Source organism: Bufo gargarizans, chromosome 3 (genome assembly GCF_014858855.1).
Source record: "Bufo gargarizans isolate SCDJY-AF-19 chromosome 3, ASM1485885v1, whole genome shotgun sequence".
NCBI lineage: Eukaryota > Metazoa > Chordata > Amphibia > Anura > Bufonidae > Bufo > Bufo gargarizans.
The window spans coordinates 303,022,937-303,145,218 of NC_058082.1; the positions used below are offsets into that span (position 1 = coordinate 303,022,937).

A 122,282-nucleotide genomic window follows, 5' to 3' on the forward strand; every position below is an offset into this window, starting at 1 on the left:
TTTAAATCTCACTCTTGGTTGCCCTTTCTGATGCCCACTTGTGTGCCAGTTATCTCTGATTTTTCCAGGCAGTTTTCAACTCCATTCTCCAGAGTGCACTGGTTATTATAAGTTCTCCATATTTACTGCAACATCAAATAGCAATAGAGTTGTAGTCAACTGGAGAATGAGAAATCAACTTCAGCATCCTGGCACCATGTCCCTCTGAGAATATTGAATTTAGGGCAAGGCGCTTAATAAATTCTGATGGTTGACTTTATTAACCCTTCTCTGTCTAGCTATGGATCGCAGAAGCATACTGTTGTAGAGGGCTGCTACAGCAATGAGGCGGTTAATGAGGCATCTCCATCCCAGCTTTTGGCTACTGCAGAAGTGGGTCAGTGCGGTTGCCATGGAGACGCTTTAGCAACCAATCTTGCAGGCGCTCCCTCAGTATCTCTCCAGAAACCCTTCAAGATTAAGAGCTCCTTGTGCTTCCGTCTCTTTCTCTCCCCGTCTCCTTCTTTCTGTCTGTCTCTTGCTGCCTTCGTACTGCCAGCGACCGTCCCTGCTCCATGCTGCAGCCCTCCTTCCATGCCCACAGCAACCTGTGCTCTGGTCGCTGGGGAAAGGGAGGGAAACAGGCAAAGTTGGGCGATCTGTTTGCCTTTTTCTTCAGCCAGTTCTTCTCCACGCCTCCCTGGCACCAAGACTCTGCTTGCCAGCTGGTAAGAAGCGTGGCTGTAAAATGCCATCACTGTTTGCTTTACTAATCTGTCTACCAACGCAGCACCTTTGTTTTGTGCATATATGTGTTATTGTGTCTTCACTGTACTGTCTGCTACCCATCATCCAGCTATGTTTATATCACTACTATATCCATTTTACTATTTGCTATGCCTCTTCCTGTATTTACTAACTGGCATACTCCTGCCATCCTAAGACCCTATCATTTTACTATGATATCTAATATCCCATCTGGGCAGTACCTCTACATCATCCCCAGTCCTTGTTGATGACTTGGGAGAAGAATAAAAAGTAAGGGTGGACCTTTTTCTGCAGAAATTCTGCCTTTGTTTTTCGTATTGGCAAAACCGCAGAACGCCATAGAATATGTGTTAAATGAAACAGACCACTTTGTATCCGGATCACACTGTTAATAATGAATGCCCCCTCACCTTTTTCCTCCTTCCAATCCCCCACAGCTTGTAAGATGCCTGTTTAATTGGTCTCACAGTAGCCTCCTAACAATAGAAACACAGAGTTGCTCAATTGCATTGATCCCTTACATACAGCTAGTAAATTAATCACATCTTCTCATTTTGCAGGGCCCCTTAAAACACGGCGACCCTTCCTTCAATACACCGGTGTCTCACAGTGTGAGAGAGGGGCTAATACCAGGTTTCCATTCACAATAAGGGAGATCATTCCCCTTGTACAAATATAGGCCTCCTGGCACAGTGTACCCAATATCCCCTATTTTGTGCTATATCCCCTCTGTTGCGGACTGAGTAATCCATAAACCTGCTATGTGACATGAATCATTCCCGGATGCTACAGGTCAGCGTGTGATCTGTTACTTCTGCATCATCTTCACACTTTCATCTATAGGCAGGTGGGCTCAGAAGGTACATGAGCGCTGCATACTGAATACTGATATGTAAACTGCAGCAGTGCCTGGGTCACATGATACGGTATACAAGAGGACAGGAGGTGGCAGACTGTCACATCCAGCCTCCCCAAAATACATCCAACCTCCCTGAGACTGTAATGAGTGGCTATGGTCAGACATAATCATTTTATTCTAAGGTCAGATATGAGTGTTTATTGATCCATGGCCTCTCTGTATTAAGCCTCCTTCTTCGTGTGTGACCATGACAGCGTCTTGTTCATGTTTCAGCTTAAATCCCTAATGATGGAGAGTATACACATTTGTCATATTCGTGAAGTAACAGGTCTGTAGATCTGACATGGACATGAGACGGGGATGTGGATGCCACCTCTTTCATCTGGCAGGTGAAAAGTGCATCTGAAACATCTTTCTTCTAAATTGGGTAGTCACTCATTATACGAGATGTACAGCTTCCATGGTGATCTTAATGAAAGGTGACAAGTGTCTCCTGCTGTGTAGTATACAGTAACTGAAGGTTCACACTGACACCAGTCCCCTAATATGCCTATGTGTTTCCAAACACCCCAGCAACAATGATTGCATCAGCAGTAGCATTTGTTGGATATTGCTGAACATGTGTTGGTACCTACTACATATGTTCCTATTACAATAGGCAGAACGGAAAGCTTTGACATGGTATTCAGACCACTCTTTCTTGATGTTTCATATTGACAAAGAATAGTCATGCTAGCCATGCATAAATATTGCCTCATGGAACAAAATTACTCAGTTGTTCTTAGAGGGTTCTGTAAGGAATAAGATGCTCATTACTATTGTCCTACAGATGAAAAGTCAATACATCATCCAGTGCTGGGTCCAAGGTGTTATCTTTTTTGACATCCTGGACTAGAAGTGGTGATGAAATGTGCCACCATGCCTTCTATTCAACGTATCACTGCCAGATGCCCATAGGAGTGGTGGGGAGATTCTCCGGTGTCAATTGACAGCTGGTTCCTTGGTTGCTAAGCATCATCTCAAATTTGGTACATGGCATTTCACTAGAGCAGAGAGTGACTCTAATGCCACTTATCTTTGGGGTAACCTAATATTTTGCCAGTTCCACAGATTTTAGATGACTGCATAAAGGACAATGTTTACAGTTTATGCTGCCCAAGGCTTTGACTTACCGCCTGCACCCTCTGCATCTCATAACCCCATGACATGCTTACCTGGTTGTCAAAATAAGGCAATAAAAAATAAATTAATAAAATTAATTAAAATAAATAAATGTAACAATCTGAGCTTTCACTCCCTAATCCCCCCTCACCATAAACTATGCTCTCTGAGAAACATATTTACCAGGTTTGCTGGTATGATGCCAGCATTCTGGTCACAGCAGATAATGGTAGTTACCATTCCTCTTCATGATATGTTACAATTGTTTATTTCCAGTATACTTATTAACAGTATCACAAAGCAGACAGCCCCGTTAAAGTCTAAGAGGGGATGTCAAGACAAACTTTGAGATGTGAAAATGGGCCTTCTTTCTGTGATCATTCGAGGTCCCAGCTGATAGTATATTCCCATACTAATGTAAATTCCCTATAGCTACTCTGCCCAGAAAACCAACAAATCTTGCATTTTGTTGTTCTACTTGATGTAGTCATTATATAGCTGTGATAATGATACAGTTAGCATACATAGCAATTTGAAATACAATCTTTGATTTGTACCCATGACCAATTTTTGGCAGATAAAGAGTTCAGTAGTAAGGGTTGATGCTTGCCACATAGTTCATATGTACAAAGTGTTGGTATGGTGTGTTGAGGAGAGAAGACTATTAAGGGATCGCGGGGAAGGTGATATGGAAACATCTCACATTCACAACAGTAATGACGTATAGGTCACATACATACAACCAAGGTGGAGAAAACAGGATTTGCACTGAAAATGGAAATGAGAGCTCTTAAAGATGCAGAGGCTGTGATTCATGCAAAAAGTGTTCCTAATCCTTATTTTCTTGGGTAATTGCTGTTGTTTGTGCTTGCTAAAATCAAAGATTTTGATATAATAACTAAAATGTTAATACAGAATAAAATACGATAGCCCTATAGAGCTAGTTTTACCCTAGCTACATGCACATGCTCTAGGGCTTTGATACTGATGGCCTATCCTTAGGGTGGGCAACCTGTTGCACTCCACCTGATATGAAACTATAATTCCCAAGTTTCACAACAGTTAAAGTGCCGCAGGTTTCCCACCCGATAGGCAATATCACTTCCATGGGGGTATGTCTCCCGGCACCGCCACCTATTAGCTCCATACATTGCCAAGTGTACAGCTTTGTTTTTGGTAAATGAAGAGGACATAGCACTTGTCAGTGTTGTGGACCCTTTGGTCAGCTGATTAGGGGTAATTTCTCTCCTTAATGCCCAAAATAACAAAAGCTTCCTAATATATTAAAGGGGTTGCCTCCACTTGCAGAGCTGCCTAGGGAAGTGACGGGGTGAGGCTCACTACACTCTGGTACTTGCTTATATTACATATTGATGAGTTTTCCTATCAGGCTGCTCAGCCATGATGGCATATCATAGGCAGGTCCACATCATTGCCATCTAGGGTAGAGCAATGTAGTGAGGCCCTGCCCCATCACCCCCCTAGACAGCTCTGCAAGTGTAGGCAGCCAGTCCTGCTTACATTTTAGGACAGGTTACTGGAGGCCATTTTAAATCATTATCGGAGAACCTCTTTAACAAAACCTAATAAAACTATATGGAATTATAGCCATTGTAAGGCTCTGTTAATATTTTTGTCACAGGCCTCATCAGAAATGTCATTATATTTGATAGGAAAAATAAAGCAGAATGCTAAATTATTTTTTGCCTTGAAATGATGAACACTTTGGTGGACACCTGACTGACAAATTAGAGGTCAATTAGTGTCTGTCATTGTATGAATCTAGCACTTGTGAATGCTACCTAAGTCAGTGGGATTTGCTTTATAATGTATACATCACATCTTTCATGTTAATTATGAGGCAGTACATAGGCTGGTTCTAATCACAATGAATTCACTGGAAAATCAAGATTGTCAAGAATATTCTAGTAAAGGGAAAATCTAACCACGGGCAACACCTGTATGGAGTTTGTATGTTCTTCCTGTGTTTGCATGAATTTCCTCTAGGTACTCTGGTTTCTTCACACTATATAAAGGTGCATTTAATGCCGGGGAGAAGCTGATTATCGGGAAGGAAGCATTCTTTCCCAATAGTCGGCTGCTCATTAAAAGGGTTGTCCCATGAAAAATATTCTACAGTTTTCAAACCAGCACCTGGATCTGAATACTTTTGTAATTGGATGTAATTAAAAATTTAGCATAGCCACTGAGTTATTTAATAAAATGCATCTGTATAGCACCACCTGCTGTTTGTTCTTTTTCTTATTTTTTTGTCCTGCTCACTGAGATGGCCGCACATGCTCAGTTCCAACCTTCAACTGCCTCCTGAGCTGTGATAGGGAGAGCTGAGACACGCCCCCTTAGCAGCAGAAAAGAAACTCCCCTTGTGCTGCCAGCTTGATATAAATCTACCAGAGTAATGAATTGGGAGATCTCTGGATCCATGTGAGGTACAGGGCCGGTTCTAGCTTTGTTATAAAGAGGCTGTCATGCACTATATGATGTCTGATTTTCATTTTTCACATTACCCCTTTAAGTGTAGGTGAAGCGCTGCATTTACATGCAGCGATCTCCTTCACAGTATGAGGATGAGGGATTGCTATTGCGATCGCTCGTCCTCATACAGCTGCATTGTTTTTGGGCAGCAGATCGCTGTTTAGACACCATGATCTGCTGCTCAGAAAAGATAATTTAGGTGCCTGCACGAACGACAGGATCTCCCAATAAACAAGCATTTCACATGTTCATTGGGTGATCTGCTGCACTTTTGTTCCTGATAATCTGCCCATGTAACTCCACCTTAAAGGGAACCTGTCACCAGTTTTATGGTGTCCTAACTAAGGGCAACATAAATAAGTGACTGATTATCTTAGCAAAATGCTGGATCGCTTTCTTTAATTGACCCAGTCAATCTGCCAACATCTTGTATTGAAAAGCTCCAGCTGATAATGATGAGTCATGAATATTCATGAGCTCCTGACTCTCCCCGCCTACCTGCTGCTGATTGACAGTTATTTTCCATATGAATCAGCAGCAGGTGGGCAGGGGAGTGGCTATAGCTCTGAATTAAATATACGCTGGACTCAATGACATCACGCTGGACTCAAATCAGCTCATTAGCATGCGGCATGTGGCATCTTTGTGTGTATATTATGAGGTAACCATCTGTCACACCAGTAAGTGAATACATCTAAGGTACTTTTTAGTAGTTAATGATTGTATATAATTAGTTAGATTATAATCAAATATCCACATGACAGGTTCCCTTTAAGTGAGTAAAAAAATAACTAAGGGTCAAATAGTTATGTGGACAAGTGGCAGCCAATTAAGTATGAGAGGTCATGACCATTAGGCCACTTTTCATCAAGCAGACAGAACAGGGAAACATGTATGCACAAGTGAAGGCAATGTTAAATATGTCCATACAATATATATATTTTCTGGCATGATTCATTTGAAAACTGTAAGACTATTCCTGACATCCCCTGCTGTTTAGCAAATGAATGTTGCTGTGTGAGCAAATGAGGTGCCATACGTGCAATGAGAACAGTCAGACCTTAGCGCAGTAAGAGCTCCTTACTAGCCCAGACACAGTGCTGCTTATATCCTAGGCATGAGTATATGTCTGCTTTCTCTATAGGAAGAAAACCATAAATGAGGATGGTTAAAAATAAATTAAAACCAATATTAATTATGTGAAAATGCAATTCACTCTATCCTTATAAAACATGTAATACAATGTTTGTAAATGGCATTTATTTTTTTATTTGAGTCCAAATGTATTCCCTTTCTCTGCACCAATTTCTATGTGTTAGGACCCTTTTACACAGGACAAGGATAGGGAGAATTATGAAAGATGAATGTTCATGTAATTTATTCTTGATAGTTGCCCAATGTAAATATACCGCTGATCATTTGACAAATTAGCAAATGTTTCTTCTTCAGGTAATCACAGCTTTCATGTGCACCTTAACGGGTCACTGAGTTTTCATAAAACTTTTGCCATGTCATAGAGACATAGAGTTCAAAGGTTCTGAGTGCTGAGATCCCCAACAATCACCAGAACAAGGAGAGAGAAGCGCTCACATATACAGTAATGGTCTCTCTTCTTCCTGCAGGAGATTGAATTGAGACAGGCCTATAGACTTTCTCCTGAGTCCATCTCATTCCACGTTGTTCAGTGAGGGGAGAGAGCACAATGTGCGAACGTTTCTTTCTCCTTGTTCAGGCAATCAGTGGGGGTATCAGCACTTAGACCCCCACGGATGAAAACCATTCATGTGTCTCATTGACATTTGAAATATCAAAAGTTTTTCTGAATACCCAACGATCCTTTAATTTGGCATTTGTCATCAGCCTTTTGCCCTTTGTAAACAGCGGTGTGCTGAAGACCAACAGTCTGTATGGGGATGAATGATCGCAGTGGCTATCATTTATCTCCATACAGAGGTGATGTTTGCTGCATGAAGCTCTACTGCCGTTGAAAGGTCTGGCAATGACCTGGTTGAATGGTTTGGTGATAATCGGGAACAAACAGTTCATTCCCGATCCTGTGCATCAGCCCAAGTGAAAGGACCCTTACTAGAATGTTCTTTTATCATCTGCTTGTTTATTCTTGCATAAAAGATATAAAAGGCAATAAATCACCATATTCAAACATACTTTATTAAACACGTCTTGAGAAATGATGATCCCTTGCAGAGCTTAGAACAGATAATTCAAAGCACTGCCAAAACCAGATATAAATAATGCATGACATCACACAAATGCTGACAAAAACAGCTACATTATTTTATTTTATTTTTTTGGGGGGGGGGGGGGGGGGGGGAGGATATGTATCTATCAGATCTGATCGCTACTAAAGGAGCATGGATAGTTCAGTAATTATCTCCACAGATCTACTGCTGTAGTTATTGAGGGGTCAAAGATCTCAATGCATTACGCTCAAGACTGTTGACTGCAATAAATGTTTTGTCTTATGATACAAGTAATTCTTATTCTTTATGTTATAGGACCAAGTGTCATTTATTTGTGGCTTGTTAATTGGAAATGCTGTACCAATTCTAATCTTTCCTTTTTATTTTTTGCATATGTGTGAAGATCTTTCCTCCCCAAAATGTTCAACGGGGAGGCTAGTTCCTCGTCCAGAAATGTAATCCGCAGCTCCAGCATCAGCGGAGAGATGTACAACCTAGAGAAGGGTACTTCGGTGTCTTCAGATGCAGCTGGTGGTACAACAAAGAAGAGGAGGTCCAGTCTTGGAGCAAAGATGGTGGCAATTGTGGGGCTGTCCCAGTGGAGTAAGAGCACAATGCAACTAAACCAGCCTGGTAAGTCTTCTTCATATATGAAATCTGAAATGTTATACAATACAGAAAATAATGTGGCAATGAACGACTAGAAATTTAGTTTTTTTGCCTTTCATTTGCTATTTAATTTCGAAAAATATATTATATTATCTTTCTTGTACTACTGCTGAGTTACAGACTATATTATAGTCCAGAGCTGCATGAAAGGTGAAATCTCCTAGCTTTCCTTTTTGGCATTTCTCTGCTGCTTTGCATTCTGGGAGGTGTAGTCAAGCTGCAAAATGCTGGAACAAAACCTTTTTTTAAATATACACCAAGCTTTGAGCCATCGAGTCTCAACAAGACATCTAAAATTGCTCTGTGGTATATGACACCAAGATATTAACAAAGGATCCTTCAAGTCCTTTAAATTGCAAGTCCTTTTAACAGACTTGTTCCAGCACGTCCCACAGCTGTTCAATGAGATTGAGATATTGGCACTTTGAAAGTGATTTTTTCAGGACGTTATTGTGCTGAAAGAGGCCACTGCCATTATCTGCAGCAATATTTAGATACGTGGTATGTGTCAGTGTACCATTCACATGAATGTCAGGATCCAAGGTTTTGCAACAGAACATTGACCAGAACATTATAGTCTTTCCCCTCTAAGCAAGACAGAGAAAATGTGATTCATTAGACTAGACCACTTTCTTCCATTACTTTATGGTCCAGACTCAGGGGGCGTAGATAAAGGGGGGATTCAAACCCCCCCAGAGTGTCTGTCCTCCTAACCTGCCAGAGAACGGCCCGGGCGTGCTGCTGCCTGCAATAGCGGCGCGGGCAGTGCGGCACACAAAGAGGTGATGGAGGCTGCAGGGTGGGGCCGGGCAGCGCAGGGGGGCAGGTACGGCGGCACAAGTAAGTCACAGACACACACAGGGCAGCCAGGCAGGGATGATGCTGATGATCACATGGCATGCACGCTGCCTTCAGGCTCCGCCTCCTCCTGTCGTACGTCTGTACCCCGGCCAGCTTCCTGCCTGCGCGTGCCTGCTACTCCTGGGCGGCGCGCTGACAGAGCACAGAGCCTGGAGATCTCAGAAGATTAGAAGAGAGAGAGAAGAAAGAAAAAGAAGTAGTTTGAGAGAGAGAGAGAGAGAGAGAGACAGACAGAGACTCTGGAGCACTAGTGTAAGTAAAAGTAATAGTTAAAAAAGAAAATCACGAAGATTCAAAGCCCACCCCCACACCCTTCACACCATAAACTGCATTGTACTATATAAGTATAAAATTTGTCCTGGTTCTCCCAATTGGTTTCAACCATCTGGCTGGTAATCAACTACAGTATGCTTTTTTTTCAATTTATGCAGGTGGCCACTGAAAAAAAACATATTCTCATTAGTATATAAGAAACCATTGGACAGATATACATTGCCGTGTCTCACAGACTTAGGGTGCCCATACACATTAGATGATAGTCGGGTGGAGCTGATTTTGGTAAGACCAGATAACTATCTAATGTGTATGGAGTTGTTGGAGGAAAGAAGGACTGGGCATGTTGGATCCAATATCCCCAATCCTTTGTTCCCATGAGTACTAAGTCATTGCCAGAGTGTATATTTAAAATGTCACTGCTTTTGTTACTTCCAATCCTGGTGGTTATACGTGAATACTGTGTGTTATAGATCTGGCTCCTGGTCTGTTCCTAGACCCCCTGGGCTGTTTGTAGATCTGGCCACCTAACAAGTTCATGTGGCCTCTGTGCGGAAGGTTCTATAGAGTTGAATGCCATGCCCCTTTCTGACACAAATAACATTTACAATGAGGTATGGGTGAGCTGTCTAACAAAATGATGACATCAATTAGCTCATCATTATTTGTAATTATTACATAGTTTTATAGTTGATACAGTTAAAAACAGACACACGTACATCAAATCCAACCTATAATTCTGCTGTGTTGATCCATAAAACCAAAAACCCCTGTAAGGTGGTTGAGAATTACCTATATGTCTCACTGAGTACAAATATCAGAATACATGATCAACCTCCCATCTCCAAAATTCTAGTACACATGCTGATCTATTTATCCCCAGGACTGTGACCGTGAGAAAGGGTCATCCTCTACATCTAGAGAAAAGAAGATTTCTACACAAACATAGAAGAGGATTCTTTACGGTAAGAGCAGTGAGACTATGGAGAAGGTGATGCTGAGTTCACTAGAAGAGTTCAAGAGGGGCCTGGATGTATTTCTGGAGTGTAATAATATTACAGGTTATAGTTATTAGATTTCTGGAAAAGTTTCATTGATCCAGAGAATTATTTCAATTACCTGATTAGAGTTGAGAAGGATTTTTTTTTTTACTGAAATGAGGAAAATTCTCAGCCTTTTTTTTTTTTTTTTGCTTCCTCTGGATCAACATGCAGGATAACAGGCTGAACTGGATGGACAGATGTCTTTTTTCAGTCTTACAAACTATGTTACAATATATTTCAAGAAAATCATTTAGGTCCATCTTCAGCTTAATCAACCATCACAGTATTGTATGCCAGAGAGTTCCATAGTCTCACTACTCTTACCTTCTTTTCTCTAGCTGTACAAGCTACTATCTTGTCATGGTTATAGGCGTGGGTATGAAAATGTACTGTCCTTTCATGTATTTGTACTTTATAATTAGATTTCCCCTAAACTATATTTTTTCCAAACTTAACCCTCAAGTTTGATAACTTGTTTGGTACTGCAATCCACACATTCCCTGAATTACCTTGGTCGCCCTTCTCTGCACCTGCACTAGTTCAGCTATATCCTTCTTATACACAAATGGCCAGAATTGTACACAATATTCCATGTGTGTTCTGACCTGCATAGAGGTAAAACTACAGGATGTCCTTGTCATGAGCATTTGTGCCTCTTTTTATACATCCCATGATTTAATTTGCCTTGGCAGCAGTTGCCTGGCACTGTTCGTTAAAGTTAAGTTTTCAGTGGCAGTTTTACCCAGTGTTAAATTGTAGAACTTTTTTTCTCAGTCCAAGTGTAGATCTTTACATTTAGCTACAATGAATTTTTTTTTTGTGATTTCTTTACCCAAGCTTCCAGCTTCCTCAAATCCCTCTATAATATTATCCTCTTCTGTGGTGATTACCTTACAGAGCTTAGTATTATCTGCAAATATTGAATTTCTGCAATCTAAAGCCCTCTACAAGGTCATTAATAAATATATTTTATAAAAGCCCATAACTGAACAGGGTCTGGCGTACACGGATATCATAGGGGCCCACAGCAAAACTCAGTGTGGGTACTCAATGACATTTCTGATGAATTTACAATTTGTGGAGGAATATTTTAATGAAAAAAAAAAAAAAAGTAATATTATCATCTGCTTTCCATGACTTCTGTCAGGAAAAAGCAGAAGTGCATTTTATATATGGTGATCAGTCTGAACACAATGGGCCAGATTTATCATGACTGACAGCTCACTCCACTTTAACATATGGCTAAAGTCAGTTTTAGCCAAGTCAGATTTATGATCGGCCCTTTAAGACTGTAATAAATGTGGTTTGACGGTAGCAGTTTATACGTCAGTAAGCAGCTTTACAAAAGTCGCAAGTTTTTATGGAAAAGTCGCATGTTCTATTAAAAAGTCTCATAAGATAAGCATGGTCCTCACTGGAGTGATTTAGCGACTTTTTAAATAGTCCCAATAGTAAATCTGTCTAGAGATTCATTTACATAAGAAAACACGCCCACTTTCAGAAAACTGGCGAGCATAGTGCAGAGCAGAAAAAAGTCGCAAATTTGTGCACAGTTTTAGCGTTTGGGACTTTTTGGGGGACTTTTTCACTCCATTATTCTGACCTGAGCTAATGATAAATCTGGCCCCATATTTCTCAATGTTTTAACACCAGACATCTAGAATAAATATATTGATAAACCTCCCCCATGCTGCTCCAAATCTCCTGCTTCCCCTCACATAGTATATTATAAAACTGGCTTCCTGCAGCCCCCTTCCTGCAAAGGGAGCTCAGTGCATTGAACTCAATGGAAGCTGCAAAATCTATTCGCACTATTTGCGCTTCCTAGAGGTGTCTGCAGGTAATTAGCATGGATTTATATAGGGAAGCAGAAGTTCACCACCAAGACAATGACCCTCTGTTTCTTTTCATTGAGCAAGTTGTTAACCCAGTTACACATATTTTCCTCTAGCATTCTCATTTTATATATTACCTTTTATATAGTACAGTATAATATGCCTTTGAAAGTCCAGATACACAACATCCACAGCATTATCCTGATCCATACTCATACAAGCTGATCATATTGGTTTGACAGGACTGATCCCTCATAAACCCACACTGATGCTTTGTTATAAGGCTAATAATCACTAGGATACTCCATGATAGCATCTCTAAGAAAACCTTCAAATATTTTACCCACAGTAGATGTTAGACTTTCAGGCCTATAATTTCCAGGCTCACTTTTCAACAATTTTTTTTAATATTGGCTTCACATTTGCTATGTGCCAGTCCTTTAAAACATGTCCTGTCATTTTAGAGTCTTTAAATATTAGCATTAAAGGTCTGTCTATCATGGTACTTAAAGGGGTTACCCCATCGCTGACATTGGTGTCATATTCCCAGGATGTCCTAGGTGTGGGTCCAGTGTTGGAGCGGGGTGCCTAGGACCCACCAGTAAAATTCATTTTGGGGACCCACTGTACAGCTACATGCAAATACCACTGGTTCAGACTGTGGTAGGCAGCATCAACATGCTCAAGATGATTGATTATTTATGTCCCTGCTGCAATTACAAGAAGGCAGGTCATGGAGAAAAGAACATTGGCTGGCCTGCCTCTGGTCCTAGCATGGGCACGTAAAAGAGAAAAAAGAGGGGAGGGGGTTAACAAATGGTACTTGGGTCAATGAAAACCCAGAGGTTCTGTTAAAGTCGGGGCGCCAAAGGTGATGGAACTAAATAAATAAGAAAACAGGATATAGCAGGTGTTGAAGAAGGCAGCTGAAGATAGTGTTAGCGTAAGCTATACACTTGGTGATCAGAAGAGTACTTTTAACTTGGTAGTCAGAAGAGCGGCATCACAAAGGGCTCCTACCAACTAACCAAAAAGGAAAAACAGCGCCACTCTAACATACACCGAGGAGAAGAATTAGTGGTGGCTCAAAGGGGGCAAGGTAACGATATCATGGGAAGTGGTGAATCCCCGTAAGGAAATACAATATTGGTGATAGTAAAGGTAAATAAAATAGATAAAATAGCAATGCTCCTGATGAAGGGGATTTTATGTCTTCACCGAAACGCGTTGAGCCACATATTACTTTGAATAAAGAGATTGACTACGAGTTGCTGATCGGTGTGCTGTATACTATCTTCATCACACCAATGGAACGCAGCCTGTCATCTCTATTATACTACAGGTGATCCCGGCCTGGGTTTTTTGCCCCAGGTGTCTTGAGCTTTATCCTGGTGGCTACCCCCCAGCAAAGTGAGTTAGCTGGAGTTTTACTCCGTATTTACTTTTAACAATATTTTAATTGTGTCTGTGTTCTATGTTTTTGTATTATTACCATTGTGGGCCTTGATCTGATTAACTGGCACCCCCAATCTATTTATTTATTTACTTTATTCATTTAATCTATTTTATTTACCTTTACTATCACCAATATTGTATTTCCTTACGGGAATTCACCACTTCCTATGATATTGTTACCTTGCCCCCTTGGGCCACCACTAATTCTTCTCCTCGGTGTATGTTAGAGTGGCGCTGCCTCTCCTTTTTGGTTAGTTGGTAGGCGCCCTTTGTGACGCCGCTCTTCTGACTACCAAGTTATAAGTACTATTCTGGTCCTAATAGTCATCTCAACCCAATGTATCTATAATAATAAACCACTATCTGTGTTTAGTGCAGTCAGTCTACTGTGTCACTTGTGCATACTGTGGGAGGTTAGGAGTCTACATTACTCGGGGGCCCACCAGGGGATTCACTCATTCCCCTGTGGGTCATGCCTGTGTGGGTTTCACCTCTGGGACCTGCTCATGTCTCCACAATGGAGCTCCCAAAGTGAAGAAAAGCACACCAGGCATGCGTGGTGTTCTCACCATTCACTGCTATGGGAGTTACGAAAATAGCAGAGGAAGAGCGCTAAGCTATTTTCAAAAGTCCCATAGAGGTGAATTTAGAGTTAACTGCACATGCATGGCCAAGTCTTCACTCACTGCTGTGGGACTGTCGGAAACAGCCAAGCCACCACTCCCAGAGTGGTGAATGGATGGAAGCCGGGCTTGCATAGTACACTCTCCCCCACTTTCCCCCACTTTGGGGGGCCTATGTTGGAGATAGGATCCCAGAGGTGGGATCCACACCTATCTCACATTGATGGCATATCTTAGCCATATGCCATCAATGTCTGAGAGGGGGCTACCCCTTTAATTCCTGCAAACTGAGGTGAATGCCATCTGCACCCAATTATTTGTCTATTAGAGTGTTTTTGAGCAAGTACATTACTTTACTAACATGCTATAATTCAATACACCGAGGGTTAGACTCAACGTGAATATCTGCAGTGCAACCTGTCCAAGTTCGTTCAGCTCAATCTAATTATCAACACTATAGTACAACAAGTACAGGCTGATGCCAAGAACAAACTTATAGAAATGACAACTTAGACAAGCTGAGAGCTGTTCTTGGGGATTGATGTAGAGGGCTATTAATTTACTTCTGCTTCAGGAACACTGAACAAGAGAGCTTCACATTATTATCAAGGAGGGTCATTTACTAAATGATATACGCCAGTTTTCTGGTGTATAGCTGTCACAGATTACAGCGTAAACGCCACAATCTGCGACTTTTCCCAATTCGCACCTGGTCTACAAAAAGGGGGCATGGCATGGGCAGGGAAGGGGGCAGGCCTCCAGGACTAGTCTCATTTATCATTTTCTTAACCTGTTTTAGGCATAGAAAATGTTTTAAATTCTTCCTTGCTGGCGTAGGTTTAGACCGGCGGTGGATGTACCTAAGTTATGTAGAGTCTGGCGTCTCTACATGACTTCAGCGGATCCACCGCCAGAGCAGGGGTTATTAAGACCAGGGTCTAAAACGGCAATCTTAATAGATGACCCCCAAGATTTGTACATCAAAATGTGTGCACAGATCTATACAGTGAAGCTTCCTGGACAAGTTGACCTGCATTAGAAGAAAATAAGAGAAGACTTCCTGACAACCATTGGGGCAGTTTTATGGTTTGTCCATGCAGGATGCCTTGCAGTGGTTGGTAAAAGGCTTTTGAAGATATTATTCATGATTTATTGGTTCTTGCCACTAGCATTTTTGCGCTTAATTATATTGGGGATAGAGTTCTATCCCCAATATAGTTAAGCGTTTTTATACTTTGATAGATGCAAACCCTCACACCATCTTCTTAGTTAATATTTGCACTAGCAATTTTGGTCTAATTAATTTCATGTCTACCTTGGGGTTGGAGTACTGGCTCTAATTTTGGCATACATTTTCTTGCCATGTCTTTCCACTTACTGTCTCTTATGAGTACAGTCTCTGTCTATATGCCCTACTAGGTAATGTGGAAGTCATAGAGTGAAGTCTCTCACTTGAGACCCCTGCTATGAGCCATATCCAAGAGCCATTCTGTAAAAGTGACACCAACTCCTGTGGACCTGTCCTGTCTATGCATTACATGGGGGGCCCTATATTTGAACCACCGTTATATAATGCTCCATACAAATCCAGATATTGTTGTTTTTTGTATAGTCAAAAAATATACAAGTTTGCCTTTATGATGAAGAAGTTGACAGAATCTTAAGCTGAAGATAATAGTATATATATATATATACAGTATAGACCAAAAGTTTGGACACACCTTCTCATTCAAAGAGTTTTCTTTATTTTCATGACTATGAAAATTGTAGATTCACACTGAAGGCATCAAAACCATGAATTAACACATGTGGAATTATATACATAACAAAAAAGTGTGAAACAACTGAAAATATGTCATATTCTAGGTTCTTCAACGTAGCCACCTTTTGCTTTGATTACTGCTTTGCACACTCTTGGCATTCTCTTGTTGAGCTTCAAGAGGTAGTCACCTGAAATGGTTTTCACTTCACAGGTGTGCCCTGTCAGGTTTAATAAGTGGGATTTCTTGCCTTATAAATGGCGTTGCGACCATCAGTTGCCTTGTGGAGAAGTCAGGTGGATACACAGCTGATAGTCCTACTGAATAGACTGTTAGAATTGGTATTATGGCAAGAAAAAAAACAGCTAAGTAAAGAAAAACGAGTGGCCATCATTACTTTAAGAAATGAAGGTCAGTCAGTCTGAAAAATTGGGAAAACGTTGAAAGTGTCCCCAAGTGCAGTCACAAAAACCATCAAGCACTACAAAGAAACTGGCTCACATGCGGACCGCCCCAGGAAAGGAAGACCAAGAGTCACCTCTGCTGCGGAGGCTAAGTTCATCCGAGTCACCAGCCTCAGAAATCGCAGGTTAACAGCAGCTCAGATTAGAGACCAGGTCAATGCCACACAGAGTTCTAGCAGCAGACACATCTCTAGAACAACTGTTAAGAGGAGACTGTGTGAATCAAGCCTTCATGGTAGAATATCTGCTAGGAAACCACTGCTAAGGACAGGCAACAAGCAGAAGAGACTTGTTTGGGCTAAATAACACAAGGAATGGACATTAGACCAGTGGAAATCTGTACTTTGGTCTGATGAGTTCAAATTTGAGATCTTTGGTTCCAACCACCGTTTCTTTGTGCGACGCAGAAAAGGTGAACAGATGGACTCTACATGCCTGGTTCCCACCGTGAAGTATGGAGGAGGAGGTGTGATGGTGTGGGGGTGCTTTGCTGGTGACACTGTTGGGGATTTATTAAAAATTGAAGGCATACTGAACCAGCATGGCTACCACAGCATCTTACAGCGGCATGCTATTCCATCCGGTTTGCGTTTAGTTGGACCATCATTTATTTTTCAACAGGACAATGACCCCAAACACACCTCCAGGCTGTGTAAGGGCTATTTGACCATGAAGGAGAGTGATGGGGTGCTGCAACAGATGACCTGGCCTCCACAGTCACCGGACCTGAACCCAATCGAGATGGTTTGGGGTAAGCTGGACCGCAGAGTGAAGGCAAAAGGGCCAACAAGTGCTAAGCATTTCTGGGAACTCCTTCAAGACTGTTGGAAGACCATTTCAGGTGACTACCTCTTGAAGCTCATCAAGAGAATGCCAAGAGTGTGCAAAGCAGTAATCAAAGCAAAAGGTGGCTACTTTGAAGAACCTAGAATATGACATATTTTCAGTTGTTTCACACTTTTTTGTTATGTATATAATTCCACATGTGTTAATTGATAGTTGTGATGCCTTCAGTGTGAGTCTACAATTTTCATAGTCATGAAAATAAAGAAAACTCTTTGAATGAGAAGATGTGTCCAAACTTTTGGTCTGTACTGTATATATATATATATATAATATATATATATATATAGCGCTCATTATCGTTATGGCAAACACTTTTAGGATATCTTCCAGATGCACATATTTCACAGTACACTAAACCTGAAAAATATGGGTAATAGTAAACAGGACAGGGTCAACGGGCAAATTTGCATAAAATGAAAAGCCTTATTTCCCAGTATTGGGGGCATGGATAAGGATGGGACAAAGAGCATTGCAATATGCTGACAAGTGCACATATTAACATGCAGATGGCTTTAGTTACAGGTATGTGGTGACCGATTCCCTTTAATCTGTTTGTCAGTATGCAGGATTTTCTGCATATTGCAAAATATTAACAGCGTTACGAAAATCCTGCAGAGAACACAGGGGTTAATTTCTTACTGACTGCTTCCATTTTCAGCTGGTAAACTGCTGAGGGGATGAGGCTTATCCAACAACAATGCATATAGCACAGCAGACACAGAAGAGGGAGGCTCCTGCTGCAGCCAGTTGTCATAAGCTGGCCCTAGAAATTGGATGATGCTAATTTGGCAGGCAGCTATGTTTCCCCTTCATACACGTGCCCACTCAGCCCAGTGAAGAATGCATGTGTCCTGAAGGGGGGAAAGTCACTGCCAGACACCTCTGGCTAAGACTTATCTCCCTAAGAACAAAAGGATAGGCCATGTGAAATCCAACTTCCCAAAACTTATGTTTCACTGCATTTGAGGAGAGAGTCTGGAGGCTTCATACACATTAGAGGATGGACTCCTTGTGCCAAAATTGTTGGTTTCAGTGGACATTTATCTAATCTGTATAGCCAGCATTACAGCCAGGCACAGGGTATGAGAGGATGGGGAAATGACTGATCTCCTGAGCCACATAGAAAATATTTCTTTATATATTTGTCAGTTTAATTGAATAAATTAATGTGCATTTTCATTGTTTAGTGTCTCTTCAAGATACAACTGTCTGATGACAAATATACTTTAACTCATAGACACATGGCTAAGAAGAAAAACACATGTAAATTGCATTGTATCCTGAAGAGATTTGTAGTTGGTTCATGGACCTCCTGCCTGGTCACTTCTTATCTCTGTAGTTTTGTGATGGGTGTTCAGTGTGTTATCTCATTTTTCTTTTTATTGTGATGTGATTATCCTAACTGGAAAGCCACCCTTCATGCAGAGCTAACTACTCCTGTTGTCAGTTATATCTGGGCAAAGCTGTCATTAGATTGACATTGCAGATACCGCCTCGCTAGCTGATATGGCTCTTACACAGCCACCATTACCAGCTCAATACATGCTTGAGTAGCTTCAACAAAGGGATTAGAGAAGCACAAGTAGAGAAGGATATGTTCCTCTACTTCACAGATCTGTTATTTGCATAACTACATGAGAAGATACAAATGAATTCTATATAGGACAATGATTACTCTTTCACATCCTATATGTCCTTGTACTGCAAAGAAACCTCACAAATTGTGATTACTGCATAGAAGAGAAGAGCCCAGTCTGGAAGTCTGCATGCTTAGAGAAACTCATCGAAACTCAAATTTTCTTTGCACTGTACTACTTCTTGGAGAACTCATCATCACAGTTGGAATTTTCCTAATGAGATTCATGTTTCAAGGCAATACTTTCTGTCATATAAAATAGAACAGTGCAGAATGTATTGAAAAAGGATTTGATGGTATTATATAGTGCAAACAGCTTCCTTACAGGACTTCTCTGTTATCCAGGACCTGCAGGTCTGCTCCATGAAAGAAAATCTAGAATGCTTAACATTTTTCATAAATTTAAATTCCTGCTCATTCTGGGCTTTGCAGTCAAGGAGATGCTCCTATCAGTGACTGACAGTCTTCCCTCTATGACTGTGTACACAGAGATAGCTGTCAGTCACTGATAGGACCGCCTCCTTCACTTCAAAGCCCAGAATGAGCAGGAATTTAATAAATAAATTACAAGTTTGACAGAATTGTTTTCTATAAAATTATATTGCAGTCTACTTAGTTCAGGCAATGTAAACGTGATCACGCCTGCCTGGCGCTGTCAATGAAAGTGCACGGCAATTGCAGAGAGAGTCTAGGTGTAATGACAACCCCCCGTTGCTCCTAAAGCTCATTTGCATATATTAAAACATCATTTTTCACAGTAATGCAGGCACATGTGAAATTAGGACCAACATAGATGTCTTCAGGTGCCAAGCGCACAGTTTCGTAGGCATAAATCTGCTGACAGATATCCTTTAAAGAGGTTCCTACGAGTTTTGAAAACAAACTACGGTACTTTTCTTTGCATATGAAGCACTGAGCAATATTTCTTATATCTTTTCTGTACCAGTTATAATTTAATAAAACCACAAAAATGTAAAACCCTTAAAACTATATATTTTTAGATATCAATCTAAAACCTATTGCCCAAACTATGATTGGAAAAGGATGCCAATAAAAAAAAAACTGGTAGTACAAAAATTAACTCAAATCAATTATGAAACTAGACGTACAGAGAGGAGTGGGCTGGAGTCCTGGGGGAGGTAAACACACTGACCCTGGATGACCCTGTTGTACCCCTCAGCCCAGAGAAGAATCCTGATGACTCTCCGTCCTCATTCCTAATCTAGATTACCCTAAATTTCCCTAAAGGTGTATTGGTGGTAAAAAAAACCCAAGTGTCATGGATGTAGTAGGGGAGACACAAAAAGACAACAAGAAGGAAGGGGAAAGACACTAGGCCTAACCGCTAGGGAAGGAAAAGGGTCACCACCTATAAAACCCTGCTCCTGGCCCTAACTCCTATCCGTATGGGCACCTCTCGATGGTAGAGATAAGAGATGCCAATACACAGGAACCTAGAAAACCCTGGTGACCCTCGGATGCTCTAAAGGTAATGACAGGGCAGAGACAACCCGTTCCTTCCCTGGTGAAGGAACCAGCGTCTCGCTGAGGCCTAGTAAACAACCGGGGGGGGGGGGGGGGGGGAATACAAAACACAACAAGCAGAACACTTGACTTTTGACTTTTGAGGATGATGGATGAACAGGACTTCAACACGAACCAGACTCCAGCTTTTCCAAAGCCAAACATACCAGTAACACACAAACAAAGTGAAACCAAAAGAGACTGGCAGATCACTAATGTGCAGATAATCTTTCAGACCTTCTAAGACCTGTCACAAGTGTGACAGTACCCCCTCCTTCTAAGGGTGACTTCCTGGCACCCAGGACCGACCTTATCAGGATGAGCTCTGTGGAATGCTCTCACCAGACGACTAGCATTAACATCGGTCGCTGGAACCCACATCCTCTCCTCTGGTCCGTACCCTCTCCAATGAACGAGCTACTGGAGGGATCTCCGGAGAACTCGGCAGTCCACAATCCTGCTGATCTGAAATTCTAAATTGCCGTCCATCATGACAGGAGCAGGAGGTAAGGTGGACGGCTCAAAAGGTTTGACACATTTCTTTAACAACGATTTATGAAATACGTTATGGATTTTCAATGCCTGAGGAAGTTCAAGACGGAAGGCTATAGGGTTAACAATACCAGTGATCTTATATGGACCAAAAAATCTTGGGCCCAACTTCCAAGAAGGTACCTTAAGTTTAATGTTTCTTGTAGACAACCACACAGAATCACCCACTCTCAGTTCCGGACCATTCATACGTCTCCTGTCAGCCACACGCTTATACTTGTTGCCCATCTTTTTCAGGTTATTTTGGATTTTCTGCCAAATAGAAGACAAAATCTACCAAACTGTGGGTGGAACCCATATGCCCCAAAAAACGGCAACTTATCAGTGGACTCCTGTCTACGGTTATTAATGGCAAACTCAGCTAACGACAAAAATGAAGACCACTCTTCCTGATTCTCTGAAACAAAGCATCTCAAGTAAGTCTCCAGATTCTGATTAGTGTGCTCCGCCTGTCCGTTCGACTGAGGATGAAAAGCCGAAGAGAAGGACAATTGTACACCCAGACGAGTACAGAATGCTTTCCAGAATCTGGAAACAAACTGAGTCCTTCTATCGGACACCACATCGGAGGGAATGCCATGTAGTTTCATGATGTTGACAAACATCTGTGCAAAAGTTTTAGCATTGGGTAGACTAGGTAATGCAATAAAGCGGGCCATTTTAAAAAAAATGATAGACAACCACCAGAATCATGGATTTTCACAAAGAATTCAGTAAATCCATGATAAAATTCATAGACAAATGGGTCCAAGGTCTGGATGGGATGGGAAATGGAAGCAGAGATCCGTAAGGCCGAGTATGTGTCACCTTAGCACGTGCACAGGTACCACAGGCTGACACACAGGCCTCAACACACTTACGCAACCCCGGCCACCAGAATCTGCGAAAGATGAGATCGACAGTCGATCTGCTCCCAGGGTGCTCAGCAAGCACGTACAGTGATGCTCCTCGAGCACCTTGTGACGTAATTTGGAGAGAACAAACAATTTCCTCGGAGGACAAGAGTCCGGAGCATCCTCCTGTGCCTCCAACACCTTGGCTTCGAGATAAGGATAAAGAGCGGATATGACTACCCCTTCAGATAAAATGGGACTAGGGTCATTAGACCCACCCCCCCCCCACCCCCCAGGAAAGCCACCCGACAGAGCATCTGCCTTGACGTTCTTAACCCCAGGGCGGTAAGTGACCATGAAGTTAAATCTGGTGAAAAACAATGACCATCTGGCCGACTCCAGGTAGGCCAGATTCTTGTGATCCGTATTTTCCGTAATAGGATGAATTGCTCCTTCCAACCAATGCAGCCATTCCTCGAATGCTAACTTAATGGCCAGCAATTCCCTATTCCCCACATCATAATTCCTTTCAGCAGTCAAGAGTTTTTTAGAGAAAAATGCACATGGGAGCCATTTACTGGGTGAAGGACCCTGCGACAAGATTGCTCCTTCCCCTACCTCGGACACGTCAACCTCAACAATAAATGGTTGAGACACTACCGGTTGCACCAGAATAGCGGCCGAAGCAAAGCATTCTTTCACAGCAGAAAAGACCTGTAATGCCGCGTCAGACCAGATAGAAATATCAGCACCTTTCCTAGTCATGTCTGTTAAAGGTTTAACCACTGATGAATAGTTCAAGATAAATTTACGGTAGTAGTTGGTAAACCCTAAAAACCCTAAAAACCTGCTCTCATCTGAGGATGAGAGCAGGTAACCCAGAAATTGCATTTACTGTACAGCAAATACACACTTTTCCATCTTAGCATACAACTTATTCTTCATATTAGGCGAATAAATTAGTATGTCATCAAGGTATACAACGACAAACCTCCCCACAAGATAATGAAAGATGTCATTGACAAAGTGTTGAAAAACCACAGGAGCATTGGTTAACCCAAAGGGCATGACCAGGTTTTCAAAATGACCCTCAGGGGTATTAAATGCAGTCTTCCACTCATCCCCCTCCTTGATCCTTACCAGATTATATGCCCCCCTCAGATCCAATTTAGAGAACACCTTGGCACCGACAATCTGACTAAACAAATCCGGAATAAAAGGAAGTGGGTAAGGATCACGGCCGGTAAAACGATTGAGCTCACAGAAGTCCAGACATGGTCTCAGGGTACCATCCTTTTTCTCTACAAACAAAAACCCAGCAGCCACTGGGGACTTGAATGGTCTAATATGTATCTTTGCCAAACTCCCGGTAATATACTCTCGCATGGCCTTTCTTTTGGTTTCCGAAAGATTATACAACCAAGATTTGGGCAGTTTAGCTCCGGGAATAAGATTGACAGGACAGTCATACTCCCGGGTGCAGAGGCAACTCCTGATTACCACTCTCGGAGAACACATCAGAAAATTCAGAAATGAACGAGGGTACAGTTTTAGAGGTAACCATAGAGAACGATGCATTAAGACAGTTGTTCATGCAAAAATCACTCCAATCGAGAATCTGTCTCGCTTGCCATTTGATATTAGGGTTATGTTTGCTTAACGATGGTAAATCCAACACCAACGGTGCAGGCAGACCCTCCAACATATAACAAGAGATAGATTCCTGATGCAAATCACCCACTCTTAAATGAATGTCATTCACTACCTGCGACAGGCATTTTTGGGTGAGATGTGCTGGGTCAAGTTGAGTGGACACCTGGATGTTCGGGACCCGAACTTGACCCCGAGCCAGAACCCCATTGAAGTCAATGGGGACCCGAACTTTTGAGCACTAAAAAGGCTCTAACAAAGTAATTGAAAGGGCTAGAGGGTTGCAAATGGCAGAAAAATATGGTTAAGAGGATGGCAAGTGCTCTGAAAACAAATGTGGATAGGGAAATTACTTAAAATAACATAAAATACATAAAAATAAAAAATAATAATCTTGATCTAGGAGTGCGAGGTCCATATGGAGTAGGAGGTTGAGGAGGCGGTGGATGTGGTGGTGTAGGTGGAAGCGGCGGTGGATGAGGTAGCCAACACTGGTTTTTGGTTATAAAAAAATTTCCTTTGTTTAAATTAGGGTACACCCCAAAACATTGGGAAATATAACTTGTGATCATCCCCTCCAGCTATGCTAAACAAACGTTCAGACAATACACTGGCTGCAGGGCATGCAAGCACCTCCAAGGCTTAAAGGGCAAGCTCAGGCCATGTGCCCAATTTGAAGACCCAGAAGTTAAAGGGGGCCGACCCATCAGTCAGTACGTGTAGGCATATGCACACATACTGCTTCACCGTGTCACACGTCCCCGTGATGTCCACGATCCAATTGGATATCTGCTCTATCAACTTTTGATGTTCTTTTCTGCACCTACCATATTGATTACGGTTAGCGGCGAATCAGGGTTTCACGCCGGAGAGGGAGTGTGAGAAAGGGATACCACATCTAAGGGAGGTCAATGGCTGCAATGTGATTAAGCTGAAATGTGGGACAAGTTATTAAAGTGGAAGGATCGAATGAAAGGGCCAATTAAAGACGCATTTTTGAAATTTAAGTCCCTGTCACCTATGCAAAGCCGGGGTTTTTCATTGGCAAAAATGGGTTAATGTCACCCACCAATGGAACAGACGATTTTTTTTAAATTTCGGGCCCTGACAACTATGCAGAGCAGCAGTTTATTCACTGTAAAACTGTGTTCATGTCATCCACCAATTGAACAGACGATTTTACAAAAATTAGGTCCCTGTCACCTATGCAGAGCAGGGGTTTGTATACGGCAAAATTGTTAAAATGTCACCTGACAATGTAACAGACGATTTTTTGAAATTGATGTCTCTGTCACCTATGCAGAGCAGGGGTTTATTCACGGCTAAAATGGTAAAATGTCACCCAACAATGTAACGGGAGAATTAGTGAAATGTATTTCCTTGTCCACTAGGTAGAGCAGGGGTATGTAACAGCCAAAAATTGGTGAATGTCACCCAACTATGTAACAGACAAATCAGTGAAATTTATTAACCTGTCTATACTAGGTAGAGCAGGGGTATTTCACAGCCCAAAATTGGTGAATTTCACCCGAAAATGTAACAGACAAATTAGTGAAATTTATTAACCTATCTACTAGGTAGAGCAGGGGTATATCACAGCCAAAAATTGGTGAATTTCACCAGACAATGTAACAGACAAATTAGTGAAATTTATTAACCTGTCTACTAGGTAGAGCAGGAGTATATCACAGCCAAAAATTGCTGAATTTTACCCGACAATGTAACAGACAAATTAGTGAAATTTATTAACCTGTCTACTAGGTAGAGCAGGGGTATTTCACAGCCAAAAATTTGGGATATGTAACCCAACAATGTATCAGACAAATTAGTGAAATGACTTAAAATAAAATACTTAAAAATTATCTTGATCTATGAGGTGGAGATCCATATGGAGTAGGAGGTTGAGGAGGCGGTGGACGTAGCGGTGTAGGTGGAAGCGACGGTGGAGGAGGACAAGGTAGCCAACACTGGTTTTTGGTTTTATTTATTTTTTTAATTTTTTTTTTTTAGTTTTTGTTTAGATTAGGGTGCACCCCAAAAGAGTGGGAAATATCAAAAATATAACAATGAGCAATTGCGCTGTAGTATAACAATGGATGGGTAAGGCCGGTATACATGTCTATTATGCACAAGATACGGACAAGTCCTGTGGGATCCATGCCTGGTTCATTTTAATGAACGTGAGCTTGTCCACATTGGCTGTGGACAGGCATCTGCGCTTGTCTGTGATAACGCCCCCTGCCGTGCTAAACACACATTCAGACAATACACTGGCTACAGGACAGGCCAGCACCTGCAAGGTGTAAAGTGCAAGCTCAGGCCATGTGCCCAATTTGGAGACCCAGAAGTTGAAGGGGGCAGACCCATCATTCAGTACGTGTAGGCATGTGCTCCACCATGTTGCTGAAATGCTGCCTCCTGCTAAGATGTTCCATATCAACTGGTGGTGCTGGTTGTTGTGGCGTGCTGATGAAGCCTTTCTACATTTTGGCCATGCTAACCCTGCCTTCTGAGGTGCTGGTGGTGCCCCAGCTGCGTTGGCGACCTCTTCCTCCTCCTCTGCCTTCACCTTGTGCTTCCACTGTGCCCCCGCTTGTACTCACGCATCTTACGATCATGCTCCAGTGACGGAATTAAGGACGGTACATTGACCTTGTAACGGGGATCCAGCAGCGTGGCCACCCAGTAATCAGCACAAGTTAGAATGTGGGCAACTCGGCGGTCATTGCAGAGACATTGCAGCATGTAATCACTCATGTGTGCCAGGCTGCCGAGGGGCAACAAAAAAGCTGTCCTCTGTGGAAGGTGTATCGTCTGTGTCCTGTGTATCCCACCAGCCACGCACCAGTGACGGCCATGAGCAGTGGCGTTGCGAGGGGGGTGCGGGGGGTGCGGGCCGCACCGGGTGACACCAGTCTGATGGGGTGTCACCCGCCGGCCGCCGGAGTTCTCCTAACTAACTTCCATAGAGGCAGGGAGGGGGGGCTCTCTCCCTCCCCCTGTGCTGCTGCTGCCGCTGCCTCCGCCAATGAGAAGAGGGATGGGAAGAGATGGGGAGGGCTGTGGCCACTGCGCCCCCCGCTTGTACTCACGCATCTTACGATCATGCTCCAGTGACGGAATTAAGGACGGTACATGACCTTGTAACGACCTCTATGACAGTGAGCGGCACCTGAGGGGTTAACTGCCACTGATCGCAGCCCCCTATCATAGAGGTCGGGTGCCGGCTATTTCATTCCGGCACCCGCCTCCTGTATTTGTATTAACATTGAGTGCGCCCCCCCCCCCCCCAGTATAATAAACATTTTGTGCACCCCCCCAGTATAATTAACATTTTGTGCACCCCCCCCCCAGTATAATAAACATTGGTGGCGCAGTGGGAAGTGCCAATGAGGGTTAAAAAAATAAATAAAAAATGAACTCACCTCCTCCAGTTGATCGCATAGCTGCCGGTCTCCTGTTCTATCTTCAGGACCTGTGGTGACATCACTGAGCTAATCAACATGGTCCATTACCATGGTTGATGGATTCATATGATGTACCATGTGATGACCACAGTGATGTCACCACAGGTCCTTTCACAGGTCCTGAAGATAGAACAGGAGACCGGCAGCTGCGCGATCAATTGGAGGAGGTGAGTTAATTTTTATTTATTTTTTTAACTCTCATTGGCACTTCCCACTGCGCCACCAATGTTTATTATACTGGGAGGGGGCCGCACTCAATGTTTATTATACTGGGGGGGGGGGGTGGCCGCACTCAATGTTTATTATACTGGGGGGGCCGCACTCAATGTATATTATACTGGGGGGGTGGCCGCACTCAATGTTTATTATACTGGGGGGGCGCTCTCAATGTATATTATACTGGGGGGGTGGCCGCACTCAATGTATATTATACTGGGGGGGTGGCCGCACTCAATGTTTATTATACTGGGGGGGGCCGCACTCAATGTATATTATACTGGGGGGGGTGGCCGCACTCAATGTTTATTATACTGTGGGGGGGGGGCGCTCTCAATGTATATTATACGGGGGGGGGCGCTCTCAATGTTTGATATACTGGGGGGGGCGCTCTCAATGTATATTATACTGGGGGGGGCGCTCTCAATGTTTGATATACTGGGGGGGGCGCTCTCAATGTTTATTATACTGGGGGGGCGCTCTCAATGTTTATTATACTGGGGGGGCGCTCTCAATGTTTATTATACTGGGGGGGCGCTCTCAATGTTTATTATACTGGGGGGGCGCTCTCAATGTTTATTATACTGGGGGGGCGCTCTCAATGTTTATTATACTGGGGGGGCGCACTCAATGTTTATTATACTGGGGGGGCGCACTCAATGTTTATTATACTGGGGGGGCGCACTCAATGTTTATTATACTGGGGGGGTGCTCTCAATGTTTATTATACTGGGGGGGCGCTCTCAATGTTTGATATACTGGGGGGGCGCACTCAATGTTTATTATACTGGGGGGGCGCACTCAATGTTTATTATACTGGGGGGGCGCACTCAATGTTTATTATATTGACCTTCTACTAAGCATTCAGAATGCTATTATTTTCCCTTATAACCATGTTATAAGGGAAAATAACACAGTGAATAGACTTTCATCTTAGCAACCAAGCGTGAAAATCGCACTGCATCCGCACTTGCTTGCGGATACAATGCGATTTTCACGCAGCCCCATTAACTTCTATGGGGTCTGCGTTGCATGAAGACGCACAACATAAAGCATGTTGCGATTTTCATGCAGCGCACAAGTGATGCGTGAAAATCACTGCTCATCTGCACAGCCCCATAGAAGTGAATGGGTCCGGATTCAGTGCGGGTGCAATGCGTTCACCTCACGCATTGCACCCGCGCAGAAATCTCACCCATGTGAAAGGGGCCTAAGGGTGAATAGGACAAGGGTTCCAGCCCCTAAGGGGGCTAATAGTAAGTGAAAATAAAACACTAAGGCTACTTTCACACTTGCGGTAGTGTGATGCGGCAAGCAGTTCCGTTGTCAGAACTGCCTGCCAGATCCGCCGATCTTGATGTGACTGAAAGCATTTATGAGATGCATCCGGATGCGGATCCATCTCACAAATGCATTGCAAGAATGAATCCATCTCTCCGCTTGTCATGCAGACAGACGGATCCGTCTTGTATCTTTTTACACATTTTTACCGGCATGCGCAGACCGGAAGGACGGATCCTGCATTCCGGTATTTTGAATGCCGGATCTGGCACTAATACGTTCCTATGGGAAAAAATGCCAGATCCGGCATTCAGGCAAGTCTTCAGTTTTTTTTCGCCGGAGATAAAACCGTAGCATGCTGCGGTTTTATCTTTTGCCTGATCAGTCAAAATGACTGAACTGAAGACATCCTGATGCATCCTGGACGGATTACTCCATTCAGAATGCATGGGGATATGACGGATCAGTTCTTTTCCGGTATTGAGCCCCTGTGACGGAACTCTATGCCGAAAAAGAAAAACGCTAGTGTGAAAGTACTCTAAAATATTAAGTTTAAATCCCCCCTTTCCCAATTTTACATCTAAAAAATATATACAATAAACATATTACATAGCGCTGCGTCCGAAAAGTCCAAACTATTAAATTATTAAAAAATATCTCCTATGCAGTGAGCATTTGCCATTTTTTAGTCACCTTGTCACCCCAAAAAATAGGATAGGACTGTTCTATTATGGGCCGAACGTTTCATAAAATGCGAAATGCATGTGGCTTTTTTGCTTGGTATCGAGTATCGCAATACTTTTTTATGGTGATGAAAGCGAATCAAAATTTTGGTATTGAAACAACCCTACGCCGATCTGATCGGCGTAGCGTTGTCACGATACCAAAATTTTCATTCGGTTTTGATTTGGTGACTAAAAATGTAATTTGGCTCCTAAATTTTCAGTTCAGGAGCCAATGGCTACTAGGTATTTTTTTAGTCTGGAGCCCTGCTATCAGAGGCCGGCGCAGGCGGCGCGATGACGTCATCGCGCCGCCTAAGCCCTGAGCCGTACACAGCGCGGGACACAGGCCAGAAGAGGCCTGCATCGCATCGCTGCCAAAGAGGTAAGTGTTTTTTTCCTTTTTTTTTTTCTGTACAATACTGATGGCTAGTGGCACATGATAGGAGAGGCCCTATGGCTAGTGGCACATGATAGGGGGGGCCTCCTATGGCTACTGGCACATGATAGGTGGGCCTATGGCTACTGGCACATGATAGGGGGGCCCTATGGCTACTGGCACATGATAGGGGGCCCTATGGCTACTGGCACATGATAGAGGGGGCCCTATGGCTACTGGCACATGATAGGGGGGCCCTATGGCTACTGGCACATGATAGGGGGCCCTATGGCTACTGGCACATGATAGAGGGGCCCTATGGCTACTGGCACATGATAGGGGGGGCGCCTATGGCTACTGGCACATGTTGATGGGGGGCTTAGGCTACTGGCACATGATTAAGGGGCATCTATGAGGGCACATTTCACTGGCACATTATTGGGGGACATCTATGGGGGCACTTCTTACTGGCACATTATTGGTGGCACTATAGGGGCATCTACTGAGGCCACAAAGAACGGTTATTTTATATAGGGGCTCTGTATAGGGGCATTTTATACTGGGACACATTGTGTTGGGTACTATGGGGAAGGGGGGAGAGGACTACTACGGGGCACTTAGAAGGGGTATTTTATGCCAAATTATGGGGGACACTGAGGGCATCTACTGGCGCACTATATATCGGGCATTTTATACTGGTACATTATGGGGGCACTAGGGGGGAGAGGAGCACTATGGGGGCATTTACTGGGGTCACTATATAGGGGTATTTTATACTGGCACATTATGGAGGCACTATGGGGACATTAGCTCAACTGGGGACATTACAGGGGGGTATTTTTTGCACTGACACATTATAAGGAGAATTATTTCTACTGGGGGGGGGGGGGGGGCATTATGGTGGGCGTTATTACTCCCCCATGGTATGACCCCCTAGTAGCAGCACCAGCCTCTCCCTGCTCTGCTATTCCTCTGCCCCTTCTCCAAATCCTTATTATGAAATCTTTCTCATTAGGATAAAACACATCAGCTCCGCCGAGCCCCCGGCCAAGTGTGGAAGTGGCGTCCGAGATCCCCAAGGGCCAAGCCAAGTGAATTGTAAGTTTTCATATGAAATATGTTTGTTATATACATATAGCCTCCACTGTCGGGTGTCACCCAGGGGGGGTGACACCATTTTCTACCGCACCGGGTGACACCAGCCCTAGCAACGCCACTGGCCATGAGCTGGTTTGGGTCTCACCCTGCTGTGAACACGGTTCCTCCTCCTCCATCTCCTGCATCCTCCACCTCGTCATCCTACAGAACTGTGCCCTGGCTGGACAATTGTGTCCCTGGCGTTTGTGGGTGCAGGAACACACCCTCGGAGCCACTTGTGAATGACTGGCCTGAAACCCTATGAAATGATCCCGCTTCCTCCTCCTCCTCCTGTGTTACAGTCTCTTCCATCATTTTTTCAAGGAGGCATAGAAGTGGGATAGTAACACTGAGAACAGCGTCATCGGCACTGGCCATGTTGGTGGAGTACTCGAAGCAGCGCAACAAGGCACACAGGTCTCGCATGGAGGCCCAGTCTATGGTGGTGAAGTGGTGCTGTTCCGCAGAGCGACTCAACCTGTGCGTGCTGCAGCTGAAACTCCACTATCGCCTGCTGCTGCTCGCACAGTATGGCCGGCATGTGCAAGGAGGAGTTCCACCTTGTGCGGCAGGTTGCATATGAGGCGGTGAGCGGGAAGGCCGAAGTTACGCTGCAGCACTGACAGGGGAGCAGCAGCAGGATGAGAACGCCGAAAGCGTGCACAGACAGCCCGCACTTTCTGCAGCAGCACTGACATATCGGGGCAATTTTTAAGGAACCTCTGCACCACCAAATTCAGCACATACGCCAGGCAAGGCATGTGCGTCAAGCTGGCTAGTCCCAGAGCTGCTACGAGATTTCGCCCATTATCGCACACCACCAGTCCGACTCACTGGCACCAACCACTCATCGGTCTGTTGTTCCATGCTGTCCACAGCTCCTGCACGGTGTAAGTTTGTCCCCCAAACAGATATGTTTTAAAACTGCCTGCTGTCGTTTACTCCTGGCTGTGCTGAAGTTGGTGGTGAAGGTGTTACGCTGACCGGATGAGGAGCTAGTAGAGGATGAGGAAGCGGAGTAGGAGGAGGAAGCAACAGGAGGAAAACTGAAGCGCCCTGCAATCCTCGATGGTGGAAGGACATGCGCCAAACTGCTATCCGCCTCATGCCCAGCCGCCACTGCATTTACCCAGTGTGCTGTTAGGAAGATAAAACGTCCCTGACCGTGCTTACTGGTCCACGTATCCGTAGTTAGGTGGGCCTTGCCACAGATGGCGTTGCGCAGTGCACACCTGATTTTGTCCCCCACTTGTTTGTGCAGGGAAGGGATGGCTCGCCTGGAAAAGTAGTGGTGGCTGGGCACGATGTACTGTGGGACAGCCACTGCCATAAGGCTTTTAAAACTCTCCGTCTCCACCAGACGGGATGACAGCATTTCAAAGGCCAGTAATTTTGAAATGATGGCATTCAGGGCCAGGGATTGCAGGTGGGTAGGGGGGTACTTCCTCTTTCACTCCAGTGTTTTGGAGATAGAGAGTTGAATGCTTCCATGGGACATTGTGGAGATGCTTGGTGACCCAGGTGTTGGTGTTGCTGGCAGATCCTCTGTTTGCGGGGTGGTGGTTCGCACTGTCACTCCAGAGGTGGATGAAGAGACCAGGACTGCAGCAGAAGAGAAAGCAGGAGAAGTTAGAGACCTTTCTTTGTTTTTAAGGTGTCTACTTGTCACAACCAGACAGCTGAGAAGCTCTGACAGAGGCCTTTCAGAACCTCCTCCTTGAGTTTTCTTTGTTGTGGTATTCAGTTCCTCATCTTGTTAGCCTCTCTCAGCTGTCATGTAGTTGGACTGATTGCTTCCCTTTAAATTCCTCCCCATAATGCTTTACTGGGCGGCTTATACTTCTTCCTGGAGTGTGTGTGCATGCTGATCCTATTTCCCAGTCTGCTTCTAAGTTAAGTGCTTTACATTTATCTGTTATTTTCTGTTTGCTGGATCCCAGGTGACCCTGACTCCCTCCGTGTCTGGTGTAGGGAGCCGGTGGTCGTGTCCCCTCACTATTGTAGGGTGTTCAGGTGTTATATAGTCGAGGTACATGGATATGCAACCATCCACCTTTGGGATCTTTGCATAGGCTGTGCAGCCAGGGAAAGTGCCAGCTCTTGTGCAGGGGTCTCCCTTTTGGTTCCTTAGCTTTGGATCCAGTGAGTCATATATGCATGTTGCATTGTCTTGTTTCCTGTACACCGTCCGTGACACTACTCCACTGCAGCTCGTGCTTTGCACTTAGATGTCTGGTCATGCAGGTTGTGCTCAGGTTGAGAAAGTTTATGCCTCGCTTCAGGCTCTGATTGCACAGCGTGCAAACCACTTGTGTCTTGACGTCAGCACATTGTCTGAAGAACTGCCACGCCAAGGAACTTCTTGGAGCTGGCTTTGGTGTGCTCGGTCCCTTGTTGGGATGGCCGCTCCGCTTTTGCACCCTGCTCCCTCTTCTGCTGTGCTGGTGGCTCTGTGCGACCACCTCCTCTTCCTCCAAACTACACAGGTCACTCGCATGACCTTGATTCCATGTAGGGTCAAGGACCTCATCGTCCTCCACATCATCTTCCACCCAGTCTTGTCAGTCTGCACAACATCATCTTCCTGCCCTCCTTGTCGGTCTGCACACTGCAGAAAGCCACAGCAGTTGGCACCTGTGTTTCGTCATCATCCGAGACGTTCTGCGGTGGTCCTCCCATGTACTCATCCTGAAACATAAGTGGTTGGGCATTGGTCCCCACTTCTGGGGAAGACCCATGTGGATGGCCCTTCCAAGGCCCACCCTGCTAGCAGAGTCATCAAAAAGCAGAATAGACTGCTCCATGACTTGGGGCTCAGACTGCTTGGCTGATTTGCAAGGGGGTGAGGTAAAGGACTGATGGACATGGGCTGCAGGTGCCAACTCTGATCTTTCATCAGGAGACTGGGTGGGAGACAATGTGAAGGAACTGGAGGCACTGTCAGCCACCCAATCTACTATCGCCTGTACTTGTTCTGGCCTCACCATTCATAGAGCCGCATTCGGCCCTACCAAATAACGCTGAAGGTTCTGTCGCCTACTCGCACCTGAGGAAGGTGTTTCACTTGTGCGTGTAGCTGGCACAGATCGACCACGTCCTCTCCCTGCAACAGGAGCTCCACCAGCAGCACCACGACCGGGGCCACGTCCCCTCATTCTTTGCGTTTACCCACCAAACTAACAGATGTTTTTTGTCAGGCGACAATGTAACTGCCAATAGTCCACAATTAAGTTCATTGAGAGTATGGCAGTTGTCGGTGTCATAAAGAGGAAACATTTCTAGAGGTCACACAACAGTGTGACAGGCGAAATTTATACAATTACTCATATAAGGAGAGAGAGATCACACTTACAGAAAGGCAGGACACTCCTGTGATCTTTAGAAGCAGTGCAAAAGCAGTTCTTCTATCAGGCTTAGGATTTCACCTAGCTTTGACGCACATCCATTTCCTCTCTGCTGACTTGTGTGTCTCTGTTACCAGGGATGGAATTTGCCTGACAACAGGCAGTGGACTGCAAATTAGGTGGAAGTCAGACTGCTAGTGGCCATGACTTTACAGCTTTTATTTCAGGTAGCTGCTGACATATTTTTTAAAGGAAGTGAATTAGAAATTTGTAATTAACATCATTTTCTATTAAATGAAATGACATTGTGTGAAATGATGGTGACTCTTCAAAACAGGCTGTCACTTCCTGTTCTGTAGAGATCACTTCTCAGCAATCATCTCATTATCATGACAGGCAGGGTTACATTGAAAGCTAAAATCTCAATTATATAGCTGGAGGCAGATAACACAAGACCACACGATTTACAATAGCTTACCTCTTCCCCCTAACTGCAAAGTGACCTCCTACAGAAGATAATAGGCAATTATTTGATTTATTATGTCTTAAAGGAAAAGTGTGTACCTTCCCCCATATTCTGCAAGGATGTTAAGATGTCTGTTGATATAACTAGAAATATGTTGATTTCTTAGTAAATTGACAATCAAACATACTTTCATACACCATGATAGTCACTTTTTGGCGTATATCGGTCGCAGATTGTGGCGCAAAGGTTATTTGTGCCGCAATCTGCGACTTTTTCCCGCTCATGCAAGGTCTTAAAAAGGGGGCATGGCGTGGGTATGCAAGGGGGCAGGCCCATTTTATTTATCATTTTCTACACCTGTTTTAGGCGTAGAATATGGTCTAAATCTACGCCAGCAAGAGAGCTGGTGTAGATTTAGACAGGCGGTGGATACATTGAAGTTATGTATAGGCAGGCGTCTCCACATAAATGCGACTCATCCACTGCCAGTCAAAGAGGTATTAAGACAGGCATCTGAAATGCCGGTTGTAGGGTACTTTCACACTAGCGTTTTTCTTTTCCATGATTGTGTTCTGTCCTAGGGGCTCTATACCAGGAAATAACTGATAAGTTTTATCCCCATGCATTCTGAATGGAGAGTTCAGGATCCGTTCAGAATGCATCAGGATGTCTTCAGTTCAGTCTTTTTGACTTTTCAGGACAGAGCTAATACGGCAGCATGCATCTGCGGCCAAAAAAACTGAACACTTATCATTTTTTCCCATAGGAATGTATTAGTGCCGGATCTGGCATTCAAATTGCCGCATTGACGGATCCGGTATTGCTGTCTGCGCATGCTCAGACCTTTAAAAGTGTGAAAAAAATAAATACTGGATCCATTTTGCCTGATGACACCGGAAAAACGGATCCGGTATTGCAATGCATTTTTCTGACTGATCAGGCATTTTTCAGACTGATCAGGACCCTGATCAGTCAGAAAAATGCCTGATCAGTCAGAAAAAATGACATGCGTTTGCATACAGTTTGCCTGATCAGACAGGCAGCTCAGGCAACGGAACTGCCTGCCGGAATCAAATAACGCAAGTGTGAAAGTACCCTTAATAAATGACCCCCCCATGTTTGTTTGTAATTTTCAAGCCAGTCCTAAAATAAATATATTGAATAGAATTTTTTTTAACTTATTTTTTATACCTTGTCATCCTTCTTCCATTCTGTTTAAGTCAGTAGGCAGTCAAATGATTGACATTTTGCAACTTTAGAAGAAAAGTCAGTCCAGCAATTGGAAGCATTTCCATAGCTTAGAACCCCAATGCACACGTTCTTTGATGCAGGGATTATTATATGGAAATTCATTGTGAAATTCCATTGTGGATGTTGTTCTTCTATGGTGATAGTCTCATAGTGACAAACAGGGGTATGCCACAGATGTACGGTATGCTAATGTAAAAGCCTTACACAAAACACCAGACCTGAATATCTTTTCATGATAAAACTGGCAATAAGTAGGACACTTGGGCAGATCACGAATACTCTGGGATAATAAAAAGATTTTAATTATACGATGAGAAACAGCACAATGAACTGAATGGAGAAGGCATTAATTACTGTCATGGTCCATGGAGAGACTCACTCCTCCATGTAACCAGTCTGATGAGAACTTCCAGTGTTTCCCCCTCCTCCTGGAAATTAATACACCACTGTGTATTAACATTTACACATTCCAGTGTCATTGCCGTTGGCTAGCCGTTGGGCCACACAGTCAGACTGTTATATGCAGCATATTTCAAATATTTCTGTAATGTGCAAAGATAGTTATGAATTCTTAAATAAAAACTGATTATAGATTACATTATGCATCAACTAATTTACTGGACTTTCAAATGTCCTTCATGCCCAGGATTAGAAAAACATGGCTGCTTTCTTCCAGAAACAGTGCCACATTTGCCCACAGGTTGTGAGTGATATTGCAGCTCACCCCATTCACATACTTGGAGCTGAGCTGCAATACCAAGTACAATCCTTGGACAGATGTGGCACTGTTTCCATTAACCCCACAGAATGAGTTGTACAAAAAGTTGGCTTTTGTTTTTCTTTTACACTTGTACAGTTATTGTTTAATTAGTAGAAATGCTAGATAAACTTTTAAGTAGAAATTTCTGACGAACAATAGTTTTTTGCAACCATAGCTGTAAAGTAACAAAAATAAGAGGTCTATTAAAATCTTGTTCTGAGGTTTGCAGTTGATCAAATGAGGTTTTCGACTTTCAGAACCATGGACAGGGCTCAGAAGCAAGCCATCACTGTGTACAGTGCAGACTAGATATAAGAGAATTTCTTGAAATTCATTGTGTCCGATTCGGGAATAAGTAAAAAAAAATTGGGGGGATACAAATTGAATCTACCCGCATCAAAAGTGCTCCAATTGGCCTAAAAATTGGTATGTGACACTCTGAGGTCTCCTAAAACTCACATTTTTCTCTCTTCTTAAAATGTTTTTTTTTCTTAAATCTTTCTATCCCTGTTTAAAAATATGTTGCACCATTGCATTTGTTAAGCTTTTTCTTATTAGAAACCTTCGAAAAATTGTCCCTTATTGGGGGCAGATGGTGTTTAAACACACAAAACAAGACAAGAGACACGTTATTGTCATTTGACTGTACAAGAAGCATAGGACACGAAATTACATACATACAATTCAAATTAAAAGAGATAGCACCCTAAAAACAATACTTATACAAAGAGAAAATAATAAAGGCCCCATCAACACATGGTATTATCACAAAAAAGCACAAAACAAAACAGTGGCTTGTTGGGAAGAAGCATCCAAAGATAATGCCTTAACAGGTGCAGATGCCTGCCCATGTTTATACACACAAGTGTTAATTGTTAGGGAAAAAAACTGTGGTTTGTTCTGAATTCTCTCTTATTTTTGGGAGCAGCAGCAGTACAGTGTGGATGTGGAAGGGGTAGGGTAATGTCTAGGTGTGTAGGGGTAAAAGTCAAATGTGGCAGCAATAGTAGCGACAACAGTAGTAGCACAGTATGGAACAGACACGGCAGTCGAAGTGTGAGTGGCTGTTTTGGGGTAATAATAGTAGTAGTGGCGGCTGGTTAGGGCTAATGGTAGTGGTGGTAGAAAGAGTGGCAGCTACAGCAGTGGAAGCAGCAGCAATATAGTATGGAATATGATCATAGGCAGGCAGACATCGGCAGGGGCATGATGGGACCGGTGATAAAAAGCCATCATCAGCAATGGTAGAAATTACTATTCATCGGCCTCAGCCAGAGATGTGTGAAAATCCTCACTGATCTATGACTCATTCATTTTGACAAAAGTGATTTTGTTTGTTTAGTTGTGATGACGCCACCTTGAAAACCCTGTCTGAGATGACACTGGAGGTTGGACAAGACAGTACAGCGAGAGCAAACTGGGCCAGTTCCGCCCACTGTTCCAATTTGCCTGCCCAGAAGTCCATGCGATCAGGGAACGGTGTATGTGACAGGGAAAGGTCACAGTCATTTAGAAAACAGACAATTTTAAACAATTTTTTTAAAAGAAAAATAGATAGCTGGCCAGAATTATGAATATCATACAGCAGAATTAACTTTTGTTGAAGATGCGGAATTGCTCCACATTTCCATAATGTGGAGACAATTTTTACAGGCACCTGGAAAAAAGTCCATCTGATAGTAAAGAGAAGCATTACATTTTGTTGATAATGCAAACATTTTTATAGACAACTGGCAAAACGTTCGGCTGATGGTATAAAGAAGAATTAAATTTTCTTGAAGGCATGGAACTGCACTAAATTTCCATGATAATGAGACAAGTTTTGCGAATAGCTGTACAGAGCTAGCAAAGCCTGATGAATTCAGTTTTGGGTGAAGGTACAGAACTGCGCCACAATTACCACTAATAAGTGGTATAGAAGCAACTGTACCAGTAACCTGGCCAGATGAGTTTAGCTTATACACAAGCTAATTGCTGGTCGTGATTGGTTTTCTCATGGTCACACATTTCAATATGGATGTCTCATGATGGAGCGGAGGCCAAAGAGGAAAAGGAGTCTGAGCAGGAGAAGAAGCAGCTGATGATGATGACAAGGACACTGTACTGCTTTTGGGGCTGGCCTGGCTGACACAATGACAGGGAACAGGAGGTCAGACTTGATCCAGTTTGGAAGTCATCAACAGGAAGACCATCTTGAGTATCTTCCATAACACATGGGATTTTGTTACCTCTTCTTTGGAAAAAGAAGGTGTCACACTAGGTGGGGGCAGTGAAGACAGAGATGATGCCAGTGAAAGGCTTCCTTGGGGCTGCAAGTTGTAAGGAGCAGTAGGAACTGGCTGTAACACCTGGCTCCAAGGCATAGTGTCAGACTCAGAGGTGACATTGACATCATCCTGCTGTGACTGGGAGAAGGAGTGAGCCCTCAATCCACAATGTCATCCTCTTTGTCCTCAATAGTAATGCGATCAGAAGCTAGGGTGGCCTACTACTACTAGGGGCCAGACGGCTGGTGCTGCTTCTGCTGTTTGCACTACTACAGCCACTTACATTCTGATGCTTGGATGACACCTTTCTGTTTACCAGACATTTTATTAGGAGGCCCATAAATCTAAAGCCACAGGTCTTGTGTGCAAAATATTAAACTGTAGCAAGATTTGCAAGTGTTTTTCTGTAATTTACAGGCAGAGGACCAATTACACACCCCTCTGCTTCTACAAATACACTGTATACTGCTATTGTTAATTTACATTGGTAATACAATGCGTGTAATTAAATAGATAATAAAACATATAATAATGCAGTTATTGCAGTACAACATGTTCACTAAGTCTACTTTCACTCTAGCATTTTAGTTTTCCAGTATTGAGATCCGTCATAGGGGCTCAATACCGGAAAAAAACGCTTCAGTTTTGTCCCCATTCATTGTCAGTGGGGACAAAACTGAACTGAACAGGACGGAGTGCTCCAAAATGCATTCCGTTCCATTTAGTTGTGTTCCCATACCGGAGAGCAAATCGCAACATGTTGTAGTTTGCTTTCCGTCCTGGGATGCGGAGCAAGACGGATCTGTCATGACCCCCAATGCAAGTCAATGGAGACGGATCAGTTTTCTCTGCCACAATAGAAAACGGATCTGTCCTTTATTGACTTTCAATGGAGTTCATGACGGATCCGTCTTGGCAAAAGATAATACAACCGGATCCATTCATAGCGGATGCAGTGGGTTCTGGATCCTGCCGGATCCAGTAAAAACGCTAGTGTGAAAGTAGCCTTAAGCTGCACAGAATTTTGACGCAATTCAATGCATGGAATTTAAACTGATATATTAATGAAGTTATTGCAGTACAACACATTCACAATCGTGTAATGTTTGGAATGAAACTAGTAACAAGTGCCATATTAATACAGTTATTACAGTACAACGTGTTCATTAAAACTGCTTGGTGTCTTGACGGAAAACAATGTGTGAATTAAACTTCTATATTATTGTAGTCATTGCACTAAAACAGTATTTTGGTACAATATAATGCTTTTGCAGCAGAATGTATGCTATTGATGCTGCTGCTAGAGGTGCTGGCAATAAGCCTGTTAAACACTTATGAACTGTAGAAACTTTATTATTTTTTGTTTGTTTTTTAAAGGCTGCTGAATATTTATTTACAGAAAAAAATGAGGTTATTGGAGGATTTTGTTGGTTGCAGAATTTGCAGTGCAACATGAATTTCTCAACTGCCAGCAGCAGTATGAAAATAGTATTAAACACAGACCAGACCAGTCCCTCCTTCCTTATGCCTTCCCTGATAAAACCCAGAATTTTCTACCAATTTATTAAATATACCCAATTGGATATGTCCTGACCTATACTGTCCCTATACTCTCCCTACTACACCTAGATTACTGACTTATGTCTGTAATAGCTTTTTTGGTACACACAGCCAAAACACATGCCTTCAAATTGCAAACTGCACCCAGAATGGTGTGTATCTAGCTCAGTGGCCAAAGGAACTTCCAAAACCCTGCCCGTTATTGGCTCCCAATTAGGGCACTTCCCCTCCCTTCCACGGTCATGTGAGCCACATCTTCATCCTCCCTATCTCCCTGTGTGTATATATATATTTTGCACAACTAGGTTTGCACTCTAGCAGAGAAAATTAGAACCCTTTTCCAATAGGAAAGAAATGTCTGGCCTAGGAGCCAACACCACAATGGTTAAAACCTGTGGCCAATTTAAATATAACAACTCACCTATCTGCACTCCCACCATTACTACGCAGCTGCCCTGTGCCTGGCCGCTTCCTGTCCCCGCCCTGCCGGAAGTGGCTTGGTCTTGTGAGTGCTTGCAGTGCTAGAATGGCACATTGCTGTCACTGGAAATGGAGAAGCGGCGTGGCAATAGAGGGACTTTGGACAGATGAGTTTTTATTATATTGACCACAGGTTACTGCCATAGTGGTTGCCAGCTCCTAGGCCTGACAACCCCTTTAACCTGAAACAGTTATTTGCTCTCTATACATGAGACAGTGTCCATTTTTAGGACTGCATGCACTGCAAAACTATTGTGGCTCAATGTGAAATAAATTTGTTCAACATCCTTAGACAAAAACTGAAATGCTCCCCCAAATGCCAGATTCTCAACCTGACCCCTTCCCTTCAGCCCTACTTTTAAAGGCATGCTTGGAAAACAATATATACAGTGCTAGAAAACATACAGGGTAATACAGCGCCACATACCTCTTACATCCAGTAATGTTTCCTCAGATGTAGATAATATCTTTCCACATCTTCTCCATTCAGACCCGATGTTTTCTTTAGGGCATTACTCGTCTTTGCAGAGTTTGACAAACAAACATCTTAGTTTCCTGCTTATCCATCATTCTCCCTAACTCATTCTGCCACCCCAGATACTGTGCCCACTGTGCTCCTCAACACTATATTGCAGAAACAGCCTCCCTAAAAATACTACTACCACGCAGACGGTCCCCCCCTTCAATAATTTTTGGCACACAGTGCCCTAAAAAATTACTGTGTCCAGAAATACTGTCTCTGACACGTATAGTGCCGTAAACATAGAGGGTCACTTATTAAAACTGGAGTTTTAGACGTTGGTCTTAATACTCCCTTAGCCGGCTGTGGATGCGCCGAATTTATGTAGAGACGCCGGCATTCCCATAACTTTGGCATATCCAACACCTGTCTAACTCTATGCCAGCTCCCTGGCTGGCGTAGATTAAGACCATTTTCTATGCCTAAAACAGGCGTAGGAAATTATAAATGAGATGAGCCTGCCGGTCTTCCTCCTTCCTCACCCACGCCACGCCCCGTTTTTTTTAGACCTGGCGTGAGCAGGGAAAAGTCACAGATTGCGGCGCAAATGACCTTTGCACCACAATTTGCGCAGATATACACCAAAAAGTGGCATATATCTGTTTGTAAATTACCCCCCATAGTGTCCTCCAAAAATTATTGTGCTAGGCTGATACTATGCCAGGGTGCCCCCCACTGTAAAAGGCCTCCCAAAAGTCCCACCAATAATAATAATTCTCTACCAGAGTGCAATATGTTGTAACAGTTCTCCCAATAGTTATAATGTCCCTTATTTTGCCCCCAGAAGTAATAATGCCCCCATAGTATCCATACTAATAAATCATGCTCTGTAGTCCCACCATAGTAATAAAGCCCACCTTAATGCCCCCAGTAGTAATAATTCCCCCTTACAATATGTGCCAGTACACAAATGCTCCCTTATAATGTGTGCCAGTACAAAAATGTACCGCAACACTGAACTGTATCGCAGTTCTGAGAACAGCGAAGAAGCTGGATATGCAGAGATGAGTGCTTCCACAATTGCCCATGGCTCTTATGCTGCTCCGAACTTGCCCTTAAGTGGTGCTGCCAGAGGCGATCACCTCACCATGCCTCATTGGCAGTACACCCCTGTGCACAATCATCCTGCACTCAATGCCTATTTATTAAAAATAATTTGGAGAAGTTACACTTGAAAGGAACATACATTTGGACTGAAATAAGCACCCCTGGGATATTCAGTCAGGTTGCCACATATTCAATCACTGTAGAGTAATATCTTATGCAGTCTCCCACACAAAAAGTCATCACCATGAAATGATATAAGAGTTTTGACAGTAAAATTGGCTTTAAGTGAATTGTTTTGATCATCTGGAATTACCAGTATTGTAGCTATATTTTTGTACAAATGTTTGTCAAGTTGGTAATAGTGTATTTAAAGTTTCAAAACAATTACATACAATTAAATTACGATTGTCTGGGACAGTATTTTGCCAAGAAACAATGCCACTCATCTGGGATGTGACTGGTATTCTACAACAATGTGGTTAAGACTATGTTTGTATCTCATGTCGCTTCTGTTGGAATGTGCAATCTTCCCCATTGATGTTAAAGGGATTTTCTGAGAATTAAAAATTGCTGAACTATTCTCACTATGGGCTATAAATATCTGATTGGCGCAGGTCCAACTACTGGCATCTCCACAATCAGTTGTTTCATGGGACCATTGTGCTCAGATCAGCACTGTTGCATCTTCCTTCTATATCAAGCAGAGCACCATTGGTTGTATAGCAGCTGTTCTTGGAATTGCATCTCAGTTCCATTCACTTGAATGAGACTGAGCTGCCCAAAGGCCATGTCATCTATGGACATGATGTCACAGACAGAAGAGCTGATTGGTGGGTATGTTGGAAGTCAGACCCCCAACTGATCATATATTTATGACGCAACCTCAGGAGAGGTTATCAGTATTTAAATCCCAGAAAAGTCCTGGGGATAGGTCATCGTTATCTGATATGCAGGGGTCCATCATCCCGCACCCCTACCAATCAGCTTTTCTGTAGTACCTCCATTATCAAGTTCAATGAGAAGATCATTGCAGAAACCAGCTCAGTGCACTTTATGAATGGAACTGTGTTGCTCTAGAACCGACTTTCAGCACCGGGGATAGTACAGAACATCTGGTTGTTGGAACCCCACCAATAAGATAATGATACTTATCCTGAGGATAGGCCATAACCAGGATTGGATAACACCTTTAAGAATTATGTAATCTAAACTTCTAACCTACCTCTCAAACAACAGAAATGATTGTATAAACACATTAGTCTATAATTACAGTTCAGGAGTAGAGACTTGTTAAGGGTACACAGCTGTGGTTGCTTGACTTCCATAGTAAGACATTAAGGTGACATAATGCTTCTGATATTTATGATCTCACCAGCAGACTGTGCAGTGGCCAGGTTTAGAGTGGCCCCAATGCTACACCGTAGAGGTGTCACCATGTGTTGCTGCTCTCCGGAAGGGATGGTAAGGTGTGGTGCCCTCCAATAGGAAATAAGTCCAGAGAGTCAGGGTCTGCAGTAGACCAGTGCGCCTCATTACTGGAGGAATTCAGGTGCAAAACAATACAGGGGAGGCATAGGGCTGGCTTCTCCAGTCTCCTTCCTGGCAGAAGAAGGGTTAATTGCTGAGGAAAGGCCTGAACTAGCTGTCTTTCTCTTTCTCAGAAGGCTGGTACCCTGGACAAAGGCTCAGCGTCATCTTCTGGTCCTCAATAGTCTGGCAGAGTCTCCTCTACTATGCACTGATCCCTAATTGCAGACCACTAGGGGCTCTGACTGCTTTCCTTATATACAGTTTCTGGCTAAACTAGAACCTTCTAGTGGGAGGGGTGGAGTGGAGAAGCTTAGACCAAACAAAGACAATGTTACAATTCTGGTCTCTCATAGACTTACACTGGAGCTTCAATGATACTCAATGTCAATGACATAGCAATTTTTCCAGACAAAACTGGTTTTCAGATATAATAACAGAGCTAAACCAGACATTCAAAACGCCAGGCTGTCTGGTTTGGTCCAAAACATGCCCTTCTTTAAAACTTATGGTAGCTGTGGAAAATTACATTGTATTTCAATTATATGTTGTTTTAGCCTCACATGTTTCATTTTCACAAGTAGTAATAAAAGAAAAAGCACTCCAAATTTTGTTACATGGTTTTTCCTGAGTATGAAAATAAAATACCCGCTCTGTGATCATAAACTGCAGTTTGGGCACACTGAGAAAAAGGAGCACCATGTGTGATTTATATAGCTCTGGCTAACAACAGCAAGGGCTCTGAGGTGAAATTAAAAAAAGAAAGCCAAAATAAGTGACCCCTTTTTGGAAACCACAAACCTCACAGAATTTACTAAGGGGTGTTGAGAGCATTTTGACCCCAGGGGTATTTTGCAGAAGTTAATTCACAGCAGATTGTGCAAAGTGCAAATTGCAATTTTTCCGGACATGCCATTTCAGTGCCTAATATCTTGTGCCCGTTGTGCTTCCTGGTTTTAGAAACACCCTACATATGGCCCTAATCTTTTGCCTGAACACAGAACTGGGTTTAGGAGTAAAAGAGCACTCGCTGAGAAAATAGATTTTTCAATATATGCAAATTAGCCTCTAGGAGCAATGGGGGAGTTGCCATTACACCTAGAGACTCTGCTCTCTCTGCAACTGTAATGCACTAATACCACAGGATAATAGAAACATATTTTTTTCTAGGAATTGTCACTCAAAACTCTTTTCAGAATTGGGGGATAAGTTCTGTACCAGACAGATGTTGATAGTGGTGGCCAATATCTTCCTGCTTGTACAGTAGTAAATTCAAATGTCTGCATCTGGATCACATTAGAAAGTAAACTAACTCTGCCGTTTCCTATGCCAGTTGTGTTGGAGTAAGATGCATCAAATTTATTAACAGACACAATCCTCTTAATAGATTGGGTGCATTTTCTTGCTTTTCATGTGCCAGAAACTGTATTCTATGCCAGCTAGGAACTGGTGTTGATTTAAAGAGGTTTTTCGGTTATAGTGATTTTTAAGCAAGTGCCTGCAAAAACTGAAGATTTATGCCTGCTCCACACTGCTCTGGTCCTCTGGACTTCTTCCTCTGTCTCCATCTTCCGCTTCCTACAATTTTTTCTTCCAGCAGTGCATGGGTGTGGTCACATACACCGCTCCAGCCAATGATTGGCTTCAGTGGTGACATGCTGCTTGTCGACGCATCACCCTTTTGGCTGGAGCAGCCAAGTGTAGAAAAAAGTGTAGGGAGAGGAAGATGGAGACAGCAGAGGACGGGAGCAGTGTGGAGGAGACAATTATGAATCTTTTGTTTCAGGAAGCAGACTGCAAGCACTTGCTTAAAAATCTTAAATTGCCATAAAATCCCTTTAAGGTACAATTTATTCCCGTTTCTGGAGTAAATTATAGTAAATCCAGTGGGCCGCGGTATGCCATGCCCCCTCCAGTTTTCTAGACACCTTTAAAAACTGTCAAGAAATTCAAATGTCAAATGTATGTGCCACTATCTGTGACTTTTGTAGGTCACTATAGCAGTAGAAAAACATTGATAAATCACCCCCATAGTGAGGACCAGGTGGTATCCATTAAAATTGAGCCTTTTAATCCTGATGAAAAAACAACCTTCTTGGTGGAACCCAACATTCCTCATTATAAGGTCGATGAGATATGTAGGGCGCCGGTGGTTATTTTTGTGTGTCAAAAGTGTGAAATTTGTGCCAAAAAACAATAGCACTAAAAGGTTAAAGGGGTTATCCAACCCCAATAATGCCCCCCACCTGGGCACCTCATACAGGTTATACTTACCTCGCTCCCCGGCACCTGGGTCGCTCCTGATGCCTACACCTCCGCCACCGCTGCATCTCCCTGTTGTACTGATCAAAACATCTGGTGATGGGGAGAAGGGTTGTAGTCAATAGCAGGCCGCGATGGGAACAAGCCTCCCTGGCGTCACCTGCGATGCTAGGGAGGCTCATTCAAGTCGCGGCCTGCTATTGGGGAAATGCAGTGGGGAATTATAGGTGCTGGATAACCCCTTTAATATTTCCAAAAATATGGGCGAATCTGGAATAATAGGGGTTATTTTTAAGACCACCTATATAGAGTCTTCCACCTTTGAAAATAGCAATTAGTTTAATAACTGCACTATAGCACCACAAATAGTGAGCACCAGATAATACAATGAAATGAATGTTCATATCTAGGCTAAAAATACAGCATATCGGCTGAGCAGTTAAAGGAATTTCTAGCTAATAAATCTCATTTTTCATATACCTTATTAGGGAACTCTGAATTCTTTTGGTCAGGGTGGGGAGAAGTTACAAAGAGGATCTGGATCTGTCTTGTCCTGGATACACAGACAACCCATTGATATGAATGGCAGCAAGTATAAGGACCCATTCACACCACTGCATATTTCAGTCCACATCTGTTCTGCAATTTTGCGTAACGGATGCGAACCTATTCATTTCAATGGGGCCTCAAAAGATGCAGACAGCACACCGTGTGTGTTCCGCATCCGTTGTTCCGTTCCGCGGCCCCTCAAAAAAGATAGAACATGTCCTATTCTTGTCCACATTTCTGACCTAGGGCTGGCTGTTCCGTTCCGCATTTTCACGGCCGGTATCCCGTGCGGGCCACAAAGACTGATACGTTTGTCTGAATGAGCCCTAATTTTTTAATTACCCTATGGTGTCACTGCAGGAAAATTTAACACTTACCGCCAGATCATCACAGATTACAGCTAATCGTGTGGGGATCCCAGCAGGGGATCACTTTGTGAGTAGCTTTTTGTCAGAGTACGCCCTCGAACAAGTATAGATTTTCCAATGTAGAAAATCCCTTTAAAATACTATTTACATATAAAGGGTTCATGCACACAACCATAGTTTTGGTCCACGTCCAAGCCGCAATGTTTGCAGATCGCACATGGACCGATTAATTTCTATGAGTCTGCAAAAACTATGTACAGCACACAGATGTCATCCGCGTGCTGTCTGTTCCGCAAACTATGGAACATGTCCTATTCTTGTCCATTTTGTAGACAAAATTTCCAGTTTCTAGTAGAAAAATGGTGCATGGACACGACCGGTAGTGTGCATGAGGTCTTAGACCAAAATAGGCACAGTGTTCTTTGGGGCAGGAGAAGCCTTGTCTTCGCCACACCGTTAGACTGACAGGGAAGTACATTTCCGCTTTCTTGTTTACACCACTTCATAAAGAAATATTTATACATAATAAGAAAACCACAGAAAATGACAGATTCCATTAAGAAATGGGTGAAAATAAACACATTGTAAGAGCCTTTCTTCTGCTTAGATCTTATTTAGAACAGATTGAATAGAGCATCTGCTTTCCACCATCCCATCCCTGATAAACCGTGATACCCTGCCACTGAAGGAGATATAATAGTCAGATACAGAGACTACCGTATACAGGACAGATGTCGCAACAGGGAGCATCAAACAGATGGGAATCTGATAAAAGTAACTAGGAGGGCTATCTCCGGGTGACCTGGAACATGAAGGGGTTGCCAAGTAACCTGCAGAGAGCTAGGGGCTTCTATAGGGCACAGCATGATTAGCGGCCGCTTTGTAGGAAAAGACCTTGTATAATGTGCATTGCAGATTACAATGTCAGTGCACCAGTTATATGCTGATTTGTGTTGTTTGTACTGATTTATTGATTGATATTTATCTGAGTAAGTCATCAGGAAACAAAATAAATCAGTCTGTACCGGCTCAGGATCTGTCGGTCTTTTGGATTGGGAAGTTTCTCCAGATATGGGGCCAGTTTGTACTCCCTCTGCAGGTTCTGGTATACTGTCAGCTTCTGGGATGTTCTTATGTCGTTCTGTCGTTCCTCCAGATGCTAATATACTCCTCTTTGTACTTGTGTATCGTCCTCTGGATTTCGCACTTTGTCAGGCTATATTGGTTAGTGGCTTGGGCAGGCTGGGTTTGGGTGACTTGTTGCAGGGTGCTTTGTCTTTCTGGGGCTTCTTGGTGTAGCAAGGCTTTGTGATGGTAGGAGCTGGGACTGCTGCTATGAAGATGGGCTCTGAATGATAGCGCCCTCTTCTAGACAGCAAAGTAGAGTGGGAATCTGCCCAGTTCTGCTCGACAGGTGCTGTTTGAGGTGCTCCTGTGGACCTGGAGAAAGTGTTTGCAGAGTTCTAGGTGGAATAGTTCTGTTGGCCCACTTTGCTGGTCTGGGTCCCAGACTTTGCTGCCATACAGGAGGATTGGGGTGATGATGGTGTCAAGGATTTTAAGCCAGACGGTCACTGGTGCTTTAAGGTGATACAGACGCCTTCTGATGGCATAGAAGGTTTTGCTTGCCTTGTCTTTTAGTGTTTCCATGGCTTTCTTAAAACTCCCCGATTGGCTGATTTCTAGGCCCAGGTAGGTGTAGCTGTCGGTTTCTGAAATTAGACAGTTGTTTAACAGGAAGGGAGGATGCCCAGCTGCTTTTCGGTTTCTTTTCTGGAATACCATGATGTTGGTTTTCTTTGGATTGATGGGCAGTGCCCACGTGTTACTGAACTGCTCCAGGATTTTCAGGTTATCTTGGAGACCTTTCTCAGTTGGCGATAGTAGCAGAAGATCATCTGCATAAAGGAGAAATTTCCCCTCTGTGTCATGGAGTGTGAGACCAGGTGCTGTGGAGGACTCCACAGCCGCAGCCAGCTCATTGATGTAGATGTTAAACAGGGTTGGACTGAGGCTGCAGCCCTGCCTGACTCCTCGGCTCTGCCGGGAATAAGCCGTTCTCCTCCCATTTACCTTCACGCTGCATCTGTTCTCAGTGTAGGAACTTTTGATGACATCATATGTTTTTCCTCCTATTCTGCTTTCAAGAAGTTTCAGCAATAGGCCCGGATGCCACACTGACTCAAAGGCCTTCTTAAAGTCCACAAAGCAGGCATAGATCTTTCCATGCTTTGTATTGTGGACATGGCTCTTGATGAGGCTCTGCAGGGTGTAGATGTGGTCCGTGGTGCGGTGGTTTAATATGAAGCCTGCTTGGCTTCTGCTGAGGATGTTGTGCTGACTGAAGAAGCTGAGGATCCTCTTATTCAGGATACTGCTGAGGAGTTTTCCCAGGTTGCTGCTGACGCATATGCCTCTATAGTTGGCTAGGACGTACCTGTCTCTGCCCTTGTGTATGGGGGTGATAATGCCCTGGTTCCAGCTCTGGGGGGAGTAGCCGGCACTCAGCACAACATTGTAGAGTTTTACTAATGTGGCCTGGATACCTGGCGGGCTGTATTTGATCATTTCTGGAAGGATCCCACCTGGGCCGCTGGCTTTTTTACTCTTTATCATTGCAATCCTCTCTGTTATCTCCTGCATCGTGATCGGTGTGTCTAGAGGGTTTTGGAAATCTTTGATTTATTTTTGTTCTGGGATTTGGTCCTCCCTCGAGATGGCTTTGTAAAGATCCTTGAAGTACTGGAGCCAGATGTTGCCGTTTTGGATGTGGAGGTTGGTGTTCTTGCTGGTTTTGTCCATCTGCTTCCATAGTTCCCAGAAGCAGTTGTTCTGGAGAGCATCTTGGAGTTGAAGGAGCTTGGCTGAGATTTTGCCTTGCTTTTTCTTTCTCAGGGTATTTTTGTATTTGCCATTGCATGTTGTTGTAGGCTTCCTTCAGACTGTTGTTCGGATCTTGGTGTTTCCTATTTGAGGCCATTCTTAGTGCCTTCCTTATATCTTTACACTCCCGGTCGAACCAACTGTTGGGTTATTGCTTTTTTGGCCTTTTGTTGCATCTTTTGAGGTCAGACATTTTCGACATGGCGCAAAGTATATTATTAAAGTCCCTTACCGCAAGATTTACTCCTTCTGGATTCAGCTCATACACTTTCCTATGGAAGTTATGGAGCATCTCTTGGATCTCTGCGCTGTTTATGGTCTCCATATACTTTGGGGGTTACATCTTGGACCATTTAAAAGATGGAGGTAGGTTAAAGAGGCCGGTCTGCTGAGATGTTTGTGCTGGTAGTTTACTTGTGGATTTTATGTATAGGAGCAGTTGGTTGTGGTCTGACAGGTGTGTCTGTGGGGTGGCTATGAAGCAACCAACATTTTTGGGGTCCATATCTGTGATGGCATAGTCTACCACACTGTTGCCTACATTGGAGTTTAGGGTATATCTACCAAGTGAGTCTCCCTTGGTGCGGCCATTGAGAATATAAAGTCTGAGGCTTCGACATAAGTTCAGCAATGTTCTGCCACTTTTGTTTACTGTGCTGTCATAGCTGTTCATCTCGATGTGCACTGGGCTGTCACAGTCAGTGTCTGCTCCGAATATACAGACATTCCCTCAGTTGTCAAGTAGTCTCTCTCCCTCCCTGTTCTTGCTTTGAGGTCACCAAAGATGAGAACATTGCCCAGGGCCTGGAAACTGGCGGCTTCCCTCTGTAGGATCTCAAAGCTGTCGGGATTGAAGTATAGAGACTCTGGTGGAGCTATGTATGCTGCACAGAGGTAGACGTCAGCCCAAGAGGTGAGGATGGAGCGGGCTATCCTTACCCAGATATGGCTGTCTCCTCTCTTTACTGGTCTGATCTGATCATGGAGCTCCTCTTTATACCAGACTAATATTCCTTGTGAACTCCGGCCGAGCTTGACGCTTTTGTTTTTCAGAGCAGGGACAGAGATCTCCCTGTATCCGGTGGGCATCAAGGATGTATTCTCTGTTTTAGTCCATGTTTCTAGGAGGATCTGTATGTCAATGTTTTTTAGTCTTTGGGTAAAGTCTGGATCATGCGTCTTACATCCGAAGGCTGAAGCGTTCAGGCCCTGAATGTTCCAGCTGCTGACAATAAGAGATGTCATTTTTTGTCCATATACCTTGTAATGAGCTGCCCTGTGTAGGACAAGCTGGATTATAGACTAGTGGCCATATTCTAGCAGTTTGTTTCCAGTCAGTGTTCTGCACAGAGTGCTGAGCAGGTTCTTTATCTCTTCAATGTCTCTGCTCTGCATTACTCTATGTGAGGCAGGTGGATTTCTCCATGGTTTGTGCCTCTGATGGCCATATTTTGGGTAAAGGTCAACATTTCCAGTTTGTTGAGGAGGGAATGAGGTTTCAGGTCTATTTGTTGTTGGTGACTTTTCCATAGGCTTTTGTCTTGTGTGGGGTCTGGGCTGGGGGTCTCTGTTGAGCACTATGTCTTTGAACTCTTTGGCTAGAAGGTTATTGGGGTGTTTATTGTCATATAGGTGATGATGGTTTATGGAGGGGTGTTGTGCCAAGGTGATTTATGTCATGGTGCTGATTTTAGCTGCCAGCTCTGTTTTGATGCTCTGGATGATGTGTTCAGGGATGTCCTTTCCTAGGAGCAGAGATGACAGGATGATTTTACAGCAAGACAGGATTAGCGGACGCAGTATAAAGGCAACAACAAGTTCTGTGGATCAAACAGTTCAGTGTTTTATTCACACTTTAGGCAAGTGACAAAACAAGCAGTCATTAACAAGTAAAAAAAGTCACCTTGAGGTGTTGGTGGTAATTCACACCATGCGGCAATTCTGCCACAAAGAGTCCTTGAGCATAGCAGCACCAACCTGTTTTCACGCCAAACAGATAGCAAGCATTCATCTAGACACAAGGCTCCCAGATCCCAACACAGAAACCTTGCTTCTGAGCCCAGCTGCCTATTTAAGGACAGCCAGGTACTGCCAAAACCCACACCGGCACTTAAAATCCGGTCCGGTATTTGACCTCACCTGCCTGTAAATCAGCCCAGCAGCACATGCTGGGAGGAAGATACTTGTTTTCCCAGACCAAACCTTTCACTGTGTCACACTATCTATCTATTGCATTGCCAAAACAAAATAAAAAATTGGTATTTTGGAGGGGGGTTTGATGTGGGAATTAAAGGGGGGTGGATGTTTGGTTAAAGGGGCAGTATAGGGATATAATAGTCCATGGTGTCTCATATTCCTCTCAGTTGGTGACAGGTTGAGACATATAGGGCAGTGATCTCCACATTGAACGCCTCTTCCCCCAGTAGGATGTGGTGTTTCCTCCACTCATCTATGGAGATGAAATCTGGGATGTGAGTGGAGAGTCTCTGGAAGTAAGTAGCCCTCACGGGTGAGTATTTGCTGCAGTGTAGCAGGAAGTAGGTCTCATCCTTCAGGGTCCCCTGCACACAGTGCTGGCACAGTCTGCTCTCCTGCGGCTTGTATGTCTGTCTGTGCCACCTCGTTTCCATCTCCAGGCTGTGGGCGCTCAGTCTGTACAGGGTTAGGGTCTGTCTGTGTTAGGGGCGGGGTATCCTCTCCAGGTAGGTCGCCATGTTGTAGTCCCTTTGCAGTGATTTGTATACAGTGAGTTTATGGGAGTTGTTTATTTCGCTTCTCCATTCCTCTATGTATCGCTCTTTGCAGCCCTCTATGAGCCCCTTTATTTGTGCTTTATTCAGAGCATGTTGGCGGTTTTGGCTGAACAGGCAGCTGACACTCGGTTGGAGGGCGCAGGGTTTGCCCTGGGCCCTGAGGCTCAGCCAGGCTTGGTGGTGGAGAGAGCCGGGGCTGCTTCCCTGTATGTGTGCCCAGAATAATATTGCCCTCTTCTGCACAGTGAGCCATAGTGAAAACCTGCCCAGCTCTGCCTAGCAAGCCACGTTGGAGGTGCTGCGATGGACTTGGAGGAGGTATTTGCAGAACTAGACGGAAGGTCTCTGTTGGGCTACAATCCCACTTTGACTGGTCTGGGTAGGTGGCCAGGCTCCACATCTCACTGCCGTAGAGCAGAATCAGGGTGATGACATCGTCAAATATTTTCAGCCAGACCCTCACTGGTGGTTTGAGGTAGGACTGTTGCCTTCTGATGGCGTAGAAGGTTCTGCAGGCTTTTCTTTTCAGTGTTTCTATTGCTGCTTTGAAGCTCCTAGATTGGTTGACCTCCAGCCCACGGTAGGTGTAGCTGTTGGTTTTCTCCAGTGTGGAGCCATTTAATGTGAAGGAAGGAATGGGAGCTTTATTCTGGCCCTTCTTCTGGAACACCATGACTTGATGGGTAGTGCCCATGTGGTGCTGAATTTTTCCAGTGCTACCACTGGCTGTCTTGGAGGCCTCTCTCTGTTGGGGACAGAAGCAGGAGGTCATCGGCTTACAGCAAGAACTTCACCTTGCGGTCATGCAGGGGAGGCCTGGTGCTGAGGAGGCCTCCAGAGCTGTAGCCAGTTCATTCTATCTAATCTATCATATCTCATTATCTATCTATCTATCTATCTATCTATCTATCTATCTAATCTATCATATCTCATTATATATTATCGATCAGTCTATCTATCTATCTGTCTATCTATCTAATCTATCATATCTCATTATCTATCTATCTATCTATCTATCTATCTATCTATCTGTCAGTTTATCTATCACATATCATTCTTTATCTATCTATCTATCTATCTATCTATCTATCTATCGCATCGCTTTATCTAGCTGTAACTAGGAGGGCTATCTCCAGGTGACCTGGATCATCAAGGGGTTGCCAAGTAACCTGCAGAGAGCTAGGGGCTTCTATGGGGCACAGCATGATTAGCATCTGCTTTGTAGGAAAAGACCTTGTATAATGTGAATTTCATATATCTACAGTATCTATCTATCTATTTCATATCTATCTTTCTACCTATTATCTATCTATTAATCTATATATCTCCTATCTATCAGTCATCTTTTATATCTCATTATCTGTCTGCTTTATCTCATTATCTGTCGACTGGATCCATCCTTTGTCTCAGGTATCTCATTATCTCTTTCTGATTCATTTCTCTCTCTAATATCTATTTATCCATCGATCCTTCTGGATTTATTTATCTTTCCCTTCTTTTATTAATAATGACAAAGGGTGACATCATCCATACAGTCAGTTAGGATATAATAAGGTGTTACAGTGGTGGACACCTGTGAGTTAAAAGTTGTGTTCTTCGGGAGTGTTCTTTGACCCATCATGTCAGCGACAGGGAAGCAATAATGGTGTATGTCTTGCTTCTGAAGGACCAGGCAGCATCACTTGTGTACCACTATCTCCATCTGTAAGAAGACATAATTACCTTTAGTGGATATGATCCAGAGGACTGTGTCTCCATGGAGACAGGATCTCCAGGCTTGCATTGGCTGACAGACCAAGTGAAGATACTTGGAAGGCTTCAGACGCTGGAAATAGAAATAGATGCTTATTTTTAAAGGCAGATTTGTCGGTTTACATGATGTTTGAGGCTGTAGGTTTATCCTTACCGATTGGTCACACCTACAAGTTTCTGGATTCCAGATGCATAGACTTTAGTCATGTCATCACATATCCCTGGATCAGTTTTATTCATATCATTTTAGATAACTCTAAATTAGATAAAAAGAAGCTGGTTAATAATGTATCATAGGTTACAGGTTGGCAGGGGGTACCGAATTCTTTGGTCTCTTCCAAGTCTAAAAGGAAGCGATATCTATGCTATGGATTTATGCTGCTGCTGGCATTTAGATCCAGAGATAAATTATTAAAGTAAGAGAAATGTCAGATCTTGAAAGAGAGGCTGAGAATTTTAACTTAAGCTCATTTTCAAGTCAGAGTCCAATGTGCAACTTTATTCCTCCGCTCTGCAAGAGCCAAGTATGTGGAAAGTTACTGTACATGGTCTATGCTTTTTTGTTCATTATCCATTAACGTTGCAGATTCCTTAAGTAACAGACCAGTAGTTGACTTTGTAGTGGTTCTTTTTTGTTGGAAGGTTCCATGATAATAAGATGATCACAGGGTGTACCACTGCTTGGGCCCGCATTAGGCAACTATAATCTGCTGGGGAACCCTATGGCAAGTGTTAACTTTCCCTGCAGAGCCCCCACAGAGAAAATTAAAGATGTTATCCCAGGATTAATGTAAATAATGAAAATCAGACATTATATAGTACACAACAATCACTTTCTAACAAAGATAGAACCAGCCCTGTACCTCACATGGATCCAGAGATCTCACCATTCATTGCTCCGCTAGAGTTATATCAAGCTGACAGTTCAGGGGAAGTGTCTTTTCTGCTGCAGCTCAGGAGGCGTGTCTCAGCTCTCCCTATCACAGCTCAGGAGGCGTGTCTCAGCTCTCCCTATCACAGCTCAGGAGGCGTGTCTCAGCTCTCCTTATCACAGCTCAGGAGGCGTGTCTCAGCTCTCCCTATCACAGCTCAGGAGGCATTCAAAAGATAAAACTGAGCATGTGCGGCCTTCTCAGTGAGTAGGATGAATAAATAAGAAAAGAAAAAACAGCAGGTGGCGCTATACAGATACATTTTATTGAGTAACTCAATGGCTAGACAAAATTTTTAATTATATGCAATTACAAAAGTATTAAGATCCAGGTGCAGTTTTCAAAACTATAGAATATTTCTCGTGGGACAACCCCTTTAAGTATTACACAGTTCTTATTTATATCAGTGGGCTGTCCAACCATGTGATTTATGGACATACCAGATCATCCAGAGACAGAGTCACTCTTAGGTGGCTAGAACCCACCCTAAAAAAAAGATGTTATTCTAGACCAGTGGTGGTGAACCTATGGCACGGGTGCCAGAGGCGGCACTCAGAGCCCTCTTTGTGGGCACCCGCACCCTTGAAAAAGTCTCTAAGGTGTACCAATATGCCTTAGACCTTTCCTGCCATTCATCAGCGCAGGGCGCACTATGAACAGCACAGGCAGCTCATTGAATTCAGGCAGGCTATTATAGCTACTACATGATAAAGTACATGGAAAATATACTATATTGGACTGTAGTATTCAGATTAAAGGGGTTATTCCCATTTTCACCAAGGCAGCCCCCCTGACTTGATTATCGGAGCAGTTCATGCTCCTCTGCTCTCCTTTGCCCTGCGCTCAATCGTGCAGGGAAAAGGCATTCTGTGGAGTTCCAGTGACGAACCGAGCTCTCCATAGGGCTGCCAGGCTGGGACGTCCACCCAGCAGTGAGCCTGGTGACGTAACCGGCACTGATGGGCTGGCTTAAGCGCTGCCCTAGCCTGTAAAATGGTTAGGGCAGCGCTAAAGCCCGCCCATCAGAGCCGGTGACATCACCAAACACACTGCTGGGCGGAAGCTTCCGCGATCTAGCACAGGGCAAGGGAGAGCATCGGAGCATGAACTGCTCCAATGCTCAAGTCAGGGGGGCTGCCTTGGTGAAATTATGGGTATGTCCTAGGTTCAGCTCTGAACCCGGACAACCCCTTTAAATTGCCGTGTTGGCACTTTGCGATAAATAAGGGGCTTTTGGGTTGCACTTGTTGTTTGGCACTCAGTCTCTAAAAGGTTCGCCACCACTGTTCTAGACAGTAACTTCAGAATTGTTCTACCAGTTATAGGTTATGTGCCTTTTCTGCATATAGGAGGTGGCCTATTTAGTATTTAAATTGATCTGTTATATGCTGCATTGCAAGATTACAGATGATACCTCAATGTTTGACCATATGTGGAAAAAAGTTGTCTAGCCTGACTTGACTAACAACTTATAGAGAAATGCCAATAACCCCATGGAATAAGAGATACTCAGTATAATAAGAATATATCATTTATTAAATATTACATATAACAATACATCACAACTAGTAATTGAGGCCAGATGAAACAAAGCCCCATAGACCTGCTACAGAAACAGAGCCAATACAAGGTAAAAGGACTAAGCCAATATATTAGCATAGGTATATCTGGTCAAGTATATCAGTATGTATACCAAATAATGAAAATCAAATGATAGCATAATAAATACATTTTTACTCAAGCAGCTACCAAACATTTATAAGAGATAAACTAACCCAGAACAAGAGTGTAGTACCCTTATAGAAGGCATCAGTCTATATAATTGCATTTCCTTACATGCACCCGGACCGGATATATTGGAGACTCCCTGTGGATAGTGGCGACACTTGGAGGTGGGTTTTGGGAATTTACAGTAGGGGTTATCTCTTACCATTAGTGGGTGTAGAGACGTCTGACTACCCCAGCGATGCTTTGGTTGCGGCCTGAATCAAGGGTTGTGTCAGACTAGAGAAGTGTGAGTCGACAGTGGACATGATGAGAAGGTTCAATGAAATGGGTCAGAAAATTGCTACCCTAGAGAGCAGTGTGGAGGACAAAGTGACCCATGCCTTGTCCATTAGGCTGAGGAGTAAAATTGTTGAAAGCTGTCATCACCAGCCACTGAACTGTAATGTTATGTTTTATGTACTGTGCCTTCTGATCCTGGAGAGAACTGTAACCACCAAGCTTATGTACCCAGTGGAGTAAAGTCTACTTATATTTGAACGGCTTTGATTGCTTTTTCCACACTGTTGCCATACATCCACTATACCTGCTACTTTAGGGAGAGGGTTCCATATACCTGGCCCCCTATGGCTAATAGAAGAGTATATTGAACAAAGAACCCTTTCTATTAAATTTCCCATAGTGCATTTGAATAGGGTTTTCGTAAACCAGACAGCTCCCTAAATGGGGTTTTCCAGGATTACTATTGTTTTTAACAGATCATGTAGTTGCCTTCCTCATGTATAACTTTCCCATAATTTTTATTTTTCAATTTGGATTCTCCTGACCCTTTTTAACAATGTAAACCAATAACTCTGGTTTGTTTCCATCCTGTATGTGCCGCTTCCTGTTGCTGTATCCAACCAAACCCATGATGCACTTCTCTTTTCTCTGTCATAGCTCTAGCTGTTGGACATAGTAACATAGTTCGTAAGGTTAAAAAAAATCCATCCATCTAGTTTAGCCTGTTATCCTGCAAATTGATCCAGAGTAAGGCAAAAAAAAAATAAACCCTGTGAGGTAGAAGCCAATTTTCCTCATTTTAGAGGAAAAAATTCCTCCCCAACTCCAATCAGGCAATTAGAATAACTCCCGGAATCAACAACCCCTCTCTAGTAGCTATAGCTTGTAATATTATTATACTCTAGAAATACATCCAGGCCCCTCTTGAACTCTTTTCATAAGATAACATCACAGGTGATAAGAAAGAGATGTATGGACATGGTCATGTGACCCCACCCTAGAACAGAGCTTACTAGCAGTAAGGTAAAAGAAATACATTATAAAATTACAACTAACTTCATAAATTATTATTTTAAACCAGAAAACCACTTTTCCTATAGCCATTTATACAAACCGGATTCCAAAAACGTTGGGACACTATATAAATCGTGAATAAAAACTGAATGCAATAATGTGGAGGTTCTAACTTCTAATATTTTATTCAGAATAGAACATAAATCACGGAACAAAAGTTTAAACTGAGAAAATGTACCATTTTAAGGGAAAAATATGTTGAATCAGAATTTCATGCTGTCAACAAATCCCAAAAAAGTTGGGACAAGGCCATTTTCACCACTGTGTGGCATCTCCCCTTCTTCTTACAACACTCAACAGACGTCTGGGGACCGAGGAGACCAGTTTCTCAAGTTTAGAAATAGGAATGCTCTCCCATTCTTGTCTAATACAGGCCTCTAACTGTTCAATCGTCTTGGGCCTTCTTTGTTGCACCTTCCTCTTTATGATGCGCCAAATGTTCTCTATAGGTGAAAGATCTGGACTGCAGACTGGCCATTTCAGTACCCGGATCCTTCTCCTACGCAGCCATTATGTTGTGATTGATGTAGAATGTGGTCTGGCATTATCTTGTTGAAAAATGCAGGGTCTTCCCTGAAAGAGATGATGTCTGGATGGGAGCATATGTTGTTCTAGAACCTGAATATATTTTTCTGCATTGATGGTGCCTTTCCAGACATGCAAGCTGCCCATGCCACACGCACTCATGCAACCCCATACCATCAGAGATGCAGGCTTCTGAACTGAGCGTTGATAACAACTTGGGTTGTCCTTGTCCTCTTTGGTCCGGATGACATGGCGTCCCAGATTTCCAAAAAGAACTTCGAATCGTGACTCGTCTGACCACAGAACAATCTTCCATTTTGCCACTCTCCATTTTAAATGATCCCTGACCCAGTGAAAACGCCTGACCTTGTGGATCTTGCTTAGAAATGGCTTCTTCTTTGCACTGTAGAGTTTCAGCTGGCAACGGCAGATGGCATGGTGGATTGTGTTCACTGACAATGGTTTCTGGAAGTATTCCTAAGCCCATTCTGTGATTTCCTTTACAGTAGCATTCCTGTTTGTGGTGCAGTGTCGTTTAAGGGCCCGGAGATCACGGGCATCCAGTATGGTTTTACGGCCTTGACCCTTACGCACAGAGATTGTTCCAGATTCTCTGAATCTTCGGATGATGTTATGCACAGTTGATGATGATAGATGCAAAGTCTTTGCAATTTTTCGCTGGGTAACACCTTTCTGATATTGCTCCACTATCTTTCTGTGCAACATTGTGGGAATTGGTGATCCTCTACCCATCTTGGCTTCTGAGAGACACTGCCACTCTGAGAAGCTCTTTTTATACCCAATCATGTTGCCAATTGACCTAATTAGTGTTAATTGGTCTTCCAGCTCTTCGTTATGCTCAAATTTACTTTTTCCAGCCTCTTATTGCTACTTGTCCCAACTTTTTTGGGATTTGTTGACACCATGAAAATTTGAATCAACGTATTTTTCCTTTAAAATGATACATTTACTCAGATTAAACGTTTGATCTGTCATCTACGTTCTATTACAAATAAAATATTGACATTTGCCATCTCCACATCATTGCATTCAGTTTTTATTCACAATTTGTTTAGTGTCCCAACTTTTTTGGAATCCGGTTTGTAATTCTAATTCAGTAATCTGAAATAGAAACTCAATATTGTATATTAAACTATACTGATGTTATCATTGATTCAAGAGTAGATCCTTTCAGTATCAGTTTCAATCGAGTTTTTTATGCAAAAAAATAAAGGGGTCATTTATCAAATCAGATACACCAGTTTTGTGGTCTAAAAAAGTCGCAAGTCATGGCAACTGGGACATTTTCTACAACATTTAGTTGAATTTGCAACATTTCGGGATCATTGTCACTTTTGATAATAGTCTATTTTTAAGAGCTGAAAGTAAGATTAGGCCTGGATTATGGCTCATTTATTATGTGCGACTTTTGCAAAAGTCGCCAAAAAGTTGCAACCCACTCCAGGTAACCCCCTGGTGGACTTTTACACCTAAAGGGGTACACCACATTAGTGATGGACAAAAATCGTCAGGGACATTTTGCGAATGCGACTGCGTGTCCGCGATCAAATGTTCGCGAACCGAGCGTTTACGGCAGGCCCCATTGACTTTAATTGCAGACGAACCAAAAAAACCTTCAGGTCATATCTGCAGCCACCAAACGAAAAGTTACTTACGAAAAGTGCACAAATAGTCTCACAACATCGACAGTGACATACCAGAGGGGGATCATTGGCAAAAATTCCCACAAAAAATATTTATTTTAATCAGGGGCCATCTTTATGTGTCTTAAAGGGAAACTCTCAAAAATGTGCCCTGCTGGAGCCTGGAACAATGTTATTTTAGGCCACGTGAGTGCAGGCACCAAAAATGAGGCATTCACCTGACAGAAAAGAACTTGTGATGATGTGGCTGAAGGTACATTAGGCGGTCACTGGCTAAAAATTTTACTGTAGGCCAGTACAGGCCCCAAAAATTAGGCATTCACCTGACAGAATAGAACTTGTGATGATGTGGCTGGAGGTACATTAGCCGGTCACTAGATAAAAATTTTACTGTAGTCCACTGCAGTACAGGCCCCAAAAATTAGGCATTCACCTGACAGAAAAGAACTTGTGATTATGTGGCTGGGAGGTACATTAGGCAGTCGCTGGCTAAAAATGTTACTGCAGGCCAGTACTGGCCCCACAAATTAGGGATTCACCTGATAGAAAAGAACTGGTGATGATGTGGCTGGAGGTACAGTAAGAGGTCACTGCATACAAATTTTACTGTAGGCCACTGTAGAGGCCCAAAAATTATGCATTCACCTGACAGAAAAGGCCTTTTTTTTCGCTGTATATACATCAGAAAAGGACCATTCTTTGTTCTGGGTGGTGGCGGATATGTGTGGGCTGGCATGAGGAAATTCAATTATACATGGTTGTCACAGGTGTTGAATTCCTCCGAGATCCATGCCTCATTCATTTTTAGAAATGTGAGGTAGTCCACACTGTCATGAGCTAGGCGAGTGCACTTATCTGTCACAATCTCCCCTGCTGCGCTGAACGTCCTTTCGGACAGGACACTCAATGAGGGGCAAGCCAAGAGTTCCATGGTCAAGCCTGCACACCCAGTAGTCCAGGGGTTCCTTGCTTCTCAGAGCATCCACATCGGCCGTTAACCCGATGTAGTCGGACACCTGTCGGTCTAGGCCTTCCCTGAGGCTGGATCCGGAGGGCAGCTGTCAATGGGTTGATCTCATATCCAAAGTGACTAACACATCTTCAAACCGCCCTCCTCTTGCAGGCGCAGTAGGATTGGTACCCGCACCTGTTTCGCTGTGGGTGGAAATTCCTCTGCCAGCGTCCGCAACAGCAGAATGCAGCATCTCTCGCAGCAAGGCCTGGAAGTGCCGCATTTTGCCAGCCCTGTGATGCTGGTAACATGTCCACCATTTTGTGTTTGTACCAGGGATCTAAGTATGTTGCCACCCAGTACTGGTCCTTAACCCTTTATGCTTTTTATACGGGGGTCCCTCAAACACTGGAGCATGAAGACCCCCAATTGCACTAAATTGGAAGCGGTGGAGCGCCCTGGCTCCTGCTCATCTCCCAGGAGAATGTTGTCCTTGGTCTCCTCCCCCCAGCCCCAGAGATCCCCAAAAAGTTTAAAGTCCCCCTCAAAGCCTGCTCTTCTTGCTCCTCCTTCTCCTCCCCCCAGCCACCATCCTCCTCTTCAGACTCCTGACTTGTCTCAGATGGAGTAGCCCCCCCCTGGGAATTCATTCAGCATTGCGACTTCCTCATCTTCCGGCTCCTGCTATTCGACAGCTTGATCAATGACACAACACAATGCACACTCCAGAAAGAAGGCATAAGGTACGATGTCACTGATGGCTGGGACTGACCAGTTTGGTGATCTCATCAAATGGCTACAGAAGTCTTCATGCGTCACGCATGAGCAGCCACTGGCGTGGTGAAAAGAAACCAAGCTCCCCAGAACCTGTCCTGCTGCAAAGTTCGAACAGGTAGTCGTTAACGGCACGTTGCTGCTGGAGCAGCCTATCAAGCATATACAAGGTGGAGTTCCAGCGCTTCGGGTTGTCACAAATCAGACATCTGACGGGCAAGTGGCGTTGCAGCTGAAAGTCAGCAAGGCGAACCATGGCCTTGTAAGATCTTCCAAAATTGCCAGAGATTTTCCTGGCATGCCGCAAGACGTCCTAGACCCTGGGATATTTGACGAGTCGCTGCATGACTAATTTCAGGATGTGTGTCATGCATGGCACGTGTGTCATTTTGCCCTGTTTCAACGCGCTCATCAAATTGGCACCGTTGTCGCACACCACTTTACCAACTGTAAAATTGAGCAGGGTTAGCCACTGATCAGCCTGTGACCGCAGAGCTGAAAGCAGTGCAGGACTGGTGTGGCTCTTGGCTACCAGGCACAACAGCCGCAGCACAGCATGGCAACATCGAACCTGGGACGTCGAATAGGTTCTGGGGAGCTTGGGGGGCGCAGCGGAAGAGGCAGTAGCAGTGGAAAAGAAGGAGTCAACTGAGGATGGGATGGAGGGTGGAGTAGAAGGTGGAGAAGAAGAGGCAGGCCTTCATGCAACCCTTGGCGTTAACACCAAATCCACAGGGGAACCACGGGATTACATGCTTGACGGCCGTCAGAAGGTTCGCCCAGTGGGCAGTAAAAGCTATGTAGCTTCCTTTCCCGTGTTTGCTAGAGCATGTCTCTGTGGTCAGATGTATCTTGGCACTGACACTGTGTGCCAGAGATATATTCAATTGCCGCTGAACGTGGCCATATAGCTCTGGGATGCCCTTCTGGGAGAAATATTTTTTTCCAGGGACCATGTGGTGTGCCAATGGTCACAAATTTTCTAAAGGCCTCTGAGTCCACTAGTTTATATGGCAGTAGTTGGCGGGCTAGCAGTTCCAACAAGCCAGCAGTCAGCTGTTGGGCAAGAGGGTTATCCGACGTCATCAACTTTTTACGCTTGAACATTTGGGCCACGGAAGCCTACCTTCTTCCAGATGAACACGATGACAGCACGATGAAAGGTGGAGTGGAGGACAAATGGGAGGAGAAAGGAGAAGGGGAAGAGGCAGGACATGGAGCGCCGGGAGTGTGGCTTTGTGGGTTCTGATGGCGTTGCTCCCACTGGGCTCAGTGATGGGAGGCCAGGTGCCTTCTTAAGGTGGTCATTCCTAGGTGAATTTTGGGCTTACCGTGAATTATGCATTGACAGCACAGGCTGCAGATAGCAACACTTATTGTCAGCAGCTGACACATTAAAAAAGCCAACACTGCGAAGCAATGTGCCAGAGTCCTGGGAGAGCCAGAAGTGACCATGCATGGTGGATGGCTCGCTCCAGGAACATTTGCAATCTGCTTTTTGCCTCCTGAGCTCTGCCTGCTTCTCCTCCTTTTTCTCCCTCTCTGCTGCTCCGTCTCTCCCTCTAAACTCCCCTCCTCTTCCTCTCTTGTGGGCACCTATGTGACATCAATCGACACGTCATAATCGTTACCTTCACCACCATTGACATTTGAGATCTCGGAGTAGGCAGCATACCTCCTGGGTGGTGGTTGCTACATACCTCCTCTTCCTCATCCGATGTCAAGAATGGCTGCTCATCGGTAAGGTCTGGGAATGGATGGAAAAATAATTCTTCTGACTCAAGTGGAGGGCCTATGGTGGTGGTGGTGGTGTATTTGGGGGTGCACATAGCAGAGACAGCGGAAGCCTGAGTGAGCCACTCAACCAACTCTGGTGGGCCCTTTGAAGTAATCGCACGCGCATTCTCCAACTTCCCTGGCTCTGGCCTGGGGTGCACCTGCCCGACTTCTACCACCCCTACAGAACAACCTGCCTCTTCCTCTGCCTGTCATTGTCAAAATGACCCTTTGCCTAAGTCCCTAGAGAAGAGCAGTATTTGTGGAAGCAGGCATCTCGCAGGCCTTAATCAATATTTGGTGGAAACAGGTATATATCTAACCCCTTAATCAGTATTTTGTGGAAGCAGGTATATCGCAGCCCTCAATCAGTATTTTGTGGAAGCAGGTATATTTAACCCCTAAATCAGTATTTTGTGTTACCAGGTATATCTCAGGCCTCAATCAATATTTGGTGGAAGCTGGTATATCAAACCCCTTAATCAGTATTTTGTTTAAGCAGGTATATCACACCCCTCAATCAATATTTGGTGGAAGCAGATATATCGAACCCCATAATCAGTATTTTGTGGAAGCAGGTATATCACACCCCTCAATTATTTTTTTGCCACAACAGTTATATCACACCACCCTGTTTAGTTGGGGCAACAGGTATATCGCAGCCCTCAATCTGTATTTTGTGGAAGAAAGTACAGCGCCTTGCAAAAGTATTCACACCTTGACTTTTTCCATATTTTGTTACATTACAGCCTTAAGTTCAATGTTTTGTTAATCTGAATTTTATGTGATGAATCAGAACACAATAATCTAAGTTGGTGAAGTGAAATGAGAAAAACATATAAATAAAACTATTGTTTAGAGATAGAAAACAGAAAATTAGCATGTGTGTATGTATTCACCCCCTTTGTTAGGAAGCCCATAAAAAGCTCTGGTGCAACCAATTACCTTCAGAAGTCACATAATTGGTGAAATGTTGTCCACCTGTGTGCAATCTAAGTGTCACATAATCTGTCATTACATATACACACCTTTTTTGAAAGGCCCCAGAGGCTGCAACACCTAAGCAAGAGGCATCACTAACCAAACACTGCCATGAAAACCAAGGAACTCTCTGAACAAGTAAGGTACACTGTTGTCGAGAAGTACAAATCAGGGTTAGGTTATAAAAACATATCCAAATCTTTGATGATCCCCAGGAGCACCATCAAATCTATGATAACCAAATGGAAATAACATGACACAACAGCAAATCTGCCAAGAGATTGCCGCCCACCAAAACTCAGGACCAGGCAAGGAGGGCATTAAACATAAAGGCAGCAGAGACCTAAGGTAACCCTGGAGGAGCTGCAGAGTTCCACAGCAGAGACTGTAGTATTTATACATAGGACAACAATAAGCCGTACGCTCCATAGAGTTGGGCTTTATAGCAGAGTGGCCAGAAGAAAGCCATTATTTTCAGCTAAAAACAAAAAGGCACATAGCGAGTTTAAGACTAAAATTAAACTTTTCGGCCATCAAAGAAAACGCTATGGCTGGCGCAAACCCGACACATCACATCACCCAAAGAACACCATCCCCACAGTGAAACATGGTGGTGGCAGCATCATGCTGTGCGGGTGTTTTTTCAGCAGCCGGGACTGGGAAACTGGTCAGAGTTGAGGGAAAGATGGATGGTGCTAAATACAGGGATATTCTTGAGCAAAACCTGTACCACTCTGTGTGTGATTTGAGGCTAGGACAGAAGTTCACCTTCCAGCGGGACAATGACCCCAAACACACTGCTAAAGCAACACTTGAGTGGTTTAAGGGGAAACATGAAAATGTGTTGGAATGGCCTAATCAAAGCCCAGATCTCAATCCAATAGAAAATCTGTTCTCAGACTTAAAGATTGCTGTTCACAAGCACAAACCATTCCAACTTGAAGGAGCTGGAGCAGTTTTGCAAGGAGGAATGGGCAAAAATCCCAGTGGTAAGATGTGGCAAGCTCATAGAGACTTATCCAAAGCGACTTGGAGCTGTGATAAATTTGTCATACATTTGGTGCAGGCACATAAAGCAGAGCCAGACTTAAAACTGATGTAAAAACAGCCTTAAATGATAAATGACCCCCAAAAGCGTTGTATAGAGCTGGCAATGAACAGAGTTTGCATGTTTGTGCTGTTTCCATATTAATTTTACCAAGTATACTGCTAATTTCCCACATACCATCCTTTGCACATCAACCTTAGTGCGCAGTTGTGTATTGTGTTCATTACTAGGGACAGGGAATTTCTGTTAGGTATTCTCATATTTTACAAATGAATCTAGTGTGAAAGGAGTTCTCCAGGATCACAATACTAATGACCTATCCTCAGGATAGTTAATTAATATCAAATCGGTGGGGGTCTGACTCCAAGGTCCACCACTGATCAGCTGTTTGAAAGGGACGAGAGCTGCAACCTCCTCACAGCATACCAAGCACAGTTCTGTACATTGTAAAGCAGCTGCATTTTGTTTTGCAGCCCAGGCCCATTCACTTTAATGGGACTGAGCTGCACAAAGGCCATGTGATAAATGTGAAGTCTCTGGCCTAGGAAGAGGCTGCAGCACTCACCAGAGCGCTGCAGCCTCTTCAAATAGCTGATCTTCGGAGGTCCCTTGAGCTGGACACCCACTGATCTGATATTGATAACCTATCCTGAGGAAAGGTCATCAATATTTTACACTCGGAGAACCCCTTTAAACTGAGGTTTACTGTGTTACATACCATCTATCTGAATGGTTCAGCAATGCTTGCTACATCTGTATGTTGCCATATAACTTCCTTCTCAGCAAAGATAATACAGGAAATAGCTAACTACTAGTAGTTAGGAGTATACAGTAGGCATAATGTAATTATTTGAATGACTAAAGGACCATATAAGTGCTTGAGCATCATGCTGCATAGTACAGTATCACAATTCCTACTAAGATACTAGTTCATATTGACTGTAACACATAATCCTCCGTTTAAGGATGCATTTCCAGACAGTGCCCCTAAAAGACCAAGCACTGGTTGCGCTGAAAAGAAAGCACTTAAACACTAATGGATCCCAGTTACACTAATGTCTTTCCAGCATATGAAATTAAATTAATGACAAGTGACACAGCTCCTCCAGACTCTTACTGAGAACCACAGAAGGTGAAAGTTTGCCTCGCTTCTTCCCACTGCTTCACAAACATCTCAATTAACCGTAATACATGAGATGACAATTGTTTACACAGATCTGTATCACTCTGTGATTATGAGCATACAGAGAAAACAAATACCCAAATCTGATTTAACCCCTTAACAGTAACTTTAAAATTGGAAAAACCCTCCCCAAAATGTCACTTTTTTATTGTAGATTTTTATTGTGTCTGCAGTAAATCTTGTTGGCGCACAACTTAGGGGACACTATTGCATTGTTAAGCCCTTAGTGACATCATTAATTTTAGCCTTAAGGACCAATAATATTTTCCCCCTTTGTGGTCCAGCATTCATAACTTTTTAATTATTTCTTCAATTTTTTTTTATTTTGCTGGATTAGTTGTAGGTTTTTTGAGGAACCATTTTGGGGTATATATAGTGTAGGAAAAAACTTTTATTAATTTTTTTAGGGGGAAAGATTAAAAAAATGGAATTTTTACATTATTTTGTGGAATTTATTTACGGCGTTCACTGAGTGGTAAAAATAAGATTTTTATTATGTGGTCACTATAATGATGATAATGCCACATTTCCATATATTTTTTTTTTACTAATGTTCCTTTCCTCCTGCAGCTGTCAAATCTGCAACTGCTCCCTCATTCTTCTCCAGACTGACAGGGGAGGCAGCTGCTCATATGTCTGCTTTGGAATTGTTTGGAAGCTGACATTCCAAGCTTCCATACTATACCAGAATCACAGCAATTAATTCAGTACATGGGAAGATATCACTGTTAGAAATCGGGATGCAGTGAAAGTAAAAGCAGGTTTTACCCTACGATTATTCCGGATTAAATTTTTAACAGTGATATTTGTTGCTGACCATTGATTTAGTGGATTACCATAAATTAGGATCTAGGTTGGGATTTAGCAGGACAATTGACAACTACTACAACTACTGTACTTTATGCGGGTTTTACGTTTGATTTCCACAATTCTGATGTTGATAGCTTAGTCTAAGGATGGGCCATCAGTAAAATAGTGCGAGAAAACCTCTTTTCACTTAATTCAATAATAAATGTGTAATAAGCTCACAGGCTTCTCAAAGTGAGCAGGCAGGCTGGCAGCCAGACTTTTACAGTGACACTCTATGGCTGTACGAAGGGAAGCAGGGGATTTGACAGAGAACTGAACTCCAACCCCTGGACATATTATGAAATAAATTAGCACAGGATTTTGGACAAAAAACAAACAAACATGGTCTTAATAGATATGTGTCATTTTTTATTTTATTTGTGTAATATATAGGGGCAGTGATACTGACCATTTTTTATATACTTTAATTACTGAAATCGTACATTTTTGTATTAGGAAAATAGCTCTTAAGTGGCCCATTTTGAGCCTGAGCAAAGCTACTCTGTCTTCTGTTTCCATAACACATTCAGACAGAGGAGCGTTGCTAAGGCTCAAAATTGGCCAATTTAGAGCTCTTTTTCTAATAGAAATGCACGATTTCAGTAATTAAAGTATATTGCAAAAATGGTCAGAATCACTGTCCCTATAAATTCCCCCCAAAACTACACATTTTTGTTACACTTTAACCCCTTACGGACACATGACGTACCGGTATGGCATGTTTCCCGAGCCCTTAAGGACACATGTTGTACCAGTACGTCATGTGTTGTTCCAATCACCGCAACCCGGCGGGCGGTGATCGGAACAAGGTGCCTGCTCAAATCATGGAACAGGCACCTCGTCTAAATGTGCAGGGGGGTCCCGTGACCCCCCCCCCCCCCGTATCGGCGATTGCGGCAAACCGCAGGTCAATTCAGACCTGCGGTTTGCGGCTTTCTATAGTGCGGCGGCGGTGCCATCGGGTCCCCATGGGGCTGTGGGGGGGACCCGATGCCATGGAAGGCTGCGCGATGCCTTCCTGAGGCATCTGTGCTGCCTTCCGGTGAAGAGCCTGTGAGATCCAGCCCCCTGGATCTCACAGGCCCCGGTAGCTGTATGAGTAATACACAGTATTACTCATACAGCCAATGCATTCCAATACAAAAGTATTGGAATGCATTGTAAAGGAATATACCCCCAAAGTGGGACAAAAAATAAAGTGAAAAAAAAAATGTGAAAAAATAAAGTTTTCCCCCCAAAAAATTAAAAGTTTCAAGTAAAAATAAACAAAAACGCCATTTTCCCCAAATAAAGTAAAAAAAAAATTGGTAAAAAATAGGGGGGGGGGGGGGGTGAGTATACATATTAGGTATCGCCACGTCCGTATCGACCGACTCTATAAACATATCACATGACCTAACCCCTCAGATGAACACCGTAAAAAATATAAAAATAAAAACTGTGCTAAATAAACCATTTTTTTTGTCACCTTACATCACAAAAAGTACAACAGCAAGCTATCAAAAAGGCGTTTGCCTACCAAAATAGTACCAATCTAACCATCACCTCATCCCGCAAAAAATTAGCCCCTACCTGAGACAATCGCCCAAAAAATAAAAAAAATATGGCTCGGAATATGGAGACAGCTGTTATTGTGTAAAACTTACATAAATAAAAAAAAGTATACATATTTGGTATCACCGCATTCGTATCGACCAGCTTATTAAAAATATTACAGGACCTAACCTCTCAGATGAACACCGTAAAAAATAAAAACTGTGCTAAATAAACAATTTTTGGTCACCTTACATCACAAAGTTTAATAGCAAGTGATCAAAAAGTCACACGCACCCCAAAATAGTACCAATAAAACTGTCATCTCATCCCGCAAAAATCATACCCTACCCAAGGTAATCGCCCAAAAACTGAAAAAATTATGGCTCTCAGACTATGGAAACACTAAAACATGATTTTTTTTGCTTCAAAAATGAGATCATTGTGTAAAACTTACATAAATAAAAATAAGTATACATATTAGGTATCGCCCATCCGTGACAACCTGGTCTATAAAAATATCACATGATCTAAATAAAAAAACGTGCCAAAACAGCTATTTCTTGTTATCTTGCCTCACAAAAAGAGCAACCAAAAATCATATGTACCCTAAACTAGTACCAACAATACTGCCACCCTATCCCGTAGTTTCTAAAATGGGGCCACTTTTTGGGAGTTTCGACTCTAGGGGTGCATCAGGGGGGCTTCAAATGGGACATGGTGTCAAAAAAAACAATCCAGCAAAACCTGCCTTCCAAAAACCATATGGCATTTCTTTCCTTCTGCGCCCTGCCGTGTTCCAGTACAGCGGTTTATGACCACATATGGGGTGTTTCTGTAAACTACAGAATCAGGGCCATAAATATTGAGTTTGGTTTGGCTGTTAACCCTTGCTTTGTAACCGGAAAAAAATTAATAAAATGGAAAATCTGCCAAAAAAGTAAAATTTTGAAATTGTATCTCTATTTTCCATTAATTCTTGTGGAACACCTAAAGGGTTAACGACGTTGGTAAAATCAGTTTTGAATACCTTGAGGAGTGTAGTTTCTTAGATGGGGTCATTTGTGATGGAGTTTCTACTCTAGGGGTGCATCAGGGGGGCCTCAAATGGGACATAGTGTAAAAAAAAACTGTCCAGCAAAACCTGCCTTCCAAAAACCGTATGGCATTCTCTTCCTTCTGCGCCCTGCCGTGTGCCCGTATAGCGGTTACGACCACATATAGGGTGTTTCTGTAAACTACAAAATCAGGGCCATAAATATTGAGTTTGGTTTGGCTGTTAACCCTTGCTTTGTAACCAGAAAAAAATATTAAAATGGTAAATCTGCCCAAAAAGTGACATTTTTAAATTGTATCTCTATTTTCCATTAATTTTTGTGGAACACCTAAAGAGTTAACAAAGTTTGTAAAATCAGTTTTGAATACATTGAGGGGTGTAGTTTATAGAATGGGGTCATTTGTGGGTGGTTTCTATTATGTAAGCCTTGCAAAGTGACTTCAGACCTAAACTGGTCCCTAAAAATTGGGTTTTTGAAAATGTCTGAAAAATTTCACGATTTGCTTCTAAATTTCTAAGTCTTGTAACATCCCCAAAAAATAAAATATCATCCCCAAAATGATCCAAACATGAAGTAGACATATGGGGAATGTAAAGTAAAAATTATTTTTGGAGGTATTACTATGTATTATAGAAGTAGAGAAATTGAAACTTAGAAATTTGCAATTTTTAAAAAAATTTGGGTAATTTGGTATTTTTTATAAATAAAAGTGAATTTTTTTTAACTTCATTTTACCAGTGTCATGAAGTACAATATGTGATGAAAAAACAATCTCAGAATGGCCTGGATAAGTCAAAGCGTTTTAAAGTTATCAGCACTTAAAGTGACACTGGTCAGATTTGCAAAAAATGGCCTGGTCCTTAAGGTGAAATAGGGCTATGTCCTTAAGGGGTTAAGCCATACTGTATGTCACATCTCTGCATTTTCTTTCTTCACTTGATGCATCTTTTTATCTTCAGCACCTCTTCTTCCAATATATGCAATGATTTATTATTATTTTGCTACTTCCTCTCAGTTATATGTGCAGACTCCAGTGATGCATGAGAAAGAGGAATCAGGGTAATATCTGACTAAACATTACTTGAGTAAGTGTATATAGCAAATCTTATTTTGCTATTACAGTATATGGTCAGCGCTAAAAGTTAGAAGATCTTTATTTTACATACTTACAGACAAGTTTATAAACAATACTATACTATTTTAAGTTCTAATCATACCCAATTGAACATGGTTGTACTTTCATTTGCCACAATGAGACTTATTTTTATTTTTTTAAAGAGAGAGTGTCACCATGAAAAGGCAGAGCAATCTGCAGTCGGCATGTTACAGAGCAGGAGGAGCTGAACAGATTAATATATAGTTTTATGGAAAATGATTCACTAGAACTTGTTATGCATTTAAATATCTGCTCTTTCTGAGTTTGGTTGCACACAGGGCCGTCAGTGATTAATAGCGTTCTCTGTGTCAGTCACTGAAGAGACGGTCTATTCTGCTATTATCATGATTGGTAGCATTCTCGGTTAAGTGAATATACCTAGATAAAACGGCCCTGTGTACAACTGAACTCAGAAAGAGAAGAAACCTAAAGGTATAAATTACAATTTTTACTGAATATTTTCCCACAAAACTATATATTAATCTGCTCAGCTTCTACTCTATAACATGCTTCTGTTCTATAAAATGATGCCTTCAGAAGAAGGTGTCAATTTCAAGTCTCTTCTGAGTGTCTGATGAATTTTTTTCTGGCAGTAACGATGATCAAGAAATATATTAGAAATAACTAAAAGTCAATTTTGTTACCCAAGATCAAATGGAAAAACACTAGACTAATTAGGCTCATGTGTTATATAGCTAAAATGATTGTAGTACAATTCCAAGATATTGTAAATTAGGAGGTCCTTTGCATATTCACTCAGAGCTATAGTGTAATTCTGTCTTGTTTATGTTCACAGATGGTACAACAAAGAAACTGCGCAGTAATATCAGGCGCAGCACAGAGACGGGTATTGCTGTGGAGATGAGAAATCGGGTGACTAGACAAGGCAGTCGGGAATCCACAGATGGCAGCACAAATAGTAACAGTTCTGATGGCACGTAAGTCTGATTCCTTTATTCTCCGCAATTTCATGTGTTCCTCTCTTCTGTTACTGTACAGTTCTTTCAAATACAAGTTACATTGTGCCCCCTTTAAAGGAGTTTTCCGAGATTTTTTATACTGAAGACATATCCTCTGGATAGGTCATCAGCATCTGAATGGTGGGGGTCCCACAACCGGGAACCCCACCAATCAGTTGTTTGAGAAGGCAGCGGCGCGTCTTTGAACTCCACTGCCTTCTCTCTGCTTTTCCTACGCTTTCATGTGTCATGTGGCCTAGGAGCAGCTCAGCCCCATTCAAGTGAATTGGGCTGAGCTGAGATACCATGCACAGCTGCTACACAATGTACGGCACTGGGCTTGATAAGCTGTGAGAAGGCACCAGCGCTCACAGGAGTGTCACTGCCTTCTCGAAACAGCTGATTGGCGGGTTTCCCAGGTCTCTGACCCCACGGATTATCAGTTAAAAAATCCTGGAAAACCCTTTTAATTCTGCATTATTATTTTTATTAATTGACATTATAATATAGAGTATATAAGGGATTCTGGTACTCATCAAGTGGATAGGATAAGCTGCAGTATGTGTATGGACGAGTGCCATCCAACCATATATACAGTGCCTTGAAAAAGTGTTCATACCCCTTCATGTGTCATGTGGCCTAGGAGCAGCTCAACCCCATTCAAGTGAATGGGGCTGAGCTGAGATACCAAGCACAGCTGCTACACAATGTACGGCACTGGGCTTGGTAAGCTGTAAGAAAGCACCAGCGCTCACAGAAGTGTCGCTGCCTTCTCGAAACAGCTGATTGGCGAGTTTCCCAGGTGTCTGACCCCACGGATCATCAATTAAAAAATCCTGGAAAACCCTTTTAATTCTGTATCATTATTTTTGTTAATTGACATTATTAATATAGAGTATATAGGTGTGCACTCAGATGAGTGGTATTCTGTTAAAAGGGTTTTCCGTGACTTTATCAATTAACAATGAATACAAAGAAGGGATTCTGGTACTCATCAAGTAGATAGGATGAGCTGCAGTATGTGTATGGACGAGTGCCTTCCATCCATACATACAGTGGGATGTGAAAGTTTGGGCAACCTTGTTAATCGTCATGATTTTCCTGTATAAATCGTTGGTTGTTACGATAAAAAATGTCAGTTAAATATATCATATAGGAGACACACACAGTGATATTTGAGAAGTGAAATGAAGTTTATTGGATTTACAGAAAGTGTGCTATAATTTTTTAAGCCCTTAAGGACTCAGCCCTATTTCACCTTAAGGACTTGGCCATTTTTTGCAAATCTGACCAGTGTCACTTTAAGTGCTCATAACTTTAAAACGCTTTGACTTATCCAGGCCATTCTGAGATTGTTTTTTCGTCACATATTGTACTTCATGACACTGGTAAAATGAAATTAAAAAAAAATATTTTTTTTGCATAAAAAAATACCTAATTTACCAAATATTTAGCAAAATTTGCAAATTTCAAAGTTTCAGTTTCTCTACTTCTGTAATACATAGTAATACCCCCCAAAATTGTGATGACTTTACATTCCCCATATGTCTACTTCATGTTTGAATTATTTTGGGAATGATATTTTATTTTTTGGGGATGTTACAAGGTTTAGAACTTTAGAAGCAAATATTAAAAATTTTCAGAAATTTACAAAAACCCAATTTTTAGGGACCACTACAGCTCTGAAGTCACTTTGCGAGGCTTACATAATAGAAACCACCCAAAAAGGACCCCATTCTATAAACTAAACCCCTCAAGGTATTCAAAACTGATTTTACAAACTTTGTTAACCCTTTAGGTGTTGCACAAGAGATATTGGCAAATGGGGATGAAATTTGAGAATTTCATTTTTTTGCCTAATTTTCCATTTTAACCCATTTTTTCCACTAACAAAGCAAGGGTTAACAGCCAAACAAGACTGTATCTTTATTGCCCTGACTCTGCCGTTTACAGAAACACCCCATATGTGGCCGTAAACTACTGTACGGCCATACAGCGGGCATAGAGTGAAAGGTGCGCCGTTTGGTTTTTGGGAGGCAGATTTTGCTGGACTGGTTTATTTACACCATGTCCCATTTGAAGCCTCCTGATGCACCCCTAGAGTAGAAACTCCATAAAAGTAACCCCATCTAAGAAACTACACCCCTCAAGGTATTCAAAACTGATTTTACAAACTTTGTTAACCCTTTAGGTGTTGCACAAGATTTAATGGAAAATAGAGATACCATTTCAAAATTTCACTCTTTTGGCAGTTTTTTTCATTTTAATATCTTTTTTCAAGTAACAAAGCAAGTGTTAACAGCCAAACAAAACTCAATATTTATGGCCCCGATTCTGTAGTTTACAGAAACACCTCATATGTGGTTGTAAACCGCTGTACCGGCACACGGCAGGGCGCATAAGGAAAGGAATGCCATACGGTTTTTGGAAGGCAGATTTTGCTGGACTGGTTTTTTTGACACCATTTCCCATTTGAAGCCCCCCTGATGCACCCCTAGAGTAGAAACTCCAAAAAAGTGACCCCATTTTAGAAACTACGGGATAAGGTGGCAGTTTTATTGGTACTAGTTTAGGGTACATATGATTTTTGGTTGCTCTATATTACGCTTTTTGTGCGGCAAGGTAACAAGAAATAGCTTTTTTGGCACCGTTTTTTTTTTTGTTGTTTACAACATTCATCTGAAAGGTTAGATCATGTGGTAATTTTATAGAGCAGGTTGTCACGGACGCGGCGATACGTAATATGTATACTTTTTTTTATTTACGTAAGTTTTACACAATGATTTCATTTTTAAAACCAAAAAAGTTTTAGTGTCTCCATAGCCTGAGAGCCATAGTTTTTTCAGTTTTTGGGCGATTATCTTATGTAGGGTCTCATTTTTTGTGGGATGAGATGAGTGTTTTATTGGCACTATTTTGGGGTGCATATGACTTTTTGATCGCTTGCTATTGCACTTTTTGTGACGTAAGATGACAAAAAATAGCTTTTTTTAAACCGTTTTTATTTTTATTTTTTTACGGTGGTCACCTGAGGGGTTAACTCATGTGATATTTCTATAGAGCCGGTCGTTACGGACACGGCGATACCTAATATGTATACTTTTTTTTATTTATGTAAGTTTTACACAATGATTTCATTTTTAATACAAAAAAAATCATGTTTTAGTATTTCCATAGTCTAAGAGCCATAGTTTTTTCAGTTTTTGGGCGATTATCTTGGGTAGGGTCTCATTTTTTGCGGGAATGAGATGACGGTTTGACTGGCACTATTTTGGCGTACATGCGACTTTTTTGATCACTTTTATTACCTTTTTTGGGAAGTAAGGTGGGCAAAATTTCAATTTTCTCATAGTTTTTATTTTTTTATTTTTATGGTGTTCACGGTGCGGGGAAAGTAACATGACCGTTTTATAGATCAGGTCGTTACGGACGCGGCGATACCAAACATGTGTAGGGAATTTTATTTTTTTCATTTTTAATTAGTGATAAATGTGTTTTTTGATTTTCACTTTTTTCACTTTTTCTTACTTTTTTTTTACCCAGACCCACTTGGTGCTTGAAGATCCAGTGGGTCTGATGTCTGTATAATACAGTACAGAACCCTATATAGGGTTCTGTAGTGTATTTTACTTACACTGAACAGATCTATGCTTTTAGCATAGATCTGTTCAGCACCATGGACAGCAGGAAGCCTGAGAAGGCGTCCTGTTGCTATGGGAACCTTCCCCGTCTGCTCAGTTGTAGCCACAACTTCGCAGACGGGGAAGGGTAAGGATCGGGGCTCCCTCCCTCTGTCACCCCATCCATCTGGGGGCTGCAAAGGCACAGCAGCCCCCCGATGGGAGAGGGAGGGAGCTGCATCTTACTGTTAACTCTTTCCATACAGCGGTCCGTATGGAAAGGGTTAAACGGCTGACATCCATTCACAGATGTCAGCCGTTTATACCAGGGTGTCAGCAATGTGCTGACACCCTGGTATACCCACTGTACACCAACGAATATTCGGCAGGAGGCGGGCGGGGGATCGCGATCCCGCCTGCCGCACCGCCCGCCTCCCGCACCTGCCCACACCGCCCGCAACACACCCCCTACACCTCCCACCAGGCTAAAATCATGCAGGGGTTCAGGGGGGGTGATGAATATAGATTTGTGCCACACTAAAGTTTCTGATCGCCGCGGTCAGGGACCGCGGCGATCAGAAACAGCAGAAATTGCAACAAACCGCAGGTCTGAATTCACCTGCAGTTTGCTGCGATCGCCGATACGGGGGGGTCATATGACCCCCCCAAGCGCTGTGATAGGATGCCGGCTGAATGATTTCAGCCGGCATCCTGTGCGGATTATCCCCTGGGGCACCACAATCTCAATTTAAACTCATGAAGTACCGGTACGTCATGGGTCCTTAAGGACTCGGGATCCATGCCGTACCGGTACGTCATGGGTCCCTAAGGGATTAAACAAAATTAGGCAGGTGCATAAATTTGGGCACTGTTGTCATTTTATTGATTCCAAAACTTTTAGAACTAATTATTGGAACTCAAATTGGCTTGGTAAGCTCAGTGACCCCTGACCTACATACACAGGTGAGTCCAATTATGAGAAAGAGTATTTAAGGGGGTCAATTGTAAGTTTCCCTCCTCTTTTAATTTTCTCTGAAGAGTAGCAACATGGGGGTCTCAAAACAACTCTCAAATGACCTGAAGACAAAGATTGTTCACCATCATGGTTTAGGCGAAGGATACAGAAAGCTGTCTCAGAGATTTCAGCTGTCTGTTTCCACAGTTAGGAACATATTGAGGAAATGGAAGACCACAGGCTTAGTTCAAGTTAAGGCTCGAAGTGGCAAACCAAGAAAAATCTAGGATAGACAGAAGCGACGAATGGTGAGAACAGTCAGAGTCAACCCACAGACCAGCACCAAAGACCTACAACATCATCTTGCTGCAGATGGAGTCACTGTGCATAGTTCAACCATTCGGCGCACTTTACACAAGGAGATGCTGTATGTGAGAGTGATGCAGAGGAAGCCTTTTCTCCGCCCACAGCACAAAAAGTGCCGCTTGAGGTGGGCTAAAGCACATTTGGACAAGCCAGCTTCATTTTGGAATAAGGTGCTGTGGACTGATGAAACTAAAATTGAGTTATTTGGCCTTAACAAGGGGCGTTATGCATGGAAGAAAAAGAACACAGCATTCCAAGAAAAACACCTGCTACCTACAGTAAAATATGGTGGTGGTTCCATCATGCTGTGGGGCTGTGTGGCCAGTGCAGGGACTGGGAATCTTGTCAAAGTTGAGGGACACATGGATTCCACTCAGTATCAGCAGATTCTGGAGACCAATGTCCAGGAATCAGTGACAAAGCTGAAGCTGCGCCGGGGCTGGATCTTTCAACAAGACAACGACCCTAAACACTGCTCAAAATCCACTAAGGCATTTATGCAGAGGAACAAGTACAACGTTCTGGAATGGCCATCTCAGTCCCCAGACCTGAATATAATTGAAAATCTGTGGTGTGACTTAAAGAGAGCTGTCCATGCTCGGAAGCCATCAAACCTGAATGAACTAAAGATGTTTTGTACAGGAAGTGTTTAGAGGCTGTAATTTCTGCAAAAGGAGGATCTACTAAATATTGATTTCATTTATTTTTTGTGGTGCCCAAATGTATGCACCTGCCTAATTTAGTTTAAACAATTATAGCACACTTTCTGTAAATCCAATAAACTTCATTTCACTTCTCAAATATCACTGTGTGGATCTCCTATATGATATATTTAACTGACATTTTTTATCGTAACAGCCAACGATTTATACAGGAAAATCATGACGATTAACAAGGTTGCCCAAACTTTCGCATCCCACTGTACAGTGCCTTGAAAAAGTATTCATACCCCTTGAATTTTTCCACATTTTTTTCACATTATACCCACAAACTTAAATGTATTTTATTGGGATTTTATGTGATAGACCAACACAAAGTAGCAAGTATGTGTAAAGGGAAAAGGAAATAAAATCTCGTATTCAAAACTTGTGTGTAACGTGAATTTGTATTCAGCTCACAGTACTCTAATACCCCTAAATAAAATCGAGTTTGATCAATTATCAAAATAGAAGGAGTATGGCACAACTGCAAACCTACCAAGACATGACCGTCCACATAAACTGACAGTCCAGGAAAGGAGAGCACTAATTAGAGAAGTAGCCAAGAGGCCCATGGTCACTCTGGAGGAGCTACAGAGATCCACAGCTCAGGTGGGAGAATCTGTCCACAAGACTATTAATCACGTACTCCACAAATTTGGCCTTTTTAGAAGACTGACAAGAAGAATAAGTCATTTTTGAAAGCAGCCCATAAGAAGTCCTGTTTACAGTTTGCCACAAGTCATGTAGGGGACACAGCAAACAGGTGGAAGAAGTTGCTCTGGTAAGATGAGACAAAATGTAACTTTTTGGCCTAAATGAAAAATGCTATGTGTGGTGGAAAACTAACACTGCACATCCCACTGAACAAACCATCCCCACCATGAAACATGATGATGACAGAATCATACTGTGGAGGAATCATAGATATCACAGAATCATACATATATTACAATGGCCCAGTCAAGCCCAGACCAAAATATCCTTGAGAATCTATGTCAAGACCTGACAATTGCTGTTCACAGATGCTCTCCATAAAATCTGACTGAGCTTGAGCTATTTTGCAAAAAAGAATAGACAAAAATGTCAGCCTCTAGCTGTTCAAAGCTGGTAGAGACACACCCCAAAGACTTGCAGCTGTAATTGCAGCAAAAGTTGATTCTACAAAGTATTGACTCAGGGGGAGGCATACCATGCATCATTTTCTTGTCACTTCACACATACCTGCCACTTTGTGTTGGTCTAACACATAAAATCCCAATAAAATACATTAAAAAAAATATGCATATAAATTATGTATATAAATATTAGAATTATCTCCTTCAAATAAATCACTTGTTTGATATTTTCTAGTACCTCTATGATTATTTAGACAATAGCATGATAAAAGGTCCTTCCACTTAAAGAGCACCTTTCACCGATTATGACAATGTGAACTAAGTATACAGATATATAGAGCGACGCCTGGGGATCCCACTGCACTTACTATTATCCCTGGGCGCCGCTCCGTTCTCCTGCTATGCCCTCCGGTATCTCCGCTCACTAAGTTATAGTAGGCGGAGATTTCAGTCACTAAGTTATGGTAGGCGGAGTCTGCCCTTGTTCTGCTGTAGCGCTTGCCAATCGTAGCGCAGAGCTCACAGCCTGGGAGGTTATTTTCTCCCAGGCTGTGAGCTCTGCAATGCGATTGGCCAGCGCTACAGCAGAACAAGGGCAGACTCCGCCTACCATAACTTAGTGACTGAAATCTCTGCCTACTATAACTTAGTGAGCGAAGATACCGGAGGGCATAGCAGGAGAACGGAGCGGCGCCCAGGGATAATAGTAAGTGCAGTGAGATCCCCGGGCGCCGCTCTATATGTCTGTATACTTAGTTCACATTGTCATAATCGGTGAAAGGTCCTCTTTAATGGCTCATATTAGCTGGCATTACCACGGACTTCAGCATCATTAAGTATGCAAGTATACCTGTAAGAACGGTAATGTTTAATGAAAATGAAATAAAAATGTTTCCACGATACATTGTTCCTCAAATACATTTCTTCCATACAGTTCACTTGAATTTTTTACCACACTATCAATTATTCCATGACTTTTATCACCCTAATATTCAAAAATATCTCTCTTTACCATTTTCAGATTTATCTTTCCTACCACACGACTAGGAGCAGAGAGCCAGTTCAGCAATTTTCTTGATGGACTTGGACCAGCACAAATTGTGGGAAGACAAACTCTTGCTACACCTCCCATGGGTGAGTAGTTACAGGTGCCACCTTGTCACTGGTTTGGAAACTTGGGTATCCATGAATTGGCAAACTTAGGTGTGTGGGCATCCATTCTCCTAGTAGGTAAACCCCTTTAATTAAAAAGAAAATCATTGCCTACATTTATTTCAAGTTGACCACATAAAGTATTGACACAGGCATCCTGCAGAAATAATAAACCTTATTTATTAGTTGCTACTTTGGCCAAAGTATATAACCCATAGCAAGTGTCTTTTTCTTTTTGGGAGTCTCTACACTAAGGCTGGCATACACATTAGATAACTGTTGGCCAAAAGATTGTTCAGCTGACAGTTATTTTTCTTAATTGCTCCAAGCCGAGCATGAATGTGTCCTAAACAGGGAAAGGGCAGAAAACAGCTACCTGAGAACAAAGGGATTCAACTTCCTGATCCTTTTCTCCCCCAACTTCTACCACCAGGGGAGAGTAGGCTCGTTCTACCAAAATCATCATGTTCATCCAACCTTTATCTAAAGTGTATGGCCAGCTTGACCTTACAAACAAATCACAGAAAGTAAAATCAAACTGACTTAATATCATAGGATGGGTTAAAATAGTAATATAGTTTGTATATTGTAATATTGATCCAGAGCAAAGCAAAAAACATGAGGTAGAAGCCAATTTTCTCACGTTTAGTATTACACCTGTGGTATAGGTATCTGGCCATCTGTTTCGGCAGAGGAACTGCTTGCCGAAGTTCACCAGATCCAGCCTAGCCGGATACGGCCATTCACAGCCAGACTCCATTGACCATAATGGGATCTGGCGGGGATTGCCCGGTTTCTGGCATGAGCATCAGGTTCCTCTGCCGCAACAACCTGATGGATACCTTTACCACAGTTGTGAAAGTACTGTGAAAGTAATAGTATATCATCCACTCCTACCTCACCACATTTTGGACACTGAAACTCTTTGGACTTGTAGCACTTCATTAACATCTTGGGAGAATAATATAGGCGATACAGTATATTAAATTGAATAATTATATGAGAAAAATTCCTTGAAACCTTATTTTTGGCCTGTATGGCCAATTCCCAGAAATCTTCCCATTGAGAATATAGGTCGCTTCGCCATTTATACCTTAAACTATCAATTGCTCTTCCCTTGGTCTTTTGGTGTAACAAGTATTGATATATTCTTGAAACCAGTTTCTTCCCTGGTGTTAATTTGATAATGTTGACTTAGGGCTGCGGTAGGGCAGTTATTTTTGCACCTTTTCCTAGCGTCTTATTCAGTGCTTGTTTTAATTGAAAATCTCTATATTTTTCAGTTGACAGTTATCTTTAAGTTTTTCATAGGGAATTATATCCCCTTCTGCCCATACCTGGCCTATTTTATATATTCCATGTTTCCACCAGATTTTTTGTTCAGTCGATTTTAATTCTGTGAGATAAATATTATCCCACAGTATAGTGTCAGCATGAAAACCACTCTGAGGCCACAGGTCTCTTGCCACCTTCCAAATTTTAGCCATCAGCACAATTACAGGTGTCTTATTACGTTCCTGTTGCATTAAAGTGCCTGCTTCCAGTATTTGAAAAATATTACATTTTTCCAATCTTTTATTAATCCCTGCTATTATATTCTTGTATCTTTGCGTGTTACTCCATGTTATCATATTTTTTATATAACCAGAAACAAAATAGAGTTCCAAGTCTGGTACTGATAATCCACCCTCCTTCTCCTGAATGCACAATATTTGTGCCTTTATCCTCGTTTTTTTCCCATGCCATATTAAGTCCGTTAATAAACGAGTTATTATTTGAAAAAATCTTTTGGGGATCATCGCCGGTGTGTTCCACAAAATATAGTTCAAAGCAGGTAATAAACACATTTTCACCAGAGAGATACGACCAGCCATCGAAACATTCAATCTTTTCCAAACCTCTATTTTCTTCCTCATTTCTTGTATTTTTGGGACCACATTCAGCTGTACATAGTCCCTGGGATTTGAGGTGATCTGGATACCCAGATATTTAACAGGTTCATTAATCTTCTTAATTTCCAGCATCCCCGGTCTAAAATTGTTCAGAGTATCAATCGGGACACAAGCTGATTTAGACCAGTTTATTCTAAGACTGGAATACTTACCAAACTGATCAAATACTTGAAAAATCCTAGAAAGTGACCCATGTGAACCCACAAATAGCATAATGTCATCTGCATGCAGGGCAATTTTCTCCTCATAAGTACCATACCTAAACCCCACAATAGCTTTGTCTTGCCTAACCATATCGGCCAGCGGCTCCATAGCTATAGCAAATAGTAGAAGAGAAAGGGTGCATTTCCCACGGAAATTTCGGTATATAATAACTTTATCCAAGAAACAAAGCTATCTCCAAATCCCATTCTCCGCAATGTACCCATCAAAAAGGGCCCTTCTATGGTATCGAAAGCCTTTGAGGCATCTATGGTTACAATCATCCGTTCTCCACTGTTTGTGGGTTCATACTGGCTGTTTACAAAATATCTGTTGTATCAGTTGTAGTTTTCCCTGACATGAACCACGATTGATCCTCATGAACAAGGACCGAAACTACACTTCTAAGTCTAGTTGCCAAAATCCTAGCCAGTATTTTATTATCAGTATTAATTAAGGAAATTGGGCGGTATGAGTCTGGAAGAGCTGCATCCTTCCCAGGTTTTAAAGTAAGTGTAATTAATGCTTCTCGCAGGGTATCTGGCAATTTCCCTATCTGCTTCGAGGTCTCCCACATCATAAGCATTTTCAGTATTAATATTTCTTTGTATTGGGCATAAACCTCAAACGGAATACCATTTATTCCTGGGGCCTTGTTCTTTGTTATCCTAGATAATGTATCATTCACTTATGAAGGAGTTAAAGGAGCTTCTAGGGACTTGCATTGATCTATTGTTAGCCTAGAAATATTAATTTCATCCAAAAAATGCTGTATCTGTTCCGAGCTTTTTTGTATTTTGCTACTATAAATGTCTGCAAAATATTCTTTAAGCAGTTCTATTTTAGCCATTTGTTCAGTAATTTTATATCCCGATTCATTAACTAGGCAATGGAAGTAATAATTTTTGTTTGTTTGAGCTGCTACTAAGGCCGCTAGCTTTTTTCCCAGTATATGTGCATAAATATAGTTGTCCCTTACATAGTGTTCTTTTTGATGTTCTGCCAGCAAGAATAGTTTGTCTTTTAAATTAGAGGCTTTCTCTGTCCACACGGTATAATTTTGCTCTGTAGGGTTCGCAACGTACTTTTTTTCATTTGCTTCTGTCTCTTGTTCCTTTCTTATATATTACTGTATATTTTGTAATAATCCCTTTAATAAAGGCCTTTGCGGCCTCCCATACCATATTAACTGACGCTGAACCTTTATTTATATCAAAGAACTCTATTATCTCCTTCAAGATCTTACTGTGTGTACCCATCATATTTATCCATCCTATATTTATATTCATCCCTCTTTTTTTTATTATTGTTTTTATATTTATTTTAATTGGGTTGTGATCCGAAATCCCATGTTGTCCATATTTAACCACATCAATATCTAGTGATCCTTTATTATTTGTGAAAGCTAAATCAATTTGTGATAAACTCCTGTGGGTCTTTGAAAAACACGAATATTTTCTTAATTTTGGATGCATAACCCTCCAAATATCAATCCATCCCATCTCCTCTGTAATATTTTTTTAATTTTGATCCCATACAAAGAACTGGCGTGTTGCTTATTTTACATCTATCTAATCTTACATCCATTACATTGTTAAAATCCCCCATCACTAAAAGTGATTTATCCCCCGCCTTCAGTGCAATGTTGTGTATTTTTAATAGGACGTCAATTTTAAAGGGTGGTGGAATGTACACACTTACTATCATCCAAGCTCTTCCTTCCAGTATACAATCGAGCAAGACATAGCACCCCTCCCTATCTACAACTACTTTCACCTTTTATATCTATATTCCGGTGCATTATTATGCTCACCCCTCTCGCATATGAGGAATATACTGAGTGGAAGGAGTGCTGCATCCACGGCCTTGAGACCGCAGCCAGCGTCTCGCCCGTCAGGTGAGTTTCTTGCAGACAGACTATAGCAGGGAGAGACCTATGTATTGCATCAAAGACCGCAACTCTCTTTATACCCCTACTCAAGCCCCTAATATTCCACGAGATAATTCTCATCTAATTTTTTTGATCTAGCTGCTATCTGGATAGTTCGGGTCCCAAAGGGCGGGAGGGAGAGAGGAGCACAGGGTAAGAAAGAGGAGAAGAGGAGGGAAAAAAAAAAAAAAAATCCCACACAAACGTCACGCCTAACTTCCACTTCCATCCCTTCTGAATGAGCCAGGATAGCCTCAGCCCTGGTTCTCTAACATAGCATTTCCCCCCCTCAGCCAGCCCATACCGCTCAGCTCTTTAGCTTTACTTTAGCCCATTCTCTAACCGCTTCTGCTGTGTAAAAAAAAACACGTTTTATTTTCCCATTCAATCCTCAGCCGGGAACATCATCGAGTACTTCACATTATTTAAACGCAGCATTTTTTTCACATCTGTGAATCGACCTCTTTCATTTACCGTTTCCTTTGCATAGTCAGAGAATAACATTACTACTGTGCCTGAGTATTCTAACCTCCCTCTCTTTCTTGACCTACGTAATATCTCCTCCTTATCCCTAACTGACAATAAGCTAAGGATAATTACTCTCGGTCTAGTGCCTGAGGGAGGTATCTTTGCTGACAGTCTATATGCCTGCTCCACAAAGTTTTTATAGTCAGAGATATTCTGACCTAGTTGCTCCCTCAACCACGTTTGCATAAAGGCGCAGTGGTCTCGCCCCTCTGCACCCTCTGGAATTCCCATACATCTCAGGTTAACCCTCCTAGACCTATTTTCTAGATGTACTTATTTGGTTTTCAGTTCCCTGTTTTCTTCCTTTAAACATTATTTTTCTTTAACCATTATATGTAGTAGGTCCTCCACTTCCGATGTTCTTTTCTCTACCTCTATTAACCTGTCTTTGTATTTTTGCAAATCAACTCTAAGGAACCCCACCGATTCCCTAATGTTACCAGTCTGGAGAGAGAGGTCCTGTATCGCCATATTACATTTTTTTTTTTCTTGAAATATATCCTGCAGGCCTTTTTTTTTAGGCATTTGCCTCTATCTCCTTTAGTTGTTTATTGCCTCTCTCCCCAGACTGGAAACCCTCCCCTTGCAGCACCAGGCCAGGGTCCACCTCCAAAAAAGATTCACCCTCTTGACCTGGAGTGGCATCCTCTCTCTCTTCCTTTCTCTAGGGCTAGTCTGGCCGCGCATATTGGTCAGGAGCAGTTGTTTGGATCTCTCAACTTTTTTTTGCTTTGGGGAGACTGAAGTATTAAAGATGACCTTTCATCGGTCCAAACATTGTGAACTAAGTATCATAACCTATACAGCGGCGCCCAGAGATCTCACTGCACTTACTATTATCCCTGGGCACCGCTCCGTTCTCCCGTTATGCCCTCCGGTATGTTCGGGGACTTGGTTATAGTAGGCGGAGTCTGCCCTTGTTCTGCTGGGCGTCTCCTTCTCCTAGGCTGTAGCGCTGGCCAATCGCATTGCAGAGCTCACAGCCCAATGAAGGCTGTTCTCGGAACTGGCGGTGACCGCATGGGTTTCAGAGCGGCTCGCGGTGCAGGCACAGGTAAGGACTTACCTCTGCATCACCGGGCTTGGGAATAAAGATGGCAGATCGCATGTGTTCGTCGGCGAACACTGCAAACTGACCATCACTGTTTGCAAGTCAATTGCAATAAATGTGAAAGTCACTGCTGCCTTGTATCTTGCTTTCAAATTGTTCCTGCTGTAAAATTTTGGTTAGAATTTGTCACTTATATAGTTTTAAAAATTACACTTTAAAGGGGTTGTCTCCTGAAAAAAGTACAGAGGGGGTTGTCCTGCTCAGGTATCCCTCTACTAGAGTAGATCTCACTTAAATATATATTTTGTATGCAGTGGCTGTTGCAGGTGATGTGTATGGCCAGTTGCCGATTTCCCCAGGCATTACAGCTGATCACCAGGGGCTTTTGTGGAGATCAGCTGATTGTCTGACTGACTGAGAGGATGAAGATAACTCCTTTAAAGCTAGAAAATAAGGTGAACCTACTTTTAAAAAAAATATTGAATTCCAGGGAGCTGCTTGAGGCCTCCTTATGGCCACCAGCCCTGTACATAATGATCTGTTGCTAAAATTAATGCTAGGAGCATCAGGTACTTAGGCATCTGGCCAAAGACCGCAGGAGGCCTCCTGAACTTAATTGTATCACTGTCCTCATGACGATGATATAGCCGAATACTGTGGTGCAGGCACCAGAATTTTGTGCTGCACTGTGGTATTTGCTTCTGCTGAGGCAGTATTTTCTGCTGCACTGTGGTATTTGCTTCTGCTGAGGCAGTATTTTGCGCTGCACTGTGGTATTTGCTTCTGCTGAGGCAGTATCTGTGCTGTGGTATTTGCTTCTGCTGAGGCAGTATTTTTGTCACGACCATGGTCATGGTCATGACTCCTGGATCCGCATGCAGTTGCCTGCGGTTTGGTTTATTGTCAACCACATGGTGAGGGCGGCTGGTATGTTGCCTCACATGTGGTTGCCGCTGGCAACATGTTTGTACTTGGCAGTATAGCAGCCTGAGCTGTTGCTGCGCAGCTTGCTGTCAAGTGCATGCGGTTACTCCTGGCAACCTCTCCTTGTATGTATGCACTTTGTATGTCTGGTGTGCACGAGGTTTATGTAGGTGTACACTGTGACACTTCCCTTCACTTGTGGCTGCCCGTGGCAACGTGTTGTATTGTGTACATGTGGTGGCAGTGTCTTGGCCTTCTGGCTGACTCCCAGGACATGGTTGCCACACATGTCGATGCCTGCGGTAACAGCTGCAGTGTAATTGTTTATTGCACACTTCCCCTTTTAGTGACACTTACCTGGTTTGGTGAGGGAAGGGTTAACTCCTTTCCCAGTGTGTGTGTGGCCGCTGGGGCTATTTAGCTTCCTGCTGGATGGCAGAAGCTTGAGGGGTACTCAAGGCATGTTGCTGGAGTCGTCCTCCTGGTATCCTGTTACCATCATTCCAGTAAGGGCCACCCTTCCGGTCATAAACTGTATCCCTGATGTTAAGTTGCTGTCTTATGCTTTTGGTTTTATTACAGCTATGGATGTCCTGGTTCCTGTGTGTTCTTATGCGTGCGCTGTCTTCTTAATGTTTGTGTGGACAGCGTATCTAAGCACGGGTTCCAGTCAGCAAGGCTATTGGACCTATGAATATGGTTCACCTGTCATATTCATAGGTCTGTTCATGTTCCCCTTCTTCTTTCTGCTTGGCCAGTGAGACTCCTGTTCCTCCGTGCCTAGGAGGAATAGGTCGTCTTACCCTGCTCCTAGTTCAGGGCCACCCTGAGGGCTTGTAGGGACTATTAGGTTCCAGAGTATGAGCCCTCCTACCATCAGGGTCGGCTCATACGGCTAGGAGACAGGGTCAGTGTTAGGGACGCAATAGAAGGTGACCTGCTCCCTAATTCTGTCGTCCTGGCCGAGTAGCGACCGGACATCTTCTGACATCGCACAGCTGAGGGTTTCCCCCATCCTCAGCTGTGACAATTTTGCGCTGCACTGTGGTATTTGCTTCTGCTAAGGCAGTATTTTGCACTGCACTGTGGTATTTGCTTCTGCTGAGGCAGTATTTTGCACTGCACTGTGGTATTTGCTTCTGCTGAGGCAGTATTTTGCGCTGCACTGTGGTATTTGCTTCTGCTGAGGCAGTATCTATGCTGTGATGTTTGTTTCTGCTGAGGCAGTATTTTGCGCTGCACTGTGGTATTTGCTTCTGCCGAGGCAGTATTTTGTGCTGCGCTGTAGTATTTTGCTCCGCTGGAGAGGTAGTTTATGCTACACTACAATATTTCAGGCCCCACCTACTTCTGTTGTCCCTACCTGATTGTGTTACCCCACCTTCTGACAATTTGGACCCGCCTACAACATGGGGTCACTTTTAGGCGGAAACCCATGCAAACACAAGGAGAATATACAAACTCCATGCAGATGTTGACCATGGTCAGATCCAAGCCTAGGTCTCCAGCGCTGCAAGACACCAGTGCTAACCATGGAGCCATTGTGTGCCCATTGTGATATGACTGCAATTTTACCAAGCAATTCTTGCAAATTTGTGCACCCATGGAGCCCTCGCTGAAAGGTGCTATTACACGGGCCAACACCAGGCAATATACAAGTGCCTGTTGACGGTATACAAGTTTATCCATATTTAGTTAAAGGGATATTCTGGTTTTGCAATTTTTGCCATCAATTGACAGAATACGTTATCACTTACTAATAGTGATTGTTTATCTCTAATGTCCCGCTTTCCTGCACTCCATCATGGTGAAGTGCCATTTTTTATTGTGTTAGTTCCCTATCTTGACGATATCACATCTACATCTGAGGCATGGCAAGGGTCTGCTCTGTAGAGACATCATCAGGTACCTTGCCTCTGAGGGTGGTGTGCTGCTGATTCGCCTGTAACCGGAAATCGACTAATGCTGTGTGAAAGTGTGATAATGATCATTCATCCACCATTTACTTGTGCTGCTGAGAGATAATGATTTTAGGTTCCCCATGAAAAAAGTGATCACCCAACAAACAAATGCTTGCTTGTTTGTACGGAGGAACTAACAGGAAAAAAATGGTTCAAAGTCTGTAGCTTCTGTAGTGCAGCAACTGCTCCATGAACCAACATACACATTTCATTACAGTGGCCAAGGACTGGACCAATTATTGGGAATGATGGTTGGCATGAATGTTTGCTTCCCATAATTGGCCCATGTAAAGGTGCCACTGATCACCCGACAAATGATTTAAAACGCTTGTTTGTCCGGTGCTTGTGCAGTGGCCAGGTACGGGGGGATAATCTGTATTTGTTGTGATGTCAATTGCAGCGTGCACAGGGTACTATCCCAGGGCCCTTCCAAGGTGTTATAACGCACGTCCCAAATTAGGAATGCCAGAGTGGTGTAATGGCCTATAATGTCTCTGTAGTGTTGTGGTAGTTGTGTCACGGTGTCCCCTACCTGGGTACGGCCAGATGCCTGACTCCCTTGCAACAAATTTGAGTGTAGTGATAGTAGGAGTAATAGAGGAACTTTGCAGAATAAATGATGTCCAGACCTTTAGATGAAGTTCCAACGTTGCTTTACTTGAAATACTGTATCTTGTATCCAAACAGTATATAGCTTTGGTCTCTTAGTCCCAGCAGGTTCTGGCAATCATTGGCAGGAATGAGAACTTCTGCTTTAAATTTAGAGCTTGCACGATAAACACCGAATAGCTCTGTAAATGTGGCAGGACTAGCTTCTGCACTCATCTGTAACTTCTGCTGTGTGGGGACAGACTAGCTGAGGAGGAATAGGCTTCTCCTAGGACTCTGGACTTATCTCACAGATGGATTCTCAGGGGATGCTTTCTTCCTGGAACTCAGGAGTTGGTCTGTAGTTTCTGCTCTCTTCATCCAGCAAAGCTGAAGGTGCTCAGACTGGGTATATGGCCACGTCTCTTGCGGAGACGTGCCCCTACTTTCTTCCCTAAGGAGGGAGTACCACTCAAAACCCTCCTTTCCCCAACAGGGGGTAAGCTATATCTGGTTCTAACAGTTTTTTCCCTCCCTTGTTGCAGGAAGAGGGACTCACTGACCTCTCTCCAGAAAGGGGGGGGGGGGGGGGCAGAATAGAACAGGAATGTTCCACTCTGAAGTGCCATAACATTAAGACTATCTCTGCCAATGATGCTGCCACCCGCTGGTAACCAGGATAATTACATAAACCATTACATTTAAAGGGAACCTGTCACCCAAAAATCGCCTATTAAGCTGTTTACAGTACCTTATAGTGCTGTATAGTCGTTTCCTGATGCACTTTTTGTTAGTTTTGCAGCATGTATGCTCAGTCAGAAATCGATGTTATATTCAGCTGCTGCCCCGTGCTTCAAGTCAGGCTTGAAGTCACGGGGGCAGCGGCCTCGGCGTCTTACATGGCCCTCTCCCCGCCCCCTGCCTCTGTGACTGACAGCCGAAATCCGATTCCGGGACCGCGCTCAACGGCCGCATGCGCAGTAAAGGGCGGCAGGAGCGCGGTCCCGGCTGCCGCGCGTACTACGCGCCGTCTTACTTTCGCCGCACTGCGCATGCGCCCGACATCCTGTATCAAACGCGCCCGCGCCCAGATGCCGGGCGCGGGCGCGTTTGATACAGGATGTCGGGCGCATGCGCAGTGCGGCGAAAGTAAGACGGCGCGTAGTACGCGCGGCAGCCGTAACCGCGCTCCTGCCGCCCTTTACTGCGCATGCGGCCGTTGAGCGCGGTCCCGGAATCGGATTTCGGCTGTCAGTCACAGAGGCAGGGGGCGGGGAGAGGGCCATGTAAGACGCCGAGGCCGCTGCCCCCGTGACTTCAAGCCTGACTTGAAGCACGGGGCAGCAGCTGAATATAACATCGATTTCTGACTGAGCATACATGCTGCAAAACTAACAAAAAGTGCATCAGGAAACGACTATACAGCACTATAAGGTACTGTAAACAGCTTAATAGGCGATTTTTGGGTGACAGGTTCCCTTTAACATAGTTTTACATGTACATTTCTGGAGGACATAATGTAACTTATATCAGATGACAGCATAAAGGCTCTTAGGAGATGGTAGCGAGGTAGAGGTGTGTAGTAACACAACTCTGGGGTGTTACACTTGCATTTTACATACAGCACCTAAAATCACTGTTTGTCGGTGGCACATCAGCCTGTGTAAACAAAAGAGGTACTGTCCATTTATGCAATGGCAATAGCATAAGAGCTATCGTAATACCAATTGTTTGCCCACTTTACACTTTGAATTTCCCAGCCTAGGCCTCCATCACCTGACTGAGATCGCGGAAGGCAACCTGTACTAGTAATTGGCCTAAGCCTGTGCAAGCCTTACAGCCCGATTACTAGTATATTCCAATGCAGGCCTCAAAGCGGCAGCACTGCATTGGAATATAGTGAATTTAGTATTCTGTATTGCATATACATGAAATACAGAATACAAGATGCAATCCAATTATGGCATGTTATAGTCACCTAGGGTGACTTAAAAAAACATAACTTAAAAAAAAAAAAAATTCAAATCACTAACCTTCCCTTAGAATAAAAAAAAAAGAGAAAAACCTAAACATCATGGGCATTACCACTTCCGAACATGCCCATACTATTAAATATAAAATATTTATCCCATGCAGCGATTTGCTATTTTTTTGTCACTTCAGCTCCAAGAAAAACTTAAATAAAAAGTGATTAAAAAGTCGTACACACTCCAAAATGGTATCAATAAAAACTACAGATCATCCCACAAAAATGAGCTCTCTGTAAAGATAACTATAAAAAGGTTATGGGGGTCAGAATATGGCGATGGAAAAAAAATGTTTTTCCAAAGTTTTTTTTTTTTTTTCAGTATTAAAACAAAAAGAAAACTACCTAGACCTGAACTTCAGAAGGTAACAGATCATTTTTACAGCATAGAGAATGAAGTAAAAACAAAACCCATAAGACTGTGGCGGAATTGCGTTTTTTTCCAATTCCACTCTATTTGGAATTTTTTCCAACTTCCCACTACATTGTATGCAATAGTTAATGGTGCCATTAAAAATTAAAACTTGTCCTGCGAAAAACAAGCCCTAATACGGCTATGTGAATGGAAAAATTAAAAAGTTATAGCTTCAGGAAAACAGTGAGTGAAAAATGAAAACGTAGAATCGCATGTCCTAAGGGGGTTAAACAAGCACAGATTGACCTGTATATTATTATTTGCCCGGCATCGGGTCTAGGATCTGTGTGTCCAGTTAAATAGATATCTTTAGAAAAGTGTGGCAGTAAATCTGGGATACAGAATGACATTGAATTATTTCATCCTCTTTCACAGGGCTCATTAACACAAAAGTTTTTTTGTTTTTTTGCATTCCGTATACAGGCCGATTTTTGTGTTCCGTATACGGTCCATATACGGAACCATTCATTTCAATAGGTCTGCAAAAACAATGGATGTTAGGGCTCAGTCCGCAATGCACAGGCATCGACCGTGGCCCAGCCACATGGGGATCGTGGACCTATTCACTTGAATGGGTCTGCGATCCCTCCGTTCCACAAAAAGATAGAGCATGTTCTATCTTTTTGCGGTGCGGAGGCACGGAACCCGAGGAATCACTACGTAGTGCTTCCGTAGTGTTCCATTCCGCATCTTCAGATTTGCAGACCCATTGAAGTGAATGGAATTCACACGGAACGGTGCCCGTGTATTTCGGATCCACAAATGTGGTCTACAATATGGCAACGGGCAGCACATGTTTGTGTGAACGAGCCCTTGTGTGCATTCTGTTTCTATATTTTCGTATTTCTGTTCCGCAACATTTTGAGTCATGTCCTATTATTGTCCGCAAATCACGTTCTGTGGCTCCATTCAAGTCAATGGGTCCGCAAAAAAAAATGAACATAAACAGAAAGCATACTGAAGCCATACGGAACATTTTTGCGGAATCGCGAAACGGAACAGAAACACAACGGAACGCAAAAACGGAACAACAGATCCATGAAAAACAGACTGCAAAACACATACGGTCGTGTGAACAAGCCCATAGTCTGTAAAGTTCTTGTAGACAAAGCATTACAAATGCATTTAATTTCTATATGAATATTAACTAAATATTCCCACTGCTTATGTACAATATTATTAATGCCACTGCAATAAGACAATAAGAATACTGCATTGTACCTACCTCTTTCTACCAGTGCTAACCTAATCACAACCGTATGCAAAATCACAACTTGTAATGTAATACTGCCCCCTTGTGGTTGTACGTGTGAATGCACCATCTGCAGGTTTATTATAGGACTGCAATTCAAGATCAAGACATATTGCAACTGTACAGCTTTTATTATCATGTCTGCCAGTTTATAATATTGTCATAACAATACCAGATGAATAATATTATTTTTTCCTTTTTATAACTACAATCTGCTTGGATATTTTAACTTCCAAAAGCTGCTCTTTTTAAGTGCGCAAGACAAAAGTGAATCTTTAGTATTTCGGTTAAAGGTACATCATCATGATCTCAGGTACAAGTGTCAGCCCAGCATTTTTATGCACTTGTTGCTTACTGTATAACTTTCAAACGAGATTAAAAGTCCACTATAAGTGTCGCCCATTACCCTGGATGACACTGTCCCGATTGATATTATGGCGCAGTTGGATTCACCACGTGCTCTCACTGTTAGTGTGTCTATATGTTTAAAGCACTTGAGTACAAAGGAGCTTTATAATAATATCAGGCACATGTATAAAAATCAGTGCAGATTTTTGGAGAAAAATTTGTTTAAAAGTGTATACATGCTCTATAGTATAAAATACCATAAGTACCGTAACATGCAATGATTTGCCGTTTTTTGTTTTGTTTTAGTCTTTTACTCCATGCTTTGCCGAACCTTAACCTTTTTATTCTTTTGTTCACATAGCCGTATGAGGGCTTGTTTTTGTGGGATAAGTTGTGCTTTCTAATGGCACCATTTACTGTGGCATACAATGTATCGGAAAAAATTCCAAATGGGGTGGAATTGGAAAAAAAAACACAGTTTTATGGGTTTTGTTTTTACGGCATTCCCCATGTAAAACTGGGTCAGTATAATAAAAGCAATACTGCATTTTTATATATTTTTTCTTGTATTTTAATACTTAAAAAAAAACAACCTTTTTTTTTATAGTTGTGTCTAGAAAAAGGTCTAATTTTTTGCAGGTTTGGTGAAACCCAGCAGCTATTGTGCCCGCTCAGCTCCTGTGTGGATGCCATCTTTAAAGAGCCAGCATCTGTCATACTTGTACGGTGGGTGTCAGTAAGGGGTTAAAACCACCTGCCTAAAATGTGTATGTCCATCTTGTGCAACCAAAATAGTTGTGACCCATCAAGGCATGGACTCAACAAGACCTCCAAGTTGTCCTGTAGTACAAGGCACCAAGATGTTAGTGCAGCGAGCCCCTGAAAGGAACCAGTGTAGAAGAAGCGGTGGTGGCCCTAAGGAAGCATTGTGGTAGTGTCATGGTGTCCTCCATGGGGTGGGATGCAGTGACAATATAGTACTGAAGAATGAGGAAGGAGTTAAACACAACAAAGTGTCTTTTACTAAATGAAATGTGGAACTTGAAATACATACAGTAGCAGCAGGCTTGAAGTGCAATTCTCTAGCACTAGCTGAGGAAGTTTGGTAGCTTGTTGGATGGCTGCAGTTCTGCACTTAGGTGATGCTGGCCTAATGGTTGTTTGGTGATGGGTGACTTTGCTTTAGTTCCTCACCTTACAGCAGTCACTCCCACCAAGAGGGGAGAAACAGGACGGTTAACCCTGTTCCTGCCAACCACTGCCAACCATTACTTCCCCGCTGGATTAAATAGTACATGGTACAAAAAAAATATACAACATTTCATATAGCTGCACATAAAATAGAGAAGTCAGGGGTATTACATTAGCAGCAGATGCTATAAGGTCAGTAAGGCACTCCATGGACCAGGCTTGTTTTCTTCCTTAGACCATATTTCAGAAGTTCTAGTCACTACCTATCAGGAAAGCCCCACATGACCTGCTTTTTTGGAGATGCTGGGACCCAGTTGTCTAGCCATCACAATTTGGCCCTTGTCAAAAACACTAAAATCTTTTCCACTTGACAATTTTCCAGTTTCCAACACCTCCCTTTTGCCTTGTAGAGTATATCTCACCCCTTGAAAGGTGTCAATGTAACAGGATAATGAATGCTAGTAACTTCCATTATGTCATGTACTAAAGTATATATCATAAAACTTCTATTATATACAGTACTAGGTATATTTTGCCAAAACAATTCGGTTTCAATATTCACACAGAAACATACATGTCATATTTGCTAGAACAGTTAATTTAGATCTGACTTATCTACCTTATCTTGAAAGACAGAAATTCGACTATAAGGATTTAGGGGCCAAGTTTCCATTTGTGGATTAAGGTGTGAATTAAACAACACCCGTACTGGTAATTTCTGATGCCCATCACAGTGGCTTTACAGAGTGCAGAATCAGCAATTGTTCTGCCCAGCTACTTTAGTGCAACAGAATTCATGCAGCGTATGCAAAAATACCTATAACACCTCAGAAAACGAACAGTCCTATCCAGTCTTCCCAGTGATCCATAGTGTATATGCTAATAAATAAAATATCTGCACCTGCAAATATGGAAATATCCAATGACATGTCACCATGACGGTGGGAGGAAGCTTATATGGCTGTACCGAATATTGCTGTAGCACAGCGTCAATCAGATATGAGCCAAGGAGCCTATAGAAAGATTAAAAGGAGATTTTTTTAGGATTGATGTTAGTGCTGCTAGGAATACATCATTGCCTTTGGGTAATGGTCATTTGGGAACATTAGGAGTGAAATGCTTCATATTAAATAGAATAGCTGGGAGTAAGAACATGGGGTTATTAAAGGAAAAAATATTCATTAAGCTGATGCTATAGGGGACTGATCTGAACACCTCTTCCCTGATATTTCCCCAAGCCTAGATGTTTCTTCTCTGGAGAGTAATTTCTGGTAAGACAATCTTCCTGCTGCAAATTGCCCCTTTCCCATGGGATCAATTGGCATCTCTAATTACCGTGTTAGTGTTTTACAGTGGAAACTCTAGCCTAAAGGAATGATATCATTCCTAATCTCGAAACTACTGCACTACTCTTATTCATATTCCTTCATTTCACTTTTCTTAAAATGAAAGCTGCCATTCAGCCATTGTGGTAGAACCCAGAGTTTTGTGTGATGGAGCAAGTAGGCTACATATAGTAATCACTGACAATTACCAAAGTAATCGGTTGTATGAAGCAAATAAGCCTTCTTCAGGTCCTTAGTGCAAACCAAGAAAGCTTTATACAGAATTCCAGCTGACTTCTATGCTATGACATCAATTACCAGTGGCCCTGGAAATCATCCACAGTCAGTTATGTTGTCTTATACATAGTTTTATTACTTTGATAGAGTGACTGTGATGCTAAAACAGCCAACCATGGGCAGCCTTGATTTAAATGGTCATTGTACTTTCAACACGCATTGCATAAATCAATAGTACAGGCAAATATAAAAATATTTGTAATATAGCTTCTGAGAAAAATGCACCCTCTTCCCAAACTAACATTATCTGTTAAATCCACCTTGAGCGACAAGACGGTTGTCAGCTCACTGAAGGATCAGATTACATGCTGCCAATAGAGGTCTATGCAGAGGGGAAAGAAGAGGATGTGAGGAGTGCAGAGAGATACACACAGGCATGCTGGCCATAGAAGTCTATGGAGAGTGAAGAGGGAGAGAGACACATACAGCTGTGGCCATAGAAATCTGTGGAGAGGTTGCGGAGCACTGAGCTGCTAGATGGAGAAAATGGCATTTTCCCATATAAGATCTATTACAGAGTTTAGCATTTTTACCTGTACTATTGATTAATAAAAAGTTTGTTGAAAGATTAGTGACCATTTCATTAAGGAAAGTAACCTTACACCAAGCTTGGTGTATGTTTATTCACGTGAATTTAAAGGGACACTGACAGGCCCAATTAGCATATTTAGGTATATATATGTCAGTACAGGTCTTCTAAAGTCTATTAAAATCATCTAAGTAGCCCCCCTGTCCACCTTATAAATACCGAAATATAAAGTTTTATAACCTGCTTGTCCGGTCACCAATCTGCCCAAGGGGCAGCGTTTCATGTCAAAATGCGCCCAGCCAGCCGCTCCCAACTGCCGTTCTGAAGCCCCGCCCAGCTCATCAATATTCACTTAGCTGGGCGGCGGCTACAACTCTCCTGACTCAAGTGCCCGGCGCATGCGCATAAAGCAGAGGCTGCAGCGCTCTGTACGCAGGCGCGATGTGACCCCGGCCGGGCGCATGCGCTGAAGATTGGACGGAGGACGTGCCCAGAGGATTGAATGGGCCATGCGCAGGATCATGAGTCGGGAGAGTTGTAGCCGCCGCCCAGCGAAGTGAATATTGATGAGCTGGGCGGGGCTTCAGAACGGCAGTTGGGAGCGGCTGGCTGGGCGCATTTTGACATGAAACGCCGCCCCTTGGGCAGATTGGTGACCGGTCAAGCAGGTTATAAAACTTTATATTTCGGTATTTATAAGGTGGACAGGGGGGCTACTTAAATGATTTTAATAGACTTTAGAAGACCTGTACTGACATATATATACCTAAATATGCTAATTGGGCCTGTCAGTGTCCCTTTAAGGGAATCTGTCATCCCAATTTTGGACTATTATCTACATTAATACGTGAGTAGTCCTGTAGAAAAGGAGTCCAGATCACTATTTTTATTTCCCTACCCCCCCATTCTCCTACTGTCAGCGCCCAAAGCTGCATTGAAATACACAGCTTGGACTGCTGTGCTCTTCTGCCATAATGGAGAGGACTCCTGAGTGCATGCATGGCAGTCCTGACAATGTATTTCAGCAGCTATGAGCGCTGACAGCAAGGGAATGGGGGGGGGGGGGGCAGCAGTTAAATAAAAAATAGTGATCTGGACTCCATATCTGCAGTATTACTCATGTATAACTGCATAGTCCAAAAGCGTGACAGATTCCCTTTAAAGAAATTGATGGCATGCTAACACTCTTGATGTGATTTTACCTGGGAAAAAGATATAATTATCGTACAGTTAAACTGCCCAGTCTACGATTATACCACCTATTATTTGGCTTACATTGCTACAGAATTTTCCCTACACTAAAAGAAACCGAAACGACAGTTACACTTTAAGCCGCACCCATTTCCTACTTAGCCAGTGCCTAGGCCGCCCCCGATATAAGCATTAGAGCATTTTATGCGCCGATGCTCTCCCTTGCTCTGCGCTGTATTGCGCAGAGCAAGGGATGTTTGTTTTTATTTTTCACACGCGCTGAGGAGCGTGAAAAAAAGCCTTTGCTCTGTGCGAATCATGCCATTGCAGGAGTGCCAATAGCTACTATGCAGCTCAAGGCCTTATAAAGGCCTCAGGGCCTGCCGAATATGGAGGCCTATAAGGCCCTGCCCCTAGGATGGGTCTCATATGTGAACTGTCAGTGTAAAACCACATGTATTGTACTGCATTTTAAAAGGGATCAGACCCTCAAAAACTTAAGACCCCTAGTGGGACAAAAAAAAGTAAAAGAAAAAGTGTTTTATTAAAAAAAATTAAAAAAAATAAAAGTTCCAAGCAAAACAACACCCCTTTCCCCTCATCTAGCCATTTACTATTAAAAATAAAAAAATAGACACATTAGGTATAGCCATTTCTGTAACGATCAGTTTTATAAAAATATCACATGATCTAGCCTGTCAGGTGGACACCGTAAAAGATGTAAATAAAAACATTAGCATTTTTTGGTCACCTCGCCTCCCAAAGCTCATAATATCAAGCGATCAAAAAGTCATATGTACTCCAAAATGTTACCAATGAAAGCGTCACCTCATCTTGCAAAACACAAGCCCTCGCACATGGTGCCAAAAACATAAAAAATATGGCTCTCAGAAAATGGCGACAAAAAAAATGATTATTTAAAAAATGCTTCAACATAGTAACATAGTACATAAGGCCGAAAAAAGACATTTGTCCATCCAGTTCGGCCTGTCATCCTGCAAGTTGATCCAGAGGAAAGCAAAAAAAAAACTGTGAGGTAGAAGCCAATTTTCCTCACTTTAGGGGAATAAAAATCCCTTCCCGACTCCAATCAGGCAATCAGAATAACTCCCTGGATCAACGATCCCTCTCTAGTAGCTATATCCTGTAATATTATTACGCTCCAGAAATACATCCAGGCCCCTCTTGAATTCTTTTATTGTACTCACCATCACCACCTCCTCAGGCAGAGAGTTCCATAGTCTCACTGCTCTTACCGTAAAGAATCCTCTTCTATTCTTTGTGCAAAAGAAATAAAACAGTATATCTGCAATCATACTAACCAGTAGAATAAAGCTAACATGGCACGGTGTATGCCACAATAAACAAAAAGCAATGGCAGAACCGCTTCCCAATAAACAAAATAAAAAAGTGATTAAAAAGATTTACAACAAAATAGTACCAATGATAACGGCAACTGATTCAAAAAGTCCACACACAGCTCCATCAAGAGAAAAATAAAAAGGTATAGTTCTCAAAAAATGGCTGTACAGGTACTCCAGAAAGCTGTTCAAAAGCAACATGGCGCCTGTAAACCAATCCATCAAAATCTGCACAACAAAAGCCAAAAGGTTGTCTCGCATTACTAGGCAGCTGCGCACATTGGGTGGCACACTGGAGGCAGTGAACTGCTCCTACAGCGCAGATCCTGAAAACCTGATGTGATGTCTATGCAGCAGGACAGGACACGAGCACATAATGCAAGCTATCGGGCCACAGGGCCAATATGTGAGTAATGGTGGGCCGATGGGGGTAGTAGTAGTTCACTCACAGTTCTGTAGAGCTCCCTGGGCCAGCGCGCAGTAAATGGAAGGACAGCACCAGTACCTTCAGGGCACGCTCCGTTGTCCAGGGACTTCCGCCAGATAGTGGTTGAGGTGTCCTCGGTGGAATAGGTTTTTAAGGTGCCGTGGAGGCAGGGTTCATGGTGTTCGTGATGCCTGCACCGTAAGGTGCAATGAGGGATAGTGACGAATAAGGAGAAAGTCAGGAGTTGATGAACAAACTGGAACTTTACTCGAATAATTGCCTTGAGGTAGTTATAATCCAGTAGTAGTGCCTTGGTTCACAACAAAGAATGCTGAGCTGCAATTCCCAATAACTGGCTCGATAGGGCTAACCAATACAGGCCTTGGTTTGGCTTGTGTGGGAAAGGCGCTTTCCTTAGCTTTGGCTTCGCTCCAATAAACCAGGCTTCAGGTACTTCGATCTTTATCTTAATTCTGCATTTAACAGAACGGTCTCCCTAGCGGCAGGCATCAGTCTTTTGCTCCATTCTTTGGACAGGTTGCCTTTACACACAAAAGACCACTTCATCCCTGGCTGGACAGTGGAACTACAGTAAGGATCCAGTAACCTTGGCCTTGATTCCCTCTCTATATTGCCGTACTGGAGTGTGCCCAAGGGTATACCTCAGCAGCTACATGCTATACTTCTCTCCTTCCCTCCACTAACCTCTCATCTCACTTCCTGTGACTGACCTGTTCTATATATACAGTCCTGATCAAAAGTTTAAGACCACTTGAAAAAGTGCAAAAAATCATATTTAGCATGGCTGGATTTTAACAAGGTTCCAAATAGAGCTTCAACACGCAACAAGAAGAAATGGGAGTGAGACAAAACATTTTTTGAGCATTCAATTTAATGAAAACAATGAATAAACTGAAACAGGCTGTTTTTCAGCTGATCAAAAGTTTAGGACCAGACCTCCAAAAAAAACGAACCCCCCAAAACAGAAATCCAACTTCCAAACATGAACTCAGTAAATGAGTAGCTCTGCCGTTATTGTTTATGACTTCCAAAATTTGTTTTGGCATGCTTGATGCAAGCATTTCCATGAGGTGAGTGGGAACATTTCTCCAAGTGGTGAAGACGGCCGCACGAAGGCCATCTATTGTCTGGAACTGTTGTCTATTTTTGTAAACTTCCCTTGCCATCCATCCCCAAAGGTTCTCAATTGGATTTAGATCAGAGGAACACGCAGGATGGGCCAAAAGAGTGATGTTATTCTCCTGGAAGAAGTCCCTTGTCCTGCGGGCATTGTGTACTGTAGCGTTGTCCTGTTGAAAAACCCAGTCGTTACCACACAGACGAGGGCCCTCAGTCATGAAGAATGCTCTCTGCAACATCTGGATATAGCCAGCGGCCGTTTGACGCCCCTCTACTTCCTGAAGCTTCATTGTTCCACTGAAGGAAAAAGCACCCCACACCATTATGGCGCCCCCTCCACTGTGGCGCGTAGAAAACCTCTCAGGTAGGATCTGCTTGTCATGCCAGTACCGTTGGAAACCATCAGGAACATCAAGGTTAAGTTTTTTCTCATCAGAAAATAAAACTTTCTTTCACCTTTGAATGTCCCATGTTTGGTGCTCTCTTGCAAAGTCCAAACGAGCAGTTCTATGGTGTTCAAGGAGACGAGGTCTTTGAAGACGTTTTTTGTTTTTGAAGCCCTTCAGTCTCAGATGCCGTCTGATGGTTATGGGGCTGCAGTCACCACTAGTAAGGGCCTTAATTTAGGTCGAGGATTGTCCAGTGTCTTGACGGACAGCCAATTGGATCCTCCGGATCAGTGCTGCTGAATTTTTTTGGGGTCTTCCACTTAACTTTTTTGTTCCATAACCCTCAGGATCATATAAGAAATTCCAAATGTCTGTCTTACTGCGTCCCACCTCAGCAGCGATGGCGCGCTGTGAGAGACTCTGCTTATGCAGTTAAACAACACGACCACGTTCGAAAAGGAAGAGTTTTTTTGTCTTTGCCATCACAACGTGAGACTACCTGACAGAAAATGACAATGAATCCATATCTTTGCACAGATTTTGCCTTTTAAAGGCATGTGGTCCTAAAATTTTGATCAGCTGAAAAACAGCCTGTTTCAGTTTAATCGTTATTTTCAATTAATTGAATGCTAAAAAAATCTCACTCTCATTTCTTCTTGTTGCATGTTGAAGCTCTACTTGTAACGTTGTTAAGATCCAACAATGTAAAATATGATTTTTTGCCATTTTTCAAGTGGTCTTAAACTTTGGATCAGGACTATATGATGCTAAAGAACCACCTAGTGGTGAATAGGTGTAATGCAGTTACCACCCTGTTGTAAGGAATTTGCAGCTATTACAGACAAAATAGACATCACATTATTAAAGGGACCCACTTCTAACACAGAGTGGGACACTGCACATATATAGGGGATGCAGCAGCCAAAACAAGCCACAGCATGTGCTTACTGGAGCAGCAGCAAAGACCATAAATGAAGAATAAACAGAATATAGATGCAAGATAATGAACAAAAACAGACCACTGACTGCAATATAGACACTAGCCCAAAAATATTTCAAAGTGGCCAAACCCTTTAAATCAATTAAATTCAAAGCTGAATCTTCAGATCTGAGATGGAAATGTATAAGATAACCTCCGACATAAAGAACTAGACATGCATTGCTACAGACACATGTATAAAAAGATAGCATACCATTCTACCAGTAAATAGCTTTTAACAAATACTGTCTAAATGCGCGGCTATGATTATGCTCAGCAATAAAACATTTCTATTTCCAATCCAGAGAAAAATACCAACTAAAACCCAATAAGAAGTCATTACATACCAATCTATATTTAGCTGTCCTTGGTGGATGTCGCTCGGTACTGTCACAGGTGACCTTCTGAATGTGGTGACATCAAACTTCTGTGTGAATATTTATTTTAGTTATAAATAGTATGGAGTCATATACTGTGTTTAAAATAGCAAAACCTGTATCCGTGGAAATGTAATTTTATGTGATGCAGATATCTATAACCTTTTAAAAGTCTATGGCTGATTCCAACAATCACAAAGGTGCCACAGCGTATAACAGAGTTATCCCTCCACTCGATTGCTATTTTTCTTCCTTGTCATAGGACAGACAGAATAGCAGGATTTGTACATGGTTGCTGAAGTGGACACAGATAGACAGAGTGCCCCCTTGCAGGAACAGTATATGGACACCTAGCTCAGAATAGAGTACCCCCTTTAAAGGGGGTGTCACATATAGACAATCCCTATTCATATGTGCAGTGAGTGGTTGTGGCCCTGATGAGATGTTGTGTTGTGTCACGGTGTTCTCCCTCAGGCCATCACTCCCTGGGGTTCGGTGCAGTGAATAAGTGATGTGAAGGAACCAGGTAGACAGTATAGAACAAAGAACATCTTTCTTTACTGAGTGCAAAAAACAAATAGCAGCACATCCAGCAGCAGTTCATACAAAATGCAATTTCTCCTCCCAGGTAATGGGGTATGGTGGCTAGCAATGTGGCAAAAGATGACTCTGAAGTTTGGTAGCTGATAATGTCTCCCTCCTGTTTCCCTTCCCTACAGCTGTACTCTGGCACCTGTAGGTGTCCACTGTATGATGCAGGCTTCTAGCTATGCCTGTCCTGATCTGCGGTGGTGGGTGTCTTGACATGTCTACCCTCACCTTGCAGTGAAGTCTGTATAGCTTGATTGCTTTATCATTCTGCTGACACATATACGCGGTAGTTTACAGATATTCTGTAGCCTGGAACCCTGCAGGTTCTCTGGGGCAGTGTTCCTCCTAGATGAGCTACCTCTGGGGCCCTCATGGTCTGGATCACAGGCTCCCTCACTCCTCACTCTCTCTGTCTGACTAGACTGGAACTCCCCCACCTGGCAGAAAGTAGGACAAGCCCACTACTACCAAGAGGTGAGGAACAGGTGAGGAATCCACACCTTCTTAAAGTCTGGATTCCTTTAGAAAATTGTCATTTCTTTGGGGGACAATTACCCCCAGGCAACTAGACTTCTACCATCTTGTAACGAATTAAGTACCGTTTCCTTTATTCTTTTTATTTTCAAACTGCTATTTTTTTGCATTTTATTTGTATGTCATTGTAGTTTTACATTTTGATAACAGCATTTTTGTGTGCACTGTCCTGTGTACAGTATATTAAAACTTCACTTTAAAGGGGTTGACCCATGATAAATATTCTACATTTTTAAAACCAGCACCTGGATCTGAATACTTTTGTAATTGCATTTAAATAAACATTTTTGTATCGCTGTACCCATGACTAATATTCTAAATGTGAATATCTTGACTTTTCAGTATTCATCACTGTACATTATTGAAACATTTCGACTTCCCACATATGAGTCATATCTGCCAGAATACAAAGCGGATGACACATAGACCATATTGTTACACTGCTAGTCTTCCCCGGAATACTGTACATATAACAGTTCCTCACAACAAACAGGACATACAGTAGACACAAGCTGTTTAAAGAATGCAATCATATATCCTAATGTAGCCTCACCTACAACAGAAAACAGTTTCATGGCTTATGCTGCTAAAAATGTATTTGTGAAAGTGATCTTGGATTTGAAAGTGCCTAAATATATTAGACATAATGTAGTGCTATAGATATCAAAATGTTTTTTTTAGATAGCAGAAAGTAGAACCCCCCTCCCCAACATTGCGGTTGGCCATAAAATCATAAATGCCTTATTCCCAAAACCAGAACTCAAAGTCTTCCTAAACAAACCCAGGTAAGCAGAACAACTTCACACAGACAGGAGATCCCCCTCCTAAAACTTGTTACTGACATATGAGTTTCCTGAAAAGCCCCTATGTCACGGATGGTGTTACAGAAAACTTGAAGACACAAATGAAGATCCGACTGACTTGATCCAAAACTAAGGAACAAAAGGGTAAGCCCTGTAACAGCCCTAGCTCTCTCCCTTACTGCTCAGCCTATGCAAAAATCTTAATGGTAGAAAATTGCATACCCTCGTTCCTCGACTGTATGACACCTGAACACCCTATCATAGTGAGGGGACACGACCACAGGCTCCCTACACTTAATCTGGAGGGAGTCAGGGTCACCTACGATCAAGAAATAAAGAAACAGACTTATCTTGTGGATGCAGCAGTAACAGCTTCTAGCATCAGCACACTCCAGGAAGTTGTATAAACCGCAAGGTAAGGCAGTATGGGGAGGAGATATATAGGGAGGCAATCACTGCTAATAGATGACAGCTGGGAGAGGGAGGAGAGATGTCAAAACGAAAGCAAAACAAAAGAAGATCATGCAGAAGGTACTGAAGAACGTCTAACAGAACTTCTCAAAGATCTGGTGGTGACACCCTAGATCTGGTGGAGCCGTTTTAAAGGTCAGGCTGAGGATATTTTAACCTGCAGAAAGGGTTAATGTATAAAAACCCATATAGATGAATATTCATCAAAGAAATACTGGATCTAATCCATATTTTGGCAGTGTACTTCCACAGGTTTGTATTAGGCCATTTATTTCCATCACCTGTGTTAACATCACCTCAATCAGGGCTCTGTAAGATGTAGTAATTAAGGGACTCATCAAGTACTGCCTTTAATCCCTCCATGTTTGATATGCAGATATGCATGTGTGTGAAACAGTATGGCGGGTTTGATGAAGGTAGCTTGATGTCCCACAAGAAAATATATCTTAGTGGAAAGATTTTGAGCAAAATCCTTTGTTTAATGTGACCTCATGAAACTTGGTCGTAAAAGGCCATTGGCATACACACTAGCCTCTCCATCACATCAGAGGAAGGGGAGCTCTTAGTGGAATCTGCAGATTCTTCTTAAGGTGTGGATTCCTTTAGCAAATTGTCATTTCTTTGGGGGACAACTACCTCCAGGCAACTGGACTTCTACCATCTCGTAACGTATTAAGTTCCGTTTCCTTTATCCTTTTTATTTTAACATTATTTTTTTTGCATTTAATTTGTATGCCATTGTATTTTTACATTTTGATAACTGCATTTTTGTACGCACTGTCCTGTGTATATTAAAACTTCACTTTAAAGGGGTTGTCCCACCAAACATATTCTGAAGTTTTCAAACCAGCACCTGGATCTGAATACTTTTGTAGTTGTATTTAATTTAAAAAAATTAACACTGAGTTATTTCGTAAAATGTATCTGCATAACGCCTCCTGGCGTTAGTTCTTTTTCTTATTTCTTTGTCTGGCTCACTGAGAAGGCTGCACATGCTCAGTTTCATCCTTCAACTGCCTCCTGAGCTGTGTTAGGGAGAGCATGGACATGATCCCTTAGCTGCAGCAGAAAAGACACTCCCCTTGAGCGGCCATCTTGATATAATTTTGGCAGAACAATGAAAGTGGAGATCTCTGGATCCATTTGAGATACAGGGCTGGTTCTAGATTTGTTAGAAATAGATTTTCATATACTATATGATGTCTGATTTAAATTTTTTACATTAATCATGGGATAACCTCTGTAAGGGATCGTTGTTCCTGGGGGGTCATTCTCACAAGAATCGTAGTCCACCGTAGATTTGGGGCCAAACATTGCATTTTTCATACACTGAACAGTCCAGTTAATAATCACTGGGGTGGTGAGGTTCCCACAAAACAAAACAAATACCTGCCCGGCTGGGCTCTCACTACACCTGTTAACGTGGGCCTGACAGAACCTGTTCACACGTGGAACCCATATGCGGCTTTTTCTCAGCCCGTAGTTCCCCAGACTCTCCGGCTGTAATCAGTCCCGTACCTGTATGGGGAACTGTGGCCCAACAGTCCTCCCGACTCCAGCCTTGTGACCCTTGAATCCTGGCGTCACAGCGTTCCCCAAACTTCGGGCTGTCACAATGCCCTGGTCTCTGAGCCTGGCAAGCTGAGACCACACACATAGCCTCTGCTCTGGGTCTCTGTATCTCACAGCGTATCTCTCCCCAGACTGACCTACTCTGAGGCGCTTTATGCCAGCCTGATTACAGCAGGCCTCACCTGCGAGCACCTCAGGTAGAAAAGAAAACCCGTACTGGAAGGGTGTGGACTGGCAACTCCCTCTACCAAGCCTAGCCACCAGTCCAAGTAAAATCCAGCCCAGAAAATGTATACAAAAATGTCTCAGCAAACTATGCTTTGCTGAGACTACTGTCACTCTCTGGATTTTATCTGTCTCACCCATCTGAGGTACCTGAAGTGGGACAACACACCTTCCAGCACTGTTCACATTACCGCACCCCTTAAAGGGGTATTCCAATTTCAAACAATAGGGGCATATCGCTAGGATATGCCCCTATTGTCTGAGATGGGAAAATTCCTTTAATAGGAGCCTTCTTCTGTTCTAAATGATTTCATAATCTCAGAAGCATTACTTATATTTGTGTATTAACCCTGTTAATGCTAGAGAGCATAGTGGGTCTTAGTGAGTAATTGGGAGTTAGCCAGTTAAAGGCGTCTTGTCCGCTTAATATCACAAGTGGTGGCAGCTAATATTCCTTAGTTGTGGATGTCAGAGAGCTAAAGGGGAAAGATTTAGCATAACCGTGTCACTCAAAGTAGCAGAATGGGAAACTGATGTTACAAATCTGGGTGACCCTTTAAGCTCACATCCTGAGTCTAAGTTGTGATCCTGACACACAGAAATAATTCAAACCCTCGATTTTGGCAGGATTGGCCAATGTTCACACAAAACTCTCTTGCTGGCAGATGTCAGTGGAATGAAAGATTAAGTAAATTGGATTTCAACATGCCCAATCCTTTGTGACCATGAGAGGTAAGCCACTGCAAGAGGTGTTTGGTGGCAGCTAGTCCCCTTTAATCAGGGAGTTGGGGGAATATCTGACAGCCAAACACTCATTTAGCCAACAGTTATTTAAGGGGTATGTCCATCTTTACAGGGGTATGTTGGATTTCTACATGACCAATCCTTTGTGACCATGAGAGATAAGCCACCACTAGAGGTGTCTGGTGGCAGCTAATCCCCTTTCATCTATGAGTTGGGGGAAATATCTTTCAGCTAAACACTCATGCGGCCAGGGGTATGGCCACCTTTACAGGAGAAAAGTTTAATAAAACTTTAACTTTTATAAGTTGTAATGTGAAGTAAAACAAATCCTGTTTTTTTTAATCTTTTTTTCAAAGGAGATGTAAACATCGCAATGTTAGACCGCAATGGTCAGCTTGAGGTGGAAGTGATCCAGGCCAGGGGTCTAACTCCAAAACCAGGTTCTAAGACAATACCAGGTAAAAAACATATCTTTCTAAAATACAAAAAGCACACCAAAATTATATTATTTGAATTGCATATATGACTTGCTTTATTCCTTCCATTCCGGGCTCTAGTTTGCTGATTAGTTTAGCGTTCTCTGATTTAAAGGGATCTTTAAAAGGGGTTGTCCAAACATTACATATTTATCAGATCACACAAAGCAGAACATTTGCTGACATAATTAAAAAATGTTCCTGTCTAGATATTTCGATTATATACTTGTTATGACTCTCCCTGGTGTTCTTTTGATTCCCTCTCATCATGTTGTCCTTGCATGGCAAGAAGCCCCTTCTAGTACACTGACTGTATTACTGGCTGCCTGCACAATCTTTATTAATGCAACAACCGCCTTAATACTGGAAAAAAAGAAAGAAAAATGAAAGGTCATGGACCTTCAGGGCATTTTTTATGACTGCATTTGCTCATTTTGAGCTAAAAATCCGTTTTTAATTGGTCTTTATTAAAACTTTTCAGCAGTTTTTGTGATACATGGGGTTAAAAATCAGTCTAGTTGCAGACTGTCCCTCCTAAGTTGTACCTTATCTCTGATCTTCGGACCTCATAAACACTAATTGTAGTTAAACTCTTACCAAATTGATAGGAATATGGCCTAAATGAGTGTTTATAAGGTCAGGAGATCAGCCATAAGGTTTCACATGAGCTGTCAACTGACAGAACTCAGGAGTAACAGTCTGCAAATAGACTAATGTTTATTCGTGTGTATTACAAAAACTGCTAAAAGTTTTTAATATATACAAATTGAAAAATTATTTTTAGTCCAAAATGAGTAAAATGCAATCACAAACAAAAAATTGCCCCAAAGGTGTCCATAGCCTTTAACTACTTCCAGACCGGACCATTTATCCTCTTCCCGACCAGGCCTAATTTAGCAAATCTGACATGTGTCACTTTATGTGGTAATAACTTTAGAACGCTTTTACTTATTCAAGCCATTCAGAGATTGTTTTCTCGTGACACATTGTACTTCATGTTGATGGTAAATTTGAGTCAATATGTTTTACCTTTATTCATTAAAAAAAATCCAATTTGACGAAAAATTATAAAAAATTCACTGTTTTCGAAATTTGAATCTCACTGCTTTTAAAACAGAAAGTGATACCTAAAAAAAAAAATGTATTACTTAACATTTCCCCATATGTCTCCTTTATGTTGGCATAATTTTTTTTAGGCTTTGAATTTTAGAAGCATTTCTTAAAATTTTTAATAAAATTCCCGTAACCCACTTTTTAAGGACCAGTTCAGTTCTGAAGTCACTTTGTGGGGCTTACATAGTGGAAACCCCCCATAAATGACCCCATTGCAGAAACTACACCCCTCAAGTTACTCAAAACTGATTTTACAAGCTTTGTTAACCCTTTAGATGTTCCACAAGAATTAAAGGAAAATGGAGATTAAATTTTAAATTTTCACTTTTTTGGCAGATTTAGCATTTTAATCCATTTTATTCTTTAACACATCGATGGTTAACAGCGAAACAAAACTCAATATTTATTACCCTGATTCTGCAGTTTACAGAGACACCCCACATATGGTCGTAAACTGATTCAAAGGCACACATCAGGGCGCAGAAGAAAAGGAGCGCCACATGGTTTTTGGAAAGCAGATTTTACTGGACTGGTTTTTAGATGCCATGTCCTATTTGAAGCCCCCCTGATGCACCCTTACAGTAGGAACTCCCAAAAAGTGACCCCATTTTGGAAACTAGGGGATAAGGTGCCAGTTTTATGCGTACTATTTTGGGGTACATATGATTTTTATTGGCTCTATATTACATTTTTTGCAAGGCAAGGGAACCCAAAAATGGCACAGTTTTTACTTTTCACAAAATTCATTTGACAGGGTAGATCATGTGCTATTTTTATAGAGCAGGTTGTTACAGACGCAATGATATCAAATATGTCTACTTTCTTTGTTAGTTTGTTTTAGTTTTACATAATAAAGCATTTTTTTAATTATGTTTTTGTGTGTCCATTTTCTGAACGTCATTTTTTTTCTGCTAATCGTCTTGTGCAGGGGCTTATTTTTTACAGGGAGAGTTTATGTTTTTATTGGTACCATTTTTGGGTACATATGATTTTTGGGTAATTCATTATTACACTTTATGTGGCAAGGTGACCAAAAAATTGGTTGTTTTAGCACAATTTTTATTTATTTTTACAGTGTTCACCTGAGGGGTTAAGTCATGTGACATTTTTATAGAGCAGATCGTTACGGACGTGGCAATACCTAATATGTATACTTTTTCTTATTTATTAAAGTTTTACACAATAATAGCATTTAAAAAAAAAATGAATTATGTTTCAGTGTCTCCATAGTTTGAGAGCCATAGCTTTTTTATTTTTTGACCGATTTGTCTTAGGGTCTCATTTTTGCGGGATGAGGTGACAGTTTGATTGGTACTATTTTGGGGGGCATACGCCTTTTTGATCGTTTGGTGTTGCACTTTATGTGATGTTAGGTGACAAAAAAATAGCTTTCTTGGCACTGTTTTTATTTTATTTCTATTATGGTGTTCACGTGAAGGGTTAGGTCATGTGATATTTTTATAGAGCTGGTTGTTATGGACACGGCGATACCTAATATGTATACTTTTTTTATTTATTTCACGTTAACACAATAATATTGAAAAAAAAAAAAATATATATATATATATTTAAAACAAAAAATGATGTTTTAATGTCTCTATGTTCTGAGAGCTATAGTTTTTAGTTTTTTTGCGATTTTCTTATGTAGGGGATAATTTTTTGCGGGATGAGGTGACGGTTTTATTGTTACCATTTTGTGGGACACACGCCTTTTTTATCACTTGGTGTTGCACTTTTTGCGATTTAAGGTGACAAAAATAGCTTTTTTTGACACTGTTTTTATTTTTATTTTTTATGGTGTTTATCGGATGGGGTGGATCATGTGATCTATTTATAGAGCCGGCCGTCACGGACGCGGCAATACCAAATATGTATATATATATTTTTTCATTTCAATAAAAATAAAATTTAATCACTTAATTGGGGAATTTTTTTTTTTTTACATGTAAAACCATTTTATTTATAAAACACTTTATTTTTTTTATTTTACACTTTGCTTCCCCCTCAAGGTCATACAAGACCTCTGGGGGACATTTAACTTAACTTTTTTTTTTTTTCACTATTGATTTATCCTGTAACTGGGGCTGACATAATACTCCCAGTTACAGGGGAAATACACCCCCCAGAGTGGCTGTACAGCACTATACAGCGCTGTACAGCCTCGGTGCAGGGCTGATCAAGGTCTGTGGAATACCCAACAGCTCCTGCACTCTCCCGGCCCCGGCGGCCACATGACCACTGGGGTGGGACAGGAAGCGCATAGCGCACAGCGCTCGCTGCAGATGGGTACTTAATAGTGTTGAATGAATCAAAGTTAAGGAAATTGACTTCGATTCGAATTTCAGGAAAAACTAGATTTGTCACAAATCTTAATTTTCTGGCGCTTCGTGGTAATGAATCCATAAATGGCAGTAAAAAAAAATACATACTCACCTCATCCATTTGCTCGCGGATATGCCTCCACGGCCATCTTGATTGAAGAAAATGCACCAAATCTTGCGCACTGACATGTGATGACGTCACCATGTCTGTCATCATGTCAGTGCGTGTGAGATTTGGCACTTTTTCTTCAATCAAGGTGGCCATGAAGGCATCTCTACGAGCAAATGGATGAGGTGAGTATTTTTTTTTTTTTTACTCCTGATTAACTCCTGAAAGGCCTCAATATGACTGTTAGATGCTGTGATCAGCATTGAACGCGGCATCTGAGGGGTTCAATGACGGGGGCAGCACAATCGCCGTTGCCCATCATTGTGCCTGCTACATACAATGGAGCGCGATTCGTGACAAAGTAATTCATGATGAATCAAAGTTCTTTGTGAACTTCTGCGAAGGAGCCAAATTGAATTTTTGATATCTTCACTCATCTCTAGTATCTAACACTAACAGGACTGCCTCTCCTGAGCCTAACCTAAGCCTACAATGTTCAGGGAGGTGTAGGAACCAGCTATATTTATACTCTGCTTAGAAGCCCTGGACAGATGGCAGGGAGTGCTTAATCTAAAAGGAGGAAGCTACCCTCCAAACACATTGCAAGAAAATCCAAAGTCATTTATACCACCCTGAACATTGTAGGCTTAAAGGCTATGTACACCTTCAGAGGCAATTATTATTTATTATTCTATGTTGCTCATTTTGGGCTAAAAATCATATTTTCAATCGGCCTTTATTAAAAATATTGAGCTGTTCTGTCACAAAGAGTTAACTGTTTTTCTAACTGTAAATAAAGTAGATAGGCACACTTCATCTAGGATTACCCAGAGGTTTCTATACCTTTGAAAATATTTATTGTAAACATGTACTCTCCACTTGAAACTAATCACATCTCTAATACATACATCTCCATTAAAATATATTAAAAAAAACAACAAAAAGAGCATAGAAACCAAAAGAATTATAAAAGAAAATATTAAAAGAAAATTGAGACCGTATTGGACAATAATGGTACGTTGTCTGTCAGTTATATAGCCACCCCATTGTTGATTATAATGGATTGTATGGTAGCTATTGTATGGTAGCTATCTATGGTTAGCTACCATACAATCCATTATAATCAACAATGGGGTAACATAGTAACATAGTTTATAAGGCAAAAAAAAATACATTTGTCTATCTAGTTCAGCCTGTTATCCTGCAAGTTGTTCCAGAGGAAGGCAAAAAACCTTGTGAGGGAAAAGCTAATTTTCCTCACTTAAGGGGAAAAAAATTCCTTCCCGACTCCAATCAGGCAATCAGAATAACTCCCTGGATCCAAGACCCCTCTCTAGTAGCTATAGCCTGTAATATTATTACTCTCCAGAAATACATCCAGGCCCCTTTATTTATTTACGGCACTTATATAGCGCTATTATATTCTGCAGTGCTTTACAGACATTATCATCCAACTGTCCCCAATGGGGCTCACAATCTAAGGTCCCTATCAGTATGTCTTTGGAGTGTGGGAGGAAACCCATGCAAACACGGGGAGAACATACAAACTCCATGCAGATGTTGCCCTTGATTGGATTTGAACCTAGGACCCCAGTGCTGCAAGGCACCAGTGCTAACCACTGAGCCACCGCCTCTTAAACTCTTTCAGTGAACTCACCATCACCACCTCCTCAGGCAGAGAGTTCCATAGTCTTACTGCTCTTACCGTAAAGAATCCTCCTCTATGTGTACAAACCTTCTTTCCTCCAGACGCAGAGGATGTCCCCTCGTCACAGTCACAGTCCTGGGGATAAATAGATGATGGGAGAGATCTCTGTACTGTCCCCTGATATATTTATACATAGTTATTAGATCTCCCCTCAGTCGTCTTTTTTCTAAAGTGAATAACCCTAATTTTGATAATATTTCAGGGTACTGTAGTCCACCCATTCCAGTTATTACTTTAGTTGCCCTCCTCTGAACCCTCTCCAGCTCTGCTATGTCTACCTTGTTCACAGGAGCCCAGAACTGTACACAGTACTCGATGTCTGGTCTGACTAATGATTTGTAAAGTGTTAGGACTATTATTCCTTCCCATGTGCATAACTTTACATTTGTCAGTGTTAAACCTCATCTGCCACTTATGTGCCCAAGCCTGCAATCTATCCAGATCCCTCTGTAGTAGTATACTGTCCTCTTTAGTGTTAATTACTTTACACAGTTTAGTGTCATCTGCGAAAATTGATACTTTACTATGTAAGCCTTCTACAAGATCATTAATAAATATATTGAAGAGAATAGGGCCCAATACTGACCCCTGAGGTACCCCACTAGTGACAGTGACCCAATCTGAGTGTGTACCAGTTAATAAGCCACCCTCTGTTTTCTATCACTCAGTCAGTTACTTACCCACATACAGACGTTTTCTCCCAGTCCGAGCATTCTCATTTTATATACTAACCTTTTATGTGGTACAGTGTCAAATGCTTTGAAGAAGTCCAGATATACGACATCCATTGATTCGCCGCTGTCATAGTCTAGAACTTACCTCCTCATAGAAACTGAATAAATTAGTTTGACATGACCGATCTCTCATGAAGCCATGCTGATATGGCGTTATTTGCCTATTTTCATTGAGGTACTCCAAGATAGCATCTCTTAGAAAAGCTTCAAACAGTTTACCCACAACAGATGTTAAACTTACCGGCCTATAGTCTCCGGGCTCTGTTTTTGCACCCTTTTTGAATATTGGCACCACATTTGCTATGCGCCATCCTGTGGAACACTCCCTGTCAGTATAGAGTCTGCAAATATCAGAAATAAGGGTCTGGCTATGACATTACTTAATTCCCCTAAGATACGGGGGTGTATGCCATCCAGTCCCGGCGATTTGTCTATTTTAATCTTTTTAAGACGCCGCTTTACTTCTTCCTGGGTCAGACCAGGCACTTTTAATGGTTATATAACTGACAGACAACGTACCATTATTGCCCAATACGGTCTCAATTTTTTAAAATATTTTGTTTTATTATTTTTGGAGGTTTTATGCTCTTTTTGTTGGGGGTTTATATGTATTTTAATGGAGATGTATGTATTAAAGATGTGATTAACTTCAAGTGGAGAGTACATATTTACAATAAATATTTTCAAAAGTATAGAAGCCTCTGTGTAATCCTAGATGAAGTGTGCCTATTTACTTTATTGATAATTTCATAAATCAACATATTGTGACGGGGTGATGTCATATAGTTAGAGCATCTTATCCAGTATAATCAGAGGGTGAGCCGCTATCCAAAAATGTTTTATTAACTGTGTGACTGGTACTGTCACTTTTACTTTGTGCCGGTCATCTAATAAACCTTCTCTCTAAACTACTAAGGGGTCATAAACACTTATTTAAGCCCATTCTTATCAGTAAGATAAGAACTGAGCTATAATGATTGTTTTTAATGTCAGAGAGAAGAGATGAGGAGCCTGTCAGCTCCCCAACTGACAAAAAAGAGAAAAAAATCCAGTCTGCTTCTAGAGCATCTCAGCCAAGTACAGAAAAAAAGGACATGTTTTTTAATAAAGACCAGTTTAAAAATTGATTTTTAGCTCAAAATGAGTACAATGCAATAATAATAAAAAATTGCCGCCAAAGGTGTACATAGCCTTTAAGTTAGACCCAGGGGAGGCAGTTCTGTTAGTGTTAGGTACCCATCTGCAGAAGCCACCTTGTCATTGGTAGATGGGCCCGTCACACGTTTGCGCAAATAGCTTCCCTTTTTCATGTATAGTAGGTATAGTACCACTGTAATCCAGAATAATCTATAATCCCTAGTTCTATTGTTTGCATGTATAACAGTGTGCTGCCATATTTTGTTTGCTATCCCTATACACATAACATGGATATACTTTAGACAGTTCGGAATGGATTTTAAACAGAACATTTTCCACCCCAGGTTACAAGAGTATTCATGGCTAAGATCGGATTCCCCATCCTATGTGATGGTTGGGTTGATGGAAAAAGCCAAGTGAGCTGTGCTACACTATTTCCATAACTTTATCCACTGCATGGGACAATTAATATAAAAGACTGAGATGGGAATACCCCTTTTCTTTGGTCACTCATGCAGGTTTTTATTTTCAAGCCATTTTGTAATACTCCAGATACTATATCTACACCTAATTGATGTATATATTCAGGGAATTAGACCTCATGCACACAGCAATGCAGTAGTTCATAGAGTGTACATATTACAAACTTGTTGGTACTCTGCCATCAAGAACTGTTCTAAGCTTTTATGGTTTTTCTCACAGTTTGTTACTGTCTTATATATACAGCTCCATACATCAAGGTCTACCTGATAGAAAATGGGGCATGTTTGTCCAAGAAGAAGACTAGAACAGCTAAGAAAACATGGGACCCACATTATCAGCAAGTTCTCCTCTTTGATGAAGGACCTCAGGGGAAGGTACTACAGGTAAGGTGTTTCCTCCTGAAACATTATGCCGATTCATTAGCAAATTGTGAATTCATCAACTTATTCAGCCCTAGTTCACTAAACAAAAGAGGCGAAGTTCACTTACAATCCTACCAGCAAAACAATCCTTTACTTTTCCGAGTATTTAACCCCTTCAGGACTGGACCATTTTCTGTTTTGTTTTCATTTTCACTCCCAGCCTTACCAGAGTGATAACCTTTTTATTTTTCCATTCACATAGCCATATGAGGGCTTGTTTTTTGTGAGGCAAGTTGTACTTTCTAATGGCACCATTTACTGTTGCATACGGTATAGTGGGAAGATAGAAAAAATGTAAGATGATGTTAAATTATAAACAAAATGCAATACAGTTTTATGGGTTTTGTTTTTAGAGTGTTTCCTATGTGGTAAAACTGACCAGCTACCTTTATTCACTGGGTCAGTACGATTACAATGATACTACATTTATACATTTTCTCTTGCATTTTAATACAGAAAAATGCATTGTTTCTGTGCCCTGCCACAGCACCTAACTGTTTCACCATCCTAAGGAAGGCAAAATATAATTGGTGGTTTGCAACTGGCAAAGGGAGCCCTGTGGGAGCCCCTGGCTTAGGGGCCCAGTCTCAATTGAGACCGCTGAGACCCCTGCTTACAGAGATATTGACAGTATTTTAATTTATTTTATGGAGAAGACTTACAATAGGATGTGTTCAGCTTGTAGGAAGCTAGAGGTCTCCTATTTAGCATCCATTTCTGACAAAATAATTCAAAGCCAATATGGCTGCTCTTCCAGTCATCCCTCTCAGAAACCGCTGAACAGAAAAACGTCATTATTACTATAAGGCCGAATGCACACGGCAGTGTTTTCCGCGGCCGAGAGCGGTCCGTGGTAACACGGCCTGGCATCCTGTTGAGAGCATGAGCACACGGCGTCATTGGTTGCTATGACGCCGTGCGCTTCATGCCGCCGATGGACTACAGTAATACGCTCGTATGTGTATTACTGTAGTCCAGCGGCGGCATGAAGCGCATGGCGTCATAGCAACCAATGACGCCGTGTGTTCATGCTCTCAACAGGATGCCAGGCCGTGTTACCACGGACCGCTCTCGGCCGTGGAAAACACTGCCGTGTGCATTCGGCCTAAGTAAAAGATTTTCTAATGTGGACAGTTTTATATTTTAGGTGGAACTCTTCATTAAGCTTAAATTTGACCCAACAGTTATACACAGTCGAATCACACTATTGTGACCACTTCCTACTTTTGATGTTGGCAACACTTAGCTCATGAAGGAAGTCACATATGGTGAACTGGTGGGAATATAAGGTGTGTGATAGGCTCTCTGCACACATAACCCTGTGCCATGTACATCCTTCACAGTTTTATCATAAGCTAGAGGTCAACATATTTTAACTTGCCTATAATGAAACATTGATGTTAAGAACCAAATGACAGTATCTACTTGGGCATGAATACATTTGTAACTATTTTTATTCTTGAATTCATACATCCATTTGCTAGGCTATGCCATCAATGTCAGGTAGGTGTGGGTTCCACCTCGAAAACCAGCTCCAATCTTCAGAATGGGGCCCCTGAAGTGAAAGAAAGCACATAGTGCATGTGTGGTGTGCTTTCCACTCACTGCTGTGGGAGTTCTGAAAAAAGAGTTCTGCATGCACGGCCACATCTCCATTCACCGCTATGGGGACTGCCAGAAATAGCTGAGCCAGCTCTTTTTAGAACTAGAACAGTGAACATGTGCGACTTCTGTTCCTTCACTTTGAGAGGCTCATTCTGGAGATAGGAGCAGGTCCCAGGAACCCGCATGTTCCTGACATTGATCAATGTCTGAGATGAGAGCAACCCCTTTAATGCAACTTCACCAAACCTTACGTGTGACCAACAGTTCTGCTGTTAATACAAGGACCATTTCTGTACCTTCTATAGGTAATTGTGTGGGGAGACTATGGCAGAATGGACCACAAATGCTTTATGGGGATGGCACAGATTCTCCTTGAAGAGCTTGATCTAAGTTCCTGTGTCACAGGCTGGTACAAACTATTTCCCACTTCATCACTGGCAGACTCCAGCATTGCTCCACTTACCCGACGGCTATCACAGTCCTCACTGGAGAGCTCCACCAGTCCATCTTGCACCTAACCTGCGGAGGAAGAAGAAGTGTTTGTTGAATTTTTTGTTCCAAATTTCTCTCCTTTCCCTGAAGCCTAACCAATCACCTTCCTCTTTATAGCACCAGACCTACCCTATAGACTGGTTATTCAGGGCTCTGGAAAAGGAGGGATGTAACTGAGGCTGAGGACCCTGTGCAACAAAACGATATAAAGCTGCCAATTAAATGATACTGCAAAAAATTATATACAAAAAGATATATACCTATATTATAATGAAACTCTTAAGAGACTGTTATATTTCAATATTACAGGGGAACCAAACAAAGATACTACATGCAGAAAAGAATCCGCAAAACGGCCCTGTGTCACCCTTGTCTCCTTAGAAGACCTGTAAGGGTGGCAGATTAGCTGCCTTGGCTTCATTTACCCTGCTGGAGTAAACGTATGCCAATGCATGTCTCCAGCAGTATGTTACCTTATACAAAAAAAGCACATATACTAGACAGCACATAGATCTCAAGATATAGTAAAATATAGTAAATTGTATGATCCCTTTGCAGATGTTTTACTGCTCCTCATTTTTGAAAGCAGTGCCCCATCATAGTGAGCTGTCATAAATGTTCTATTTCCTCCTACCTACCCTCCTCAGGCGGCAAGGGAGCTGATGTTGGCAACTGTGATATCATGTATATTTCATACAAAGCTATATACACTCATAACTATGAATGCATTTACATTTATCTATACTGCAAATGATATTTTTTCAGGTAAAATATTTTTTTTCTACATTTTTGCGTTCAAAATGGAATGTAGCATTTAAAGGTGCAATTTTGTTTCAGAGGTCTTACGATAAGAATGGCAAACGGAGACTTGTTACTTTTTGTCTACATGTTCTTTTTGCAGCACAGATAAGCAATCTATATATATATATATATATATATATTTATTCATATATATATATATATATATATATATATATATATATATATAGATATATTACTGCATGTACCCTCTTGTGTAATATCACAAATCATCTCATCCGTTTTCTTTTAAGTGCTTTAAACTTTTTCGAGCTGCACTGAACTCCTAAGACACTTTAGTGCCAGGAAGATCTGCTATGTGCTCCTTTACCGCAACGATGATATTCATTGCAAACAACCTTGGATTGTCTAGGAGCACGTTTCAATGTGCCAATAAGTTGGTAGGCGATTTGTAGGCTTCATAGTGCTAGCCTGCCTGATACAAAGAGGTCATCTTCATTCCAAAAGACGTGAAAGGTGACTGCATTTGTCTGCAGAATTGCAATATCCCATACACTTATACTAAATGTTCATCATGATCATCTATGGTAAGCACTGGACAGTTTCTGGCAAAAAAAAAGAGAGAAACGGGGATGCAAGCATCAAGCATACTGGAACACAAAAGCATATATGTAGCATGTGATCTCATGTAGCAACTGATATTGTTTCATAGAGGATGTCTACTGTAACAACTCAGGGCTAAAAAAAAGATATAGGTTGTCTATGGAACGGTGAGCGTTCTACCGCCATTTATTACAATTTCAACCCAGTCTGCAGTATGTTTTTTTCATCATGATGGTGGATAAGAGTCCTACGTTTTCCTTCAAAAAGTAACGCATGAAGATGGAAAAGGGAAATACGGAAGGACAGGATGGAATTGTTAAGGTAGTCACACTGTAATGTAAGGAAAGAAAAGATTGCAGTATAGACACCATAACACAGTAAGTACCGTATCTCTCTTGACATTCTGTGGCAGCTGTGGAATTGTTTCCCTCAAATTAGTGAAGAAAAAAAGTCTGTTCACTATACAAACCACTATAACGTAGACAGAATTTAAAAGCATATCCTCAAAAATTTGAAGGATTTGTTTTAGAGATGACCTGCAGTGAAACATCTGATTATTATTTTGAATGTTATCTTTACTTAAAACTCCAAAGCTTTAACAGATATTTGCAAATCATCTGGCACATATAGACGTCAAATAACTTACAGTCATGATTTGTATTTATTTTTATTAAAGGGGTTGTCCACTTTCTGGTTACTGTTGACCATTGTGTTTGGACGATGATTATATGGCACTTACTAATGTAGCCTTTGTTGATATTCTGCACCATTTTCTATATTTCATAAGGTCTGCCCCCTTGTTTGCCAAGTCTTTTGTTCTGTCCACACAGAGGTCTTGATGGAGGGTCATGTGACCAGACAAATCACCTCCATGTGATGTCTCTCCTCCATTCAAATACACTGCACCTGCCATCTGCACCTCCACTACTGGGAGTTAGTGCAGGTGCAGTGTTTTGGAATGGAGGAGGTTGAGAGATGTGTCTGGTCACATGACCCTCCATCAAAGGCCATCTTATGGACAGGACTTTTATGTGGACAACACAGAAGATTTGCCTAACAACATGGTTTAGGAAGTATAGCAAATGCCACAGAATATCAACAAAGGCTATATTAGTAAGTGCCGTATAGTCATACACATTGGTCACAATTAGCCAGAAGTGGCCAATGCCTTTAATGATCTCTGACTCCTGGATAGTAGTTTCATGTATACAAAAAAATAGGCAGAAATATACATATCCAGAGTTCAAAGAGTATAAAAAGTTTGTTGTCTAAGGCTACTTTCACACTTGCGTTGTTAATTTCGGTACTGAGATCCGGCAGAGGATCTAAATACCGGAATGAAATGGATACGTTTTGATTTTGCACATCAGGATGCATCCATCCAGTTAAGATGTGGTTGTTTGAAATCAAAACAGAAAAAAAATGGATCCGTCACAATTGAATTTGACATTGTTTTCAGCGCTGGATCAGTTTTTTTCCGTTTTTATGACCGGACACAAAACCGCAGCTTGCACAAAACACAATGCTGCCGGAATAGAAGACATTCTCATGCATCCTGAACGGATCTCTTTCCATTCAGACTGCAGGAGGACCAAGCGGAAACATTTTTTCCAGTATTGAGATCCTCTGCCGGATCTCAATACCGGACAACAACAACACAAGTGTGAAAGTATCCTAACTCTCAAAGGCTACAGTGAAACATAAACACACTGATAATAATGATATGATCTGGAAAATGTTTACCTGTTCTGACTGCCCTAGTGTTTACAGAGCACCTGTCATCTTTCAGGGGGGAGGTGGTGGTAGTAGTGGTGGGGTTTGCACACTTTGGAATAATTTTGTTTGTACTTTTTTAGGGCTAGTAACTATTTTTACATCCCTAAACATTTCTATGAGACTTTCAATGGAGATTTGGTCTATTTTGTACTTTTTCCCTATATGTACTGACTGGGAAGGCACTAGAGAGGAAGCTGGGCAGTGTTAATGTATTCAAAACGTTAGCACTCATTACCTAATGCTGAAAATGAAAGAAAAATATCAAAAACAAGGTAAAAATGGAAGGTGACAGGTCCTCTTTCACAACAGTCACATTAGAATTGATTTTCCTTGGTAAAAAAAAAAAAAAAAGCCAGGTCATAA

The 122,282-nt window shown here is 42.3% G+C and overlaps 1 protein-coding gene across 1 annotated transcript; it reads left to right on the forward strand.

Annotated features, from left to right (window-relative positions):
- Positions 1-7,883: 7,883 nt before the first annotated feature.
- RIMS3 (regulating synaptic membrane exocytosis 3) lies at positions 7,884-118,978 on the forward strand. The gene is made up of 6 exons (XM_044288032.1): positions 7,884-8,097; positions 72,788-72,929; positions 80,729-80,841; positions 108,538-108,639; positions 116,506-116,645; positions 118,595-118,978. Exons 1-6 carry the CDS (start codon positions 7,884-7,886, stop codon positions 118,805-118,807), a joined length of 924 nt encoding a protein of 307 aa, XP_044143967.1. The 3' UTR covers positions 118,808-118,978.
- Positions 118,979-122,282: the final 3,304 nt, after the last annotated feature.

Bases quoted from the DNA above. Each gene is read 5' to 3' on its own strand.
- RIMS3 (XM_044288032.1), top strand. From the start codon at position 7,884: ATGTTCAACGGGGAGGCTAGTTCCTCGTCCAGAAATGTAATCCGCAGC. The intron at 80,842-108,537 runs GTGAGTAGTTAC...TTTTTTTCAAAG, and splicing joins TCTTGCTACACCTCCCATGG to GAGATGTAAACATCGCAATG. The intron at 116,646-118,594 runs GTAAGGTGTTTC...TACCTTCTATAG, and splicing joins CTCAGGGGAAGGTACTACAG to GTAATTGTGTGGGGAGACTA.